General features: G+C 45.3%; 2 protein-coding genes across 6 annotated transcripts in view; both read left to right on the top strand.

The window, feature by feature from the left end:
- Positions 1–39,444, top strand: part of Cnot10 (CCR4-NOT transcription complex subunit 10) — a 55,877-nt gene extending 16,433 nt beyond the window's left edge. For 2 of the 5 annotated variants that reach the window (XM_042666453.1, XM_042666451.1), the window contains exons 6-19: positions 3,052–3,138; positions 3,506–3,589; positions 10,076–10,193; positions 12,678–12,827; positions 15,000–15,202; positions 18,688–18,809; positions 22,888–23,064; positions 23,513–23,593; positions 30,475–30,588; positions 32,687–32,817; positions 33,562–33,597; positions 33,788–33,915; positions 38,032–38,107; positions 39,021–39,444. In XM_042666453.1, coding sequence (XP_042522387.1) covers positions 3,052–3,138; positions 3,506–3,589; positions 10,076–10,193; positions 12,678–12,827; positions 15,000–15,202; positions 18,688–18,809; positions 22,888–23,064; positions 23,513–23,593; positions 30,475–30,588; positions 32,687–32,817; positions 33,562–33,597; positions 33,788–33,915; positions 38,032–38,107; positions 39,021–39,175 — 1,662 coding nt within the window. In that variant the 3' untranslated portion in view covers positions 39,176–39,444. The remainder of the gene's footprint in view (positions 1–3,051; positions 3,139–3,505; positions 3,590–10,075; positions 10,194–12,677; positions 12,828–14,999; positions 15,203–18,687; positions 18,810–22,887; positions 23,065–23,512; positions 23,594–30,474; positions 30,589–32,686; positions 32,818–33,561; positions 33,598–33,787; positions 33,916–38,031; positions 38,108–39,020) is intronic. The other 3 variants (XM_042666452.1, XM_042666455.1, XM_042666454.1) reach the window with 3 other exon arrangements.
- A 25,732-nt stretch (positions 39,445–65,176) lies between these two features.
- Trim71 (tripartite motif containing 71) lies at positions 65,177–134,211 on the top strand. Its single transcript, XM_042666559.1, has 4 exons — positions 65,177–66,056; positions 115,900–116,067; positions 127,220–127,354; positions 132,760–134,211. Exons 1-4 carry the CDS (start codon positions 65,181–65,183, stop codon positions 134,209–134,211), a joined length of 2,631 nt encoding a protein of 876 aa, XP_042522493.1. The 5' UTR covers positions 65,177–65,180.
- The last annotated feature ends 8,027 nt before the right edge of the window (positions 134,212–142,238 follow it).

Here is a 142,238-nt window from a genome sequence, read left to right as displayed (position 1 = left end):
TCCTGGGCAGGAAAGTCTGTGAGACTCTTATCTCCAATAAAGCACTAGAAAACCAGAAATAGTGCTATGGCTCAAGTGGCTCAAGTGGTAGAAGAGCTGAGGGCCAGCACCCAAGCCTAGAGTTCAAGCCTTACAACTAACAAAAGTAAAATAAAATGATTGTCTATTAACTGATTTTTGGAGATGTAATTTACAATTCATATAAACTACTTTTTTTTCAAGGGGGGGTGTTTGTGTGTGCTAGTACTGGGGCTGGAACTCAGGGCTTGGGGATGTCCCTTGAGCTATTTGTTCAAGATTAGTGCCACAGCTCCACTTCTGGTTTTTTTGCTGGCTAATTAGAGACAAGAGTCTCATGGAGGCTGAGAAAGTAGCTTAGTGGTAGAATGCTTGCCTAGTATGCATTAAGCCCTGGGTTCAATTCTTCAGTACCACATAAACAGAAAAAGCCAGAAGTGGCACTGTGGCTCAAATGGCAGAGTGCTAGTTGAGCAAAAGAAACTCAGGAACAGTGCCCAGAGCCTGAGTTCAAGCCCCAGGACTAGACAAGAATTTCATGGAATTCAGTGCCTGGCCTGGCTTCAAACTGATCCTTAGATCTCAGCCTTCTTGAGTGGCTAGGATTACAGTCGTGAGACACTAGTAGCTGCAGTTTGTTATTGTCTAAACTCAATAAAAGGCCATTTAGAGTGTACAGGTTAGTTTATTTTTAATATACTTACATAGTTGTAAGCCATTACCACTGTCTGATTCCAGAGTACTTTCATTACCTCAAAAAGAAGCCATGTACTCATCACCATTTCCCCTTGCCACTGACCTGCCTGCCATTGATCTTCCCAGTGCTGCACATTACATACAAATGGAATCAGACAGTATGTGATTATTCCTGACTGGCTTCTTTCACGTAATATGCTGTTTTCAAGCTTCTTCCATATGTAGTATGTGCTTGGTGCTTTTTTTTGTGTACTTTATCACTTTTGTAGCTGAAAATACTAGGCTATTCCTGACAAAATATGCCATATTTTAAAATCCATTTATCAGTTGGTGGACATTTGGGTTATGTTCCATTTTAGGCTTTATAAATAATGCTACAGTGAATATTCATGTACTAATTACCATGTAGATATACATTTTTAGTTCTTTGGAGTATATATTTAGGCTTATAATCATGAGTCATAGGGTAACTCCACATTTAACATTAGGAGAAGCTACCAGATAGTTTTCTAAAGTAGATCTGCTATTCTACTTTCCCACCAGCACTTCATGAAGGTTTTGGGGGGGTTTTTGGTTGTTGGGCTTGATCTCTGGTTCTGGGTACTGTCCCTGAGCTCTTCAGCTCAAGGTGAGTGCTCTACCACTTGAGCCACAGTGCCACTTCCTATTTTCTGGTGGTTAATTGGAGATAAGAGTCTCACAAGCTGTGCATTGGTGGCTCACGCCTGTAATCCTAGCTACTTAGGAGGCTGAGATCTGAGGATCACAGTTCAAAGCCAGCTTGGGCAGGAAAATGTGTGAGTCTCTTAACTCCAATAAACCACCAGAAAACCAGAAGAGGTGCTGTGGCTCAAGTGGTAGAGTGTTAGCCTTGAGCTGAAGAGCTGAGGGACAGCATCCAGGCCCAGAGATCTAGCCCATGACCGACAAAAAATAAGTCTCAGGCTGGGAAGGTAGCTCAGTGGTAGAGCACTTGCCTTGCATGCATGAGGCCCTGGGTTCGATTCCTCAGCACCACATAAGCAGAAAAAGCCGGAAGTGGCTCTAAGGCTCAAGTGGTAGAATGCTAGCCTTGAGCTGAAGAGCTGAGGGACAGCGCCCAGGCCCTGAGTTCAGGTCCCATGACCAGCAAAAAAAAAAAAAAATCTCATAGGCCCTTTACTACCCTGTTGGCTTTGAACTATGATCCTCAGATCACAGCCTCCTGAGTAGCTAGGATTACAGGCGTGAGCCACTGGTGCCCACCTCTCATAAAGGTATTTGTTGTTACAGAACAGGGTCTTGAATTCATATCCTGGTTTGCCTTTTTTTTTTTTTTTTTGGTGGCACTACTGGGTTCTATTCCTTAGCTTTTTTGCTCAATGCTAGTTCTCTAACACTTGACTCACAGCTCCATCTCCAGCTTTTTAATATATAATTGGAGATGAGTCTCTTGGACTTTTCCTGCTTGAGCTGGCTTTGACCCTTAATTGTCAGATATCAGCATCCTGAGTAGCTAGGATTACAAGTTTGAGCCACCTGTGCCCTGCTGCTTTGTCTGTCTTTTTAAAAAGTTTTAGCCATCTTAGTGGGTGTAATGTGGTACATTGTAATAATTTTGCTTTGGATTTGTATTTAAGGGTATATATTGAACATCTTTTCATTTGTAAGAATGTCTTCATGCCAGGTGCCAGTGGCTCATGCCTGTCATCCTAGTTATTCAGGAGGCTGATACTTGAAGATCATGGTTCAAAGCGAGCCCAGGCAAAAAAGCCTGTGAGACTCTTATCTCCAGTTAACTACCAAAAAAGATGTCTTCATTATTACATGTTTGGCATGAAATATTTGAAACACTTTTTAAGTATTTTGAGAAAAAGATGTTTCTTTATGAAGATTAAATTACTTTCTCAGGGTCGTACACAATTCCCAGAACAGTTAAAAATAAAACCCTTGCATGTGGCTCCTACTCCCTTAGTGCTTTTAGCTAAGCTGTAATATGGTTATTTTTTACTGTTGTACAATATAAACTAATCTGATTTTTCTTTTCAAATGAAGTTCTGAATCAGTTAATTTTGATAATTACTCTGTCAGGAAACAAAAGTCAATGAAGCAGAGAAAGTTTTAAGAAGACAAAGATATGACCTATTGTGAAATGTAGGAAGATACAGACTTTTTTAAACCAAGTCCATCTTTATGATCAGCTGTGAACTTCTCAGAACTAGTTTCCATACTTATGAAGCCTTAATCCCTGAGTAGGTCCTGGGGTTCTGCATTTTGACAATACTCTAGGGTCTGTTAGCTTGCTTAGAAATCAGTCATGGTCAGTTTTGACTGATTTTTTTTTTCATCATTATACAGGGTGGTAATAATACCAACAAAGATGGATCTAATCATAAAGCTGAAAGTGGAGCTCTAATAGAAGCTGCAAAATCAAAGATACATCAGGTATTGTGCATGTCTACAGGTGGTTATGTATACTTTAGGTGCCGCATGTGTCAAAGGCTGGCTGTATCACCTGTGTCCTTGGACTTAGGAATAGTGAGACAACAAGAAATTTTTTAAAGCATTATATAATTCAAAGCAGTGTGTGTTGATTTTGAAGGATTGTAATTTAGAAATACATTTATTCCTGTTTTGCTTATGATACTAGTACAATGTAATTTTTTAGGTTACTGATAGTAAATAGCCTGAGAATGTGTTGGATGATAAAGATAATTTTAAACACTTTAGTAATTGCTGTATATAACTATGTTCTAAACAGATTAATTCCCTTAACTAGAAAGTCAAACTTTAGCATTTTTTTCCTTTTCAGTACAAAGTAAGAGCTTATATCCAAATGAAGTCCCTGAAAGCATGCAAAAGGGAAATCAAGTCAGTGATGAATACAGCTGGAAATGTAAGTTCTTTCTGGATTTTTCTATTGTTTAAAACTTTTGGCTTCTTTAGAGTTATGAGTATTTGTCAGTTTTAAATAATTTTTTTCAGTTGAGTGTTATAGACATGCTTAACATGCTTAAAGACCTGGATTCAACTGGAAATAATTTCTCTCGATCTCTTATTACTAACAGACATAAACCTTGATAAGAAATTGTAATCAGGAGCTGGGAAGGTGCCTCAGTGGCAGAGTGCTTGCCTCACATGCATGAGGCTCTGGGTTCGATTCCTCAGCACCACATAAGCAGAAAAAGCCAAAAGTGGCGCTGTGGCTCAAGTGGCAGAGCACTAGCCTTGAGCTGAAGAGCTGAGGGACAGCGCCCAGGCCCAGAGTTCAGGCCCCATGACCGGCAAAACAAAACAAAACAGAAGTGGCACAGTGGGGCTGGGAAGGTGGCTCAGTGGCAGAATGCTTGCCTTGCATGCATGAGGCCCTGGGTTCAGTTGCTCGGCACCACATAAGCAGAAAAGGCCAGAAGTGGTGCTATGGCTCAAGTGGTAGAGTGCTCGCTTTGAGCTGAAGAGCTGAAGGACAGCGCCCAGGCCAAGTTCAGGCCCCATGACCAACCAAAAAAAATAAAAAAATAAAAAAAAAAAATGGGCTGGGAAGGTGGCTCAGTGGTAGAGCGCTTGCCTTGCATGCATGAGGCCCTGGGTTCGATTCCTTAGCACCACATAAGCAAAAAAAAAAAAGAAAAAAGCCGGAAGTGGCGCTGTGGCTCATAGTGGTAGAGCGCTAGCCTTGAGCTGAAGAGCTGAGGGACAGCGCCCAGGCCCAGAGTTCAGGCCCCACAACCGGACAAAAAAAAAAAAAAAATGGGCTGGGAAGGTGGCTCAGTGGTAGAGCGCTTGCCTTGCATGCATGAGGCCCTGGGTTCGATTCCTCAGCACCACATAAGCAAAAAGAAAAAAAGCCAGAAGTGGCGCTGTGACTCAAGTGGTAGAGCACTAGCCTTGAGCTGAAGAGCTGAGGGACAGCGCCCAGGCCCAGAGTTCAGGCCCCACGACCGGACCCAAAAAAAAAAGAAGTGGCCCAGTGGCTTAAAGTGGTAGAACAATAGCTTTGGGTGAAAGAGCTCAAGGACAGGACCCAGGCCCTGAGTTCAAGCCCCACGACTGACAGATAAAAAAGAATAAAGGTAGATGTGCCTCAACCTATTTCAACCTAGATAGTCGTTGAAAACCCAGCTTCCATTATGGATGAAGGACAGTCAATCTGTTTTAAATTTTCTATTATTGAATCATTCTTTAAAATTAAAAAGAAAAGAAAACCCACCTTCCTTAGTGGCCAGCACTCTGGTGTGGTTGGAAGGCAGAGGCAGAGCAAAAGCAAGGCTTACACAGAAAGTCTGTTTCCAAGCTGAAGTGAATAAACAATAGAATAGGAAGTACAGGTATGCTCTTGGGAAGGTCTAGATCCTCTGCATGCATCTGCATTCTAGCTAAGTTCTATTGGTTGTTGTTTATTTTTTTTTTTTAATTTTTTTTTTTTGTGGTCATGGGCCTTGAACTCTGGGCCTGGGAACTGTCCCTGAGCTTTTGAGCTCAAGGCAAGTGTTCTGCCACTTGAGCCACAGTGCTGCTTCCAGTTTTGTGGTGGTAAATTGAAGATAAGAGTCTCAAGGACTTTCCTGCCTGGGGCATCCTCAGATCTCAGCCTCCTGAGTAGCTAGGATTACAGGCGTGAGCCACCAGCACCCAGCTAAACAAAAATTTTTGTTGGAAAATTTTTCCATTCATACATGGACTCTTTCTCCTATTTGGAAAATATTTTATTATTTCTGTTTGGGTTCTAACAAAAGGTGCTTTTCTGTCTAATATATACAGATAATCGTTGATCTTTTCTGATAATCATTAAGATGGTTGCTGTCTAATTTCCAATTAAGTCAGTCCTAGAGGCCCATGTGTGTAGTTCAAGCAACTCAGAAAGCTAAAGCTGGAGGATCATAGCACAGAAAGACTTTTTTTCTTTTAAAACAAATTTTTTAAAGGCCAGGTACTATTACAGTAAAAATGACAGATCTGAATAATAAAGAAACAATCTTGCATGCAGAAAAAAAAAGCAAAGCAAGAGCTATATTATATTAAAAAATCAGAATCACTGCAGATCTTTCTACACAGACACTGAATGCAAGCAAAGCCTGGGAAAGTACCATCCAAGCCCTGAGAACTAATAACTGCCAACCCAATCTGGTATACCCAGTGAACCTAGCATTCACATTCAGTGGAGAGACTAATTTTTTTTTTTTTTTTTTTTTTTTCCCGGTCATGGGGCCTGAACTCTGGGTCTGGGTGCTGTCCCTCAGCTCTTCAGCTCAAGGCTAGCGCTCTACCACTGGAGCCACAGCGCCACTTCCGGCTTTTTCTGTTTATGTGGTGCTGAGGAATCGAACCCAGGGCCTCATGCTTGCAAGGCATGCACTCTACCTCTGAGCTACCTTCCCAGCCCCTAAACTAAAATTTTTAATAGTAAAGTAAAACTAAATTCATAAACAATAAGTGAACACTTCAGAGAATATTAAGAGGGGGAAATACAACCTGAAGAAAACAATCAAGATCAGGGATCCACATCAGACAGATATCACTAAAAGTATAGCTTAGTTACCACAGGAGGAAAGGAAAGAAGAAAAACTTAGGAAAGCAGGAAAATGACAAGAAACACAATGCATCTCTCTATAATAACCATAAATATTAATGGGCTCAATTCACAAATCAAAAGAAAAAGAATTGCAGATTGGATCAGAAAACAAGATCCATCCATTTGTTGTTTTCAAGAGACCCATCTTACAGCCAAAGATAAAAACAAATTCGGAGGGGCTGGGAAGGTGGCTCAGTGGTAGAGCGCTTGCCTTGCATGCATGAGGCCCTGGGTTCGATTCCTCAGCACCACATAAGCAAAAAGAAAAAAAGCCAGAAGTGGCGCTGTGGCTCAAGTGGTAGGGTGCTAGCCTTGAGCTGAAGAGCTGAGGGACAGCGCCCAGGCCCAGAGTTCAGGCCCCATGACCGGACCAAAAAAAAAAAACAAATTCGGAGTGAAGGGATGGAGAAAGATCTACCATGCAAATGCTCCCAGCAAGAAGGTAGGAGTTGCCATCTGATATCTGACAAAATAAACTTTTCATTAAAATTAATACAAAAAGACAAAGACATTAATACAGGGAACGATCCAAGAAGAAGGTATTACCATTATCAACTTATATTCCCCAAACATTGGTGAACCCAAATATGTTAAGCAAATACTCTCAGACTTACAGAATAAAATAGATCCAAATACAATAATATTAGGAGACTTAATACTCCACTCTCGGGCTGGGAAGGTGGCTCAGTGGTAGAGCGCTTGCCTTGCATGCATGAGGCCCTGGGTTCAATTCCTCAGCACCACATAAGCAGAAAAAAAAAAAAAGCTGTAAGTGGCGCTGTGGTTCAAGTGGTAGAGTGCTAGCCTTGAGCTGAAGAGCTGAGGGACAGCGCCCAGGCCCAAAGTACAGGCCCCACAACCAGCAAAAAAAAAAAAAATACTCCACTCTCACCAGAGGACAGATCTACCAACCAGAGGATTGGCAACGAAGCCTCTGAATTAAATGATGCCATATCTCAGGCGGAATTAATTGACATCTACCGAGTTTTCCACCCTACAACCCAGTATACATTCTTCTCAGCAGCCCATGGATCTTTCTCCAAAATAGACAATATCATAGTTCATACAAGGAATTTAAGCAAATACAAGATGATTGACATAATCCCCTGTATTCTATCCGACCACAGTGGAATCAAGCTAGTTCTTGCTAACAAAGCATACCATAGAAATTACTCAAATACATGGAAATTGAACAGCACACTTTGAGCAACACCTGGGTAACAGAAAAATTAAGAAATTTAAAAGTTCCTACAATTCAATGAAAATGAATACCACTCACAAAGAAACCTGTGGGACATGGCAAGAGCAGTCCTGAGGGGCAAATTTATTGCTCTCAGTGCACACAGCAAAAAAATAGAAACAGTCAGACACCGTTGGCTCATGCCTGTAATCCTAGCTGCTCAGGAGGCTGAGATCTGAGGATCGCGGCTCAAAGCCAGCCCGGGCAGGAAAGTCTGTGAGACTTATTCCAATAAACTACTAGAAAACCAGAAGTGGTGCTATGGTTCAAGTGGTAGAGTGCTTGCCTTGAGCTGAAGAGCAGGGACATTGCCCAACCCCAGAGTTCAAGCCCCCCACAACGGCAAAAATAGAAGCAGACCAAGTAAATAATCTTATGTTGCAACTAAAACTGCTAGAAAAGCATGAAAAAATTGAACCTAAAGTTCCTAGATGGAGCGAGATAAAATTAATAAAACAAAAGGCTGGGTTTTTTTGAAAGAAATCAGTAAAATTAACGGACCTCTGGCAAGATTAACTTAAAAAAGAGAGAGAGGAGACCCAAATCAATATGATCAGGGACACCACAGGAAAAATCACAACAAACATCCAAGACATCCAAACAGTTATAAAGAACTATTTCCAGACTCTATACTCACTAAGGAAGGAAAACCTAACAGAAAGAGATGAATTTCTAGAGAAATCCAAATTGCCCAAACTTAGCCAAGAAGAAATAAATCAATTAAATAAGCCAATATCATACAATGAGATAGAGGAAGCAATCAGAAGTCTTCCAACAAGGAAAAGCCCAAGAACAGATGGATTCAGTATGGAATTCTAAAAGACCTTTAAAGAGGAACTAATACCCATACTCCTCAAACTCTTCTGAGAAATGGAGAGAGAGCTATCCCAAATTACTCCTCAAACTCTTCTGAGAAATGGAGAGAGAGCTATCCCAAACCCATTCTATGAAGCCAGTATCACACTCATCCTCAAACCAGGCAAAGACTCAACAAAAAAAGAGAACTACAGACCAATCTCCTTGATGAACACAGATGCAAAGCTCCTCAATAAAATTTTAGCCAACAGAATCCAGAAACATATCAAAAAAATCATAAATTATGATCAAGTAGGTTTCATCCCAGAGATTCAGGGATGGTTTAACATATGTAAATCAATAAATGTAATCCACCATATCAACAGATCCAAGGTCAAGAACCACATGATTATCTCCATTGATGTGGAAAAGGCTTTTGATAAAATACAACATTCATGTTAAAAGCTCTGGAGAAAACCGAATAGAAGGAACAGTCCTTAAAACAATAAAAGCCATATACAGCAGACCAATAGCCAATATTATACTTAATGCAGAAAAACTACAACCAATTCTCCTAAAAAAAGGAACAAGACAGGGATGCTCACTGTCACCACTCCTCTTCAATATAGTTCTGGAATCCTTAGCCAGAACTATAAAGCAAGAAAAAGACATTAGGGGCTGGGAAGGTGGCTCAGTGGTAGAGCGCTTGCCTTGCATGCCTGAGGCCCTGGGTTCGATTCCTCAGCACCACATAAGCAAAAAGAAAAAAGCCGGAAGTGGCGCTGTGGCTCAAGTGGTAGAGCGCTAGCCTTGAGCTGAAGAGCTGAGGGACAGCACCCAGGCCCAGAGTTCAGGCCCCACGACTGGACTAAAAAAAAAAAAGAAAGAAAAAGACATTAAAGGGATCCACATAGGAAAGGAAGAAGTTAAACTATCCCTTTTTGCAGATAACATGATATTATACCTCAGTGATCCCAAAAACTCCACCCCAAACTCTTAGAACTTATAAACCACTTCAGCAAAGTAGCAGGATACAATTCTTTTTGCAAATTATTATGATTAAGTGATAACATAATTTTAACAAATTTTACAGTATTGTAAGATAGTGAGGCTTAGTTAAAGTCACAAACACATTCTAACTCATGGGACAAATTGTCTTTCGTGGTCTATAAAGTTTATATTAGTTGATTCTCTAATATATTTTTGGTAGACTTTAATGTTTCTGTTTACAAAGTACTCTCTTGACACATATTAATTTTTAGATTGTAAGAGCAGTGAAAAATTTAGAAACTTTGATTGGAGATCAAACTCATTGTCACATGGCTTGCTTGGTACATGCTTTCCCCCCACCCTCCTTTGGCCCCTTTTGCCACCCTCTACCCCCTTCCCGGAGTTTGAACTCGGCCTCACTTCTGTCCCTGAGCCTCTCTATGCTTGGGGCTAGCACGCTACCACTTGAGCCACAGCACTACTTACAGCTTTTTCTGAGTAGTTTATTGGAGATAGTAGTCTCATGGACTTTCCAGCCTGGGCTATCTTCAAACTGATTCTCAGATCTCAGCCTCCTGAGTAACTGGTGTTGCAGGAGTGAGCCACTGGCACCAGGCTGCTTGGTATATGCTTTATCCATAGTCCTAGTCCCCCATCCTAGAAACATGTCTAGCCATAACTTGACTAACTCATGTTATGCATACCTATGCAACAGTAAAATTACAGTTTGGGTACATTAGGTACCTAAAAGCAAATTTTAATTAACGTTTATATTTTCTTTGCAGTCTGCACCCTCCCTATTTCTTAAAAGTAACTTTGAATACTTAAGGGGCAATTACCGAAAAGCTGTGAAACTATTAAATAGTTCAAACATTGCTGAACATCCAGGATTTATGAAAACAGGTAAAAGACATGTTATCCCTCACATTGTTCTCCCTCCTATTGCTTGTTTTATTCTCCTTGATCTCTTTTGTTGTTGTTGTTGGCTATGGGGCTTGAACTCACGGCCTGGATACTGTCTCTAAGCTAAACTCAGTTATAGTACTCTACTGCTTTGAACCACGGCACTACTTCTTATTTTCTGGTAGTTAATTGGAGTCTTATGGAATTTTCTGTCTGGGCTAGCTTTGAACCATGATTTTCAGATCTCAGCCTCTTGAGTATCTAGGAAACAGACATGAACCACTGGTGTCCAGCTCCCCCTGATCTTTTTTTTTTTTTTTTTCTCCCTGGTCCTGGGACTGTTAATTCTGGGCTTGGGTACTATCCCTAAGCTCTTTTTTTTTGGTCCTGGGGCTTGAACTCCGGACTTAGGCTGTCCCTTAGCTCTTCAGTTCAAGGCTAGCAATCTACCACTTGAGCCATAGCGCCACTTCCAGTTTTCTGAGTTGTTTATTAGAGATAAGAGTCTCATGGAACCTGGGCAGGAAAGTCTGTGAGACTCTTAACTCCAATAAACCACTAGAAAACCAGTAGTGGTGATGTGGCTCAAGTGGTAAAGCGCTTGCCTTGAGCTAAAGAACTGAGGGATAGCGCCTAAGCCCAGAGTTCAAGTCCCAGAACAGATCAAAACAAAACATAAAAAAAGAGTCTCATGGACTTTTTTGCCTGGGCTGGCTTTGAACCTGGCTTTGAACCATGATCTTCAGATCTCAGCCTCCTGCATAGCTAGGATTACAGGAGTGAGCCACCAACCCCAGCTTGCTTGCTGTGCTTGCTTGCTTGCTTTCCTTCCTTCCTTCCTTCCTTCCTTCCTTCCTTCCTTCCTTCCTTCCTTCCTTCCTTCCTTCCTTCCTTCCTCTCTCTCTCTCTCTCTCTCTCTCTTTCTCTCTCTCTCTCTCTCTTGCTTGCTCTCTATTTCTTTCTTTATTGTTGTTGGTCATGGGGCTTGAACTCTGGGCCTGGGCGCTGTCCCTCAGCTCTTCAGCTCAAAGCTAATGCTCTACCACTTGAGCAAAAGCTCCACTTCTGATTTTCTGTGATTTGGACATAAGGGTTTCACCCACTTTCCTACCTGGGCTGGCTTTGAACTAAGATCCTCAGATCTGAGCCTCCTGAATAGCTAGGATTACAACTGTGAGTCACCGGCACCTGGCTTCCAGTTATTTTTATTTGTCAGTTGTGGGGCTTGAGCTCAAGTGGTTAGAGTGCTCACCTTGAGCTGAAGAACTCAGAGACAGCACCCAGGCCTAGAGTTCAAGCCCCATAACTGACAATAAAAAAAAAAAAAAAGGAACTCCATATGCCCAACAGACATGAAAAGATGCTTAGTCACAATGCCGTTATCAAAAGAAACTCAGAGACAACATCCAGGCCCTGAGTTTTAGACCAAGGACTAGCAATAAATAAATAAAACTGTGGAGCTGGATACCAGTGGCTCACTCCTATAATCCTAGCTACTCATGAGGCAGAAATCTGAGGTTCATGGTTTAAAACCATGCCAGACTGGAAACTTAAGATTTTTTGTTGGCTGTGGGGCTTGAACTCTGGGCCAGGGTGCTGTCCTTCAGCTCTTCAGCTCAAGGCACATGCTCTTCCACACAATGGCACAGCTCCACTTCAGGTTTTCCAATGGTTAATTGGAGATAAGAGTCTCACGGACTTTCCTTACCCTGGCTGGCTTTGAACTGCAATCCTCAGATCTCAGCCTCCTAAGCAGCTAGGGTTACAGGCATGAGCCACCAGTGCCTAGCAAAACTAAGATTTTTATTACCAATGAACTACCAGAAAGCTGAAAGTGGAGCTGTGGCTCCACAACAGACAAAAAAAAAAAAAAATCTGAATTACTAATGCTTCATGAATTGTTCTGTATGGATTAAGTGTAATTACAAACAATTTATATTACATGGAACCTAATTCTTTTTTCTTTTTTTTTTTTTCTTGTAAGTCATGGGGCCTGAACACTGGGCCTGGACACTGTCCCTCAGCTCTCTAGCTCAAGGCTAGCGCTTTACCACTTGAGCCACAGCGCCACTTCTAGCCTTTTCTGCTTATATGGTGCTGAGGAATCAAACCCAGGACCTTATGCATGCAAGGCAAGCACTCTACCACTGAGCCACCTTCCCAGCCCCCCTAATTTTTTTGAGGGATTGTTTAAAACAAAATTTGGCAGAGCCAGGCACCGGTGGCTTATGCCTGTAATCCTAGCTACTCAGGAGGCTGAGATCTAAGGATCGCAGTTCAAAGCCAGCCTGGGCAGCAAAGTCCATGAGACTCATCTCCAGTAAACCACTAGATAACCAGAAGTGGCGCTGTGGCTCAAGCGCTAGAGTACTCACCTTGAGCTTTAGAACTGAGGGACAGTGCCCAGGTCCAGAGTTCAAGCCCCACAACTGACAAAAAAAAAAAAAAAAAGGCGATAAACTAATTTATTTGTGTTTTTCTCAGGTGAATGCTTGAGATGCATGTTTTGGAATAATCTTGGTTGTATTCATTTTGCCATGAGCAAGCATAATTTAGGAATATTCTATTTTAAGAAGGCTCTGCAGGAGAATGACAATGTCTGTGCACAGCTCAGTGCAGGTAGCACTGATCCAGGTAAGCACTACACAGGGGACAGTTTGCGTTTACTAATTGAAAAAATCATAAGTAGAGAACAAGCACTCTGCCAAATATATGCCATAATGTGGCTCTACGAAGAAAGATCTGCCCAACAAATTTGGCTGTATTGAGTTTTAGTAGACACTGCTATTTTGTTTCTTTTTTTTTTTTTTTTTTTGTTGGTCGTGGGGCTTGAACTCTGGGCCTGGGCGCTGTCCCTCAGCTCTTCAGCTCAAGGCGAGCGCTCTACCACTTGAGCTACAGCGCCACTTCCGGTTTTCTGGTGGTTTATTGGAGATAGGAGTCTCACGGTCTCTCCTGCCCGGGCTGGCTTTGAACCGCGATCCTCAGATCTCAGCCTCCTGAGTAGCTAGGATTACAGGCGTGAGCCACCAGCGCCCGGCGACACTGCTATTTTGAACAGCAGGGTGTTAGGAGTAACTTTGCAAAACATTTAAGTTAGGTGGGTGTCAGTGGCTCATACTTGGAATCTTAACTACTTGGGAGGCTTCAATCTGAGTATAAACAGTTCAAAGCCAGCCAGGGCAGGAAAGTCCAGGGCAGGAAAGTCCATGACGTCTAATTAGACACTTCAGAAAAGCTATAAGTGGAAGTGTGGTTCAAGTGGTAGAGCACCAGCCTGGAGAGAAACAGGTAAGATAGAGGTCCTGGGTTCAATCCCTCTCCTCCCCCCGAAAAAAAATGTATATCTAATTTTTCATGGAATTGGTAATCCCACATTATAATGTCACAAACTACTTTTTTGTCTGAACCAGGTTAGCTCTGTTACAAACTATCCACTGAGTTTTACAAGTAGTACCATTGGCAATATTTGACAGTCTTTATACAAATTCCTGCAATTCATCCTTTGATGTTTATATTACATGCATTCTTTTTTTTTTTTGTCATGGATACTACATGCATTCTTGATCTGAAATGCATAAAATCAAGCAGCTTTTTTTTTTACTGTGAGTGTGTGTGTGATGCATGCAAGTCCTGAAGCTTGAACTCGGCATAGGTTTTTGCTTAAAGATAGGAGATCTACCACTTGAGTCGCAGCTCTACTTCCAGCTTTTTTGAGGTGGTTTCCTGAGTGGTTTTGAACCTAGATCCTCAGTTACAGGTATAATTCACTAGTGCCTAGCTAGTTTTATACTTCCTAATACAAAATTTGGTTAACTGATGAGAATGTTTTGGGGTTCGTTTGTTTTTTGTTTTTAGTCAGTCGTGGGGCTTGAACTCTGGACCTGGGTGCTGTCCCTCAGCTCTTTAGCTTAGGCTAGTGCTCTACCGCTTGAGCCACAGTGGTTTTCTGGTTTTCTAGTGGTTTATTGGAGATAAGAGTCTCCCAGGCTTTCCTGCCCAGTCTGGCTTTGAACTATGATCCTCAGATCTCAGCCTCCTGAGTACTAGGATTACAGGCTTGAGCCACCGGTGCCCAGCAATGAGAATGTATTCCAGACTATAGGGATCTTACTTTGAATCATTGAGTAAGTGGTAGCACGTGTTTAAAAAAAAAAAAAACACAGTTAACCAAACTGAAAATAAAAATAAGAATTAGCTGGGTGCCAGTTGCTCATGCCTATAGTTCTAGCTTCTCAGGCTCAGATCCTAAGGATTGCAGTTGGAAGCCAGCCCAGGCAGAAAGGTCCCCATGAGACTCTTTATCTCCAATTAACCACTCAAAAACCAGAAGTTGTGCTATGGGTCAAAGTGGTAGAACACTAGCAAAAGAACTCGGACAGTGCCCAAACCCTGAGTTCAAGCCCAACAACTGACAAAATAAGTAAGGCTTAGAAAGGTGGAAATGTCAAAGGAGTGATGAGTCTTATTATCTCTGATATTTACCCTCCTGAGAATATCTATGGGGGTATTGATTATTATTTCAAGTCATTATTGGTAGTAAATATAGTAGTGTTTCAATTAAAAAAAAAAAAAGAACTTCGGGGAAGGTAGAGAGGGAAGGGATGGTAGGGGGAAAACAATGGAGGAGGTAACAATGCTCAATAGGAAGTGTACTCATTACCTTGCTCATGTAACTGTAACCCTCTGTATAGTATCTTTACAATAAAAAATTTTAAAAAATATATAGTAGTGTTTACCTTGTAAAATAAATGTGCTCTATATAACTCTTACTTTAATGATTTGTTTTCAAATTTTCATCACTAGGCAAAAAATTCTCAGGAAGACCCATGTGTACGTTACTAACCAACAAGAGGTACGAGTTGCTATATAACTGTGGAATTCAGCTTCTTCACATTGGAAGGCCTCTCGCTGCCTTTGAGTGTTTGATTGAAGCTGTTCAGGTTTATCATGCAAATCCCCGACTTTGGCTCAGGCTGGCTGAATGCTGTATTGCTGCCAATAAGGGGGTGAGTGCTGCTTGGGATTGATTAGAGCCTCCATTTCTCCTTCCTAATGTTTATTACATGGGTAGAAGAAAATTGTTGGGAACATGTCAGACATCATTTCTCATTGAGTTTATAAAGATAGTCTTCTGTTCCTTATAAGTTGAAGGGGAAATTAGGTTTTTTTTTGTTGTTGTTTTTTTTTTTTTTTTGGGTCCGGTCATGGGGCCTGAACTCTGGGCCTGGGCACTGTCCCTCAGCTCTTCAGCTCAAGGCTAGCGCTCTACCATTTGAGTCACAGCGCCACTTCCGGCTTTTTTCTTTTTGCTTATGTGGTGCTGAGGAATCGAACCCAGGGCCTCAGGCATGCAAGGCAAGCGCTGTACCACTAAGCCAACTTCCCAGCCCGGGAAATTAGTTTTAAAAAGTCATTTGCAGCCAATTGCTGGTGGCTGTTCATGTTTGCAATCTTAGCTGTTCAGGAGGCTGAAATCTGAGGATTGTGACTCAAAAATGGAGATGTAGTTTTATTGCTAGTCTTGAGATAAATAAATAAATAAATAAATGCCTCAGGGACAGTGCTTAAGTCCTGAGTTCAAGTCTCAGGACCAGCACATACACATGCCAAAAGAAGCCATTTGCTAGAAATCTGGGTAACTGGGTCATACAAGGGTTAAAGCCAGAGAGAAGGCCCTGTTTATTGGAATGGTGATGGCTATGGATCTGATAAGCCATCTGCTGAGGGCCCACACTGAGATCGAAACACCTGTGTTCAACTGCATTTTCTTCAGTGCTTGGGCCTCTCGCTTCTGGGTCAATGATGACAATATACTTCATAGATACCAGGCTGTTTCTCTTTGAAACTGTTCACAGTGGCTGTGGGCTGGCTTATATTAGTGTTTTGTCTCTAAACAACAATTGGTAGAACCCTTCTGAACCTTAAATTAAGAAGAGTTGGTGGGAGGAAAAGACAAATATGTAATTATCAGATGTCTGTGTGAACCCATTTCTATCCCCCCTTTCTTCCTGTGCTCCCTGGATATGTGAAGGTTGGGTTGGTATAACAACCTGAAGTCTTACCTCACACACCTACCACAGGTTATGTAGGATGTTGAGGTTCTTCTGCTAAACAGCACTTTCTGAGAAGCAGCTAAATGAATCCAGTGGTTTAAGGAAGCATGTGTGCTTGGTACTTACATGATTTGATTGACTATACCAGGAAGGAAGAGGCCAATGTTGCTTTCCTCCTTTTTGGAGGGTTAGAGGGGTTGCTACTTTACTTTTTCTTAACTTTTTGCACTTAAGGCCGGGCACCAATGGCTCATGCCTGTAACCCTAGCTACTCAGGAAGCTGAGATCTGAAGATTGTGTTTCAAAGCTGGCCCAGGCATGTGAGTCCGTGAGATTTTTTGTTTGTTGGTCGTGAGGCCTGAACCCTGGGCCTGGGAACTGTCCCTCAGCTCTTCAGCTCAAAGCTAGCGCTCTACCACTAGAGCCATAGCGCCACTTCTGGCTTTTTCTGCTTATGGGTGCTGAGGAATTGAACCCAGGGCCTCATGCATGCACTCTACCACTGAGCCACCTTCCCAGCCCCCATGAGACTCTTATCTCCAGTAAACCACCAGAAAACCGGAAGTGGTGCTATGGCTCAAGTGATAGAGCCCTTTCCTTGAGTTGAAGAGCTCAGGGACAGCACCCAGGCCCAGAGTTCAAGCCCCATGACTGACCAAAAAAAAAAAAAAAAAGACTAGCACTCTACCATTTCAGCCACACCTTCACTTTCAGCCTTCACGTTGGTTAACTGGTACCTGGCAAATGCTTTGTTTCTTTTCTTTTCTTTTTTTTTTTTTTTTCTTTTTTTTACTGCCTGGGCTGACTGAACCATGATCCTCAGATCTCAGCCTCTGAGTAGCCAGGAGGATTACAGGTATGAGCCACCAGAGTTCAGCTTTTATTAGATAGTTTTTTTAATTAAGTGATAAATTTAGGCAGAATTTGTACTGGTATATACCAGTAATTCTGGCACACAGGAGGAGGAGGCAAGAGGATTGAGAATTCAAACCCAGACTAGATATCAAAAACTGCCTTAGTCACCCAGTAAAAGAATCTCCAGAAATTGTTTATTCCCTTTACTGAATTTACCTGTTGAGGGTCTTGTGTAGTTACTATAAATCAGAATTACTTTAGATGCTTTTCTTTAAACTTTTTTTTTTTTTGGTTTTCTGGTGATTAATTGGAGATAAGAGTCTTATAGACTTTTCTGCTAGGTCTGGCTTCGAACTGCGATCTTCAGATCTCAGCCTCCTGAGTAGCTAGGATTAAAGACATGAGCCATCAGTGCCCAGCTAGATGATTTTCTTTAGATGCTTGTGCAATGTAAAATTTAGATCCGACAGTTCATATTGATTGACTCCAGGTTTTCCTCTGTATGAGAATTTGAGTGTCCAGTGGGATGACTAAGTGGAAATTCATCTGAATGTAATTTGGATAGGCACCTATTATACTAGCTACTCAGGAGGCTAAAATCTGAAGATCACAGTTCAAAGCCAACCCAAGCAGGAAAATCCATGGACTTCTGTCTCTGTTTAACCACTAGAAAACCAGAAGTGGTGCTGTGGTGCAAAGTGATAGAGTGCTAGCCTTGAACTAGCTCAAGGGACAGTGCCCAAGCCCTGAGTTCAAGTGCCATAACTGACACCCCCCCCCCCCAAAAAAAAAAGAAGAAAGGTAGTTTATAAGCGAAATTGGTGCTGCCAAGCTCACAATGAAATAACACATCTGAGAAAAATATGTAAAGTTTTCCATAGATAGTATACCTATAGATATGTATGTATAATACATATGTAGGTATGCATAGTATACATATAGGTATAGATATATATGTATATATTTAAATTTAGGATATATATGTACATATGTGTATCTATGTATATATTTTTATTTTTGTTTTTAGTTTAAGTGTTTACTGATTTTTTGTTGTTGTTGTTGGTCATGGGGCTTGAACTCTGAGCCTGGGCTCTGTTCCTCAGCTCTTCAGCTCAAAGCTAGCACTCTACCACTTGAGCCACAGTATCACTTCTAGTTTTCTGGTGGTTTATTGGAGATAAGAGTCTCATGGACTTTCCTGCCTGGGCTGGCTTTGAACTGTAATCCTCAGGTCTCAGCCTCCTGAGTAGCTAGGATTATAGACATGAGCCACCGGCACCTGGCTTTACTCATCTTATGATTTAGAGATTTTAGTTTTCTGCAAATCTAGCATTGTGGCCATGTTTTATATTGAGCTTGTTTATATGTTGCTGACAATGTGTTGCTTCTTTAAGAAGGAAAAGATCTAGCATCAGAAGTGAATGACTTAATAGCTCATAGCAAGTTTGAGGTCAGTCTGAGTTTTTAGCACGATCCTCTCTAAAATGACAACAACAGTAATTTTTAAAATACTGGATTATTTTTCTTACCTCATCTTAAATTTAAATTCCTTTACATTTATTTTTAACTATTCTATTTTATAGAGTTCTGAACAAGAAACTAAAGGTCTTCCAAGCAAAAAGGGAATTGTACAATCTATTGTTGGTCAAGGCTATCACCGTAAAATTGTTCTGGCGTCACAGTCCATACAGAATACTGTATATAAGTAAGTATTTGCCAAGAGCAAGTATATGTTTAATACTGCTTGACACAATGTACTTTAAGTATAGACATATACTTAGAGTTTATCATTTCACAGGAGGGACCACTCAGTAACTAGGTTTTACTGCTGCTTCAGAAATAGATCTCCAGGAAGTGGCGCTGTGGCTCAAGCGGTTGAGCCCTCGCCTTGAGCTGAAGAGCACAGGGACAGTGCCAAGGCCCAGAGTTCAAGCCCCATGACTGACCAAAAAAAAAAAAAGAAGAAGAAGAAGAAATAATTCTTCACACATAGGTTAATAAATGTTAATCTAATCATGTGATTTTGACTTACTATATTTGTGGGTGCTAAAATTTTCATGTACTAAGAAATTGTAGTTTATGGGCTGGGAAGGTGGCTCAGTGGTAGAGTGCTTGCCTTGCATGCGTGAGGACCTGGGTTCAATTCTCCAGCACCACATAGCAGGGAAAAAAAAAAGCCGGAAGTGGCACTGTGGCTCAAGTGGTAGAGTGCTAGCCTTGAGCTGAAGGGACAGCGCCCAGGCCCAGAGTACAGGTCCCACGACCAGACCAAAAAAAAAAAAAAAGAAATTGTAGTTTATTTGGTTCTATTATTTAGAATGTCCAGAAGAGGGCATCTTGGTGTCTCCTTTTCATATCTATTAATCTTTGCATCCATGGAATGGGGAATTTGTTCCTGGACAGATGGCTCCATCTCTGTATCTATGTGTTCTCCATCCATGGATTCAACCAATGAAGTCTGAAAACCATGTGTTTTCATGGAAAAAATTGTGTTTGCTCTGAACATGTCTTGTTATCTGTAAACAGTACTATGTAACAATTCTTCACATAGCATTTACATTGTATTAGGGATTTTAAAACTCTAGAGATGATTAAAGTATGTAGGACTGTTTGTTTTATCCCAACACTACTATACCATTTTATACAAAGGACTTGAAAAATCCATAGATTGTTTTCTTTTCTTTTTTTTTTTTGGCCTGTCACAAAAATATTTTAAAATTCAGTTTTAGTACTAGGGAAAATTTGTTAATACATAAAACAACCAAAGTAATATAGAAACTGTCCCATGTACAGATTGTTGATTGAATTTTAAGTAATATCTAATGGAAGCAGGGCACTGGTGGTTCATCTGTAATCCTAGCTACTCAGGAGGCTGAGATCTGAGAATCATGGTTCAAAGCCAGCACGGGCAGGAAAGTCGGTGAGACTCTTATCTCTGATAACCACCAGAAAATCTGAAATGTCGCTGTGGTTCAAGTGGTAGAGCACTAGTCTTGAGCTGAAGAGCTCAGGGACAGCGCCCAGGCCCAGAGTTCAAGCCTCATAGCCGACAAGGGGAGGGAAAAAAATATGGATAGATAGATAAGCTACATAGTGAGACTAAGCTACATAGACTGTGTCAAAAATCAGAACAAACAGACAACAGCAATTTTTTTTGGGGGGGGAGATCCAGTTGTGGGGCCTGAACTCTGGGCCTGGGCGCTGTCCCTCAGCTCTTCAGCTCAAGGCTAGCGCTCTACCACTTGAGCCACAGCGCCACTTCCGGCTTTTTTTCTTTTTGCTTATGTGGTGCTGAGGAATCGAACCCAGGGCCTCATGCATGCAAGGCAAGCGCTCTAACGCTGAGCCATCTTCCCAGCCCCTACAGCAAATTTTTTTTTTTTTTTAGGGGGGGGTCCGGTCGTGGGGCCTGAACTCTGGGCCTAAGCGCTGTCCCTCAGCTCTTCAGCTCAAGGCTAGCACCCTACCACTTGAGCCACCGCGCCACTTCCAGCTTATTTTTTCTTTTTGCTTATGTGGTGCTGAGGAATTGAGCCCAGGGCCTCATGCCTGCAAGGCAAGCACTCTACCACTGAGCCACCTTCCCAGCCCATCCCAACAGCAAATTTTTAAAAAGGAAATAAACCAGATGCAGGTGGCTCACACCCATAATCCTAACTACTGAGGAGGCTAATATCTGTAGATCCTGCCAGCCTAGGTAGGAATATCCATGATACTCTTACCTTCAATAAACTACTAAGACAAAGCCAGGCACTGGTGGCTCACACATGTAATCCTAGCTCAGGAGGCTGAGATCTGAGGATTGCAGTTCAAAGCCAGCCCAAACTTTCTTTACTAAAGAAAAGACCTGAAGTGGAGTGGTAGAGCAGTAACCTTGAGCACAAAAGCTCAAGGACAGTGCCCAAGCCCAGACATCAAGCCCCTTAAACCAGCACACAAAACTCTAAAACCTAAAAACACTGAAAGTGGAGCTGTGATTCAAGTGATAGAGCACTACTAGCCTTGAGCAAAAGAAGCTCAGACACAGCACCCAAGTCCTGAGTTCAAGCACCAATACTGGCACTAAAAAAAAAAAAAAGAAAGAAATGAGAAAAAAATTTGTTTCCTTATGTAAAATAATAATAATCCCAATTTGGAGCCTGGTATAATGATACACACTTGTAATCTCAGTACTCTGGAGGCAGTAACAAGAGGATGAAGAGTTCCAGACCAATGCCAGGTGTAAGTGATTTACACCTATAATCCTAGCTGCTCAGAGGGCTGAGATCCGAGGATGGTGGTTGACAGCAAGCCCAAGCGGACAACTCCAAGAAATTCTTTTTTTTTTTTTTTTTTTCTTTTTTTTTGGTCGTGGGGCTTGAACTCTGGGCCTGGGCACTGTCCCTGAGCTCTTCAGCTCAAAGGGAGTGGTCTACCACTTGAGCCACAGCGCCACTTCAGGTTTTCTGGTGTTTTATTGGAGATAAGAGTCTCACAGACAGGCTGGGAAGTTGGCTCAGTGGTAGAGCGCTTGCCTTGCATGCCTGAAGCCCTGGGTTCGATTCCTCAGCACCACATAAGCAAAAAAAAAAAAAGAAAAAAGCCGGAAGTGGCGCTGTGGCTCAAGTGGTAGAGCGCTAGCCTTGAGCTGAAGAGCTGAGGGACAGTGCCCAGGCCCAGAGTTCAGGACCCAGGACCGGACCCAAAAAAAATATATTAAAAAAAAAGAAGAGTCTCACAGACTTTCTTGCCTGTTCTGGTTTGAACCATGATCCTCAGATCTCAGCCTCCTGAGTAGCTAGGATTACAGGCATGAGCCACCGACGCCCAACTTCCAAGAGATTCTTATTTCCAGTTAACCAACAAAAAGCTAGGAGTGGAGGTATGGCTCACGTGATAGAATACCACCTTTGAGCAGAAAAGGTCCAGCTAAAAACCAAGGCTCTGAGTTCAAACCCTTTTACTGGCACAGAGAGAGAGAACTGAATGGTTTTTCCAGGTCTGGTAGTGTAATTCAGTGATAAAATATGTGCTTAATATTTATGGGGTCCTGGTTCAGTCCTCATCAACAAAGACAAAAAAAGATTTTCACAAAGTGGTAGAGTTAGCCTTGATCACAAAGAGGCTTAGGGACAACATCCAGGCCCTGCCAAAAACAAAACAAAAAAGATTTTCACAGTTTTAGTGGTAGTACATGGCATAGGGCATTTGAGTCTTACTTAACCTATAATGTAATTTACTTTGATGAGGAAGATGGGGAAATGAAAGCAGTCAAGCTTGCAGGTACTGTTACCTTGTCTCCCCAGCAAAATCCTTTCTGCAGATGGAATCCAGAGCCTTATTCATGCAAAGCATATGTGTTCTACCACTAAGCCACACCCCTAGCCCTGTAAGGCAGCTTTTAAAGCCAAGAGTATCCAAGGCTCAAATGTGAAAATCTTTTCTTTGTTTCATTCCCATTCTTACTTACTTCATTACAGTTTCCCTGTTGCTAATTCCTCTATTGCACTAATAATGGACACTGCAGATAAACTTGAAGGTTTGTCACCATATGTGGTGTCCTTCCCAGAGTTATGCCAATGTATAGACTTGGAATCCATTACTTACACTTTTTACATCTTCTATGTAATGCGAGGATGGAGGTTCTTCAGCATTCTAGTCTAGCATTTAGACTTTTTGTTAAAATTTCACCTAGCAAAGGATAAAGTTTTTGTTAACAGTTAATTGATGTTATTTCTGAAAATAGAAAAGTCTTGTTTATTTTTATGTCATCTGGTTAGCTAATGTAGTTTTGTTCTTCTAAGTGATGGGCAGTCTTCAGCTATTCCTGTTGCCAGTATGGAGTTTGCAGCCATTTGTCTAAGAAATGCCTTGTTGCTCTTACCTGAAGAACAGCAAGACCCAAAGCAGGAAAATGGGTCTAAAAATAGCAATCAACTAGGAGGGACCACAGAAAGCAGCGAAAGCAGTGAAACATGCAGGTAGTGTTTTCCCTGTCTTCCCAGCAAAATCCTTTCAGGACTTTACTAAGTCCATTTCTTTTTCAGATAGATGCCTAAAATCTTCAACTAGAATCTCCAAAATTCTCTGTTGTAAATCATTACAAAGGGCGTTATATTTAATTTCTTTCTTTTTTAGGATGTTATATTTCTAATTTAATTTTGGAATGAGAAATGTATGAAAACACAAGTAATTTCCTTTATAAAGTAGAGATAATTCTTATTTAGAAATTTGTTAAACTGTTGCATGCTGGAGAAAACAATATACATTTACTTTTAACATGTTAGTGATACCTAATTATTAAGTTTTTGCATTGTTTTGATTATTTTTATATCTTTATCAAATGATTGCATGGAGATGAGGATAAGCAAAGTAAATTTATATTTAATTTGTTTCCTTTTCATAATTACTAGTTTGTCTCTATTTCAGTAGCAAAAGCCATGATGGTGACAAATTCATTCCAGCCCCACCTTCTTCTCCATTAAGAAAACAAGAGTTAGAAAACTTAAAGTAAGTATCTAAAGCACAGTAAATATTACATCTACTGAAATGAGCATATTGGCTTTTACTTTCTCTACTGTTAATACTATGAATTGAATACCCAGTGTTAAAAAAAGATGCCTGCATTGTGGTTGGCATTCATAGCCTCCTTAGTGTACCATCTTCTGGCCTTCATTGTTCCCTGCCATTGTATGCCTGGTGCCACTTTCTTTCGAGGTTTATTTTCTCCTTGCTTTTTGTTTTGTTTTGTTTTATTTTATTTTTGGTCTATTGGTCTATGCTCTTACCTCTGCTCCATTAAACTCTTGGTCAGCTTTTTCACTCACAGCTGGCACTGTACCACTTGAGTCACATCTCCAGTCTTTCTTTGTTTTTGCAGTTAGACTATTAGGATTTTTCGAAGTTAGGAGCTGGGCACTGGTGGCTTACACCGGTAATCCTAGCTACTAAGGAAGCTGAGATCTGAGGATCATGGCTCAAAGCCAGCCCAGGTAGGACTCTTATCTCCATTAAACCACCAGAAAACCAGAAGTGGCACTGTAGCTCAAGTGGTTGAGCTGAAGAGCTTAGGTACAGCACCCAGGTCCAGAGTTCAAGCCCCACGACTGACAAAAAGAAAAGATGTTGATTTGCCTTTTTTTTTTTTTTTAACAAGAACAGCATCTCATTCTGTAAAATGGAGTGACTATTCTAATAAGCTAAACAGAGAACATTGGTTTGTACACAGAAAGGGACTAAAGAAACTAAAATAGAAAACAAATACAGGTTGGTCATTTAGAGTTGCTTGTCTTTTTTGGGGGGGAGGGGGAGAGGGGGTCCAGTCGTGGGGCCTGAACTCTGGGCCTGGGCACTGTCCCTCAGCTCTTCAGCTCAAGGCTAGCGCTCTACCACTTGAGCCACAGTGCCACTTCCGGCTTTTTTCTTTTTGTTTATGTGTTGCTGAAGAATCGAACCCAGGGCCTCAGGCATGCAAAGCAAGCGCTCTTCCCAGCCCCAAGAGTTGCTTGTCTTAAAAGGATTAAAGCAGAGGTATTGAGGTTGTAGCTCAATGATAGAGCACTTGCTTAGCAAGTTCCCATCTTCAGTAACACATACTTTTAATTTCTAATTAAACCATATACTAGTGGCTCCTGTCTTTAATCCTAGCTACTCAGGAGACTAAGATTTGAGGGTGAAGGTTTGGAGCCAACCAAGGCAGAAAAATCCATGAGTTCTTTTTTTTTTTTTGGTCAGTCGTGGGGTTTGAACTCTAGGCCTGCGCACTGTCCCTCAGCTCTTCAGATCAAGGCTAGTGCTTTACCACTTCAGCCACAGCACTCACTTCCGGATTTTTCTGTTTGTATGGTGCTGAGGAATCAAACCAAGACCTCATGCATGCGAGGCAAGCACTCTACTACTGAGCCACCTTCCCAGTCCCAAAGTCTTATTTTCAATTAACCACCAAAATTCTGGAAATGATGCTGTGACTTATGTGATAGAACCCTAGCTGTGAGCAGAAATCTAATTGAGGGGCTGGGGTGGTGGCTCAGTGGTAGAGTGCTTGCCTTGCATGCATGAGGCCCTGGGTTCGATTCCTCAGCACCACATAAGCAAAAAGAAAAAAGCCTGAAGTGACACTGTGGCTCAAGTGGTAGAGCGCTAGCCTTGAGCTGAAGAGCTGAGGGACAGCGCCCAGGCCCAGAGTTCAGGCCCCACGACCAGACCCCCCCCCAAAAAAAAAAAAAAGAACAGTGCTCGGGTCATGCCCCCAGTTGAAGCCTCATAACTGACTCCCTCCACCCCCCCACCAAAAAAAAGTTTTTTCATTTCTTTGTACCAGACTTTTATCATGTTTGTGCTTATGTTTGTGCTTAAGTATGTTTATCACTAGGATTCTTTTTAGGCTTGGGTAAATGGAATTGGGTTAATTGGAGCTAATGTCCAAAGGCCCAGGGTAGGGATTGGGAGCTGAAGGGAAAAGAGCAGCTAGGAACAGGCAGGACTGCCAGGGTCCCTCCCACAACATTTAGAGGCCGAGTAATGTGCCCCCTCTCCCCAGACAACTATGACCTAGTTCCTAGAACCTGTCAACACAGGACCTCATGCAGCAAAAGGGCCTCGCAGATGGGATGGAGTTGAGCATTTTGCAGTGGGCTAAAGGAGAGGAAGACAAGCAGCTACATTCAGAGTGATACAGGAAAGGGCTATTAGGCCAGATAACTCCATAGGCCCCAAACCTATCATCCCAGTTATTCGTGAGGAGTATAGAGAAGAATCACAGCCAGCTCAGGCAAAAAGCTAGCACGGGCCTATCTCAAGAACAAGCTGGGGGGCTGGGAAGGTGGCTCAGTGGTAGAGCGCTTGCCTTGCATGCTAGAGGCCCTGGGTTCGATTCCTCAGCACCACATAAGCAAAAAGAAAAAAGCCGGAAGTGGCGCTGTGGCTCAAGTGGTAGAGCACTAGCCTTGAGCTGAAGAGCTGAGGGACAGCGCCCAGGCCCAGAGTTCAGGCTCCACGACCCGACCAAAAAAAAAAAAAAGAAAAGAAAAGAACAAGCTGGGTCTAGGTGCTGGTGGCTCATGCCTGTAATCCTAGCTACTCAGAAGGCTGAGATCCGAGGATCATGGTTCAAAGCCAGCCCGGGCAGGAAAGTCTGTGAAACTCTTACCTCCAATAAACCGCCAGAAAACCAGAAGTAGCTCTGTCTCTGAATGGTAGAACGCTCATCTTTAGCTGAAGAGCTGAAGGACAGCGCCCAGGCCCAGAGTTCAAGCCCCATAACTGACAAAAAAAAAGAATAAGCTGGGTTTGATGGTTCATGCTACACAAGAAGCATAAGTAGGAAGATTATTGTCCAAAGCCTTTATGAGTAACAGCAAAAAACCCTATCTAAAAAATACTGAGGTAGGTGCCAGTGGTGGCTCACTCTTGTATTCCCTAGCTTCTTAGGAGGCTGAGATCTGAGATCTGAAGCCAGCCAAAGGAGTTGGGGGAAGCAGGAAAGTCCATAAGACTCTCATCTCCAGTTAACCACCATAAAGCCAGAAGTGGAACTGTGACTCAAGTGATAGAGTGCTAGCCTTGAGCACAAAAGCTCAAGGATAGTACCCAGGCCCTAAGTTTAAGCCCCAGGACTTATGCACACCAAATATATACACACATGCATACATATGTATTTACCTGCATACATACCTAAAGCAGAAAGGGTGTGGTTCAAGTTGTGGAAGACCTACCTAACAAGAACAAGATTCTGGCCAGACGGCGGTGGCTCACGCCTGTTATCCTAGCTACTCAGGAGGCTGAGATCTGAGGATCTCAGTTCAAAGCCAACCCCGGCAGGAAAGTCTGTATGACTTTTTTTTTTGGGGGGGGGGGGGGGTCCGGTCATGGGGCCTGAACTCTGGGCCTGGGCGATGTCTCTCAGCTCTTCAGCTCAAGGCTAGCGCTCTACCACTTGAGCCACAGCGCCACTTCCGGCTTTTTTCTTTTTGCTTATGTATGTGGTGCTGAGGAATCGAACCCAGGGCCTGGAGCATGCAAGGCAAGCGGTCTACCACTGAGCCACCTTCCCAGCCCAAGTCTGTATGACTCTTATCTCTAGTAAACCACTAGAAAAACTGAAGTGGCACTGAGGCTCAAGCAGTAGAGCACTCACCTTGAGCTGAAAAGCGCAGGGATAGCGCCCAAGCCCAGAGTTCAAGCCCCATGACTGACCAAAAAAAAAAAAAAACAAGATTCTGAGTTCAAAATCCCAGAAGATTGTTTTTACACAGAAGTGTTACTCTTAAGCAAGATGTTGAGCAAGAGGGATAGTTTTATTTTTATTTATTTTTTTTTTTGTCGGCCGTGGGGCTTGAACTCTGGGCCTGGGCGCTGTCCCTCAGCTCTTCAGCTCAAGGCGAGCGCTCTACCACTTGAGCTACAGCGCCACTTCCAGTTTTCTGGTGGTTTATTGGAGATAGGAGTCTCACGGTCTCTCCTGCCCGGGCTGGCTTTGAACGGTGATCCTCAGATCTCAGCCTCCTGAGTAGCTAGGATTACAGGCGTGAGCCACCAGCGCCCGGCTAAGAGGGATAGTTTTAGAGCCAAACATAGATATGAATTGTGAAATAAATTGAACATGTCCTTGTACTTGCTAGACAGGCTCCCCTACCGCTCGAACCACACTGCTCTAGCCTAATCAATTTTCAAATACTGTTTGGTACGGAATTTCATTATAAATTTACTGTACTTTGGCAAATTATAACTGACTGGATTTCAACTTTCACTTAGGTTTATTATTTCAGGTACTTGGATTACATTTAATTCAGAGGATATACATTTTCAAAGGTTATAATGCCCAGTCAAAAAGCTGATTGTAGGGGCTGGGAAGGTGGCTCAGTGGTAGAGCGCTTGCCTTGCATGCATGAGGCCCTGGGTTCGATTCCTCAGCACCACATAAGCAAAATGAAAAAAGCCGGAAGTGACGCTGTGGCTCAAGTGGTAGAACGCTAGCCTTGAGCTGAAGAACTGAGGGACAGCGCCCAAGCCCAGAGTTCAGGCCCCATAACCAGACCCAAAAAAAAAAAAAAAAAAAGTCTCATGGATTTCCCTGCTCAAGCTGGCTTTGAACTGCAATCCTGGGATCTTAGCCTCCTAAGTAGCTAGGATTATAGTCATGAGCCACCAGCACCCAGCTTCTCCCTCTTCTTTTTCAGGGGTTGGTGGTCTGCAGCCTATAGCTAGCCCCTGCAGCATGTGGAAGGTGGAGGCAGGTTTGTCAGACTCTCCCCAGGTGGCAGAAGCTACCTCTGCCCTAGTGGTGGTGTTCTTCTAGTCTGATGAACTGTCACATCCACTGAGTGTCTGTGGAAGCAAATGGGGCAGTGACTTAAGGAAATAGTGTGCATTGAGAGGTCACTTTAAAGCCGGCATGATCTGAATTAGTTCAGCAATTCTCTAGGGCTTGCTAGATAAAGCCATGTAGTTTGCGGGGATTGCACCTTTCTCATATGTGAGGGTGGAATTAGGAGTGACTGAGGTACCAGGGGAAGACACACTAAAGGTTGGTTTGGGCTTTGGGCAGTGAAACTTGTTTAATCCTTACCATATGCCTCTGTGAGAGCACTGGCCCCAGTGTGGTAGTTTTTGCCACTGGGCCTAGTAGTGAACCAGAGCCTGGGCCTGCTGAGCAAGCGATCTACTTGTGAGCTCCACCCCATCCCCCAGTGTTTTATTCACATGTTGAAGTATTACTTTTAATAGAATGATGAGTGTACTCATAGAATCTTTTATCCTATCATGATTTCCTGAGGTCGCTTAAAAGATGAGGAAAACCGATTTGTATCTTTTTTTTTTTTTTTTTTTTTGGTCATTATAGGTTGCTTGCTAGAAAACAGTCCTACTGCAAATCTTACATGACTGATTTCTGGACCCAAAGTGGACTTGACAGTGCGCTAGAACAATAATAGCCCACCCACTGTCAGGAGATGCCAGGGCAGGCTCTTCCCAGCAAGCCTGCTGCAAATGGGCCTAGTCCTGGACTGTAAGCCCCAAGGTGTACAGGCACAGTCCCCTGGCTGTGGGCGCCAGGTGGATATCAGCTTCCTCAGCAAAGCTGTCAGACAGGAAGAAAACTGAGGCTCCAAGTGGGCCTAGAGATCCTAAGTTCAAAGGTTGAAGCCTATCAGGGGTGTGCCACCACGCTCAGCATAACCTGTATTCCCTAACAAATTCCAGTTCATCTGTTACTACAGAGTGGTGAAAAATTGCTCTAAGGGTAGGAAACTGTGTATTTATGCTTCACCTTTTACATTAATCTTTAGCAAAGGAAAGTGGACCTTAAGCTTTGTGACTGTCATTTATACTGGCCCTGAAATGTGGTCTTCAGCTTCTAGAGAAGAGACATTTAAAAGACTTTTTTTCTTTGTTTATATAACGGTAAATATATAACATATAGCAGGCATCTTGTGCTGGTTTGTTTTAGAGCTGGGGTCTTGCTGTGTACGTCTGAGTCTAGCCTAGAACTCTCCATTCTCCTGCTTCTACCTTCTGAATGCCCTGTGTACTTCCTGAGTGAATGGATTCTCATTGCCATGTTAAAATAAAAACAGAAGAAATTAAGTTACATACCTGATCTTGTCATACAGACCTAACCACTGCTTCTTTCTGGAGATGAGAGATATATTAACTAGAAAAGCCTGTCTCCCTGGACCTCTGTGTCCTCTGCTGGAGAATAGACCTTTCCAGGGGGCTGTTACATGTGGGGGTGGGGGGGCAGGGCACTGTGATGAAGCTAATTCTTGGACACTCAGGGTTATTGCTAATAGGTTCACCAGGAAACCTCTGGGAGATTGCCTGCCCTCATACTCCTCTCTTCTGTCAGTTGTTCAGATTTAAAATTATATACTCAGTAACCAAAGCAAAAAAAAAAAAAGCTTCATAGAGTTTCCATTAAATTTTCATTTTCTCTTTCTTGCTTTCTTTTGCGCTTTTTTTTCTTTTGTTGATAATGGGGCTTGAACTCTGGGCTTGGGCCCTGTCCCTGAGCTCTTCAGTTCAAGGCAAGCATTCTACCACTTGAGCCACAGCACAACTTGTGGTGGTCTCACAGACTTTCCTGTCTCAGCTGGCTTTGAACTGTGATCCTCATCTCAGCCTCCTCAGTAACTAGGGTTATAGGTGTGAGCCACTGGTAGCCAGTGACTTTTGCTAGACCAGTATCCTCCTAATCTCTACCTCTTGAATACCTGGGATTATAGATAGGAGCCACAGTATGCAGCCAATTCTTAACATCAGTGTTACTGTTTCCCCTTTCTTTTGTAGTGTCCAGTCTGTCATAGTTATAATTAGAACCTTTCCTGCTATTTGGCAGATGGAACCATTATCAAGTTTTACTGAAGGCTTTGGCCCTTCTTGCTCTTATATTCTAGGTGCTCTATACTTGCTTGCAGTGCTTATGTGGCCCTGGCTTTAGGGGATAACCTTATGGCTTTGAACCATGCAGATAAACTTCTTCAGCAACCCAAGCTGTCCGGATCTCTTAAGTAAGTGTCACTTGCCCTGTGTGTCCCTGGCCCACCTTCTCTCAGGGCTGTTACACTACTACTCCTTACTCCTCCAGTGCAATATGTATTTGTAAGTTTACAGACTTTCATGTCATGGCTTAGCCATAGACATATTTTTCTCTGTTGGATCTTAATGATTGGAGAATGGCATTTGCTGGGCTGAGTGCTAAGAAACACAAACTTTGGACTCTAGTTTTGCTGCTAGGTCTTTGGGCCCTGAAATAAGCAGAATTCTAAAGAAAAGACCCATCAAAAAAGAAAGTTGATCCACATGATAATCTGCTTTGAAGACTACAGTTTAAATAGACAATCGAGAACTTTGTGCTTTCTCATGCTGCTGTACCATGTCCACAGGACAATGTTGTTTAGGCTGTCCAGATACTTCTGCAGTAATAATGACATTGTTGTCTTTTCTGTTGTAAGGAAAAAACAGTATGCTTTGAATTTGTTGTATGATGCTGATCTGAAAATTTCATCCAAAGCCATATAAAATTTAGAGCAGTTTTTGTTTTGATTTATTATGTGTACACTTAGAATTGTGAGGTCATACTCTGAGGAATCTGCCAATACTTTCTTATCTTAAAAAAGTTGAAGCCAAGGGCCCCAGTGGCTCACACCTATAATCCTAGCTACTCAGAAGGCTGAGATCTGAGGATCAAGTTTCAAAGCCAACCTGGACAGGAAAATCTGTGAGACTGTTACCTCCAGTTAACCACCAGAAAACCAGAAGTGGTGCTATGGCTCAAAGTGGTAGAGAGCAGAGCACTAGCCTTGAGCGGAAAGAGCTCAGGGACAGCACCCAGGCTCTGAGTTCAAGCCCCATGACCAACAATGACAAAAAAAAATTTGAGCTAGCAGGCACCAGTGACCCATGCCTATAGCTACTCAAGAGACTGAGATCTGAGGTTCAGTTTGAAGCCAGCCTAAGCAGGAAAGTCCTTGAGACTCTTTATCTTCAATTAATCACCAAAAAGCTGGCAGTAGAGCTATGATTCTAGTGGTAGAGTGACAGCCTTGTGTGAGAAAAGTTCAGGCCCTGAGTTCAAGCCCAGCACACAAAAAAAAGATGGGGGGGGGGGAGGCTGGGAAGGTAGCTCAGCGGTAGAGTGCATGCCTTGCAAGCATGAGGCCCTGGGTTTGATTCCTCAGCACCACATAAACAGAAAAAACCAGAAGTGACGCTGTGGCTCAAGTGGTAGAGCGCTAGCCTTGAGCTGAAGAGCTGAGGGACAGCGCCCAGACCCAGAGTTCAGGCCCCATGACCGGCAAAAAAAAAAAAAAAAAAGATGGGGAGGGACTAGATGGAGAATGTAGCTCAGTGTTGGACTACATGTCTAACATGTACAAAGCCCTGGATTCTAGTCCAATATTATAAACTAATTTATGGGATCATCTAAAATTAATGTTGATTGATAAGTGTTTTTTCAAACTAGTGTTCCCCAAACATAACTCAGGTTTTCTTGAAAATATAAAAGAAGAAGCCAGGTGCTGGTGGCTTAAGCCTAAGATTCTGGCTACTCAGGAGGCTGAGATTCAAGGAACTTGGGTGGAAAAGTTTGAGAGACTCCATCTCCAAAAATAACCAGCCAAAATCTGGCTGGAAATGTGGCTAAAGTTATAGAGCTCCCAACCAAGCAAGCAAGCCAACCCTGTGTTCAAACTCCATTACCAATATACATATGCATACACATATACATATGTGTGTATGTGTACATGTGTGTGTGTATGCCACACACGCACTGCTGGAGCTTCAACTCTAGATCTTTAGTTCTGGCTTGGCTTTTTCACTCAGGACAGAAAAGAGCCACACCTCCAGTTCCAAGTGCTAGGGTTGGAACTCAGTCCCTCCTCCTTTCTAAGCAGGTACTCTGCAAGATATTTATAAAAGACAGCATGTCTTTGAGTGGCACAACCTTCAAGTGATCTATCTTAACTAAATATATTTAGATTTCAACTGAACAACAGGAACTATATAAAGCACAGTATATAGTAATATAATATGTACAGTATTATTATACACGAGATATTTTGTGATGACCTACTTTTTTTCTGTGTGAAATCTGCTTTCTCATTTTAGGTTTTTGGGCCATTTATATGCTGCAGAAGCCCTCATCTCTCTCGACAGAATATCCGATGCTATTACTCATTTGAACCCAGAGAATGTCACTGATGTCTCCTTAGGGATCTCTTCAAATGAGCAGGACCAAGGTTAATGAGGACACACTTGATCAGAACTGGTCATTGTTGCCAGTTCTTCCTGTCATAATCAGGATGTGAGGAAATCTAAGGGCATGGTGTGGAGGGTAGGAAGTCTCAGGTGGCCTTTTCACATTTTTTTTTTTTTTTGGCTGCACTTAATGAAGTAATTGCTTGCTAAGTAAACCTGGGAGTTGATTATCATATCTTACTTTTGAAGGCTGGTAGAGTCAGGAAAATTCTCTTCCCTTCCCTTTCCTTTTCTCTCTTGTCCTCACTTTCTGTCCTCTCCTATTTCTTTGGTAAGAAGCAGGGTCTCAATATATTGTGCAGGCTGTCCTCAAACTCCTGGGCTCAGGTCATCCTTAGCTGCCTGAGTCACTGGAACTACAGATATGTGCCACCATGCCCAGCTTAAGATTAATTTTGACTTGGTTCTGATACGGTAATTTTGGTTTGAACCAATTCCACAATCCAGGCAGTAATAAAAGAACTATATTCAAAAAGCCAATTTCAGATTATATTTAAGTTTTAGGGGAAGTGAAATTGAGTAGCATTCACTTCATTCAGGGTTAGCACTCAGGCTTGGGGTGGTGTGGGTGGCATTCTGACATCTTTACTACAACCTCCACTACATGAAAGGTGATATCATGACAAATTTTGCTACATTAGGTTTCCATTTCATAAAGAAACTTAGGCTTTTAGAAGATACACTCTGTTGTCCTATCCCTCAGATTTATTTTCATGTATTTGTAGGATCAGACAAGGGTGACAATGAAGCAATGGAGTCCTGTAAGTAAGAAGTTTTGTAAATACTAAAGTAGCCTGGCCTGCATCCCAAAGACTTAGACCCTACATCTTTTGTGTCCTTCATTTATTTGTGAGCCTGAGGAACAGTGCTGGCTTTGTTCTGAGTGGATTGGGTGGTGGGCTGGGTTGCTCTTGCCCAGCCTTTTCATCAGTGTCTACCCTTTCTCCCCAGCTGGGAAGCGGGCCCCACAGTGCTACCCCAGTTCTGTCAACTCTGCCCGGACTGTGATGCTGTTCAACCTGGGCAGTGCGTATTGCCTGAGGAGCGAGTACGACAAAGCCCGGAAGTGTCTGCACCAGGTGAGGCAAGGCCACAGGGCCACGCAAGAATCTGAGCTGCCTTGTTCTTACAAGCAGCAGGCAAATCATTCGAAGTCATGGCTTTTCTTAATTTATTTGAAGCATCTGGTTGGTTTGTTTTAAACATTAAAGTATTACTTTCCCTGCCTTAAAAAAAAATTCTTGTAGTTCAGCATTGTATATGAACATGAACACTTACTGAATGAAAAGTATTTCCTGATTTTTTATGTATTTATTTTTTTGGTGTTAATACTGGGTCTTGAAATTAGGACCTGGGCATTGTCATTTAGCTATTTTGCTCAGGGCTGGTGCTCTGCCACTTGAACCATGGCTTCACTTCTAGTGTTTTTGCTAATCAATTGGAGATGAGAGTCTCATGGACTTTCCTGCCCATAATTGTTTTGAAGTGCAATTCTCAGATCTCATCCTATGGGGTTTTGGTTTTGTTTCGTGACAATTCTAGGACTTGAACTCAAAGTCTGTGTACTGACTCTGAGCTTTTTTGCTTATAGCTCTACTATTTGAGCCACAGCTCTACTTCTGGCTTTTTGGTGATAATTGGAAATAAGAGTCTCAGTCTTTCCTTCCTGCACTGTTTTCAATCCAGATCCTGAGATCTCAGTCTCTTGAGTAACTAAGATTACAGATGTGAGCCACTGGTGCCTGGCTTCATCCTATGATCCTATGATTTTAGTAATTAAAACTTCAAAAAATGGAGAAATGGGTCAGGAATGTAGCTTAGTGGTAGAGTGCTTGCCTAGCATGCATGAAGCCCTGGGTTCAATCCCTTAGTACCATATAAACAGAAAAAGCCGGAAGTGATGCTATGGCTCAAGTGGTAGAGCACTAGCCTTGAACACAGAGAGGCTCAGGGACAGAACCCTAGGCCCTGAGTTCAAGCCCAGACTGGAAAAAATAATAATAATGTTTATAATCCCAGCTACAGGAGGCAGTTGGTTGGAGGATTGCAGAGCAAAGCTAGCCCCAGGCAAAAATGCAAAGCCCTACCTGAAAAATAAAAAGGCAAAATCATTCTAGCTACTTAGGAGGCTGAGATCTGAGGATAGTGGTTCAAAGCCAGTCTGGAGCCGGGCACTGGTGGCTCAGGCCTGTAATCCTAGCTGCTACACAGGAGGCTGAGATCGGTCTGGGCAGGAAAGTCTGTGAAACTCTTCAATAAACAGAAAAAGCTGAAGGTAGCCCTGTGGCTCAAGTGGTAGAGTGCTAGCCTTGACCACAAAAGCTCAGGGACAGCAAACCCCAGGACTGGAAGGAAAAAAAAAAAGAGCAAAAAGAATTGGAAGTATGGCTCAAAATAAAGTAAATAAGAGGCAGGAAGGAAAAGGGATAGGAGAAAATGAAGCTGCTTGCCCCCATGTGTAGTGATGCACACCTATACTATAATCTCTAAATTTAGGAGTCAGAGGCAGGATGAGTGCAAGTTCCCAGGCCAGCCTGAGCTACATAGTGAGACTGCTTGTAATGTTGAACTAAAATTGCCCCTGGATTTTACCACTGAGATGGTGTGTCAGCAGGCCTCCAGGCAGAGGACCACCCATCCTTGGAAAAATGAATGGGGCTGTACTAGAGGACACCTGGCATCAGCATTGACTCCCCAGCATGGGGAAGGGTAATTCCTCTGAAGGCCATGCCTGCAGCACACACCTGTCAAGTGCTCACTGTGTGCCAAGCCATGGGAGTGAGACAGAAACAAATAGACTTATATGTCTGCTTCTTACAAGACTTCCTATAGAATTTTTTTTATTGTGAAAATACCGTACAGAGGGGTTACATGGGCAAGGTAATGAGTACTTTTCTTATCAGGCATTGTTGCCTCCTCCTTTGTTTCCCCTTACCCTATAGAATTTTAATACTTCTATACAGGAAGATTGTGCAAATGGCCCATAGTGAGAAAGCCCACCTGTGCTTGCCATAGGAACCGAAATTGAAATTAAACCTGCTCTCAGGAGACAGGACAGCTTCAATAAATAATACAAGGAAATTGATATTTCGTAAAAGTGGGTGCTGAACCATAGGAAATGGCTACAAATAATATTCAGTCAACTTAGTAGCATCTGGTCAGCATTTCTGATCCCAGTCAGCAGGTTCAGTAACATACTTGGGGGAAAAGCAGTTAGTGTTCTGCAAGGGTTCAATAGCAAGTTACTCTGGGGAGTGTTTAAAGCCCTCCGTAGCTGAGACACAGTGGGGTCAAGCCTGGTTCAGGGGCTGAGGAGGTTTGTTTTGGTCCCTTGGTTTCTAGGTTAATCCAGTGGCTGGACCTTTGTTAATTGGGAGGCCACCCTGCCTAGGAGACCAGAAGCATGATGTGAAGAGTTGGCAAGGGCTTCCAGTAGATGTTTCCAAGGGCGCCTGCCCCCCACTAAGCAGTGTGAATAGCCAATAAGCAAAGTGCCATGGAAGTTTCACAAAATTATGCCTTGATTTCTTTTATTTTAGAAAAAGCTGCATATAGATAGTACAAAGAACAAAAAGGACCCCTGTTTACTAGCCACTTAAGAGAAAAGATTTTATTATCTGCAGGGTGATGTAACAATGTTTTTAGTATATTTAAAGCTCAGCCTACTAGTATAAAAATCCCATGTTCTGGGCTGAGTTGTTACCCCTCATTGACCTGAGTGAGAGGAATAGGCACCTCATGAGCACGCCTGTGCTGAGCTGAAGAAACAGGCTTTGGGGACGACAGTCATGCTGTCAGGACCAAACTATGGTGTTCACTCCTCAGCTTTCCATGCCATTTCTCCTGAGGTCTGCCCTTCCTATCTGACCCTCAGTGCCTCCCTCCCTCCACAGCTGTATTCAGATAAACCTTTCCAAATTCACCATGGTTTCACTTGCCTCACTCAGCCTAACTTTTGGGTGACTTCATTGTGCTTTTGGGTGACTTCGTTGTTGTTAGGTATTTACACTCAATCCGTATTTGTGAAAACACATTTGCAGTTCCACTGAGGGAAGAAGTGAAGCACTCTGGAGCAACAAGCAACTCAAACTAGATGGGAACCACTGAAACTAGCTGGAAAATGCGGGTTGATATTCAGGCTAGGGAAAGACGACAGGAACAGCCTGAGGAAGTGAATCTAATGTTAGTACTCTTGACCAAAGCAGTCTAGGTTTCCTTTCCTTTTAGTACTGACTAGTGCTATGGCTCTTTCTCATGTTAGCCAGGTGCTGGTGGCTCAGTCCTGTAATTCTAGCTACTCAGAAGGCTGAGATCAGAGGATCACATTCCAAAGCCAGTGCAGGCAGGAAGGTCTGTTACCTCTACTAATCTACCAGCAAAGCTGGAAGTGGAGCATTGGTTCAAGGGGTAGAGTGCTAGTTTGAGCAAAAGCTGAGGACCGCTCCCAGGTCCTGAGTTCAAGCCCTAGAACTAGTACCAAAAAACGACAACAGAGGCTGGGAAGTTGGCTCAGTGGTTGAGTTCTTGCCTCACTTGCATGACGCCCTGGGTTTGATTCCTCAGCACTACATAAGCAGAAAAAAGCTGGAAGTGGTGCTGTGGCTCAAGTGGTACGGTGCTAGCCTAGAGTAGAAGAGCTGAGGAACAGGGCCTAGGCCCAGAGTTCAAGCCCCAAGACCATTAAAAACAACAACAAAGAAACAAGTAAATTAGTTTATTTTACTAAGTTGTATTGTGTTTAAGACTAGGCCTAGTAGTGTTCCTTTGTAGTCTCAGCAGTAGAGGGACTAAAGTAGAAGGATCATGAGTTCAAAGCCAGCCTAGGCTACATATTAGAACCTGTCTTAACTGAGCACCCGTGGCTCAAGCCTATAATCTTAGCTACTCAGGAAGCTGAGATCTGAGGATCTTGGTTGAAGACAGCCCAGGCAGAAAAGTCCATAAGATTCATCTTCAATCCACTACCAAAAGTCAGAAATGGAAATGTGGCTCAAGTGGTAGAGCACCAGCCTTGAGCAAAAAGCTAAGGGACAGCTTCTAGGCCCTGAATTCAAGACAGGAGGGGATCCTGTGGAAATGAGCTTGAATAAGTTTAGCTTTAGATTTTTCTATTTTCTTTCTCTCTGTTTAACATTCCTTGGGTGTTTGTGTCTTAAACTGTTGGTTGTTCATGATGTCTTTTGTTCTGAGCAAAGGCGGCTTCAATGATCCATCCTAAGGAGGTTCCCCCTGAGGCCATCCTGCTGGCAGTCTATCTGGAACTGCAGAATGGTATGTAATCAAAGACCCTTGCTCAAGAAAAATCAAATCTTATGTCTTCCTTGACGATGTACTCATCCATGGGCTGTGAAGGTGGCTCAGCGGTAGAGTGCTTGCCTTGCATGCCTGAGGCCCTGGGTTCCATTCCTCAGCACCACATAAGCAAAAAGAAAAAAGCCAAAAGTGACGCTGTGGCTCAAGTGGTAGAGCGCTAGCCTTGAGCTGAAGAACTGAGGGACAGTGCTCAGGCCCAGAGGTCAGGCCCCACGACCGGATCAAAAAAAAAAAAAAAAGATGATGTACTCATCCAGTTCTTCTACATGAAATGCAGCAAGGGCTACTACTGGTTATCCCTCAGTGTTATACCACTAATGTATGTGAGGGTATGGATTCTACTTCTGGCACCTGGCTTGCCTGTATTTTAACAATTCTCCAACTAGGCGATACCTGAGAATCCTTAAGGAATTTTAAAAACCTATTGCCAGAATCAGGAGCTGGTGGCTGACACCTGTAATCCTAGCTATTCAGGCAGCTAAGATCTGAGGTTCTTGATTTGAAGCCAGCCCAGGCAGGACGGCTGTGAGACTCTTTTCTCCAATTAACCAGCAAAAGACCAGAAGTGGAGCTGTAACTCAAGTGGCAGAGAACTAGCCTTGAGCAAAAAGCTCAGGGACAGCACTTAGCCTCTGAAGTGAGCCCTAGGACCAGCGCGCGCGCACTCGCGCGCGTGCACACACACACACACACAATCAACCAATCAATCTTAGGCTGCCGTGGTGCTCTCTTGTATTTCCCATATACCATCAGGGCTTCAGACCTCTGCTTCTTTAGACAAATTGTACCTCGCCTACAGGATCCTAACAGCCTGCTGTCTCTGCTGTTGGCAGTGTTATATGCTTTTTTTTAATATGGAGTGTTTTTATAGGTAATACCCAGCTGGCCTTACAGATCATCAAAAGGAATCAGCTCCTCCCTACCGTGAAGACACATTCAGAAATGAGAAAGAAGCCAGTGTTTCAGCCTGTGCACCCAATCCAACCCATCCAAATGCCAGCCTTCACTGCTGTTCAGAGGAAGTGATTGCTTTTGAGAAAGTCTCCTGACACAAAGGGCAGTATTTACTCGTGTTTTCACTTGTATCACTGCAGAATGAATGAATAACAGACTGAGGTAAAGGATGCAAGTTTTGAAGCACAGTTTTAAGACTGTTTTATTCTTCTTGCCAGAAAGTTACTTAAAATTAAGGATTCACAAACTTGTTTTCAGCTATTTTTCTTTTAAACTCTGACAGACTTAATTTTGAACCATTATTTGATCTATGTGTCATAGACAATTAAAACAAGATCCTGTCAGAACAGCCTTGTGGTCTTTCTTACAACTCTTGGAGTATTTTCACATGTGAAATTTAGTAAGGTTTTTTTGTTCGTTTGTTTTTGTTTTTGTTTTTTTGTCGGTCATGGGACTTGAACTCTGGGCCTGGCCGCTGACCCTGAGCTCTTCAACTCAAGGCTAGCACTCTACCACTAGCCACAGCACTACTTCTGGTTTTCTGGTGGTTTATTGGAAATAAGAATCTCACGGACTTTCTTGCCCAAGCTGGCTTTGAACTGTGATTCACAGATCTCAGCCTCCTGAGTAGTTAGATTACAGACATGAGCCACCGGCGCCTGGCTTAAATTTAGTGTTTTAAAAAGGACTGGAGTCCAGTGCCTGTTGCTCATACCCAAAATCCTAGCTACTCAAGAGACTGAGGTCTGAGGATCATGGTTCAAAGCCAGCCTGGGCAGGAAAGTCTTATTTCCAATAAACTACTAGAAAACCATAAGTGGCACTATGGCTCAAGTGATAGAGCTCTCACCTTGAACTGAAGAGCACAGGGACAGTGCTCAGGCCCAGAGTTCAAGCCCCACGACTGACCAAAAAGAAAAGAAAAGAAAACATAGTAGACATTGTTTTGATTTTCCAAGACTAAATATTCTATGTTTAATGTAGGTATAATAATAATGGGTGTGCACGTCGTTCACATACCCAATGGTACTGAAGCTTGAAATTGGGCCTGAGCACTATTCCTTAGCTTGTATGTGTGTATTCTTGTCCTGGGGCTTAACTCAGGGCCTGAGCATTATTCCATAGCGCGCGCGCGCGTGTGTGTGTGTTCAGGGCCTGGGTGCTATCCCTGAGCTTTTTTGCTCAAGGCTAGCGCTCTTCTACTCCCAGCTTTTTTGGTCAATTGGAGATGAGTCTCGTGGACTTTTCCTGCCCATGCTGGCTTTGAACTGCTATCCTCGGATCTCAGCCTCTTGAACGGCTAGTATTACAGGAATGAGCCATTGATGCCCAGCTCCCTTAGCCTTTTCACTCAAGTCTTGCATGCTTACCACTTAAGTTGCAGCTTACCACTTAAGTCCATTTCTGACTTTTTGGTGGTCAGTTGGAAATAAGAATCTCACAATCTTTATTGCCCAGGCTGACTTTGAAACAGAATTCTCAGATCCTAGCCTCCTAGCTACTCAGGGAGCTGGGATTATAGGCAAGAGCCATCATCATCCAGCTGCTAAATGCATTTTTAATTGACCATGAGTTTATCAAGACCTAACCACATTGTACATTTGATAAGTGGAGGAGCCTGGGTACACTTGCCTGATTTGTGGCTGACCAGGACCTAGTGCTCCCTGCTGCTGTCCCAACTACCTCACAAGAGAGTGATCATGCCACATAATGAAAAGATCAAACTAGCTGGGTGCCAGTGGCTCACGCCTATAATCCTAGCTACCAAGGAGGCTAAGATCTGAGGATCACTGTTTAAAGCCAGCCTAGGCAGCAAAGTCCATGAGACTTGTCTCCAATTAACCACCAGAAAATGGAAATGGCACTGTGGCTCAAGTGGTAGAGTTCAAGTCCCACGACCAACAAAAAAAAAAAAAGATCAAACTTCCAAGCATGGTTGCTTTCCATGCTTATTATTTTCACATCATGGTGAGTTAAAAGTCTAAATTGAACCACTTCTATTTTTTTGGTTGGTCCTGGGACTTGAACTCAGAATCTGGGTACAGTCCCTGAGCTCTTTTGCACAAGGCTAGTGTTCCACCACTTTGAACCACAGCTCCACTGGTTTTCTAGCTAATTGGAGATAAAAGTCTCATGAACTTTCCTGCCCAGGCTGGCTTCAAGCCACAATCCTCAGATCTCAGCCTTCTGAGTAGCTAGGATTTAAGCCACCAGTGCCTGGCTTGAACTGCTTTTTTTTTTTTTGGGGGGGGGGGGGGTCCGGTTGTGGGACCTGAACTCTGGGCCTGAGTGCTTTCCCTCAGCTCTTCAGCTCAAGGCTAGCACTTTACCACTTGAGCCACAGCACCACTTCCGGCTTTTTTCTTTTTTTTTCCTTTTTTTTTTTTTTTTTGTTGGTCGTGGGGCTTGAACTCTGGGCCTGGGCGCTGTCCCTCAGCTCTTCAGCTCAAGGCGAGCGCTCTACCACTTGAGCTACAGCGCCAGTTCCGGTTTTCTGGTGGTTTATTGGAGATAGGAGTCTCATGGTCTCTCCTGCCCGGGCTGGCTTTGAACCGCGATCCTCAGATCTCAGCCTCCTGAGTAGCTAGGATTATAGGTGTGAGCCACCAGCGCCCAGCAGCTTTTTTCTTTTTGCTTATGTGGTGCTGAGGAATTGAACTCAGGGCCTCAGGCATGCAAGGCAAGCACTCTACCACTGAGCCACCTTCCCAGCCCTTGAACTGCTTTTAAGTCCGACTGGCTATACACATATTCTGGAGTATAGGTATGTTTGCTATATTCATTACTCCAAGATGGATTAGATCCTGAGAACAAGCCCCATTGGCTCTGTTCAAGTTCTAGCTCTTGGGCTGGGAGTGTAGCTTACTGGTAGAGTGCTTGCCTAGTATGCATGAAGCCCTGGGTTAGATTCCTCAGTACCACATAAACAAAAAGCCAGAAGTGGTGCTGTGGTTCAAATGGTAAGAGTGCTAGCCTTGAGCACAGAGCGGCTCAGGGACAGTGCCCAGGCCCTGAGTTAAAGCCCAGGATTGGCAAAAAAAAACAAGCCCCAGCTCTCCTTCCACTATCTGCAGTGGGCCACCACTCCTGGTGGACTCTTCAGGATCAAGGCTGACTAAGCAGCTCCAGTGGCCTCCTGAAATGTGCATAGTGGGTCAAAGTGTCACCATCAAGGCATCTTGGGCAATGATGTTGACTTTCAGAAAACTAGAGGTGAAATCCCACTTGCCCACCCCCAGGTGATAGGCCCCGAACCCCTAGAAGCAGGGGGAAGGGGGGGCCGTTGGACAATAGGTTGCAAGACCTGCCAGACCTGTACCATGAGACTGAACTCTTGAGCTCCCTAACCATGACCTTATTTAGGCCTTACCACCCCTGCTGCCATTGTGCCAGGTGTGTGTCTCCTGACTCTCCTCAGGTCTCCATGGCATCCCTGTTCAACTCTCCATTAAAGTTGATCTGGTTTGTTTTTCTGCTCTTTTCTTTGCTACCCTCGTGGCTCAGATTCCTAACTAACATTGGAGTGTTTTGGAGACATGTCCACTCACAGTCACCGGCTTTTTAGTAAAGACTAGATTCAACCTCTCAGAATGTGGCTTCTCTGCATCTCTTGGTCAAATTCCTGTACAACAGCCTTAAGAAGCCACTAGGAAGCCTGGTGCCAGTGGTTTAGGCCTGTAATCCTAGGTATTCTGGAGGCTGAGATCTTAACCATGATAATACCAGAAGCGGAGGTGTGTCTCAAGTAGTAGAGCACCAGCCTTGAACAGAAAAAGTTGAGGATGTTGGGGCTGGGAAGATGGCTCTGTGGTAGAGCGCTTGCCTTGCATGCATGAGGCCCTGGATTCGATTCCTCAGCACCACATAAGCAAAAAAAAAAAAAAAAAGCTGGACGTGGCACTGTGGCTCAAGTGGTAGAGCGCTAGCCTTGAGCTGAAGAGCTGAGGGACAGCGCCCAGGCCCAGAGTTCAGGCCCCGTGACTGGACCAAAAAAAAAAAAAAAAGTTGAGGATGTGAGGCCCCAAGTTCAAGCTTCAATACCAGAACAAAAAGCTAAAAAGAGAGATACCTAATAACTCATGGTTTTCAATACCAGATGCAGCTTCCAGTCATGACTCTGTCATTAGGACAAATTAATTGGGAACAAGGCACTGCTTTCATGCCTGTGCCTTAGATGAGGCATGATGGAAGATCAATGTAGCAGTGGATCTGTACCTACTTCCTGTGGTTGTAATGAGGCCTGGCTGTTGTTACTGCCTTAACCCCAGATCTTCACATGGGAACTCAGTAGCTCCTCAGAAGTACTGACATCTACCAGCGGGTTCTTATCATATGTCTTGTGTCTGGTTCACAGTAGCCCAATGAATATGCTGTCTTGGATCCTCACCCATTCTTCCCCTGTCTTGCCCAGGTCTTCCTCTTGGGAAGCGAGGTCCTGGGCTTCCCTACCTAGGGTACCTTCTCCTACCCTCTTCTCATTATAGCCTCTAAATTCCTGCTGGTGGGCTGGGAATGTGGCTTAGTGGTAGAGTGCTTGCTTAGCATGCATGGAGCCCTAGGTTGAATTCCCCAATACCACATAAACAGAAAAAATGGAAGTGATGCTGTGGCTCAAGTGGTAGAGTGCTATCCTTGAGAAAAAGAAGCTCAGGGACAGTGCCCAGGCCCTGAGTTTAAGCTCCTCAACTGGCAAAAACAACAACAAAAATTCCTACTGCACAGTGCTACCTTCTCCCTATAGGATCCCACAGGAGCACTTGTACAAGAGTGTGTGATAACTGCTCCAGCCTCCCCACGAATCTCCCCCACCCCCCATACACCCAGAGGTTCTGGAACCAGATTCCCAGCCATCACCCAAAAGGACTTAGCATTTTCTATCACACCAGCTGTACCCTTGATCTGCACTGCTCAATTTTCTCTCACAGTTCCAGTGGGGCAACCTGTGTGTTCCTGTCCTGGGCCTTGAATGCACTGTACCTTAGCTTTTTCACTCAAGGCTGGCGCTCTACCACTTAGGCTCAGCTCCACTTGTGGTTTTGGGGTGGTTAGTTGGAGCCTCTGGGCCACTAGCTCCTGGCCTAATGATTTCAAGGTAAGCCCAATAGGACAGTGTAAAATCTAAAAGAATGCCCTTTAGTCCATGTCATCTATGACACCTTGTCAACTGTTGTCTTTTCCCAGTGAGAGCAGGCTGTGGATGGTTCTAGATGAACAGTCAAATCTGCTGGGTAGAAAATTTGGTGCTATTTCCTTTCAAGCCAGGGCGTAGGGTGGAGCTGGTGTGAGGGTCACTGGCTCTGCACCCTTGACCCTTTGAGTGTCCTGGGGCGTGAGGTGCACAGTGGCACAGCGCAGGTGGGTGACTTGCAGGTCAGGCTCAATCCTCCTAGCCACCTGGCCTCGCCTGAAATCGACCCACCCCGGCACAAAGCCCCCATTTCCATCACCTAACTTTTTTTCTCAGGGAAAGGGGCAGAACTTGAGCCTCCGGGCTGGGAGTAGGTCTGCCGAGGGGAGGCGGCGGAGTTCATTAGCCCCCTCATTTGGGGCAAAGGGAATCCGTGTGGTGACACACAATTGTCCTGAGGATTTAGGGGGATTTGCCCAAGTGTCCCTGTGGGCCCCCAGCCTCCTCCTAATCCCGTCCACATTTCAGACTACTTAGGATCGCATTAAATGTCAAAGCCGGCGTTTAGGGAAATAATCTACATTTCGTATGCATCGCCTGGGTCAAAAGAAAAGCTGCGAGGACCTGGGAGCGTTTGGCGGGAGAGGCGCTCTGTGTGGTCCCCAGTGTGAATGGGGCGGGGGGGGGGGGGGGGGCTGGAATGCGGGGCTTTCACACGTAGGAAACGCTAACGCTTTGTCCGTGCCCGGGAGGGTCCTCGCTGCGCGGCGCGAGCGCTCCGTCCCGCCTCCCCGCCCCCAGCCCGGCCCGCATTGCTGGGACTCCAGCAAAGGCGGCTGTCCTCGGTGCCCAGGTCCTTTCCCCCGGGGACCCGGCAGGTGGGGGCGTGGCGATGTCCCCTTAAGGCTTGCGTCGCCGCGTCCGGGCGTTCCACGCACCATCTCACCGCCCGGCCGCACGCGGATGCCTTTGTGGCCAGGACGCAGCGTTGGTGCCATCGTCAGGCTCTCCCAGCCAACCAGCACGCGGCGCGGTCTCCCGGCGGGCAGCGGGGAAAGGTGAACGTGGTCCCTGAAGCGGGCGCTGGGCTGGGAGAGCCGCTTCCCCACCACGCCGCCGCACCGCACGCGGGCTCGTGCGCACAGCGCCACCTGGCGGCGGCGCTGGGATCCGCTGTCCCGCCCAGGTCCGGTCCGACCGCACCGTTCCGAAGTCGGCCGCCGCGCGAGCCCCGGGGGCGGAGAGCGCCCCTTAGCGGCGGCGCGGTGAGCCCAGACCGGGGGCGGGGTTCCGCTGTCACGTCCCCGCCCGCCTGGCTCCTGCTCCTGAAAAATCCTGGTCTGGTTCGCTGACTAAGGTGCTTGTGTGTTACCTGTATTTTCACTTTGTTCATTATCACCTTTAATTTATATCATTCTGATTTTGATCTTGTTTTTGAAAAGATCTCAACCTAGGCCTGGGGCTAGTGGCTGTCCTTTATAATCTTAGCTACTTAGGACGCTGAGGTCTGAGGATCACGGTTCGAAGCCAGCCGGGTCTAGAAAGTCCTTGAGACTCTTATCTCCCATTAAGTACCAAAAAGCAAGAGGTAAAGCTGTGGCTCAAATGGCTAAGGACACCAGCTCAGGGACAGCACCCAGACCCTGAGCTCAAGCCCCAGGATAAGCATAAGGGAAAAGGAAAAAAGAGAATCTTATACTACCTCAACTTCCTGACACCACCAATCCTGGTTGGTATTCACTTCATTTTTAAAATTTCTTTCTTTCTTTCTTCCTTTTCTTTTTTTTTTTTTTTTTTTTTTTTGGTCAGTTGTGGGGCTTGAACTCTGGGCCTGGGCTCTACCCCTCCACTCTTCAGCTCAAGACCAGCACTCTACCACCTGAGCCACAGCACTACTTACAGTTTTCTAGCAGTTAATTGGAGATAAAGAGTCTCACAGACTTACTTGCCGGGGCTGGCTTTGAACCACCATCCTCAGATCTCAGCCTCCTGAGTAGCTAGGATTACAGGCGTGAGCCACCAGCACCCAGCTGATTTAATATATTTCTTTAACTTTATTTAGGATCTTTTTCCATTATGTAATTTATGTTTTGTATTGGTAGAGGCTTGAACTCCAGGCCTTGTACTCTCCCTTTGCTTTTCTGCCCCAGGCTGGCACTTTACCACTTGAGACACACCGCTACTTCTTTTAGATAATTTGGTTTTGGTTTTGGGTTGTTTTTTTTTTGTTTTTTTTTTCCAGTCCTGGGACTTGAACTCAGGACATGGGCTCTGTCTCTAAGCTTCTCTGTGCTCAAAGCTAGCACTCTACCAGTTGAGCCACAGCCTTCCAGCTTTTTCTGTTTATGTGTATTGAGGAATTGAACCCAGGGCTTCATACTTCATTTTAATTTATTTGTGGGTGAAGAGAAAGCATGAGGATCTTTTATCTTATTCTGAAACATCTGGTGGTTTTTTCTTTTGCCTCAGATTTAAGAAATCATTTTGGTTTTTTGTTTTGTTTGTTTTGTCCTGTGCCAGTATTGAGGCTTGAATTCATGGCTTTGGCACTGTCCCTGAGCTTTTTTTTTTTTTTTTTTTTGTCGGCCGTGGGGCTTGAACTCTGGGCCTGGGCACTGTCCCTCAGCTCTTCAGCTCAAGGCAAGCGCTCTACCACTTGAGCTACAGCGCCACTTCCTGTCCCTGAGCTTTTGTGCTCAGAACTAACACTCTACCACTTTGAGCCGCAGTTATACTTTTGAGTGTTTGATGGTTCATTGGAGACAAGTCTCACAGACTTTCCTGCCCAGGCTGGCTTTGAACCACAATCCCACAATCCTCAATTCTCAGCTTCTTGTGTAGATAGGATTATAAGTGTGAGCTACTCCTGCTTGGCTCTTTTTAAAAATAATAATAATTTTTTTGTGACACTTGAGGCTTGAACTAGACCTGGGCACTGTTCCTGACTCCCTTTGCTCCAGGTTAGCACTATACTACTTAAGCCACAGTGCCACTTCCGGCTTTTTCTGTTATTTAATTGGAGATAATCTCACAGACTTTCCTGCCCTGGCTGACTTCAAACTGAGATCCTTAGATCTCAGTCTCCTGAGTAGCTAGGATTACAGGCCTGAGGGGCGCAAGTGGCTCATGCCTACAGGAAGCTGAGATCTGAGAATCTCAGTTCTAAGCCAGCTTGCGCAGGAAAGGCCAAAAGATTCTTATCTCCTATTCGCCACTCAAAAACTGGAGGTGACTCTGTGGCTCCAAATGGTAGAGCACTAGCCTGAGCCAAAAAAAAAAAAAAGCTCAGGGACAGCACCCAGGCCCTGAGTTCAAGCCCTAGTACAGGCAAAAACAAAGTAAGTGTTCATGGTGTGTGTCAAGGACAAGGTTTTATGTCATCACTGGGCCAGAGAAAATATCTGTTAGCTGACAAATATAATTGAGATATATTTCTCCACATGACATGATGTTAAGATGTTAAGAATAATAATAATAAGACAGTGACTTCTGTGTGTAATCCTAACTACTCAGGAGGCTGAGATCTGAGGACCATGGTTCTAAGCCAGCCCAGGCAGGAGAGCTTATGAGACTCATTTCCAATTAACTTCCAAAAAAGCCAGAAGTGAAGCTGTGGCTCCTGATAGAACACTAGCCCTGAACACAAAAGCTCAAGGACAGAGCCCAGGCCTCAAGTTCAAGCCCCAGAATTGACACATACACACAATAATAATAATAATAGTCATTAAAAGTCAACTCAATTGCATTTTTTTTTTTTTTGGGTCCGGTCGTAGGGCTTGAACTCTGGGCCTGGGTCCTGTCCCTCAGCTCTTCATCTCAAGGCTAGCGCTCTACCACTTGAGCCACAGCGCCACTTCCGGCTTTTTTCTTTTTGCTTATGTGGTACTGAGGAATTGAACCCAGGGCCTCAGGCATGCTAGGCAAGCGCTCTACCACTGAGCCACCTTCCCAGCCCCTCAATTGCATTTTTTAATCCCATCTGGACATCTACTTTAAGGCACACCACTCAGTGGATAGAACAAAAGTCAGGTAGAAACCACAGGATTCTATCCTCAACAAGCTTAAGGCGCTGAGTTCAAAACCCAGTATCACCATAAGTAATCAATCAAACCTAGTCTCAGGTGCTCCAAATGAAATGTAAGAGGAAGAACAAGATTCATGGACTACAGTGTAGCTCTTCGGTAGAACCTGTGCCAGGAGGCACATTCCTTGCCCAGGACTCCACGTCCAGCACCGTGTGTGGAAGGAGGTAGCTTGCTGGGTGGAGGAGGTGACTTTTTGTGGGCCAGTGGCAAAGGAACAGGAGGTTGCTCTGAGTGAGACAGAAAATCTACACTAGGAAAGGACTGTCACGCTGCAGTCATTCCAGAAGGAGTCATCTAAAATGTGGCTGATGGCTGGTTATTGCCTATAATCCTAGCTACTGAAGAGGCTGAGACCTGAGGACCGAGGTTCGAAGCCAACCTGGGCAGGAAAGTTCCTGAGCTTTATTTCCAATTAATTACTAAGAAGCTGGAAATGGTGCTGTGGCTCAAAGTAGTAGAGCACTAGCCTTGAGCACAAAAGCTCAGGGCCAGTGCCCAGGTCCTGAGTTCAAGCCCCAGAACTGGAAAAAAAAATTTTTTCATTAGATCTAGCAGCCTTCCCTTTACTCGCATGGCCAAGCTATATCTTCCTATTTATATTTTTGCCAGTCCTGGGGCTTGAAGTCTGGGCCTAGGCACTGTCCCTGAGCTTCTTTTGCTCAAGGCTAGCACTCTACCACTTGAGCCACAGTACTACTTCCAGCTTTTTCTGTTTATGTGGTGCTGAGGAATCAAAACCAGGGCTTCATGCATACTAGGCAAACACTTTACCACTAAGACACATTCCCAACCCTTTTTTGAGAATGATCCTACTGAATTAAAATTCAGTTAATCCAACTTTAAAGGCAAGAAAAGCTATTTGTGAAGAATCATTAAACAGCACATAAAACCCTTTGTGAAACAGCAAACACCAGGAGGAGGCCAGCCTGGCTTCTGTTCAGGTACTTTGAGCACCCAGTGAGTTCACTTTTTCAAGGAATTTTAACAAGATAGTGGTCAAAGTGGAATTTGTTCATGTAGTTTATTTAAGGTTTTATGAGACCTTGCAAAGAGTCCCTCCTCTGAGTCAGGAGGAGGGAGTTTGATTATATAGTGAGAGGCAGTCTCCCAGGCTTGTTACCTGTCCGGTAATAAGATGGTTGGCCTGCAGGCTTCTCCATCTGCAGGATTCTGAGAGGCAAAGCAAGCTGGAGCTCTGCCTCCAGCCCTGGAGGCTGAAGAATCCTGCCAACTAATAAGCATGGGATCCTAGGCTCAGTCCAGGGAGGGAAAAAAAACAAATAGACTCCAAAGGACACGAATGGGACAACTGATGAGCTGTGAATACCATTTGAGGATTAGATAATGGCCCAATAGCAACAGTAAATTTCCTGATTGTGATAACTGGACTGGCATTGTAGAAGATAATGTTCATGTTTTAGGAGATGCACAGGAAATGATTGGAATAGAGGAGCTGTTGCTACCAGTTCTCCTCCCAAGCCATTCAGAGAAAACAATGGTGCATATATGTACATCTGTATGCAGATGAGTACACATATATAAGTCCCATACATACTATGGACATGTTAAGTCCACAGTAGGCTCATGCATGTAACACTAGGTACTCAGGAAGCAGAAATCTGAGGATCTCCATCTCCAACTAACCAGCAAAAGACTGGCACAGAAATATGGCTTATGGCACAGAAATATGGCTTAAGTAGTAAAGAGCCAGTCTTGAAATTACAAGCCAAATGACTGTGCAAAACCCCCTGAGTTCTAGCCCTGGATATATACATAAACATATGGGAGAGGAAGACATTAACACAAACTTGGCAAAATGTAGATTTTTTTATATTCTAAGCAAAGAGTATATAGGAGTTCTTTGTTTTATTGCAGTTATTTTATGCATTTGAAGTTATTTCAAAACACAAAGTAAACAAAAATGCAAACAGTACAAATAAATACACTTTAGAGTTAAGCACAGAAAAGGTGACATTGTCTATAAAAGGAATGTACTAGTTACCTGACTTATGTAACTGTAATCCTTTGTACATCATCTTGATAAGAACAATTTTAAAAAAGGTACCTCTGGCTCATGCCTGAAATCCTAGCTACTCAGGAGGCTGAGATCTGAGGATCGTTGTTCAAAGTTAATTAATCACAGAAAAAGCCAGAAGTGGTGCTGTGGCTCTAAATGGTAGAGTGCTAGCCATGAGCAAACAGAGCTGAAGGATAGTGTCCAGATCCAGAGTTTAAGCCCAGGGCTGGGAAAAAAAAAAAAAAGGCTCAAGTAGATCACAGGCAGTTCTAGATTCTCAGGATGCTGACTGAGATCTGAGCATCAGAGTTCAAAGCCAGCCACAGCAGGAAAGTCTACAAGACTCCAATTAGCCAGGAAAAGGAGGACTGCAGGCAAGACTCAAGCAGTAGAGAGTCAGCAGAGCAGGCAACTGGAGTAAGAGAGATTCTAACAACTCCGGAGGCACGAAGCTGAGGATTCTGATTTAAAGCCAACCCAGGCAGACATATCTGAGAGACTCTTATATCCAATTAACCAGCAAAAAGTCATAAGTAGAGGTATGCTGGTGTTTGCTGTTTCACAAAAGGTTTTTTTATGTGCTGTTTAATGATTCTTCACAATTAGTTTTTCTTGTCTTTAAAGTTGGAATTAATTGAATTTTAATTCAGTAGGATCATTAAAAATAATAATAATAAGGGCTGGGAAGGTGGCTCAGTGGTAGAGTGCTTGCCTTGCATGCATGAGGCCCTGGGTTCAATTCCTCAGCACCATATACAAAGAAAAAGCCAGAAGTGGCGTTGTGGCTCAAGTGGTAGAACGCTAGCCTTGGGCTGAAGAGCTCGGGGACAGCGCCCAAACCCAGAGTTCAGGCCCCACAACTGACAAAAAAAAAAAAAAAGCAGAGTAGGGCTGGGAATGTGCCTTAGTGGTAAAGTGCTCAACTAGCATGCACACACACCCCAGACAAGAAAGCTAGGCCCTGAGTTCCTAGTAGTAATTATTAGTCCCTAGGGCTGGGAAGGTGGCTCAGTGGTAGAGTGCTTGCCTTGCATGCATGAGGCCCTGGGTTCGATTCCTCAGCACCATATAAGCAAAAAGAAAAAAACTGGAAGTGGCACTGTGGCTCAAGTGGTAGAGCGCTAGCCTTGAGCTGAAGAGCTGAGGGACAGCACCCAGGCCCAGAGTTCAGGTCCCATGACCGGACCCAAAAAAAAAAAAAAGAATAATTATTAGTCCCTAGTAATTACATAATTAGACAGACAGACAGATAGACAAGTGGTACTATCTGACTGTGCAAGACAGGATTCACTCCAAAGGAATGTTACTGTGGGCATCTGGTGGCCAGACTAGAGTTTGTGACTTAGCTCTAGCCTCCAAGGTACTGGCAGTTTGTTTCTTTTTGTTGTTCTTGTTAGGTTTTTTGGTCAGTCGTGGAGCTTGAACTCTGGGCCTAGGCACTGTCCCTGAGCTCTTCAACTCAAGGCTAGTGCTCTATCACTTGAGCCACAGCTCCTACTTCCGGCTTTTTCTGCTTATGTGGTACTGAGGAATCAAACCCAGAGCCTCATGCATGGGAGGCAAGCACTCTACCACTTGAGTCACACCTCTACATCTGGCATTTTGGTGGTTAATTGGATTTGAGTCTCATGTTGCTGTGTGCAGGTGGCTCATGTCTATAATCCAAGTTAGTCAGGAAGCTGAGATCTGAGGATCACAGTTCAAAGCCAACCTGGGCAGAAAAGTTTAAGAGATTCTTTTTTTTAAAATTTTTTTAATTTTTTTTTTGGGGGGGTCCAGTCATGGGCCTGAACTCTGGAACTGGGCGCTGTCCCTCAGCTCTTCAGCTCAAGGCAAGTGCTCTACCACTTGAGCCACAGCACCACTTCCAGCTTTTTTTTTTCCTGCTTATGTGGTGCTGAGGAATCGAACCCAGGGCCTCAGGCATGCAAGGCAAGCACTCTACCACTGAGCCACCTTCCCAGCCCAAGTTTAAGAGATTCTTATTTCCAATAAATTACCAGTAACAGTTGGAAATGATACCATGGCTCAAGTGGTAGAGTGCTAGCCTTGAGCACAAAGAGGCTCAGGTCCTGAGCTCAAGTCCTAGGACTGACCAAAAGCAAACAGAGTCTCATGAACTTTTCTGCCTGGGGTGGCTTTGAACCTTGATCCTCAGCTCTCAACCTACTGAGTGGCTAAGATAATGGGAGTGAGCCACATTGCTCAGCTTACCATGGTGATCTTGAAATAGGTTTGAAGACCAAGTGCACTTCAGAGAAGGGAGTTGTGAGCAAGGTGGAAGGGGCAGTTTGCAAAAGCAGAGAGAGGAGACTACTTGGCAAAGTTTCAGCCATGGCTTGGAGTGAGTGAAGTGGGCCAAAGCAGGGATCTGAAGACTGAGATGGCTGAGATTGTTGGACAGACAGACTGCAGAGGGAGAGGGACTCCAGGAACAAAGCACAGAGGTCAGCCTTAAGTAAATCCCAAGGTGAGGGGTGGGTAAATATCTGGAGCCTGAATGTCTGCCCTGCTGGAGTTGTGCAAGGTGTTTGCCTCTCATCTGAGCCTGCACACTTTCACAAGGCAGGCCTCAGCCTCACAATCATGGTCAGCATCAACAAATGCCCTAAGGTGAAAAGAAAAGGGAACTAACCCTGTATCCTGCAGAGGAGTGGAAGTAATATGTCCTTTGTGAAAATGGTACAGCAGTCCCTTCAAAAATTACCAAAGAAGGGGCTGGGAAGGTGGCTCGGTGGTAGAGTGCTTGCTCTGCATGCATGAGGCCCTGGGTTTTATTCCTCAGCACCACATAGGCAGAAAAAGCCAGGAGTGGTGCTGTGGCTCAAGTGGTAGAGCGCTAGCCTTGAGCTGAAGAGCTGAGGGACAGCACCCAGGCCCAGAGTTCAGGCCCCACACCAAAAAAAAAAAAAAAAAGAAGTCAGGTGCTGGTGGCTCATGCCTGTAATTTTAGCTACTCAGGAAGCTGAGATCTGTGGGTCACAGTTCAAAGCAAGCCCAGTTACAAAAGTTCATGAGGCTCTTACCTCCAATTAAACATCACAGGGGCTAGGAATGTGGCTTAGTGGTAGCATGCTTGCCTAGCATGCATGAAGCCCTGGGTTCAATTCTTCATTACCATGTAAGCAGCACAACACACACACACATACACACACACACACACACACACACACAAATGTTGAAAGTGGAGCTGTGACTTAAGAGGTAGAGTGCAGGCTGGGAAGGTATGTCAGTGGTAGAGTGCTTGCCTAGCATACATATGAAGCCCTGGGTTGGATTCCTCAGTACCATACACACAGGAAAAAGCCAGAAGTGACGCTGTGGCTCAAGTGGTAGAGTGCTAGCCTTGAGCAAATGAAGCTCAGAGATACCACCAAAGCCCTGAGTTCAAGCCCCAGGACTGGCAAAAAAAAAAAAAAAAAAGACATACAGTGCTAGCCTTGAGCAAAAGAGCTCAGGGAGCTGGGCACCAGTGGCTCACGCCTGTAATCCAAGCTACTCAGGAGGCTGAGATCTGAGGATTGTGGTTCAAAGCCAGCCCAGGCATGAAAGTCCATGAAACTCTTATCTCTAAGAAACCACCAGAGGAGGCTGGGAAGGTGGCTCAGTGGTAGAGCGCTTGCCTTGCATGCCTGAGACCCTGGGTTATTCCTCAGCACCACATAAGCAAAAAGAAAAAAGCCGGAAGTAACGCTGTGGCTCAAGTGGTAGAGCGCTAGTCTTGAGCTGAAGAGCTGAGGGATAGCGCCCAAGCCCAGAGTTCAGGTCCCAGGACTGGACAAAAAAAAAAAAAGCTCAGGACCCTGAATTTAAGCCCCAGGAACAGCACAGAGCTAATACTACCACTATTACTACTGTTAATAATACAATAGTATAATAATAATAAATCAAGTTTGTTTATTTGTTTTTTTGTGCCAGTCCTGGAGCTTGAATTCAGGGTCTGGGTACTATCCCTGAGCCTCTTTGTGCTTAAGGCTCATGCTCTACCACTTGAGCCATGGTGCCACTTCCAGCTTTTTCTGATCAGTTTATTGGAGATAAGAGTCTCACAGGCGCTGAGAACGTGGCTCAGTGGTAGAGCCCTTGCCTTGCATGCCTGAGGCCCTGGGTTCGATTCCTCAGCACCACATAAGCAAAAAGAAAAAAGCTGAAAGTGGCGCTGTGGCTCAAGTCGTACAGCGCTAGCCGTGAGCTGAAGAGCCGAGGGACAGCATCCAGGCCCAGAGTTCAGGCTCCACGACCAGACCACCCCCAAAAAAGAAGAAAAATAAAAGAGTCTCACAGACTTTTCTGTTGGGGCTCCTTTTGAATTGTGATGCTCAGATCTCAGCTTCTTGAGTAGCTAGGATTATAGGCATGAGCCACCAATACACAGTTTTCCTGAGCTTCTTATGCTCAAGGCTAGCACTCTACCACTTTAGCCACAACACTACTTGCAGCCTTTTCTGTTTATGTGGTACTGAAGAATTGAACCCAGGGCTTCAAGCATGCTAGGCAAGCAAGCTACCACTAAGCCACATTCCCAGCCTCTGGGCTTCAGGTTGGAATGTCCCAAGATGACTTCAGTGGTATATCTGCCACCCTGGTGGTAACAACCTGGAGTCCAGTGGTCCCTTCTCCATCTCCATTAGACTCTGGGCCTCTTCATTTGATCTCTTTATTATTTATTTATTTAGTTAGTTAGTTAGTTGGTAATGGGGCTTGAACTCTGGGCCTGAGTGCTGTCCCTTAGCTCTTTAGCTCAAGGCTAGCACTCTACCACTTGAGCCAACAGTACCACTTCCGGTTTTCTGGTAGTTTATTGGAAATAAGAGTTTCATGGACTTTCCTACCTGGGCTGGCTTTGAACCACGATCCTTAGATCTCAGCCTCCTGAGTAGCTAGGATTGCAAGCGTGAGCCACTGGTGCCCGGCCATCTGATCTCTTTATAAGGAAAGTTATCCAGAAGCCGGTAGCTCATGCCTGTAATCCTAGCTACTTAGGAGACTGAGATCTCAGGCTCACCTTTGAAGCCAGTTCGGGCAGGAAAGTCCTTGAGATTTTTATCTCCAGTTAAGCAGCAAAATGCTGCAAGTGGAGGAGCTGTGGCTCAAGTGGAAGAGTTAAGGGACAACCCTTATACTGGCACAAAAAATTAAAAAGTAAAAAAATTTAAAGATGGAAAAAATGCTGACTAACGTTCTGTGTCTGAAAACTTAGATCAGGAATCACCATAACAGTACTTCCACCATATTTTCTTGGTCTACTCAAATCCTAGGAGAAAGGCTATGAGATAGATCCCAGCTTGCAAGGAGGAGGAGAAGGCTGAGTTTGAAATGCCAGGCAGAAACTGTCTTGGGTATCAGTGTATGCTGGAGAGAAGCAGTATTGGAAAGGAGAATGGGGCAGAGCCCAGGGCTCTATGCTGCCAGGAAGCCCTGTGTTGGGGTGGAGTGACTGAAGGACAGGGGTGATGGAAGTAGGGAGGAATAGAATATATGGAATAGAGCTTGCCAGCTGCGGATTCAGATAGCATTTTCATATTTTGTGCCAGTTAAGGGGCTTGAACTCAGGGCCTGGAACTCACTGTCCCTGAACTTTTCTGCTCAAGGCTAGTACTCTACCACTTGAACCACAGTTTCACTTCCAGGTTTTTGCTGGTTCATTGGAGATGAGTCTTACAGACTTTACTGTCTCGGCTGGTCTTATACTGTAATACTCAGATCTCAGCCTCATGATTAGCTAGGATTACAGGAATGAACCACTGGTGCCTGTTTTGATACTTTTTAAGAAAAAAAAAAAAAGAACATTTAGCTGGCTCACAACTGTAATCCTAGCAACTCAGGATGCTGAGATCTGAGGATTATGGTTCAAAGTCATCCTAGGCAGGAAAATCCTGAGATTCTTTTCTCCAACAAACTACTCAGAAAAGGCCAGAAGTATGGTTCAAGAGTTAGAGCATTAAGCTGGGCGCTGGTGGCTCACGCCCAGCTACTCAGGAGGCTGAGATCTGAGGATTGCGGTTCAAAGCCAGCCCGGGCAAGAAAATCCATGAGACTCTTACCTCCAATAAACCACTAGAAAACTGGAAGTGGTGCTGTGGCTCAAATGGTAGAGCGCTCACCTTGAGCTGAAGAGCCCAGGGACAGTACCCAAGCCCAGAGTTAAAACCCCACAACTGATCCAAAAAAAAAAAGAGAGAGCATTAGCTTTGAGCAAAAGAAGCTCAGAGACTGAGCCCAGGCCCTCCTGCGTTCAAGCCCTAGGACCAACACACACACACACACACACACACACACACACACACACACACACACACACACACACACACACACACACACACACACACACACACACACACACAGATATGAATGTACCCTGTGGAGGATGGTGAAAGGTAGGATTTTGACATCAGAACAGAGGGTATATGGAATAGTTAACGAAAAGACTGCATACCTACTTGTGGGCAAGCACCCCCCCCAACACACACACCAGGTTTGGAAGTTGCTGTGGTGTAAGTATAGTTTCATCCCCAAGCCAGATCTGAGGGACCAGGACTCTGGCCATCTTTGGAAAGAAAATATGGTTATGGACCCACTGGAGAAAAGAATGCAAATTTACTACCTCCCCAATTTAAGGGTTGGTTTCGCTCCTCTTTAAAATAAGATAATTAAGCTCGGTAATGGTGGCTCATGCCTGTAATCCCAGCTACTCAGGAGGCTGAGATCTGGGGACTGCAGTTCAAAGCCAGTCCAGGCAGGAAAGTCCATGAGACTCTTATTTCCAATAAACCACCAGAAAACAGGATGTGGCACTGTGGCTCAAGTGGTAGAGTACTAGCCTTGAGCTGAAGAGCTGAGGGACAATGCCTATACCCAGAGTTCAAGGCCCATGACCAACAAATAATTGAATGAATGAATATATAAATAAAGTAATTGATTTCTAGGATTCAGGAACATAAATAGATTTTCTTGTGATGTAAACTAATGAAAGAAAAATTGGAAGTTTGCCAACCTCTTCCTTAGAGTGTTTCCAAGCTAGGATGGCCGTGGAAATGTAACCCAATATAGTTCAGAGCAGGGGACTGAGGGTTTCTTTGCCCTTCATCTGCACACTCAAGAGGGGCAGTTCCTCACCTCTTCCTGCATCAGGTAAAACTTTACTAGGTTTTTCGTTTGTTTATTTATTTATTTTTGGTTGGTCGTGGGAGCCTGAGCTCTGGGCCTGGGCACTGTCCCTCAGCTCTTCAGTTCAAGGCAAGTACCCTACCATTTGAGCCACAGTGCCACTTCTGGCTTTTTCTGCTTATGAGGTGCTGAGGAATCGAACCTAGGGCCTCATGTATGCAAGGTAAGTACTCTTACCACTGAGCCACCTTCCCAACCCTAAGCCTTACTAGGTTTTAACACTAAAATATTATTTACCTATCAATGTACTGCATTCAAAAAGTCATGATAGAAACCCTGGTGCTGGTAGCTCATACCTGTAATTCTAGCTACTCAGGAGGCTGAAATCTGAGGATCGCAGTTCAAAGCCAGCCTTGGTAGGAAAGTCCATGAGACTCCTATTTCCACGTAACCACCAGAAAACTGGAAGTGGCGCTGTGGCTCAAGTGATATAGAGTTCCCCTTGAGCTGAAGAGCTGAGGGACAGCACCCAAGCCCAGAGTTCAAACCCCATAAAGATATCTTGGAGCCAGTGCTCAAGTCTGTAATCTAGCTGAGATCTGAGGATGGCAGTTTGAAGCCAGTCCAGGCAAGAAAGTCCATAACACTCTTACTTCAAATTAACTACCACAGTTCTGGAAGTGGAGCTGTGGCTCAAGTGGTAGAGTGCTAGCTTTGAGAAAAAAAAAGATCAGGAATTGAGTCCATGCCCTGATCTTCTTTGCCCCCTACTTAAAAAAAAAAAATTGGGCTGGGAAGGTGGCTCAGTGGTAGAGCGCTTGCCTTGCATACATGAGGCCCTGGGTTCGATTCCTCAGCACCACATAAGCACAAAGAAAAAAGCTGGAAGTGGTATGTAGCTCCAGTGGTAGAGCGCTAGCCTTGAGCTGAAGAGCTGATGGACAGTGCCCAGGCCCAGAGTTCAGGCTCCACGACCGGACCCAAAAAAAAAAAAAAAAAATTCTTTCCTTCTTCCTTCCTTCACTTTCTCTCCCCTTTCCTTTTTCTTTTTTGTGTGTATGTGTGTCTATGCTGGTCCTGGGGCTTGAACTCAGGGCCTAGGTGCTGTACTTGAGCCACAGCTCCACTTCCAGCCTTTTTTTTTTTTTTTTTGTCTATTGTGGGACTTGAACTCTGGGCTTGGAACTAGCTCTTCAGCTCAAGGTAAGAGCACTCTACCAGTTGAGCCACAGCTCCACTTCTGGTTTTCTGGTGGTTCATTGGAGAAAAGAGTATCACGGACTTTCCTGCCTGGGATGGCTTTGAACCGAGATCCTAAGATCTCAGCCTCTTTAATAGCTAGGATTACAGGCAGGAGCCACCAGTGCTAGGGTCACTTTCAGCTTTTTTTTGGTGCTTAATTGGAGATAAGCCTCTCAAGGAAGTTCCTGCCAGGGCTGGCTTCCAACCTTGATCCTTAGATCTCAACCTTCTGAGTAGCTAGGAATACAGACTTAAGCTATGGAGTCTGGTTCTTCTCTCTCTCTCTCTCTTTTCTTTTCTCCTTTCCTTTTCTTTCTTGTCTGAACTGGCCTGGGGGCTTGGGTATATTGCTCTTACTTGGCTCCCCTCAGCCTCCCCCAAGCTGGAACTCTACCATTTGAGTCATATATCCACTTTCAGTTTTTTTGCTGTTTAATTGGAAAGAAGATTCTCTTGGACTTTCCTCTCTGGGCTTTAAACCGTAAACTCAGAGTTCCGTCTTTTTTTCTTTTTTTTTTTTTCGTCGGTTGTGGGGCCTGAACTCTGGGCCTGGGTGCTGTCCCTCAGCTCTTCAGCTCAAGGCTAGCGCTCTTCCACTTGAGCCACAGCACCACTTCTGGCTTTTTCTGCCTATGTGTTGCTGAGAAATTAAACCCAGGGAATCATGCATGCAAGGCAAGCACTCTACCACTGAGCCACCTTCCTAGCCCGTCTTTTATTTTTTATTTTATTCTTATTTTTTGGTTGTGGGGCTTGAACTCTGGGCCTGAGCGCTCTCCCTCAGCTCTTCAGCTCAAGGCTAGCACTCTACCACTTGAGCTACAGCGCCACTTCAGGTTTTCTAGTGGTTTATTGGAGATAAGAGTTTCACCGACTTTCCTGCCCGGGGGCTGGCTTTGAACCTCGATTCTCAGATCTCAGCCTCCTGAGTACCTAGGATTACAGGCATGAGCCACTGGTGCCTGGCTCCGTCTTTTATTTATTTATTTATTTATTTTTTTGGGTCCAGTCATGGGGCCTGAACTCTGGGCCTGGGCGCTGTCCCTCAGCTCTTCAGCTCAAGGCTAACGCTCTACCACTTGAGCCACAGCACCACTTCCAGCTTTTTTCTTTTTGCTTATGTGGTGCTGAGGAATCGAACCCAGGGCCTCAGGCATGCAAGGCAAGCGCTCTACCACTGAGCCACCTTCCCAGCCCCCCGTCTTTTATTTTTTATGTTAGTCCTGGTGGGTCCTGAACTCAGGGCCAGGGCACTGTCCCTGAGCATTTTTTGATTAGGGCTAGTGCTCTATTACTTGATCCACTACTCCATTTCCAGCTTTTTTTTTTTTTTTTTTGTAATTAATCAGAGGTAAGAGACTCATGGGCTTTTCTGCTTGGGATAGCTTTGACCCATGATTCTCAGATCTCAGGCTCTTGAGTAACTAGGATTGTAGGCATGAGCCACTGGACTAGGTTTTTTTCTTTTTATTTGTTTTTCTTTTTCTTTTGTAAATTCATATTTGAGTGAAATTAGGAAAGTGCTAATTTATCAATTCACACTGCAGGTCAGCTCATTGGAACTTACTGTCAACCCCAGAAGCGACTTCCTAAAGAAAAATCAAGCCTTCTTCTCCCTTTCTTCTTTCTTCTCTTTGGTTTATTCTGGGTAATTGTCCTCAGGAAACCAACCTACCAACTGTTGTGGCGTTTGATTCCTCTTTTGGTCCTGATGGTCTTCCTGCTCCTCTGTGATGTCTCCCTAAGCCTTCACCTTAGAGACTTAAGTTTTTTTCCCCTTGTCATCATTTCTGTTTCTTCTTTTTTCGGTAATGGGTGGGGCCAATCACTTGTTTGGATAGCAGGTATAAGTCTATTCCTCTGGCAATTCTCTTCCTCCATCTGCTTTAGTCTTTGTTTCAAAGAATAAACAACAACAACAACAACAAGCTAGCCAAGTGCTTTTGGCTCAAGCCTATAATCCTAGCTACTCTGGAGGGCAGGAGGGTGAGATCTGAGGATCATGGTTCAAAGCCAGCCTGGGCAGAAAAGTTTGTAAGACCTTTTGTTTTGTTTTTCCAGTCCTGAAGCCCGAACTAAGGGCTTAGGCACCGTCCCTGAGCTTCTTTTGCTCAAGGCTAGCACTCTACCACTTGAGCCACAGTTCTACTTGTGGTGTTTGTTTATATTGTGCTAAGGAATCCAAGAAACAAAGGCTTTGGGCATGTTAGGCTCTCTACCACTCAACCACATTCCCAGCCCCATGGGAGAATCTTTTTCTCCAATTAACCATCATAAAATCAGAAGTGGTGCTGTGGCTCAAAGTAGTAGAGCTAACTTTGAGCAAAAAAGCTCATGGTCAGTACCCAGACCCTGAATTCATGCCCTACAACTGACAAAAACAAGAACAGAAAAAGCAACAAAACCAACAAGTACATAAAATAGCATCCCTGGAGTTAGGCTAGTCTGGTAGAAAATTCCAGAAATATGCAGATTCCCATGTGAGCATACACTTGTACCCCAGCATCTCTCAAATCACCATGAAAGAATCTAATATTGGCAATACAAGATGGCAGGAGCCCATCTCCTTTTTTATTTTGCCAGTTGTGGGGCTTGAACTCTGGGCCTGGGTGCTGTTCCTCAGCTCTTCAGCTCAGGGCCAACACGGTACCACTTGAGCCACAGCACCACTTCTGGCTTTTTTCTGCTTATATGGTGCTGAGGAATTGAACCCAGGGCCTCATGCATGCAAGGTAAACAAGGTAAACACTCTACCACTGAGCCACCTTCCCAGCCCTAGCCCATCTCTTAATAACATTTAATTTTAGTGGTAGGAATTAAATCCAGAGCCTTCAGATGTACAGATTCTACCACTGGTTTACACCTCCACTCTCTAATTTTTATATTTTTATTTAGTGCCAGAATTGGACTTGAACTCAGGGCCTTCCTTCTTCACTTGTCTTTTTCCCTCAAGGAAACACACCTCCACTTGCAGCTTTTTGGTGGTTAATTGGAGACAAGAGTCTTATGGACTTTTCTGCCCAGGCTGGATTTGAACCACGATCCTCAGGTTACAGATTCCAGAGTAGGATTACAAGCATGAGCCATCACCAGTGCCTGGCTATGCTTTTTATTTTTTGAGACAGGATCTTGCTAAGTAGTTTAGGCTGACTTCAAACTCTAATCCTCCTGCCTCAACTTTCCCAGAACTGGGATTACAGATGTGTTTCACAGTGCTTGGCTACCTAAATTTTAGATACAAGCTTTCCTTTTTTTTTTATTTTTGCTGGTCCCTTAGCTTGAACTCTAGTCCTGAGTGTGTCCCTGAGCTGCTTTTTGCTCAGGGCCAGTGCTCTACCACTTGAGCCAGAGTCCCACTTTTAGCTTTAAAAAATTTTTTTTTGAATAGGTTATTGGAGATGAGAGTCTCCTGGACTTTCCTGCCTGGGCCAACTTTGAACCTAGATCCTTAGATCTCAGCCTCCTGAGTAGTTAGGATTTCAAGCTGATTTCAAGTGTGAGCCACCAGAGAGAGCCTGGCAAAAGCTTTATTTTCTTCACGTAGCAGAGGAAGTGTTTTGGTTTGATTGGGTGTGGAGTTCTTCCTTCTTCTTCTTCTTCTTAGGTGATCACTGATTTTCCTTTTGCTGGGGGCAGGTGGAGGTGGAGGGGGTGGGGGCAGAGGAAGCCTCCACAGGTGAGGACTGGGGCCTTCCCAGTGAGCCTCTCAGGTTTTCCTAAGCCTGGGAAGGTTTTCTCATGTAGGAAGCACCTGGGACTCTTTAGAATTGGTCTTGCAGCTTGTTTGTCCAGAGTTAAAGGCTCTTCCAGGTTGATTTTCTCCTGGATTTTCTGAAGAGAAAAATTAGAGGAAGTATATCTGCATCCATCCAGGCATGGTTTGCTAGGTTTTCCGACTACTTTCAGTGAAGTACGATCAATAAAGTGAAATCTTGTACAGAATATAAATTGCATGTGTTAGGCTGGCAGGGAAGTTGTTGATCTTCCTGCCTCAGCTTTCAGTCAGGGTGCTGGGATTACAGGCATGCTCTACTATGTTTTGTTGGTGCATATCAACATATTTATTTCATTTCCTTATGGGTTCCCTCAAACATTTTCTTACTGAACACCTCTTCTTCAAGGATACATTTTCTGTCTCCATACTTTAGTTTTGCCTATTTTACAATTTCCCATATATGGCATCCTATAATACATGTATTTGGTTTTTTTTTTTTTTTTCATCCAACATGAAGGTTTGATTTTCACTCTAGTGCTTATCAGTACCAATTAAAACTGAACCAAGATATCTCTAACAGCTGAAGAGTGTCAAAATGAGAACAACTGTGCCCAGTGGACTCCAGACCAGACGCTGATAAATTTTCCTTCCTACCCAGTATCTTTCCAGGGCCCGAAAGTTCCTCTACTAGCTCGGCCCAGATAGCCTCGGGCACCACCCAGATGGCCTCCGGGGCCGTCATCAGGTCGCTTCCCTGAACAGCTGCCCTGCTCCCATTAAAACTCAATGGGGAACTGGCCCCTGCGCTGATCAGAATTCAGATTCGTTTAATTCCACTCATCTAACTGCAAGACAACAGTGTGATGTTTTGCGGTTGGTTACAGATTTGCAGAGTCCTTAAAAAAAAAAAACACGCTAAAAGAAAAGATGGGGAAAACGGCAGATCCCAGGGACAGTGGAAATCGGGCCCTGAGCGCACTGCTAAGGATTGTGAATGAAGTCTTTTCTTTTTTAAATAAACGGAAGAGTCGCTCTCAGCTCCCAGCTTGGAAGGTTTCAAAGGTCGTCACACGGAGGCCCGGGGGCGTTCATCTCCCCAGCGGCCCGGAGCGGGGAGGGGGCTGCTGGGAGGGGGAGGGCGCACACAAAAGCGGGCCGTGTGGAGAGGGCTAATGTTTCCTGTTTGCCTGGAACCCCCTCCTCTGCCTCCCCTCCCCCTGCCCCCTCCCAGCATTCGGGCGGAAGTGAGTTTGCTCCTTTGGAGATTAAAAGGATTCCGAATTCCGATCAGTCCCTATAACCCGCGTTCGGAGAGAAGGAGGAGGAGGAAGAGGAGGAGGAAGAGGCGGTAAAGCGGAGAAAGACGGGGCACGCGTGCGTGCGCACGCAGCCCGAATTGAGGGAGTTGTGCAAAAACCCCGGGAGGCCAGGGCACTGCGAGAGCGGAGCTCGGTAGGCGCGGCGCGGCCAAGGCCACCCGCGTCCCGCTCGGCGACTCGATTCCGAAGGAAGATGACGCTGGCGGGCGCCGGTGGCGTCGGCCACGCGGCTCCCGAACTCGCCGCGCGGGGCCCTGGCCGGTTCCATTGATTCCAGCGCGCCTGGGAGGAGGCTCCGTCCCCAAGGCTCGGGATCGGAGGGGGGGACCAAGGCGAGGGCGAAATGGCCCGATGACAAAGGAAATGTGATCCCCCTTCCCTGCCAAGGTTTCAGAGAGGACGGACGTGAAGAGGAGGAGAGGAGGAGGGGCGCGGGGCGCGCGCGGAGCTCGGATAGCATTGCACGACGGCCCGCGCGGAGCGGGCAGCGGGTACATCTAATATCTTCCTGCCGATGAATAATTCAGGGAGGCCCGCGGGGACCTGCGGCCCCGCGCTGCAGCGCGGCTAACCCGGAGGGGAAGGAACGCACGAGAGACGCCCAGGCCCGGGATCAGCGCGGCGGGGAGGGGCGGGAAGGGGGGACACGAGGGCGCCGGCGCCGCGTGGAACGCGCGTGCGTGTTAGCGCCGGTTACCGCGGGCGGGCGGGCGCGCGGGAGACTCGAAGCGCGTGGGACGCGCGTGCGGCTGCAGCCCGGCTCGCACGAGGTGCAGCTGCGCGGGGGCCGACCGCCCTGAAGGGGAGGCTGCGCGGGGTCGGGTCCGTAACGCAAGGCCGGAGCGCGGCACACCGGGCCACCCAGGAGCCCCGGGCTGCCGCGTCATGCGGCGGGGCGGCTGGCGTCGCGCGGCCAGCACCAGCTTAGCGATTTGCTGCTCCCGCCTTTACGAGTTCGGGGCGCTTTTCCCCCAAGAAGAGACTAAATCCGTTTAGCGAAAAGCCCTGTAACACCAAATAACTCGTCGAACCAAATTCGTGCTCTCGCTGGGCGGGCCTGGATTCCACCGCGGACTGGCGATTTGGGGACTACTCTAGGCCGGTGCCTAGCGAAGCCCCAGCGGCTGCCGGGACTACACTGACCCCCCCGACTCCTGCTAGCCACGCGCGTGTCAGGGCTTGTTCCAGCGTTCCCGCTGGGGAAGGCACGCGGCGCCCACGTCCTCCGGGAGGAATCCGTGTCTCCCCTGGACAGTGGCATTTAATGCCCGCGGTGGTAGGGCTGGCAGGGCGCAGGCTGCACGCGGCGAAGCCGAGGGGAGCGCGGCGCCCCGGGGTCGGCTCCTGGATCGTTCGTCTAATCGATGCATTTTTCTAACTGAGCCGGCTCACCCCCCCCCCCCCCCACCCGCCCTCTCCTCCTCTTCCTCTCGGGTCTCCTCCCTCTTCTGGGCCGGCTTGCAAATGGCTTCGTTCCCCGAGACCGATTTCCAGATCTGCCTGCTGTGCAAGGAGATGTGCGGCTCGCCGGCGCCGCTCTCCTCCAATTCCTCCGCGTCTTCCTCGTCTTCGCAGACGTCCACGTCGTCCGGGGGCGGCGGCGGAGGCCCGGGGGTGGCGGCGCGCCGCCTGCACGTCCTGCCCTGCCTGCACGCCTTCTGCCGCCCCTGCCTCGAGGCGCACCGGCTGCCGGCAGCCGGCGGCAGCGCCCCGGGAGAACCGCTGAAACTGCGCTGCCCCGTGTGCGACCAGAAAGTCGTCCTCGCCGAGGCGGCGGGCATGGACGCGCTGCCTTCGTCCGCCTTCCTGCTCAGCAACCTGCTGGACGCCGTGGTGGCCACGGCCGACGAGCCGCCGCCCAAGAACGGGCGCGCCGGCGCCCCAGCGGTAGCGGGTGGCCACAGCAACCACCGGCACCACGCGCACCACGCGCACACGCGCGCGGCCGCCTCCGCGCCGCCTCTCCCGCCCGCGCCGCCGCCGCCTCCGCCCGCGCCTTCCCGCTCGGCTCCCGGCGGCCCAGCTGCCTCCCCGTCCGCTCTGATGTTGCGCCGGCCCCACGGCTGCAGCTCTTGCGACGAGGGCAACGCGGCTTCGTCGCGCTGCCTCGACTGTCAGGAACACCTGTGCGACAACTGCGTCCGCGCGCACCAGCGCGTGCGCCTCACCAAGGACCACTACATCGAGCGCGGCCCGCCGGGGCCCGCGGCCGCCGCCGCCGCTGCCGCCGCCGCCGCGGCGCAGCAGCTCGGGCTCGGGCCGCCCTTCTCCAGCTCGCCCTTCTCCATCCTCTCCGTGTTTCCCGAGCGCCTCGGCTTTTGCCAGCAGCACGACGACGAGGTGAGTTCACCGGCGGTTTCCGGGTGGATAGGTGTGTGTGTGGGGGGGGTGCGTGTGTGTGTGCGGGTGGCCGCGCGCGGGGGAGGGGCCCCCGGTGCCCAGCCGTGTTGTGTTGTATTTTATTTTCTCGGATTACGTGGCAGTCGTTGTTACCTGGTAGATCACGATCTAGCGATCTAGGAAGACCTGGCTTTTTAAAAATGTGCGTGCCGCCCTCGGAAGTCCCCCCGAGCGCGGCGGCCCCCCTCCTGACTGTCTTGGTTTTTCTCCCTGCGAGGTTTGGTTGTGCGGTGGGTTTGGGCAGGCGTGTGTTTGTGTGTAGCCTCCCTGTGGAGGCCCGTCTTCCCGGTGCTCTCTGCGAGGGCGCACGTTGGCTTCTCTTGTGTGTGTTTGTGAAATTGGATGGTTGCTTTGGAGTCGGGCGCGGGCGGGAAGCGGGAGCGCGCGTGGGTGAGAGGTTCAGCGGTGTAGATCTGCTGTCCACGTGCGCCCCGGCGGACGGGACAGATGTCTCTGCACTTTAGGAGGTGCGAGACACCCCAACGCTGAGTCTGTATCTGTTCCACAGTTGTGTGTGTGTGTGTGTGTGTGTGTGTGTGTGGGAAAGTCATGTTGTGGGTCCTCCCCACACCCAGCTCCCACGTGCAATCGTGTTGCGGGCCCACGGCGGTACCTCGATGTAGAATCCGAAGCGCCCAGTTCATCTGGGAATCTCTTGTAGTCGCCCGCCGCGCCCATCTCCAGTGGGAGCGGGTTTCCCCGCTTAGGAAGTGTCCCCTATCCTGCTCACCCATAGGCTCTGCATGGCTCGGAGAAAGTCCGGAGCAGCTGGTTTGGTCGTGCCTGGAATCTGAGGTCGGCACCACCACCGTTGGGCTTGATTTCTGCTTTTTGGATGTTGAACCACTTATTTTGGTAATTTACGGACCAGCACGCCCTATTCAGTTAGAACACCCACTCCGGGCCCGGAGGGATTTTTGAGAGCAGACTGTGCCGAATGGGGTGGCTGACTTAATCTACCTTAAACCTGTGTGATCGCCAAAAGCTTTGGAGGAAAGAGCAGAAATTGGCAGAGGATGGACGAATCCTGTTGGAAGGTGGGGCCGGCTGGTGCCCGGCACTGCTTAAAGTCTGGAACCCACGGCAGCCTCGTCCACTCCTAACCTGTTATTTCGGAGGGGAGGCTCAGCTAACGCCCTGATGGTCGTCTTAAGCCGACTTTTCCAATTGGGGGGGGGGGGAAGTTGCAGTTCTGATGTACTATGAACATCTTATATTTTCAAGATCTCTTTCGGGTATGCAGCTATATGAGCCTCAACTTCGTTTTCAACCCTTGAATTGGCGCCCACTTTCCCCACATTCGTGGGGAATGTTCCTTGTGCGTTCTTTTAGAAAATCCCTGGAGCAGAAAGATGGAGCCCGAGTCGGCTCCCTTGCCCTTTAGGTTGAAATGGAGGTGGGGGGAGGGGATGAGTGGGGAGAGCTCCCGGAACTGCCTGCTGGGAGGGGCACTGAGTTTAAGTGTCACTTTTTATTTATATTCCTGGTTAAAGATCCACTTATTTGGGCCAGAATTGGTGTTCTAGAATTGCTAGACTGGAGAGAAAGGTTTATTCACTTTTAGATGATAAAACCAATCCAACAGGGTTGGAAACTCTCCTCACCCTGTAAGGTACCCGGATGCCCTTAAAAGTCACTTTTTAACCTGGGTAGGGATCGGTTGTGGGTGTTTTAATAAGAAATCATTAAGATATAGTTATTAAAGCAAATGCCTCTCATCAACACAAAACGCGCTCGGTGTTGAGCAAGATTCGACTTACCTCGTTAGCTTTTCATTCAAACAAGAATGTTTGGAAATGGTTATGTCTTTATTCGATGTAAGACTGGAACCGTCGGGTTTCAAAGATGATAAACGAATGCTTCCAGTAGATGACTGAAATGTTAGAAAAAGCTTCACTGGTACTGTGATTCTCACAGGCTATCTATATAGTCTAGCCCTTTCCTTTGATGGAAGTGTTGTTAGCTGTTACAGAACATGGTCCCTTTAAAAAGCCATCCCTTTCTGGCCCGGAAGGAGCACGTGGGCACTTTGGAGGATGTCTTGGGCTTTTTACTCCATGCACACTTTATCTTAGTTCTTAAAACATGCTACTTCTGTGTCAGCAGATCCCATTACATCTTTTGGGGTGCCTTTTCCTTTGGGTGACCCTGTGCCACCTGACCTGGGAAGGAGGGCCCAAATGGCTGTCATTGCCTGGGGAAAGCAGCCTCATGGGGAGAAGGCTTTCCTTACACATCACTTTCCAGATAACTGGGCTGCTCTGTGAGATGGGTTTCCTTACACATCACTTTCCAGATAACTGGGCTGCTCTGTGAGATGGGTTTCCTTACACATCACTTTCCAGATAACTGGGCTGCTCTGTGAGATGGGTGTCTGAACCCTTATTTAAAACCCCACGGTCACTTGGAGCCCAGTTTGCAAGGGGAAGATGTGATTTGCTTGTTGCCACTTTATCTTTCCTTGTATTGGCTCGTTGGGGGCATCATTTGGGGATTTCATTGGCTCAGGCTGACACCCAGAATTTTGGGACCCTGCACTGCCCCTTCAGCTTTGATCAGGATCCTGAAGCTTGTGCTCAGGATCTCAGTTGCTGGGAAAGGCTCCGCTCCCACTGCTTAGTGTCTGTGTGACTCTCATATGAAATGCCCTTCAATATTTTTTTTCCTTTGGACCACATGGGGTGGAAGCAACACTGGGAACAAATCAATCTGTGTGTTCACTGTCTAAATCATGTAAACGGCAAAAAAGTCTAGCAGAGTTTGAACATGTCTAGGTCCCCAGGAAAGCTCCTCATTAGCAGCAGAGGTGGCTGTGGGGGTCTGCGAGGACATTCTTGCCATCTTGAGTCAAGGGAAGCATAGCTGGCTACACAAATGGTGGCCCCCCCCTCCCATGCAGGTCTGAGGGGGAGACTTTGCAGTCCCCTGGTCTTCAGTAAGTAGGCGAAAGCTGATATATGTGTATTCAGTCTTCAGTTAGGCTTTAAAATGCTTCTTAGAAAGAAAGGTCTAAGATTCTGCTCAAATTGACCCTAGTCCTCCCATCTACCCCTTTGAGCAAGGCAGTTTGCCTAATTTCTCCTCCATCCATCTCTAAAGTACTTGTATATAGATACTGTTGGTGGAATTTATAGTATGAAAATTGCTATGAAAATGAGGTTTCAACTGGAGCCCCATTTATTCATAGTTAAGTTTTATTTTTTATTTTTGTAAACCTAGGGGAAGAAAAGGAATAGAAATGGGTATTGTGCAGCCTCTGGTGTATGTATGTATCTCATCTATAGGCTGGGAAACTATACTTCGATACCTTAAAAAATAGAGCTTCTGCTTTGAATCTACTTGAACAAGTATGAAGTCTGTTAAACTAAAAATAAAATGCTTGCTGAGAACTAGTGGCCTTCACCTGTAATCTTAGCTACTCCGAAGGCTGAGATCTGAGGATCACTGTGCAAAAAGCCAGTTCGGGTAGGTAATTGGACCCTCTTATCTCCATTTAAACACCAGAAAACCAGAAGTTGAGCTGTGGCTCTCAGGGACAGTGCCCAGACGTGAGTCCAAACCCATGACCCATCAAAAAAAAGCTTGATGAAAAGTTATGGGAAGGCATAATTAGATTGAACTGAGTACTAACATTAAAGTGCAGAAAAGTAGATTTTATCCACATGAAACCCTTGGATTGGGCCCTGGCTAATTTGGCCAAGCTAGACTACTTCTGATGCTGCCTCACCATGAACTGTTGTTATCACGACTATTTGAAGACAAAACTGAACTGGTTTTTAGATGTGGACTAGGTATCTGTGAGATCTTAGTTTTCCAGTACTTGGAGTTTTTTGTTCTTTGGAGAATAGTGTACACATTTTGAGGAAGAAAATAGACACTTTAGATTTCCAGTCTTCCTTCAAAATGATTGTGACATCAGTAACATACTTTCAGAATTAAAAACAGTTGCATTTGAAGTAGATCTCGTTTCAAGATTCAGTGAAATAGCCTTTTTTCACCTCAGGCCTCTTCATTTTATTTTAATAAATGAATGTTTTGTTGGTCATGGGGCTTGAACTCAGGGCCTAGGCACTGTCCCTGAGCCTTCTCACTCAGCACTCTACCACTTGAGCTCCACTTCCGGTTTTCTGGTGGTTATTTGGAGATGAGTCTCAGACTTTTCTTGCCTGGGCTGGTTTTGAGCCATGATCCTCAAATCTCAGCCTCCTGAGTAGCAGGATAACAGACATGAACCACCACTACCCAGCTCCAATGTAAAGTTTTAAGCAGTTTACCTTTTGTTTTTTCATTTAAAAAAAGAATCTTTTTAACTGTGCATAGAAATGGCATTTGATGTTGTGGAAGTGAAATGGCTGAGATGATTTCACTGCTGAAGTGGTTTGTCAGGTTAAAAAGGGTTTATGATTTTTCCCTTACTGCATGATTCCATAGCTTTGTAATCTAATCTCTGGTGCTGAAAATCACATGTTTTGCTTCATCTTTTCCCATCCAGTTATTCACATAGGCCAAAGATTTATTTTAGCTGTATTGATTCTTAGCAAATAAGGGACCATTTTTAGTGAGGTTCTTCATGATGTGCAACAAGTTGAGATGAACCTTCCCCTGCAGGCAGTTTCATTATTTCCCCTCCATCCCCCATTCATCCTCACTAGAACAAGAGAGCTAAAAGGCCTGGCTCAGTAAGGCTGTTGCTATGAACTAGAGCAAGAGAAAGATGCTGTTAGAGAATTTACAGTAGCCTAAGAGCAACCTGGTACCATTCATTTTAGCTTACTTGGTAATTTACTTGGTTTTCCTGTTGGCCTTTTCTAGATTGTGGCTTGCTAAAAGAAGTTTGGTCTGTCTTTCCTCTTTTTTTTTTTTTCTTTCTGTTTTTATGTGGTGCTGAGGAATTGAACCCAGGGCCTCATTCATGTGAGACAAGCACTCTACCATTGAGCCACCTTCCCAGCCCCCTTTCTCTCCTCTTCACCTGATGTAACCGACCTCCTGCTTGCTCAATCCTAAATGATTCCCCTCCTGTTTATTGTGCGGGTACTGGCAGTCAGGGTCTCTGCTTAGCATTTTCAACTCACAGCTTTGCTTTACCACTTGAGCTATGCCTTCACTCCAACTTTTTCCTGGTTAATTGAAACCTCAAATTTGTTAGCCTGGGCTAGATTTGAACCCAGATCCTGAAATCTCAGCCCCTTGTGCAGCTAAGATTACAGATATGAGCCACCAGAGCCTGGTTTAGTTCTGTTCCCTGTGCCCCCCAATCTGAAACTGATATTAAACCATATTCTAGAGTAATCTTTTTTTCTTTCCTTTCTTTTTTTTTTTTTTTTTTTGGTTGGTTGTGGGGCCTGAACTCTGGGCCTGGACACTGTCCCTCAGCTCTTCAGCTCAAGGCTAGTACTCAAACACTTGATCCACAGTGCCATTTCCGGCTTTTTCTGTGATATGTCCAACCCAGGGCCTCATGCATGCAAGGCAAGTACTCTACCAATGAGCTACCTTCCCAGCCCTCCTTTTTTCTTTTTTCTTTTTTTTTGGGGGGCGGGGGGAGAGTCCGGTTGTGGGGCCTGAACTCGGCCTGGGCGCTGTCCCTCAGCTCTTCAGCTCAAGGCTAGCTTTACCACTTGAGCCACAGCGCCACTTAGGCTTTTTTTTCTTTTTGCTTATGTGGTGCTGAGGAATCGAACCCAGGGCCTCATGCATGTAAGGCAAGCACTCTACCACTGAGCCACCTCCCCAGCCCCTTTTTTATTTTCTTTAGCTCCTACCCCCCTTTTTTCCCCCACTGCTCAGTTTGAGAGAATGTGTGTGTGTCTCACTTTTTGCTTGGTTATGCACCTGGATTGAGATCTGCTTACTTGTAGCTAGGATGATGACAGGTGCACTGCTACTGATCAAGAGTTTCTGTTTATTCTGGGATGGCCTCCAACTGAGATCCTCCTGATTTCTGCCTCCCAGAAGCTAGGATTGTGGGAGTGAGTCACACGTACCACCCAGCTTTTGTTTTTTGCAACCGGGTTGCTCAGGCTGTTCTAAAGCATGTAATTTCCTGCCAGTCTTCCTGTCTCAAACTCCTGAGTTATTGGTGTTAACAGGTTTAACTCACCATACTCAGCCAAAAAGTGGTTAATTCTTGCTGGAATGTATTTCAGAGTGATAGAATAAGTTGAGCAATTGTGGCTCATGCCTTTATAATTCCTACTCAGGAAGTTGAGATCTGGAGGATCTAGATTCAAGCCTATCCCAGACTAAAGTTCACTAGGCTTTTTGCGCTTCAAAATAAGGAGCAAAAATCAAGTGTTAAGGCACCAGCCTTGCAAGCTGAAGGGCTGAATTCAAATACCAGTACCAACAACAACAAGAGGGGCGTTTTTAAAAATTATTCAAAGGGTTTAAAAATACATTTTTTTGTTATTACAAGGGTGATATAACAGGGGGGTTACAGTTCCATAAGTCAGGTAAAGAGTTTTGTTATTTTTTGTTGGTCCTGGGGCTTGAACTCAGGGGGTGGGTGCTGTCCCTGAGATCCTTTTGCTCAAGGTTAGTAATCTACCACTTGAGTCACAGCACCACTTTCAGCTTTTTCTATGATTAGTTGGAGATAAGTCTCATGGACTTTCCTGCCCAGGCTGGCTTTGAACCATGATCCTCAGATCTCAGCCTCCTGCGTACCTAGGATTGATTACAAGTCTGAGCCATCAACGCTCAACAAAAGTACATTTTCTTTTTTTTTTTTGTTGGTCGTGGGCCCTGGGCACTATCCCTCAGCTCTTCAGCTCAAGCCAGGGCTCTTATCTACCACTTGAGGTACAGCGACACTTCTGGCCTTTTCTGTTTATATGGTGCTGAGGAATCGAACCCAGGGCCTCATGCATGCAAGCTAAGCACTCAACCACTGAGCCATCTTCTCAGCCCAAAAGCACATTTCTTTTTGGACAGTGTCAGTCCTTTCCTTGCTGTCTCCAGTTTTTCCCTCCCATCCCTACCTACAAATTTTCAACATAGTATCTAGTGAGTACTGCAGCTGTATTTGTTCACCCTTTGTCCCTCCATTTCTGTGTTCCCATTATCCTCTTAAAGACACATAATGACCAAACAAGACAAAAAGAAAACAAGCAACAAGAAAAAACCCTCTTGTTTGAAAGGGGTGTTTTTGATTATTTCTTTCTTGTAAGGCTGGTGCAGGGTATTACGTTTTATTAACACCTATGGAGTCTGAAGTAGAGAGGACATGTCCTCAAGGCTTTGACAAGGTAACTTCTGGGGGCTCTGGCTCAGACTTGCAGCCTGAGTACCTGAGGGATTCCTGGGAATAGAAGCTGTGCCTAACATCTGTCACCAGCTAACATCTGTCCTTTGGCTAGTTAGAAAAGATTGCCTAGTCTTTTACTTCAGGGCTAAGTATTTACAAAATTCAAAAGCGGTACTTCAGCTCAGTGCAGCACCCCAGTAATCGCCAGTGTTTGGGAGGCGTCCCAAGTTAGCCTGGCCTGGGAATATTAGTGGTAAAACAGTCTCAAACCTAACTGCACTCCTTTTGCTGCTAAACATTGGTCTGCTACTAGGCATAAGCAGATTTTGTTGCCTTTTCCTGCCCTGGTGCTGAGGATGGAACTCCAGGTCTTAGTTGTGTTTTGTTTTTCAATACTCTCCCACTGAGCTCTAGACCCCCAGCTGAGGCACAGGTGTTGTTTTTGCCAGTCCTGGGCTTGAACTCAGGGCCTGGGCTGTGTCTCTGAGCCCCTCTCTGTGCTCAAGGCAAGCACTCTACCACTTCCGGCCTTTTCTGTTCATGTGGTGCTGAGGAATTGAACCCAGGGCTTCATGTATGCTAGGCAAGCACTCTACCACTAAGCCACATTTACAGCCTGGACCGATCAGGGCCTGGGTGCTATCTCTGAGCTGTTTTTCTGCTCAAGGCTTTTAAAAATTTTTTATTTTGTCGGTCGTGGGGCCTGAACTCTGGGCCTGGGCGCTGTCCCTCAGCTCTTCAGCTCAAGGCTAGGGCTCTACCACTTGAGCCACAGCGCCACTTCCAGCTTTTTTTGCTTATGTGGTGCTGAGGAATCAAACTCAGGGCTTCAGGCATGCAAGGCAAGCACTCTACCACTGAGCCACGTTCCCAGACCCTCCTGAAGGCTTTTCGTAACTGGATGGGTTGTGCTTTTTACCAGATCACCGTGATCTGATCAGAGAAGACTGTACAGTGATTTCTGCAAGTAATGGATGCATGACAGGCAAATGTGTAAACCTTACCTTGTTTCCAGTTACAAAACTGGAACTCACTTGTGACTTTCTTTTTTTCCCCAAGGGTATATGGGAGCTTGAACTCCTGGGGCTTATGCTCTCTCTTGTTTAGCTTTTTCCTGTTTCCACCATTACTGTTTTGTTTTTTTTTTTGGGCTGTTTTTTGGTTGATTGTACTGAGATTGAACCGCCTGCTTTCTTTCTTTCCTGCATGGTCCTTAACTTCTGACGTTTGATTATTTTAGGGTTTGGGGTTTTCCCAAGCATTGGTGAAATAGTAATAGAAGCGTGTTTAGAGCCTACTTGAATGCCTTTAGTTTTTTTAGCTCTTAGGTGGAATGTTAGCGTTTCTGTAGGCTGCTGGCTGAATCCATGGTCTTGCCTAAGCTAATCAGGCAAGTCCTGTGCCACTGTACCTGCCTTCTGTTTATGGTGTTGTTTTTTTTTTAATTAAAATTTTTTTTTGTCGGTTGTGGGGCCTGAACTCTTGGCCTGGGCGCTGTCCCTCAGCTCTTCAGCTCAAGGCTAGCGCTCTACTACTTGAGCCCCACTGCCACTTCTGGCTTTTTTGAGAATTTTATTTGAGATAAGAATCTCATTGTGACTTTTCTGATTTTTCTGCCCTGACTGGTCAGATCTCAGCCTCCTAAGTAGGTGTGAACCACTGGCGCCCAGCTTACCTTTTTATTATTATTTTTTTTTCTGGTCGGTTTTGGGCCTGAACTCTTGGCCTGTGCACTTTTCCCTGAGCTCTTCAGCTCAAGGTGAGTGCTCTACCACTTGAGCCACAGTGCCACTTCTGGTTTTCTAGTGGTTAATTGGAGATAAGAGTCTCCTGGACAGCCGGGCGCTGGTGGCTCACGCCTGTAATCCTAGCTACTCAGGAGGCTGAGATCTGAGGATCGCGGTTCAAAGCCAGCCCGGGCAGGAGAGACCGTGAGACTCCTATCTCCAATAAACCACCAGAAAACCGGAAGTGGTGCTGTAGCTCAAGTGGTAGAGCGCTCGCCTTGAGCTGAAGAGCTGAGGGACAGCGCCCAGGCCCAGAGTTCAAGCCCCACGGCCGACCAAAAAAAAAAAAAAAAGAGTCTCCTGGACTTTCCTGACCAGGCTGACTTTGAACTGCGATCCTCAGTAGTTAGGATTATTGGTACCTGGCTTGCCTTAATTTTTATCTTGGATATTTCTTCATCTTGCTTTCTTCTCTTCCCAAGGGTCTGCTGAGACACATCTTCAGCTGTTCTTCCATACTTTGTTTTGAGACAGGGTCTTGTTTAGTTGTTCAGGCTGATCCTTAATGTTCACTCTTACAGCACATACCACCCCATGCTAAAATGTTGAATTTAGGTGGGTCTTTTCCCCTTATTGTACATACTGGCAGAATGTCTAGGAGGAAGGGGAGTTGTTTGGGAAAGCCCCTGTATGGACAAGAGGATGGTTGAGTTAATTGAGAGAACTCTTAAAGCTAGGCACCAGTGTAATCCTAGCTGTTGAGATCCGAGGGTCACCAGATTAATTAGCACCAAAAAGAAATGAAGCTGTGGGCGGCCCAGGTGGCTCACACCTATAATTCTAGCTACCCCAGGAGGCTGAGATCTGAGGATCACAGTTCAAAGCCAGCCTGGGCAGGAAACTCTGTGAGAGACTCATCTCCAATTAACCACCAGAAAACCAGAAGTAGCGCTGCTGCTCAAATGGTAGAGTGCTCGCCTTGAGCTGAAGAGCTGAGGGACAGTGCCCAGGCCCAGAGTTCAAGTCCCACAACTGACCCCTACTCTCCCCTACCCCCCCAAAAAAGAGAATCTGGGCCCTGATGGTTCACATCTGTAATCCTAGTTACTCAGGAGGCTGAGATCTGAGGATCACGGTTCAAAGCCAGCCTGGGCAGGAAAGCCCATGAGACATTTTTTTTTTTTTTTTTTTTTGCACAAGAAAAAAGATTTAGTTTCTAGAGTTTTGCAGTAGAACATACTCAACTGAGAGGATTTCTAGGGTGAGAAAGCAGATCCTGTTTAAGGAAATATTTACAGGTAGCTGAAAATTTCACAACAGTGGATTTTTAAAACATTATTATTATGTGCTAGTACTGGGGTTTGAACTCAGGCCTTATTTTGCTTGGCTTTTTTGCTCAAGGCTGGCACATGAGTCACATTGCCATTTGTAGCTTTTTGGTGATTAATTGGAGCATCTCATGAACTTTTCTGCCTGGGCTGGGAAGGTGGCTCAGTGGTAGAGCGCTTGCCTTGCATGCATGAGGCCCTCGGTTCAATTCCTCAGCACCACATAAGCAAAAAGAAAAAAGCTGGAAGTGGTGCCGTCTCTCAAGTGGTAGAGCGCTAGCCTTGAGCTGAAGAGCTGAGGGACAGCGCCCAGGCCCAGAGTTCAGGCCCCACGACCGGACCCCACCCCCCCACCCCCCAAAAAAAAAAACAGGGCTGGGAAGGTGGCTCAGTAGTAGAGTGCTTGCCTTGCATGCCTGAGGCCCTGGGTTCGATTCCTCAGCACCACATAAGCAAAAAGAAAAAAAAAAGCCGGAAGTGGCACTGTGGCTCAAATGGTAGAGTGCTAGCCTTGAGCTGAAGAGCTGAGGGACAGCACCCAGGCCCAGAGTTCAGGCCCCACGACCGGACCCAAAAAACAAAAACAAAAACCAGGAGCCTAAGAACAGCTAATATTACAAGTAAGCCACCACACTTAAAAACAACAACCCCCCCCCTCCACAAAGGTATGTAAATATCCTGGAAAATTGGCTTCAACTGCAAAGTTGCAGCTAAGTAGTTAAAATTCTACTTTATGAAATTAAGTATTTCACTTACTTTCTAAAGATATTTCCTGTTGAGTGATGCTACTTGCTTGTAATCCCAGGGGAGGCAGGAGGATCTGAGTTGGAGGCCAGCCTAAGCTACGTAGCACGGGACACAGTCTCAAATAAGAGTATTCCTGGTTGACTACCAAACAATATTTGGTTCTGTGAAGTATTTCGGGGGAAATTAGTTCCTCGCTGATGACAGGACTCAATGTCTTAGTATGAAGACTTGTCATCACAATATCTGAACTGTCTTCTGCTCCATCCATGTGAATTGTACTCCCTACTCAAGATGCCTCTCCCTGTTAGAGGTTTCTGCATTTTTCGAGGGGGGGGGTTGTTGAAATTGAAATGGAAAGGTGAAGTGGGGAGGGGAGAATCTCAGTTTTCCTATGTGGCTGCTTTGCATGTGGTCTTAATTAATTGCCACATGAAACCTAAATGCTAATAGGTCAGAGTGGGAGATCTGATTGGGTTTCTGATGAATCTTGGGGGAGTTTACAGTTTAGATAGGAGTTGTCTGATAGGAAGTTTCCACAGAACCTGCCCTGGGTGGCTCAAGGAAGTGTGTCATGATATATATGGATCTTTGACCTAATTTTTCCTAATCTTTTACAATTTCTTAGGATGGTAAGTGTCAGTGTCTCTTATTTCCTGCGTCTTGGGGGGTAGGTCGGTGGGAGGGTTATTGGTCCAATCCAGAGGGAGAAGTAGTAAAGTCAGAAGCCCACTTACAGAACTGGTGGTGATAAGTTGTGAACTGCTGAGTGGCAAGCACAGAGCACAGCAGTGTCTGAGGCAGCAACTGCAGGAGGCAGCTACCACCCTTGGCTAGGGATCCCTAGGACAAGGTTCAGGTTACTAATACTTAAAGGGGCTGGAGACTGCTCAGCTTGTGCCAGATGGTTCTGCTACTGGAACTACCTTCGTTGGCATGAGAAGTTTGCTGATGACAGGAAGCGGATAAAAAAAGGTCAAATCCTTCCTCCCTCTAGAATGCCATATTGGCAGAGCCTGAGCCAGACAATGATGAGCAGCCAGCGCAAAAAGCAGAGGTGTGTTTTGCCTAGCCCCCATCAGAAGGGAGAGTTAGGATAACACCGGGTGGTCTGGGGCAGGCTGACAGTGACTATAAGTAAAGCAGCAGGTATGGCTAGAAGGGAATCTGGCTGGCCATCAATCCTGACTTGATTCCACTTGGAACTTCTCATGAAAAGCCTTGCCCAGAGGAAAGCTCAGCGCTGGAGTGAGAGGTAGAAGCTCATCTAGCTGTTGTGTGGAAGAGTAGCAGCTTGCTATAGTCCTGTGGTCTTGCTGCTTCAAGGCCTTGGTGGGTACCCTGGCTGCACACATGCTCCAGCTCCCGAGCTGTGGGCTTATATCAAGAAGGACTGGCTACTTCAGCACTTGTTAGTCATTAACAGCACTGAAATAAAAAGATTTGCCTGGAAGCTGGAGTCACAAAATTACAATTTCAGTGGAAAAACCGATTGAGGGAAAGTAGAAGGAAACAGCCTGGGGGTTTCACCCCCAGGGACCGTGTCTTTGTAGAGTTCACACAAGTGGAATGAGATGTAGTTTGGTTTCTTGCCTGGATAATTTTCACCAAGCTCTGGGTACCCAGAGTGGCTAACCTTTCTTTCCTGATTGGGTGAGTCTCCCATAGTGGGTGACATTTTCTTCCCAGTGCCTGTGGTTACGATCTCAGGTTGGGAAGCTCAGTGTGAGCCTTAGGAAGGTGACCCGTAAGTGGCCAGCATGCTTCGTCCTGTGTCTGTGCTCTAGGGTCTAATGTGGAGGGGCACAGCCACACCAGCCTGGCTAGTGATTTATTTTGGTTTCTCTGTTGAGGTATAATGGGCTGATACAACAGGATTAATCTTTTTATTGGTCTGTCATGGGGCTTTAACTCAGGGCTTGGAGACTCTTCCTGAGCTTTTATGCTCAAAGGGAGTGCTCTACCACTTGAGCCATAGCTCCACTTTCAGTTTTCTGATGGTTAATTGGAGATGGGACTCCCATGGACTTTCCTGCTTGTGCCTGGCTTTGAACTTTAGTCCTCTTGGCTCAGCCTCCTGAGTAGATAGGATTATAGGTGTGAGTCATAGGTGTGAGTCAGTGGCACTTGGCTCCGTTTGTTTTTCTTTTTTCGTTAGTGTTACACTCCTCCAGAGATTTAGCGGGAATCTTCTAGGAAGAAAATTTATTCTAATTTAGTGCTTTTTTTTTTTTTTTTGTAGAAGGGGGAAAAATCCATATGGGCTGGGTGTGTTGGTTCGTGCTTTAACCCCAGCTCCTGGGAGGCAGAGATTGAGGTCTCCAAAGATCCATTTGAAAAATAAAAACATAATTGGGTGCCTGTGGCTCACACCTGTAATCCTAGGTACTCAGGAGGCTGAGATCTGACGATCATGGTTCAAAGCCAGCCTGGGCAGGAAAAGTCTGTGAGACTCTGTGTGTGTGTGCGCGCATGTGCGTGAGCGTGCACAAAAGTCTGTGAGACTCTGTGTGTGTGTGTGTCTGTGTCCGTCCATCTGTGAGCGCTTGCGCCCACCGAAGCACCACTTCCAGTTACTTGAGCCACAGTGCCACTTCCAGTTTTCTGAGTGGTTTATTGGAGATAAGAGTCTCCCAGAGTTTCCTGCCCTGGCTGGCTTTTGAACCATGATCCTCAGATCTCAGCCTTCTGAGTATCTAGGATTACAGGGGTGAGCCACTGGCACCCAGCTCCTGAGATTCTTAGCTCCAATAAACCACCAGAAAACTGCAAGTGGTGTAGTGGCTTAAGTGGTAGAGTACTTGCCTTGAGCTGAGCTGAGGGACAGTGCCCAGGTCCAGATTTTCAAGCCCCATAACCAACAGAAAAAAGAAAAGAAAAGTGAAAAAGGCTGGGGGTCTGGCTCAAATAGCAGGATCTGCCTAGCTTCAGGAGGCTCTGAGTTCACAACAGTACTGTCCCAGAACATGTCTAAATAGATGTCATACATGTGTAAGCAAGAAAAACCAGAATTCCTAGCTGGGCATGGGTGGCTCACGCCTGTAATCCTAGCTACTCAGGAGGCTGAGATCTGAGGATCATGGTTCAAAGCCAGCCCAGGCAGGAAACTCTGTGAGACTCTTATCTCCAATAAACCACTCAGAAAACTGGAAGTGGCACTGTGGCTCAAGTGGTAGAAGTGCTCAGCTTGAGCTGAAGAGCTGAGGGATAGTCCCCAGGCCCAGAGTTCAAGCCTCACGGCTAGCACAACAAAACCCCAGAATTCCTTTCAGCTGGGGATCAGCCCAAATGTTAAGGGGCTTTAGGAGATTCTTGGAAAGCATCTCTTCCCTCCTTGAGTAGTGTAGGTAACTTCTGGTTGAAATGTTTCCTCTTTTTTTTTTTTAATTTTTAGCTGGTTGTGGAACTTGAACTTAGGGCCTGGATGCTGTCCCTGAGCTCTTTTTGCTCAATGCTTGCTTGAGGCACGCCACCACTTTCAAAAAGTATTTCCTTTTAAGGTAGTAGTTGAGAAAGGTCAGAATTGGGCCTCTTGGGTACTGGTCTGCCACTGAGCTATATCCCCAACCCTCACTTCTGTTCATCTTCACTGTTTTGTGCACTAAGACAGACCTGCCTCATTCTAGAGCTGAAGCTGTTTGCCTTCCTTTTTTTTTTTTTGGTTGGTTGTGAGGCTTGAACTCTGAGCTTATGTGCTGTCACTGAGCTCCTCAGCTCAAGACCAGCACTCTACCACTTGAGCCACAGTGCCAGTTCTGTTGACTGCCTTTTTGTGTGGTCTTTTTGTTTTACAGTTCGTTATTTGCTTCCTATAATGTATGTTAACTTTTAATCACAAAGACGAAATGAGCAGTATTAATTCTATCTGTGCATCTCAGACCTTGGGAGGTTGCTTTTAAGTATACAGCCAGTTTAAAGGGTAGAAATTGCTTTTTCCTGAAAGTAGGCTGGTGCTTAACACTACTAGATGCTCTGAATACAAACATACATACACACACACACACACATAATTTTTTTTTTCCTTGCTAGCTAACCAAGGTTTGTTTTTTTTGTTTGTTTGTTTGTTTTTGGTCCTGAACTCTGGGCCTGGGCGCTGTCCCTCAGCTCTTCAGCTCAAGGCTAGCACTCTACCACTTGAGCCACAGCGCCACTTCCGGCTTTTTTACTTTTTGCTTATGTGGTGCTGAGGAATCAAACCCAGGGCCTCAGGCATGCAAGGCAAGCGCTCTACCACTGAGCCACTAACCAGGGTCTTAATTAATAACATGGCCCAGTTCACCCATGTCTTTTCGATCTGGCCTGGAAGACCTTCTTTTTAAGATAGGCCTAGGATAAGTCCTATCTGCCAAGCTCTTTCATTTTACATTGTGTATGTGTGGGTATGTGCATGAATGTATTATGCTGTTATTGGGCTTGAATTCTGGGCTTCTCACTTGACTTTATTGCTCAAGGCTGGCGCTTTATCACTTCAGCCATACCTCTTCTTTGGCATTTTGCTGATTAGTTGGTGATAAAGAGTCTGTCTCTTGGATTTATCTGCCTGGCCTGGCTTTCAAACCATGATCCTTAGTTCTCGGCCTCTCTCAAGCAGCTAGGATTACAGGCATGAGCCACCAGAATCCAGATTCTTTCACAGGGAAGGAGTCCTTACTATTTGAGGGTAAATGTGGACAGGTCTACTTGTAGTAATAGAAAAGAGGAAGAATGCTTAGCAAAAATTATTTTTGGAGCAAGAGCATGAGGCCCTGAGTTCAAGACCAAATATCACCACATGAAAAACATGCCCCCAAGAAGGTTTTGTAAGGCAGGAATCTGCTGCCTTTCCACCCCCGCAGTGCAAAATGACAAAAACACTGTGCTGACCATAGGAGGGATTTAAAACTAGAGCAGCAGGTAACAATTTTGTAACCATTTCCTTCCTTGTTCTCAGTTTATATATACATAGCTCAGCCTCCTCAGGGCTAACTAAATTAACTCATTTTAATGAGCTGCTTTCATCACAGGTAATAAATGTTTTCCTTCCTTCCTTCCTTCCTTCCTTCCTTCCTTCCTTCCTTCCTTCCTTCCTTCCTTCCTTCCTTCCTTCCTTCCTCCCTCCCTCCCTTCCTTCCTTCCTTCCTTCCCTCCCTCCCTCCCTCCCTCCCTCCCTTGAACTCTGGGCCTGCTCCCTTCAGCTCAAAGTGAGCGCTCTACCGCTTGAGCCACAGCACCACTTGTGGTTTTCTAGTGGTTTATTGGAGATAAGAGTCTCACGGACTTTCCTGCCCGGGCTGGCTTTGAACCTCAACCCTCAGATCTCAGCCTCCTGAGTAGCTAGGATCACAGGCGTGAGTCACCGGCGCCCGGCTACACATGTTTTCTTTCTTTAGATTATCCGTATTTATTTTTCTCCCTGTGTCTTCTTGGGGTTTGGACTCAGGACCTAGGCAAATGTGCCTGAGCCTTTTTTGCTCAAGTCTAGCATTTTACCACTTGAGCTGCAGCTCCACTTCTGGTGTTTTATTGATTAGATCCTCAGGGCTCAGTCTCTTGAGTTGCTGGGGTTGCGGGATAAACTATCAGCACCTGGCAAAATGTAAATTTTAATTTAAAAAAGTTACTTTTTTTTTTTTTTTTTTGGGTCCAGTCGTGGGGCCTGAACTCTGGGCCTGGGCGCTGTCCCTCAGCTCTTCAGCTCAAGGCTAGTGCTCTACCACTTGAGCCACAGCGCCACTTCTGGCTTTTTTCTTTTTGCTTATGTGGTGCTGAGGAATGGAACCCAGGGCCTCATGCATGCAAGGCAAGCGCTCTACCACTGAGCCACCTTCCCAGCCCAAGTTACATCTTTTTTATCCCAACTTTACTTTTTCCTGAAGGCTACTCTGTCATTTGAACCACACATCCACTTATGGCACTTTTTGGTGGTTAATTGGAGAGACTTTACCCAGGAACCTCAATCTTCAGATCCTCAGACTCCTGAGTATCTAGGATTACAGGTGTGAGCCATCGGCATCTGGCTCATTCCAACAATGATTACATACATAATTTTGTCTAAAAAACACATCCTGTGCTGACTGACTTGTCTATATATACCTTTGGTTTTTATCAAGAATACTTGTCCTCTCCCTCTTCTACCTCCTTCTTCCACCTCCCTTAAGAGGGGAGGTCCTCTACTCCCACACCTCTGGTCCAGGGAACTTCTGGGACCCCTGAGAGGCACATTTGAAATGTTACTAGTCCCAGCACTTTGCTCCTAGGAGCTGCCTCCTGCCATCCACACTTCCTCTCATTTCTGCCATCCTTTCAGTTTATTGGCAGAAAGATTGCTCAGTCTGTTTTACCTGGCACATCAATGGTTACTGGGAGGTAAGAGCAGCTTTTCTTTTCTTTTTTTTGGGTTGGTTGAGGGCTTGAACTCAAGGCCTTTGTGCTGTCCCTGAACTCTTTTGCTCAAGACTAGTTAGCACACTACCACTTTGAGCTTCAGTTTCACTTGTGGTTGTTGAGTGGTTAATTGGAGATTGCACAGGGAGTTTTCTCTCCCAGCTGGCTTTTAAACTATGATTCTCAGATCTCAGCCTCCTGAGTAGTTAGGATTATTACAGGCATGAGCTGCCGGCACCTGGCCAGCTTTTCATGTTTGTTGGCCATTTGGGTTTCCTCCCTGAATTCCCTGTTCTCCAGTTCCTTGGAATTGCTTGGTTTTTGTTTTGGTATGTGGTCAGTGGCTACCTCACTTTAACTCGGTGTTCATATTTTTTCCCTCCCTCCCTCCCTCCCTCCCTTTCTTCCCAGTCATGGGGCTTGAACTCTGGGCCTGGGTGCTGTCCTTCAGCTCAAGGCTACCACTTAAGCCACAGCTCCACTTCTGGCTTTTTTCTGCTTATGTGGTGCTGAGGAATCGAACCCAGGGCCTCATGCATGCAAGGCAAGCACTCTACCACTAAGCTACCTTCCCAGCCCCGATATTTTATATTTCAATGTGATCTATGCATTGCATACTGGGCAGTTCTGTAGGCATTTTTTTCTTTCTTTCATTTTTTTCCTCTTTTCTTTGCCTTTGACAGGGTCTCTATGTTGCCCAGGCTGGTCTTGAACTGGTGGTCCCAAGTGAGCCTCTTGCCTTAGTCTGGCCCAGCTTGCTTTGTATTGTTAAGTCTAACAGTGGACCTTACATCCTGCGTGTCATCATTAGAGCCCATTTATTCATTTTGTATGTGTGTGTGTGTGTGTCTCGTGGGGTTCAAACTGTGGGCCTGGGTGCTGTCCCTGAGCTCTTTAGCTCTACCACTTGAGCCACAGTGCCGCTTCCAGTTTTCTGATGGTTAATTGGGATATAGGTGTCTTACGGACTTCCTGGGCTGGCTGGCTTTGAACTGCAATCCTCAGAACTCAGTCTCCCCAATAGCTAGGATTATACCATCGGCCGGCTTATTCTTTTTTTTTTTTTAAGTAATCTTAATTGAGGTAGATTTTAGATACAGTAAAATATATACTATATACTACTAGAATATACTATTTTAGGTATGACAGTATAAATACATTTGTGTTTGGTTTTTGCCATGGACCCAGTCGATTTCCACCACCGGAGTTTTTCTTAGGTGCGTTATCTTCTACTTCAGATCTCTGGGGATTTTGGAAGCGTTTATAGAAAGATGAGCCAGTTGTGCCTCTGATGATGAGAAATTGCATTGTCTAAAGTCCTGGCTCATTTTTGATGAAAGCTAGTGGTAAAAGTCTCTAATACCTTTTACTTTAAGACTTCTGAAGAGGCTCAGATTCTAGCTCTCCTTTTCCCCACTTTCTAAACATTTGCTGTTAGAGCTACAATGCAAATGGCCCGGGCACATTGTTTAGAAGCAGCAGATGCCTGCTGGGAGGCAAATTCCTCAAGGACTGCTTGGAAAACGTGGAAGTGAATTCCATTCAGTCAACACACATTGAGCATCTGCCCCAAGCCTGGTGTGCGCTTGTGCTCTAGCCTGTGGTCTCTCTTTCTCCCTCCCCCCCTCCCCCATCTCTCTGCCTTCTCTGTTCTCTGAGCGTGTCTCTCACGTGAGTACACAAAGAAAGAAACTGAACAGAGCCTGTCTTCTGGGGATCCTTGAATCACTAGAAAGGGAGGTAGAATTAACTAGGATGGGGTACCCAGGCTAATCTCATACATCATTAGTGAAAGTGTGGAATTACATGCTTACATTAGGAATCATCAAGCACCTAAATAGGGCACACAGAATGCCATTTTCTTTGTGTTTTAAGCACAAGTGGCTAGCTGGAATAGAGTTGCTACTACTACTGACTGCTTTTCTGTAGGGGGCTAGTTGAGGTTTTCTGAGAAAATGGATGGCATTTTAGGCATGTACTCTGTGTATGCTTCATGTTCCCGAAGAGTCTTTCCTTCAGTTGGATTTTGAGTTTCTTACTAGGAATTATGGGCTTCCAGTTGACTTTTCAAGTGAGGAGGTGGGTGGGACTGCTTGTGGAGACCAGCTGTGGAAGTGCCATTTGCAGCTAACTGCTTCCCACGTGATGACGAGGTCCTAGGGGAAGTCACACGGAGGCCATGTGACTCCCACGTCTTTATTGCCAGCTGCAGGCTATTTACTTCCTTCAACATCCCTCATGGAGGCTGCTGGCCCTACTGTGTAAGTTCTAGTACTTTCCCTCACCTAGTCACTTGGCTCCAGCAGGAACTACTGTGAAACAGACACTTGGGGAACTGGTAGAGGAGTGGCACCTATGCACTGGGAAAAAGAGCTACTAGTGGTGGTCCCATAGGAAAGATGGGAGTATTTGCTGGGGACTCCATTGGGAATCAGAACTGGATCTGCAAAGCAAATGTTCTTACCGGTGTTTGGAGCTTGAATGGTCACTGACTCTTGGGAGCCATTGGGTCCTTTTAACGGCCCCCCCTTCTCCCCCCAAGGGCTGGAGGGCTATAACCTCAAAGGTACTTGTGCCCCACAGGCTTTTCTGATGTTTGTAGCTCCTTCCTAGCTAACTTGTGTCTCAGCAGCCCTAGGGAGGGGAAAATGGCCTTTGTCCCCCATTTCCAGAATCTCTTTCCTCCCAAATGTATTTTTTTCCCCTGATGATCTTGAAATTCACATCTTCTCTGATACTTGCCCAGGGGTGGTTTAACAAAGCCACTCAGCTCACCTTTAGTGCTTTGGAGGACAGCAGTGTTTGCATTGGTTACTGGGTAGCATGAATACAAAGAAGACCCTTCGATCAGGTTAATGATTACATTCTTGAGCTTTGGGCTGGTTTCCCACCCTGGTGGTTCTTTCTTGAACTTTGCTCCCTTTCTTTGTGGCCCCACCCCCAGATTGCCTTTTGTGTTTTTAAGGTCCAGGTTCTAGTATCTATTGGTATCTGCTCTGGAGCAATTTCCTTTGGTCTCATTCTTTTACCTGGACCAGGAGAGATGGCTGTGTGTATTTTTCTGCCACCATTTCCCAGCCTACTTAGGGCAGTAGGAATCCACTTCCTTCCATTTCTTCCTGCAAGATAACCCCTGGAATATAGATAGTGGCAAGAACCTGTGAGGAGAAGCCCACTTCCCACCTTCTCCATCACTCGAGATAAATCCCTTCCCACTTGGTCTTTAACCAGGTATCAGCCATTTTCACTCACGGCTTTTTTTCTCTGAAGATCAGGTTTTCCACTTCCCTCCCCTCCCTTCTGGGCTGAACTGTATTTAAAAATACAAGCTACATATATAACACTAAGTATATCTAAATATGGCGTATGTAAACATATGTCTATATTTAGTATAAGAACATACTTATATTAAGTACAGAATGAGTATATAGATTCTCATCTAATCTATAATGAATATATGCTGTTTGGGACATACAATAAAAATCATTGGTCTGAAATTAAAGTTTTGCTGGGCGTCTTATATTTTCAGTGGCTACCCTTGATCCGAAAGCTGTTACAGTGGTTGAGTATCTTCTCCCTAGCATCATACTGCTGTGCATTTGATTCCAAGATGTTTGTTGCTGTGTCTTCATAGATGATGACAAAGACAGGAGTTTGTCGTAATGACATGGTACCTGGAACCAGGGCCTCTTTAGCCTCCCTCCCTTAATCCAGTAGAAAAGAGTGCTTTCTATTTCCCTGCTGTCCACCATCTGTGGTGGTCCTGGTACCACCTCAAAGGTCTTTTTTATGTGTGTATACTGGCACTGGGGCTTGAACTCTGGACCTGGGTGCTGTCCCTGAGCTTTTGTTCTCAAGGTTAGCACTCTACTACTTGAGCCACAGCTCCACTTCTGACTTTTTGATGGTTAATTGGCGATGAGTATATCCCAGATTTTCCTGCCCCGTCTGGCTTTGAACCTTGATCATTAGACCTCATTCTCCAGAGCTTACTGGAAAGGTCTCTGTTGATGAGTGTGTTAGAACAGTAAGGAAAAAACTATTACCACTGTTCTGTCTCCTAGGGACAAGATAGCAGGAACTACAGAGTATAGTTCTAAGATTTCTAGATTTTTTTAGGGCACAGTTCTTAAGAACTCAAATCTACATACATACCAGGAGCATCTGTCTCTACCTGTTTTTCTCCCAAAGAAAAAACATTGCCCCTGTGATTCCATCTGGGACCTCACAGCTCTGAAGCTAGGAGGAGAAGGGAGCCGTCCGCAGGCCTGTCTGTATGTTTGAACGGTTGTTGGGGCTGCCCCGGAGGAGAGTTCACAAATGAACATGCTTGTGTATATGAACTTGCTGGGGGATGGGAAGGCTTTGACCCTCTTGAAAATGGATGGTTTGTGAATTGTGTAGAGTTGCTCACTTGCTTTGATTACCAGAAAGCTCAGAGCCAAATTCAATGGTCTCAATCCAGGAAGTTCCTTATTCCTTATTTTCCCCTTTTGTGATTCAGTCTTACTTCTTTTTATTTTTTTGCATCTGGTCGTGGGGCCTGAACTCTGGGCTGGGCGCTGTCCCTCAGCTCTTCAGCTCAAGGCTAGTGCTCTACCACTTGAGCCACAGCGCCACTTCCGGCTTTTTTCTTTTTTCTTATGTGGTGCTGAGGAATTGAACCCAGGGCCTCAGGCATGCAAGGCAAGCGCTCTACCACTGAGCCACCTTCTCAGCCCCTGTCTTCTTTTTGCTTGTAATTGTTCTTCTTTTTAAGCTGCTTAGGTTAGAACTAAAAAGTTGGTGAATTAAACTTTAGTTAAAACTGAATGAAATTTAGCTGGGTACTGGTAGTTTATACCTGTAATCCTAACTACTCAGGAGGCTGATACCTGAAGATTTCAGTTCAAAGCCAGTGTGGGCAAATTTAACCATCAAAAACCAGAAGAGAAGCTGTGGCACAAGTGGTAGAACACTAGCCTTAGGCAAAAAAGCTCAGGGACAGTGCCCAGGCCTCCGACATACAGGAAAATCACATAAAATTTGAGGGGCTTATACATTTGAGGGGTTAGGGACAGTTTTCAGTCCAGCAAGTCTGTTGATGGGAATGTAAAAGAATCAAGCCATTCTATTACCGAAGCAGTTGGCAAGCTAACATGTCCTCATGTATACTCCTTCCCTCCTGAACAGAGTCCAGACCCATGCCATGGGCTGGGTGAGGACACTTACACTAGGAGGAACTGGGGAACATGAGGACTACAAAGCTTTCATGTGTAAAAATCAAAGCAACTTGAGAAACCCCAGGGTTAGTCATGCCCCCTTGCAGAGCCCTTAGCCAGGTGTAGGAGCTTTCTGATCCATGTAGGAGCCCCCACCCCCAGCTCTCCATTCTGCAATTGGGTACAACTTGAAACTCGGTCTTGAGAGGTGGGAGGAAGTGGTTAATCCCTGCTTCCTTCCCTGGGAGTTTTATGGGCCTCTAGGAGCCTGTCTTCCCCTGGCCTTAATGGTCATAAATGACCCTCCCCGGGCAGGACCAGGCCCCTATGAATCTTTGCCCCAAAACTCTAGAGCAGTTTAGGTACTTAGTAAGTACTTTATGATGGGTGATACCCTTGGTCTTGTGTAATTGGGTGCTGGGGTGGAAAGCTTTGTTGGCTAGAGCCTCCTCCAACAGTTAACATGGCATACGCATGGGGCAGCCTGGGTGCTGGAGCAGGCTTTGAATTTGTTAGGTCCTCTATTGCTGAGGTGGAGGGTGTGGGCCTTGCCCTATGCGGGAGCCCTTTGCTTCTTTCCATGCTAAGTGAGTCCTTTGGCCTGCAGGATGGCATGGGGCCAGAAGTGTGGAGGGAGCCATAATTGACCCAAAGGTTCTGAGATCCAGCAGCTTTTAGTTGTCTTTTTTTTTTTTGGTCCGGTCGTGGGGCCTGAACTCTGGGCGTGGGCACTGTCCCTCAGCTCTTCAGCTCAAAGCTAGTGCTGTACCACTTAAGCCACAGCGCCACTTCCGGCTTTTTTCTTTTTGCTTATGTGGTGCTGGGGAATCGAACCCAGGGCCTCAAGCATGCAAGGCAAGCGCTCCACCAGTGAGCCACCTTCCCAGCCCCCCCCCCCTTTTTTTTAAATTTAAAAAGCCCCAGGTCCACCCCGCTTGCTGGGGATCTGCCCCACACCTTGTGCTGTACATGCTAGATAAGTGTTCAACCATTGATCTGTACCATCCTAGTGAGATAAATTTTTTGTGGGAGGAAAAACTTGAATTTGCCCAGCTCTTGGAGGTTTACTGAAGGGATACTGGCATCTGTCAGAATGGAATAGGTGGCTGAGTTGTGCTTGGCACATGGAATCTTGATTAGTGGCAGAGGAGCTCTGGGAAGGAAGTTTCTGGCAGGCATCACCTCTCTGGCTAAACAGGTCCCCCCTTTTCCCTGCTGACTAATCCCCCTGCCTCCTGTTTTAATTAACTGTTTCATCTTCCCTGGGAAGCAGGCTTAATACCCGCCTGGTGCTTATCCTGTTTCCAGCTGGGTTTTCTGTTCCAGCCCAGCCAAGGATGAGTAACCTTCTCGTGGAGCCCTACCTCAAAAGCCACAGGTGAGAAGTCTCCTGAGTCAGCATCCTCTTTTTCCTGTTACCCAGAAAGCTGCAAAGGTGCTAATGTGGTCCCTGTCTGCCCATTTCCTCTCTTGGAGGAACTCTAATACTGTGCAAGTAATTCACATAATACTTTTCTGGCTTAGCACCTAAGACACTAAATGGGAAATAAAAGAAATAATAAAAACTAGGCCCAGTGCCCTTGCTCACAGCTATAATCCTAGCTACTCAGGAGGCTGAGATCTGAGGATAACGGTTCAAAGCTAGCTCTGGTAGGAAAGTCCCTGAGACTTATCTCCAATAAACCACCAGAAAACCAGAAGTGGCACTGTGGTAGAGTTCTCTTCTTGAGCTGAAGAGATGAGAGATAGCACTTAGGACCACCCCCCCCCCCAAAAAAAAAAAAAAAAAGAAAGAAGAAATAAAAATATTAGAGTAGAAGTATTTTACACACAAAGTTTTTTTTTTTTGGTGAGTCATGGGGCTTGAACTCTGGTCCTGGGCCCCGTCCCTCAGCTCTTCAGCTCAAGGCATGCACTCTACCTTTTGAACCATAGCGCCACTTCCTGGTTTTCATGTTGGTTACTTGGAGATAAGAGTCTTAGGGACTTTCCTGCCCGGACTGGCTTTGAACCTTGATCCTCAGCCCCCTGAGTAGTTAGGATTACAGGGCCTTGCCATAAAACATTTTAAAATTAATTAATATTTTTTGGTTGGTTGTGGGACTTGAACCCAAGGCCTAAGCACTGTTCTGAGCTTTTCTCCTCAAAGCTAGCAGTCTTCATTTTGAGCCACAGCTCCACTTCCAGTTTTCTGGTGGTTAATTGGAGTTGAGAGTCTCACAGACTTTCCTGCCCAGGCTGGTTTGAGCAGCCACCATCCTCAGAATTGAGCCTCTTGACAAGATTACAGTCATGAGCCACCAGTTGCCAGCTTACAAAACAGCTACCCACCATATACTTTTACCCCAGGCTTGTTTTCACCAAAACCATGGTCCTTAAAAGGTGGCAGTGGTATGTGGTTCTCTTTTTCTCCACAAGGAAGACTTAAATCCCCAGATACTGAGCAGCACACTACTACTCTTTTTTCTTTTTTTTTGGTCGGCCGTGGGGCTTGAACTCTGGGCCTGGGCGCTGTCCCTCAGCTCTTCAGCTCAAGGCGAGCGCTCTACCACTTGAGCTACAGCGCCACTTCCTGGTTTCTGGTGGTTTATTGGAGATAGGAGTCTCACGGTCTCTCCTGCCCGGGCTGGCTTTGAACCTCGATCCTCAGATCCTCAGCCTCCTGAGTAGCTAGGATTACAGGCGTGAGCCACCAGCGCCCGGCCTACTACTTTTTTTCTTTTCTTTTCTTTTTCTGGTGCTGGTACTTGGGGCTTGAGCTACAATTCCATTTCCACCATTTTGCTGGTTTATTGATAAGAATTTTGGACCTGTCTGCTCCCACCCAGCTGGCTTTGATCTTAATAAAATCTCAGCCTCGCCGGGTGCCGGTGGCTCACGCCTGTAATCCTAGCTACTCAGGAGGCTGAGATCTGAGGATCGTGGTTCAAAGCCAGCCCGGGCAGGAGAGACCGTGAGACTCCTATCTCCAATAAAAAACCACCAGAAAACTGGAAGTGGCTCTTTAGCTCAAGTGGTAGAGCGCTCACCTTGAGCTGAAGAGCTGAGGGACAGCGCCCAGGCCCAGAGTTCAAGCCCCATGGCCAACCAAAATAATAATAATAATAAAAAAAAAAATCTCAGCCTCCTAAAGTAGCAAGGATTACAGGCCTGAGCCACCAGAGCCTGGATCATTGTTTTGTTTTTGAATTGACATTTACCCATTTTCTCCAAGTCATTCCATACCTCCAAAGTTGTCTACTCTTGATGTCGACAGTCAGTTGAATTTTGACAGGGTAATACTGACAATGACATTGGTTTGAATTCGGGTGAAACTTCCTAAAGCATTTTCATGCAGGACTCTTGGCCGTTCACTGCAGATAAAGGCAGCTTGGAACTAGGTTAGCTACTCAAGAGACCGCTGTGGGATAGGCCTCCAGCTGCCAGGTGAGGCCCACACGGGGCCTTGCAGGTCACTGTGTCTACTTGCACCTCCAGTAGGCATCTCTTCTGGTGGAGAGCAGAAATAGGAGCCACAAGGACTCTAATCCAGAAACTTGTCTGGAGGGAAAGGAGGGTAAGGAGCCCTTTTACTTGCTCAAGCACCTTGAGGCTTATGGGAAAATTGCCTTGGGACAACCAAGCAGCTTTTGGAAAGGGGTAGATGTCCCTCTGCTCAGCCAAGTAAACTCATGAAGCACCTTCTCCCTAAGAGATTCAGCTGGAACAGTTCTGAGGGGGGCTCTGAAGAGCTAACGTGTTAACCTTGTAGCTATGATTCCTAGTCACAAAGTCCAGAGTGCCTTTACTCTCAGTTACTTGGGAGGAAATTTAGGAGCCCCTCCTGATGGAGGCATGGAACTGAGAAAGATGATGTAGGGATCCATCGCAGTTACAGGCAAAAGAGGATGGGAGAGGATGCAGCTTTGAGATGTTGTCCTGACCTGGGCCACCAACTCTTGTTGCCACTCTAGGTCAGTCTTGTGGTGACCCTCCTGAGAGGCTTACTTTGCCTTCCTTTTTTTGGGAGGGGGGGGGGTCATTTGTGGGGCCTGAGCTCTGGGTCTGGGTTCTGTCTCTCAGCTCTTCAGCTCAAGGCTAGTGCTCTACCACTTGAGCCACAGTGCCACTTCTGGCTTTTTTTTGCTTATGTGCTGTTGAGGAATCAAACCCAGGGCCTCATGTATGGGAGTTTGCCTTCCCTCTTTTTTCCCTTCTAATTGTCAGATTTGTAGAGATGCTTGACTTTGGGGTTGTCCACAGGTAAAAACCTTCCTTTGCCCTTATGGGTTCTATTTGCTCTTATGGGTAATATTTGCTCTTGGGGGGTTCTAATTGTTCTTTCTTCCTTCCTTCCTTCCTTCCTTCCTTCCTTCCTTCCTTCCTTCCTTCCTTCCTTCCTTCCTTCCTTCCTTTCTTTCTTTCTTTCTTTCTTTCTTTCTTTCTTTTCTTTCTACTGTCTGTCGTGAGGCTTGAACTCTAGGCTTGGGCACTGTCCCTCAGTTCTTCAGCTCAGGGTGAGCACTCTACCACTTGAGCCACAGCGCCACTTTCAGTTTTCTGGTGGTTTCTTTTTTCTTTTCTTTCTTGGGTCCCGTCATGGGCCTGAACTCTGGGCCTGGGCGCTGTCCCTCAGCTCTTCAGCTCAAAGCTAGCGCTCTACCGCTTGAGCCATAGTGCCACTTCCGGCTTTTTTTTCCTGGTTATGTAGTGCTGAGGAATCGAACCCAGGGCCTCATGCGTGCAAGGCAAGCACTCTACCACTGAGCCACCTTCCCAGCCCCTTCTGGTGGTTTCTTATTGGAGATAAGAGTCTCAAGGACTTTTCTACCCGGGCTGGCTTTGAACTGTGATCCTCAGATCTCCTGAGTAGCAAGGGTTCTATTTGCTCTCATGGGTGCCATTTGCTCTTATGGGGACCATTTGCTAACTGAGGAGGGGATTGTGCAACATTAGACTGGTTACTTGTATGTATTGTGAAAGATAGGCTACAACTATGTAGCATACTGTGCACATAGTGAAATGAAAGGCTGCGTGGGGGTCTCACACCCCCCCCCCCCCCCCCCGCCATTTCCCCTGCCCTCTTAGTTCCCAGGTCAGAGGAATCTTGCCAAGGGAGTTCTGCAAGGTCTGCTCTGTAAACTTATCTTGTCTCTGGAAGTCAGCTGGTCTCACCATTATCCCAGTATATGGATGGCTGAGTCATCAGGGTATGATGCTGGTAGTACAAGGCCCCTCCAGAGAAAAGCAAAGATAATTCTTTGTCTCTGTCTCTCTCTCTCTCTCTCTCTCTCTCTCTCTCTCTCTCTCTCTCTCTCTCTCTCTCTCTCTCTCTCTCTCTCTGTTTGTTGATTCCTTGTTTCTCAAGCATTTTAACTCTTAAGGCTGGTACTGTTATCTCTCCCCAGCATTTTATGACTAGATACTGCTGCTTTACATACCTTTTTTTTTTGAAGAGGCGGTCAGTTGTGGGGCTTGAACTCAGGGCCAGGGCCCGGGCCTGTCCCTGAGCTCTTCAGCTCAAGGCAAGTGCTCTACCATTTGAGCAGCAGTGCCACTTCTGGTTTTCTGGTGGTTAATTGGAGATAAGAACCTCACGGATTTTCCTGCTGGGGCTGGCTTTGAACCATGAACCTCAGATCTCAGCCTCCTGAGTAGCTAGGATTACAGGCGTGAGCCACTACCACCTATCTCTAAGAAATCCTCAACTCCTGTGCTGGGTGCCAGTGGTTCATGCTTTATAAACCTAGTTACTCAGGAGGCTGAGATGAAGATTGCAAGTTTGAAGCCAGCCTAGGCAGGAAAGCCTGTGAGACTCTTTATCTCCAGTTCCCCAGCAGGAAGGGGAGCTATGGCTCAAAGAATGGAACACCAGTCTTGAACAAAAAAAGCTTAAGGCCCTGAGTTCAAGACCCAGACACATTCTTATTTCTAAGTTGCTTTACCAGGGGGAACAGGCCTTCTTTCCTCCCCTCCACTGATCTTGTGGGACATGCTTTACTGCATTGGCTGAGCTTTTGTAGCACAGGATGACCTGAAACTTCTTGAGGGGCTGGTAGGCTACTACATAGTCAGCAATGCCTTTTGGGAATGTGGCATCTGTACACCTTCTTTCTACACAGAAGGGGGGTATAAGTATGCATACAGACTGAAGGTGGCTTTCATGAACAGGTACACTTTTTTTTTGGTCCGGTCGTAGGGCCTGAACTCTGGGCCTGGGTGCTGTCCCTCAGGTCTTCAGCTCAAGGCTAGCACTCTACCACTTGAGCCACAGCGCCACTTCTGGCTTTTTTCTTTTTGCTTATGTGGTGCTAAGGAATCGAACCCAGGGCCTCAGGCATGCAAGGCAAGCGCTCTACCACTGAGCCACCTTCCCAGCCCCTGTCTTTAATTCTTTTCAAAGGAGGACAGTAATTTGTTTGCGGTTTCAAAAGTGGAACAAACTTCATTTGACCTGGATGGTTTCAGAATTCAGCGTAGTGAAGCACCAGCCTCACTATTCTCTTGAGCTCTCCCTTCCAAGAATGAGGTAGTTATTAATTCAGAAAGGTATAAAGGCACTTCTGAAGTTCGCTATATATAGGACAGGACTAGAAGGGGCAGTTATGTGTAAGTAATTTATTTTGTGTGTGTGAAACACTAAACAAGTGTTTAGTGGGAGTAGGAAAAGCTCAGTGGATTTTTAAGACATTTTCCTCCCCTGCTTGAGTTTGACCTATTTATATGCTTGCAGTGTTGATGTCATAGTATTTCAAAGGGATATTGTATGTGTTGGCTAGTAACTTCTTTTAAATAGGTTCCATATCCTCTCTCTTCCACTAATGACCGCCATGGTTCCTGCCAGAAATGGAGATTATCTTAGAATGTCATAGTCATCCTGATGACTAGAGTCATTCTCTGCCCTACTTTATTCCCTTTTGTCACAGTAAGAATGTAGTCATCAACTCAAAATAACCTCTTAGAAAACTAGCCTGTGTAGATTTAGTTCTTTGGAGTTTAAAAAAGTGCATGTTTAAGTGGAATACTGAGTAGAGACTGGCAAGAAAGAAAGCCCTGCTAAGGAGAGTGTGTTTTTGACCTTATTAGTGAGCTGTTTGTAGGGGAACTAGTTCCCGGCCCATCCCCCTGTTCCATGGGATTAATCATTTCCTTTTGACCTTTTGCTCGGCCCCTAACACACACATTGCATTGATCAGATCCCCAAATCTTAAGTCATCTCTCAGGTTCCCTTCAACCTACCCTGATAAGAAATCCAAATGTGTGGGTGGGGTGTTGATGTGTTATTTAGCATTTAAATAGAAAAGTTATTTTTCACCAAAATATGAAGTGGAAAGTTTTTTAAAATTCTTTTTATCTATGGATTTTGGGGATTCTGAAATATTTTTTTTTAAGAGAATATCTTGTCTTTAGTTTACCTTGTGCCTTTTAAAGCATTCTAGTGATGTTTCTTAGGGGGAGGGATGGGGAAAAGTTTGTTCCTGTGTTAAAGTGTTAGGTCTCAATTCTATCCTCACTTTCACTTTTTAAGAAAATTCCTAAATGGATGGTGAGATTTGAGTTTCAGTGAAGGGACAGAATTCAGTTTGTAATGGAACTGAACACAATTGATATGGCTGCTGGGAGATTTGCAGAATTGGAATCGGGATTGGAATCGCTTAGCTGAATGGTTGATGGATGTCTTTTTGGTTGGCACACCTTTCCTTCCTGCTGGTCGTGGTAACAGGGAGTTGAGGGAAGAGGCAGTTTTCTAAGTTAATTAGCTCTGTGTGACCTTTATTATGGAGAACTTAATTATTTGGACCTCAAGAGTTTCAGGGTGGCAATATAGGGGTTGGAAGGTATTAAAATTACAAGAGGGAGAAAAAGAAAGGCTGGTGTTGCCAGCCTAGCTTCACCACAGTTGTCACTTTAGGGGAGCCAGGAAAGAATTTTCTGTTCACTTCCTGCCTGCAAGAAACTTACTCAGTGGAGAGGGAATGTACTGGAGCCTGTGCGAGGAAGCTGCAGGAACAAAGGCCCTGTATTGGACCAACTGCCATCTTGGACTAGCTGTTTTATCATTTGCCCTCTCCCTTGGACTAAATTGAACACAGATTCCCTGGGGGCAGTCCGGGCAGTCTTTTGGATTATGGGGTCACAAGTGAAATTGGGGTAGGGAGGGTGTCATAGCCTAATTTGGATCTCCTGGGGCACCTCTTGGACAAGAACATTGAGGGCTGTGTCCTCTGTCTAGAGGGAACCGTGGTAGTTGATGTGTTGAGAAACACAGCACTGCTCCACATTTTCTACTACTAGGAGGAGTTTGAAGCAGTTTGAGATAGAGTTAAGTTGCTCTGTAAATGCAATGGGATGAGAGCCTAGGTCTTCAGTATTTGGCCGGAGATTTTACTCTGCCAGGTTTTACGCTCTAACTTTAAGCAGAGGCAGCAAAGTCTAATGGTTTCTTCATGTATGAGGCAAGGATGATATCAGTAGCCATCCATCTCATAACATGGTGGATAAAACAAGTTCAGCAAAGGGCTGGACCGTAGTGAATACTTACTGAGATACTTAGCCTATATTAAATTCCCTTTGAGCTGTGTACCAGTGGCTTACGCCTGTAATCCTAGCTACTCAGGGATTTGAGATCTAGTTATCCTAACAAGTGGTAAACTACTAATAGTTTGAATCATTCTGACTTAGGCTTTGAAAAAAAAAAATACTGTGGATTTAATCATACTCTGTTCCTTTTCCACATGATGTTAACATCCTGTATTAAGTATAAGTTGATAAGATGTATTGTGTGGTCTTTGAATCTTGTAGGAATATGAAAGGAATAACAAAAGCTTTTGTAGTTTAATTTTTTAAAAATTATTATTATTTGTAATTTAGTGGAGATAAACATCTCATGGATGTTATTGTCCAGGCTGGCTTCAACCTGCAGATCTCAGCTTTCTGAGTGGCTAGGATTACAGGTTTGGAGCCACCAGGGCCTGGCTGCAGTTTCCTTAAACTCTGTAAGTAACTGCACAAACACTCATTTGATGTTGGTATTCAACATAGGCACTGAAAGTTTGATCGGCAAAAAGTACTTGTACCTGTTTTTCTTTTTTCTTTTCCATGAACAATAGCATCCTATGCATTACTTTGTCTCTCTTTTTTATTGTAAAATATCTTAGTTATCATTTCACAAACCCAGAATATCTTATTTTTAAAACCCAGTGATAATGATGTAGTAATTATTTAACTAGTCCCACTTTGATGGACATTAGCTTTAAGCTTCTGATCTCAAGTAATCTGTGTAGCCTTTTTTCCCTCTGGTCCTAGGGCTTGAACTCAGGGCCTGGGTGCTGTCCCTGAGCTAGAGCTCTCCCTTTTGAGCCACAGTTCCACTTCCAGCTTTTTTGGTGGTTAATTGGAGATGAGAGTCTCACGGACTTTCCTACCCTAGCTGGCTTTGAACCAAGATCCTCAGATCTCAGCCTCCTGAGTAGCTTTGATTACAGGCATGGCAGCCATTGCTACCCAGCTTTAGAATTGAAGTAATTGAACAAGACAGAAAACTCCCAGTTTTGGAGTACTTACGTTATAGTCAGCATACAGACACTGAACAAGCAGACTTCCACAGCTTGAAGAGTGGTAAATACCCCGAGGAAAGGAATGGGTGAGCTGAACACACATCTCACATAGGCAGTATGTACACAGGGAGACTCATCTCTAAAGGGCAAGAAAGGAATAGAGGGGAGGAGGACAGGCACCGTTGAAGTGAGAGGGGACTTGGGGGAAGCCAGAGTATAGTTAGCCTGTCTTGTTGGGACACGAGTAGCTGCAGGGGTCCTGGCTCTTCTGTAGAGGGAATGGCGCCCCTGGCAGAGGGAACAGCAAGAAGTCCAGATGGCTGACACTTGTAGTGAGTGGCCTGCAGGAGCACAATGGGAGCACCCATAGAGTTTAAGGAGGGTGGTGACATGGTCTTTGACCTTTTAAAAGCCTCTCCTCTGTGTGGAGAGCAACTGTAGGAAAAACAGGCCTGTGGCTTTCTGGTGGTCTGCAAGGTGGTGGCAGGTTCAAGGATATTTGGGAGAAGAGGCTCCCCAGAGGGCTCTGCTCTCCAGGAGGGAAGCTTTCAGATTAAGGGATGGGACAAAACTAGTAGCAGTTGCACTATAGAGAATGTATGAGCTCAGAGCTGGCCAGAGGGATGGGGAACTACCTCCTCTGAGGTGCTTACACCTGCAGTCCAGAGGGCTGGCACACAGCATAAAGGAGCAAATAAAGGCAGGGTAGACATTGTCTAGGTGCCATCCTAAGTAGAGCCTGGACATGAATTTTGGTGCTGGTATGCAGCATGGAAATTCAGTCTCCCTTATTTGGACCCTTTATCCCCCACCCATTCCTATCCCTGCTTGGAGACTGCCACCTGACTTCTCCAGAAGTTGGCCAGAATTGCACCTCTGGCCCAGTATTTTCCTCATTCCCCCAAGCCTATAGTTGATCCTGCTGCCTGTGACCTTTACCAAGGCACAGACAATAACCTCTGCTAGTAGAGGGGTGGGTGCTGTTGTGCCTCCGGAGTGAGGATGGTACCTTGGGTGGGCCCTAACCCACAGAGAAAGGAAATGGGCCATGAGGTCGGAGGCTGTCATTCAGTACACCTTTTCCCAATCTTACTTACAGACTCAGTCCGTCCTCCCCCTCCCCCAAACATTCTTTCAGGGGGCAAACAGAATAATAGCCCTGGAGAATGCTGCCATCACTCCAGCCTTGCAGACACAGTTTGATTTAACTGGCAAGCTGGATCTTTTACAGGTCACAGGACTGCTCACCTTTTTGTTAGAACTGACATCAACATATGGATTTTTGTGCACTTTTCCTAGAATATCTCTTTTGAGGGAAGAAGTAGAACTAACTCAGGAGCTAACTTAAGAACAGGATACTGGGAGAATGATCTGATCTAGATTTGAACCCAGATTTTTTTTGAGGGGGGGGTTGAACTCAGGGCCTAGGCATTATCCCTGAGCTCTTTTGCTCAAGGTAAGTGCTCTGCTACTTTGAGCCACAGCCCTACTTCTTTTTTTCAGGTAGTTAATTGGAGACACAAGTTTCATAGACTTCTAACCTGGGCTGGCTTTGAACCCCATCCTCAGATTTCAGCCTTCTGAGTAGCTAGGATTACAGGTGTGAGCCACCAGCACCCAGACTTTGAATTCAGATTTTTGACCAAATATCAGATGTCTCAAAGCATACCCTAGTCCTTTTCCATGACCACATGACTAGAACTGGCAGTCCCTGTCCCCTCATGTACCCCTGTTGAAAAGCTTGACTCTATTCCATTGAGTTTTCCTCTACTCTTTTTTTTTTTTTTTTTTTTTTTAAAGTTTGGTGGTACTAGGATTGAACTCAGGGCCTTGTATTTGCTAGGCATTTGCTGAGGGACTTGAGCCTCAACCCCAGTTCTTCCCTTTACTTATGCCGCTTTGCTGTTACTTTTAACTTGATTACTCTTCTCCATCTGTCTCTTGGAGGCCATTTCTGCCTTGCTTCTTGGACTGAAAGCCTGCACTGTAGCATCTTCTGGCCAGTAATTGAAGTTCTGCTGAAAGGAAAGGAGGCATTTTGTTTGTTTTTGTCTGTTGTGGGGCCTGAACTCTGGGCCTAGGTGCTGTCCTTGAGTTCTTCATCTCAAGGCTAGTGCTCTACCATTTGAGCCACAATACCACTTCTGGCCTGTTCTGTTTTCTGCTTATGTGGTGCTGAAGAATCGAATCTAGGGCCTCATGCATGCAGGGTAAACACTACCACTGAGCCACCTTCCCAGCCCCAAAAGAGGCATTTTGTACAAGTTCGCTGGCAAATTTTGATATTTCCTATCTTACCTAATGTAATTTTCATTTCACTTTATTTATCTGCTACCAGTCTTTTTTCCCTCTTGGATAAGAATAATCTGACATCATTAGAAGGAGATATGTGATTGAAGGCAAAGCAAAAGTAAATCACAAGAAATTGAGATTAAGAATTAACTTTGAGGGGCTGGCTTCGTGATAGATTGCTTACCTAGCATGCATGAAACCCTGGGTTCCTTTCATTCCTCAGTACCACATAAACAGAAAAAGCCGCAAGTGGAGCTGTGGCTCAAGTTACCACGGTAGAATGCTAACCTTTAACTAAAGAAGCTCAGGCACAGTGCCCAGGCCCTGAGTTCAAGCCCCAGAACTGGCAAAAGAAAGAACAAGCAAGCAAGAAAGGAAGGAAGGAAACAAAGAAGTAAGTTTGAATCAGGGCACTGGTGTCTCACACCTGTAACCCTAGCTACTCAGGAGGCTGAGATCTGAGGATTGCAGTTCAAAGCCAGCCCAGGCAAGAAAGTCCATGACACTCTAATCTTCAATACAGTAAACCCCTTAGAAAAGCCAAAAGTGTTACTGGGCTGTCCCTGAGCACAGAGAGCTCAGGGACAGCCCAGGCCCTGAGTTCAAGCCCAGGACCGACCAGCAAAACAAAATAAAACTTTGAAAACACTACGTTCTCAAACCATCATGGCTTCCTGGGTGTAGACAGAATTCCTGCATTTACTTCATTAGAACAGGGGAGAAAGGTGGTAAAGGTGGCCCCAGCTCCTGCTCTTTAAATTCTTTCCTGTGGCAGACAACAAGGTGTCAATCAGGATGGCCCGCCCCTCTTAGGCTTGACTTGGGCAGGTTCTGGTTCTGTAGGCATTGTTGTGGATGGCCCTCAGTATCTCAGTGGCTGTCGTCTGGAAATTGACCTCACTTCCTTGACACTTCTTATTGTTTTCTCCATTTCAAAAGAGAGCTCTTAGGGCTTCTCCTTACAGCCACTATTGACTCCATGAGATGAGCAGGCTTCATCCTGTTGGTAGTTGTGTGCTCTGTGCGTGGGAAGCAAGACACTAGATTTAGCGCACACTCAGAGGGACTTACACAAAGAAATGAAGATCGTAGGCAGAGATGCCTTGAAGCCATAAGGAGGAAGAGGAAGAAGAGGAGAAAGGTGGTGGAGGAGGGGAGGAAGAGAACTTAAGGAAGAGTTCATTTGTCTTTGTCTTACAAATCCTTTCTTTTCAGTGACTTGCAGTTGTTTTTCACGCTGGGTCATTTGAGTATGAAGAGGGTGCTGTTAATAATTATGCCTGGAGAGCAGGACGGTGGAGCTCCCAACTGCCATCTTATCTGAGAGCTTTGTCTAAGCTTGAGTTGTTTCTTAATCTCCCAAGGTTCTTAGCTCTAAGCCCTAAATTTGCTTTTAAGTAGGTTAAAAATTAGCAGAAAACACAGCTCACTTGCTGAGGGTGCTCTGGCCAGAGACTATAACTTGGTGGAAAGACAGTTACAGTGTAGGCTTTGACTGAGGGCTGTCCATATCAATTGAAACTGTACAAGGAGTTTTGGGGCTTGACAACAAATTCCTTGCATCACAGATCCATCCAGCACCCCCTACTGGAGCCCTGAAAATGTGATAGGGCACTTCGTGGCCTTAAGAGAATATGTGTGCCTCTTCTACCTCACCTACCACTTCCCAGGAATGGTCTCTTTCCTGGTTTAAATAATTCGGGCCTATGAACAACTTTGAATTTAAACAAAATTCTTCAGCAATAAATACTTGGTTAGCTTCCATTTGGAGGGTTGCTTGGAAGGCAGTCAGCATTTAACATTGTCTAAGGATGCCATCTCTGACTGACATACTCCCCACCCCCAAGAATAGAAGGTTCATCACCCCCAACCCCAGCCTCTCCACCCCACACTCACTATGCTAGCCAGGTAGAGGCAACTGAGTAATGTAGGGTCTAGCTTCATATGGTACAAACTTGCTGGAATAGGAAGAGAATTGTGCCTGTATGTGTTACTGTTGATACTGGGACTTGAACCCAAGACCTTGAGGTGTCCCACTGCTTCCAGCTTTTTGCTGATTAATTGAGATAAGAACCCCAGGGATTCATCTTTCTGGGCTGGCTTGAAACCATGATTCTCAGACTTAGCCTCAAAGGTTATAGGTGTGAGCCACCAGCACTTGGCAGAAAGAACTTTAAAAAAAAAAAATCAAGTGTTAAGCTGGGCTCTGGTGGCTCGCGCCTGTAATCCTAGCTACTCAGGAGGCTGAGATCTGATGTTCACGATTCAAAGCCAGCCTGGGCAGGAAAGTCCTTGAGACTCTTACAGAAATGGCGCTGTGGCTCAAGTGGTAGAGGGCTCACCTTGAGTTGAAGAGCTGAGGGACAGCGCCCAGACCCAGAGTTCAAGCCCCACGACCGACCCCCCCCCCCCAAAAAAAAAAATTGAAGTGTTAGGGGCTGGAAGTGTGGCTCAGTTGGTAGACTGCTAGCCAGTGAGCGAGTGAAAACATTTGATGGTAAGTTCTAGTCCTGGTCTCAGACATTTAAATGTCAAGTGGGTGGAGCTCTTAAGTTCAAATCCTTGCACTGACAAAAGCAAGTAGAGAAATGTGGCTTCTTAAAATTTATAAATTTGTTAGTTGAGTTTTCTGTGGTGATGAATGCTTGTCCCTCTGTGGTGTGTGTGTCTGTATCTGTGTCTGTCTGTGTCTGTCTGTCTCTGTGTCCCTGCCTGTCTGTCCGTGCTTGTTTCTATCTGTCCGTTTCTGACCCAGTTCCTCCACCACATACGCAGTCTACTGCTTAAGGGTTTTGCGCAGACTGTTGTTCACTGGTGAAGAGGTGAGATCTGTTACATAGCCATCTACAGAGTCTGCAGTTTTTTTTTCCTAAGCCAGCTCCCAACTATACAGTGGATTAATTGGGCTTCACTTTACAGCTTTGAAAGTATCTTTGTCATTCAAAATTTTATTTTTAGGTCTGCATTTGAAAATCTGTAATTTACACATGTGGGCAGCAATGTCAGTGTTGAGTCATCTCTTCTTTGTGGCTGGACACAGTGCAGGCTGCTCATTAGTATATCAGAGGTCAGATGCATGCTGGGTGGCAGCTGGGACACTTAATGATTTCATCGGGCTCAGTGACCGCTGAGGGCCTGTGGTGCTGTAAGTCCGACTTGGGGTTCTAATTGTCTCAAAATCTCCAGGGAGTTAGTCTACACTTGGGTCTTTCAAGATAGAATTTAAGGTATTTTGTAGTGGAGGGCACACAAAAAAATAATACCTAATGGGAACATTATGGAAAAATGGTAGCAACCTATTAGAAGTAAATTATGGGGGGCTATTTAGGGGCTCAAGGAATATATATTAGGTTATACGAGCAAGGAAATGCTCCATAGCTACCATCAATATCTGGGCTGGTGGTGTATGACCATCCTTTGGTGGTGGTGGTTAAAGCCAGCCAGGGCACGAAAGTCCTTGAGACTCCGGACTTCAATTCACAACCAGAAAATTGGAAGTGGTGCTTTGGTTCAGAGTTGGCAGAACGGTAGCCTTGAGTGAAAAAGCTCAGGGACAGTGCCCGGGCCCTGAATTCAAGCCTCACAACCTCCTTCCTCCCCCCATGCCCTCCCCAGGAAAAGGGAGAAAGAGAGTAAAGCACGTCCATCACTCTTGAGCAGCTCCCCAAGCTCATCCCTGTCTTCTTATCTCCCCCACACTTAGGTTTCCCTTCAAGTAATTACAGTGCTCTCTATATATTTTTTATTACTGTTATTGCACAAAAAGGTTTCATGGTGATCATTTCCACACATGGCTATCATGTACTGGGGGTCAAATCCCCCACTGTCTTTAAGGTTTGTGTAGTTGGAGTTGGGCACCCGTGGCTCATGCCTGTAATCCTAGCCACCAAGGAGGCTGAGATCTGAGGATCACACTTCAAAGCCAGTCTGGGCAAAGTCCAATTAACCACCAGAAAACTGGAAGTGGTGCTGTGTCTCAAGTGATAAGAGCTCTCTCACCTTGAGCTGAAGAGCTGAGAGACAGTGCCCAGGCCTAGAGTTCAAGCCCCAGGACCGATTCTCCCCCCACCCTCACCCCCCCAAAAAAAGGATTTGTGTAGTGTCAGTAACTCATTCTCTCTCTCTCTCTCTCTCCTCTCTCTCTCTCTCTTTTGGTCTGGTCGTGGGCCAGAACTCTGGGCCTGGGTGCTGTCCCTCAACTCTTCAGCTCAAGGCTAGCGCTCTACCACTTGAGCCACAGCACCACTTCTGGCTTTTTTTTTCTGCTTATGTGGTGCTGAGGAATCGAACCCAGGACCTCAGGCATGCAAGGCAAGCGCTCTACCACTGAGCCACCTTCCCAGCCCCAGTAACTCATTTTCTTAATTTTGACACAATTCAGCTGATGTGGAAGTTACTTACTTTTGTAGTATTGCGGTCTGAACTCTGGTTTTACAGCTTGCTAGGCAAGCACTGTACTAAGGGATCCATGCTTCTAGTTCTTGTTTTTTGGTTTTTATTTTTTATTTTTGGGTCCAGTCATGGGGCCTGAACTCTGGGCCTGGGTGCTGTCCCTCAGATCTTCAGCTCAAGGCTAGCGCTCTACCACTTGAGCCTTAGTGCCACTTCCAGCTTTTTTTTTTCTTTTTGCTTATGTGGTGCTGAGGAATCGAACCCAGGGCCTCATGCATGCAAGGCAAGCGCTCTACTACTGAGCCACCTTCCTAGCCCCTTGTTTTTTTTTTTTTTTTAATACAGTTTATAAATTTAGTTGTTGTTGTTGTTAATTGGAGATAAGAATCTCACTGATTCTCACTGATTTTGCTGCCCAAGCTGGCTTTAAACCAAGATTCTCAGATCTCAGCCTCCTAAGAAGCTAGGATTGTAGTTATGAGGCACTCGCCTTAAATTTAGTTTTATTTGACTAGGAATGTTTTGGGAACCCAGTTCAAATAGAGTATCTACTTAGTAACTGTGCGAGGCCCTGGGTTCAGAACTCAAGTACCACCAAATAAAAAAGTGATTTAAACTGGGTGCATATGGCTTACACCTGTCGTCTTAACTACTCAGGAGGCTGAGATCTGAGGATCAAGGTTCGACACAGGCAGGAAAATCTGTGGCACTCTGACCACCAAAGCCAGAAGTGGAGCTGTGGCTCAAGTGGTAGAGCTCCATCCTGGAGTAATAAAGCTAAGGGATAGTGTCCAGGCCCTGAGTTGAAGCCCTAGTATCTATATACATGTGTGTGCACATGCATACAAATTTTGATTTAAGTAAACTAATTGGTAAGAAACTATGTTAGGCAGTATTTGTAAAACAATTCTAGAATGTCCTACCATACCTCAGGGGTGTGTGTTTGTTTGAAACAGGACTGGAGATTGAACTCAAACCTATTTTACCCTACCACTTGCTTTATTTCCATGCCTACCTTCCCTCACTCCTGCTGTCCCTGAGCTATTGTGTGGCTAGTCTTCTACTCCCTGAGCCACAGCTCCACTTACGACTTTTTGGTGGTTAATTGGAAATAGTCTCACAAACTTTCCTGCATGGGCTGGGTTAGAACTCTGATCCTTACATCTTGGCTTCCTGAGCACATTAAATGTATGAGCCACCAGCACCCCATTCCCAGTTCTTTTGTTTGTAGTTTGTTTTGAGATTGGATCTTTTTGCCTTTTTGCTTGTGGCTCTTCAACTCCTGATTCTCCTGTCTCAACCACCTGAGTAGCTGGGTTAGTGTGCACTGACATGTTCTGCTTGCTGCATGATTTGGGTCTGCAGGAGGACACACCAGCACACAGGGTGACACTTAGGCTTAGGAAGATGGTCTTCCCCCCCTTAAAACCAACAACAAACCCCAAACACAAAACCCAATACTTCAATAGTTGATGCTTTTTTTTTTTTTTTTTTTGGGTGGAGCAGGGAGGGTTGGGGCTAAACTCAGGGGCTGGGCACTGTCCCTGAGATTTTGTGCTCAAGGCTAGTGCTCTACCATTTGAGCCATTACTCCACTTTTGGCTTTTTTTTTTTGTGGGGCGGGGGAGGGGGAGGATAGTTTATTGGACATGAGAGTCTCATGGACTTTCCTGCCCCAGGCTGGCTTTGAACCTCAGTCCTTAGAAGATTTCAGTAGTTAGTATTACAGGTGTGAGTCACCAGCTTTGGACTTGATGCTACTTATTTATTTATTTATTTATTTATTTTTGGATGCTACTTCTTTACGGAAGTTCAGATATGATCCTTAGTCACAAATGCCTCAGCATTCAGAACTCCTGACTTTAGAAAGGTACTACTGTGCTTATGCAAAATACATGTAAGAACACCCCCAAATAATGAGCATAACTAGTACGTGAATATAAGTAATTTTATTTCTGTAGAAATACTGTTCGTAAACATTCACTAAATGCTATAGTGAAAGTCATAATACTTCTGGTTTTTTGAAAATCACCTAAATGAAAAAAAATGTATGCATGAAGTCTGACACTGGCTCATGCCTATGATCCTACTTATTTAGGAGTCTGGGATCTGAAGATAGCTGTGCAAAAGCCATTCCAGGCCTGAAAGTCTGTGAAACTCTTTATTTCCAATTAACCACCAAAAGGTCAGAAGTGGAGCTGTGACTAAAGTGGTATAACACCAGCCTAGAGTGAAAAAAGCTAAACAAGAGTATGAGGCTTTCTTCATATTTATATGAAGGTATGGAAATGAGATCTCTTTGAAAAGTTTTATGTTTTGATAATTGTTTTATGTATGGGTGATATATTCAAGTGTGTATCTTTAGGAGGCCAGAACAGAAAGAACTCAAGGGCGAGAGGGTGGGAAAAATGCAGCAATGGAGCTGATTGGACACTTACAACTTGTGGGGAGGGAGGGACTGGGAGAGTGAAGGCACGGGAGACACTGTATGAAAGGAGATGCACGCAGTATCTCACACGTGTCCTTGTAATCCCTCCTCTGTATATCATCTGTACTTTTTTTTTTTTTAGTTTTTGAAAAAAAAATTTATTGTAAAGATACTGTACAGAGGGGTTACGGTTACATGAGTAAGGTCATGAGTCCATTTCCTATCCAGTATTGTTAGCCTCTCCCCCCCAGGAGAAACTTTTTTTTTTTTTGGTCCATTGTGGGGCTTGAACTCTGGGCTTGCGTGCTGAACCCTCAGCTCTTCAGCTCAAGGCAAGCACTCTATCACTTGAGCCATAGCACCCACTTCCGGCCTTTTCTGTTTATGTGGTGCTGAGGAATCGAACCCATGCATGGGCCTCATGCATGGGAGACAAGCACTCTACCGCAGAGCCACCTTCCCAGCCCTATTATCATCTGTATTTTTATTTATTTATTATTTTTTGCCAGACCTGGGGCTTGAACTCTGCATGGGCACTGTCCCTGAGCTTCTTTTGCTCAAGGTTAGCACTCTACCACTTGAGCCACAGCACCACTTCTGGCCTTTTCTGTTTATGTGGTGCTGAGGAATAGAGAACCCAGAGTTTCATGCATGCTAGGCAAGCATTTTTACCACTAAGCCATGTTCCTAGCTCTTGTATATCACCTTTATAATAATAATAAATTAACTTAAAGTGTGAGGCTCTGAGTTCCAAGTCCCAGGACCAGCACATATACACAGAATTTTATGCAAGATATACAATGTTAAGAAATAATGCTGCACTGTAGAAATGACCATGTTGAGCACATGAGTTGTTTCACAAACTCGTGGTTTGAACTACCTTGGAGTGCTAAGATTACAGGCCATATATGACATTTTTATGGTGAGAGTACTTCAAAGTTACTCTTGCTTTATTTTTATTTATTTTTATTTTTGTTGGCCATGTAGCTTGAACTCTGGGCCTGGGCGCTGTCCCTGAGCTCTTCAGCTCAAGGCTAGCGCTCTACCACTTGAGCCACAGGGCCACTTTGCGTTTTTTGGTGGTTTATTGGAGAAGAGTCTCCTGGACTTCCCTGCCCAAGCTGGCTTTGAATCTTGATCCTCAGATCTCAGCCTCCTGAGTAGTTGGGATTACAGGCTTGAGCCCCTGGAGCCCAGTTTTGACTTTTTATTTTCTAAAGGATGTCATGGTGCTGGAGATTTAACTGTTACTTCTTGACTCTACCTGGTCCTCTTAGTGATTTTCAAAGATTCCATTATACCATTCATTGTCAGCTTCTTCGCTATTTTTTTGTCAAGTAGCTTCTGTGAAAATATTTTATTTCCAGAACACCTTGGATTTTCCCCTCCCTCCCTCCTTCCCTCCCTCCCTCCCTCCCCTCTTCCCCTCCCCCCTTCCTCTTCCCCTCCCCCCTTCCTCTTCTTCTTCCTTGAGGTCTGAACTCTGTGCCTGGGCACTGTCCCTCAGCTCTTCAGCTCAAGGCTAGCACCCTACCACTTGAGCCACAGCGCCACTTCTGCTCTTTTCTGCTTATGTGATGCTGAGGAATTGAACCCAGGGCCTCATGCATTCAAGGCAAGCACTCAACCACTGAGCCACCTTCCCAGCCCCACACCTTGGATTTTCAACCTGGACAAAGTAGATTTAGGGGTTGTATGGGTCCTGTAATGTTTGTCTCACTGAAAATTGGCTAGCACCTATAGGGTTCATGTTGTTGTTTTGTTTTTAATTCTTAACACCCTCATTTTCTTTCACCTAAGGCCCTTTCCCCCCATCTACTTCTACAGATGCCCGATCAAGCAGGCTTGCTTCCCTGACTGTTCCCAGCATTTGGGAAAAGCTCTTCAGCAGTCTGTACTAAGAATGCAAACAACCCAGCAAGGCTTTCTTTGCACGGGCTGCTTCTCTTTCTAGCCATCCCCTCCCCCTCTCCTGTCCTCCATTTCCCTCTCTCCTTGGAACACCCCAAGCCTAAGCCTTTCAGCTTCCATGCAGGCCTTCTAGCTTGTCTGAGGTAGATCTTAACCCTGTACCTGGAGAAGTTCCCTGTTGCTGTGTGTGTGTGTACCCCAGAGAGACTCTTATTTCCACTATGTTTGCTGTTATTTCCACTTGCTGTTCACAGAGATGGGGGCAGAACTGACTTGAAGTATTTAAGTTTGGGAATACTTAGTACTTGAAATTGTAAGTATGTTTGCCCTGATGGCTGTTCTATCAAAAGTTTGAGCAGTTCAGTGTATTTAGATTATGCTAACCAGGATATTTTCAACAGCATTGCTTGTGATTATGTATTTATTTATTTGTTTATTTATTTTGCCTGGCCTCAGCACTGTCCCTGAGCTGCTTTTGCTCAAGGCTAGCACACTACCATTTGAACTACACAGCACCATTTCTGGGTTTTTCTGTGTATATGGTACTGAGGAACTGAACCTGAGGAACTGAACCCTGAGCTTCATGCATACCACTTCATTCATATCACTAAGTCACATTCCCAGCCCCTGCTTTTGAGTTTTGTCTCTTCTGCCTCCCTCCCAAAATGAAGAAACAGCTGAGAGCCAGTGTGTAGCTTTAGCTCCTTAGGCTGAGATCTAAGGATCAAAAAGCCAGAAATAGTGCTGTGGCTCATGTGGCAGAAGCTAGCCTAAGAACCCTCCCCCCCCCCCCCCCCCCCCCCCCCCGGCAGTGGAGCTAGTTGCAGGTAGCTCATGCTTGTAATTCTAGCTATACAGGAGGCTGAGTTTTGGGGATCACAGTTGGAAAGCCAGCCTGGGCAGGTAGGTCCACGAGACTTATCTCCAACTACAAGTTGGAAGTGGAAGTATTTATTGCTCAAGTGACAGCGCCAGCCTTGAGAGCAAAAGCTCAGAGGCAGTGCCCAGCCCCCAGTTCACGGACCCCCTTCCGCTGGGGTAAACCCCCAGCCCCTGTTGTTGTTTTATGTTTTGTTTTCTTTTCTTGTTTTGAAAGAGGTCTCATGTTGTCCAGGCTGCCTTCAAGTCTCAGGCAGGAGAAAGTTTTTCCACTTGTGTGCATCTTTTTGTGTTTGTGGATTCTTTTCTTTTGTCCATCCTGTGGGGCCTGAACTCTGGGCCTGGGCGCTGTCCCTCAGCTCTTCAGCTTAAGGCTAGCACTCTACCATTTGAGCCACAGCGCCACTTCTGGCTTTTTCTGCTTATATGGTACAGAGGAATCAAACCCAGGGCCTCATGCATGCAAGGCAAGCACTCTACCACTGAGCCACCTCCCCAGCCCAGCGTTTCTTATCTATAGTTAAAAAAATTAAAAGTAAGAATAATTTCTCCTTCATTGGGTTCTGTCCTGAACCTGGTGGTGATCAGGCCTGCTCTGAGGCTTCCACACCCTGCTGGGGTAAAGCCAGGCCAGAGCTGCTGCATCTGAGGATTTGGCTTTGGATTTTGGAGTCTGTCTAAATCAGGGAAAGCTTGGTTTTGAATGTTGCTTAGACTTCTCAACTTTTAAGTGTTGAGTGTGCCTCTAGAGGGCACATCCAGGTTAAGACTCCTGCAGCCCTGCTGCTGTTGGAGTGGGAAGTGGGTAAAACAGCGTGGGGGGAGATCTATTTTGTGTGGCTCACTGCTCAGCCTTTGTGCTTGGGAGGGCTACTAAAGTCCGTCCTGCATCATTTTAAGGGACACTAGATTAATCTAAAAATCAATTTACAGCATCATGCAACGAGAGGCTGCCCTTGCCCTCCTTTAGTGTGAATTTTTCACTGAAAAAATGGTAAACCTGTAAACCCAGTTCTTAAAGGAGCCCCAGGATGTGTGAGCTTGTTGCTGGCCCAGTATTATCAGGCTAGATTTTGGGAGTGCACACATGAGCCACATGCATGTGCACACACAAATCACATGCACACACACTTTGTTCATGAGCAAGCCCATTTTATTTCAATACTGGCTGAGGCAAACCTGCCTACTTTGTGTTTTTATTTATTTTTCCTTTAACCTCCCCCACCCTTAGTTCCTTTCCTGCTGGGCCTACATTCCTAGGTCTTTGTCTCTGCCTGGTATTTTAGAAATTTTGGGAGAGGAAGGCAGAGGGTAGGACCTTCTGGAAGCTGGGGGGAAGGGAAGGGGGGTGGTCACTTGCAGGGTTAGAGGTCAAGCTGCCTCCATTTAGCTGGAGCAGCCAGATTGTCGCCAGGCTCGAAGGGGCGTGTCCACGCATCTGCCCTGGGAGCCCCAAACAGGCTACACCAGGCCCTGGAATTCCTGCCGCCAGAGGACTTCTTCCCACCCCTTCCTCCTTCATGTGGCTTATGGCCACTGCTACATTTGTAGCTATGGTTCCTTCTGCAAAGCTCCAGTTTATTCCTTTAACATAACCTCCCAGCTCTTTCCAAAGAAAATTTCACCCATGTACACCCTTACTTACTGTGTTCCAGCAACTCACATTGTGATTCTTTGAGTCTTGGTTTAAGAATATGGAAACCAAGTGTGAATATTTTTGCTTTTTATTATACCAATAGTTAGAAGACTTAAAATATCTTATGATTTTGGACAATGTGTTCTTTACAAAAAGTGTGCTTTTATTCAAGGCAATCACACGGAAGCTGTTCTTGTATTCATCTTGGCTTTTTGTTATCTGCCATTCCGTTCTGGCTCTCCTTCCCTTCCCCATTGTGGGCAGAGCATGTTGTGGGTGTCCAGATGTGCTCTGATCTGTGGCAAGTGGCTCTGGGCAGGATTGCTTGTACTGTGGTCTTGGACTCATTTTGGAGGTGTCTAGAGTCAAGGCTGGCATGGGGGGGGGTTGGGCGCTCTGTGCATTCTACAGACACTGCCTGTTCTGATTTCTTTTCTGGCCACTGCATCTGTGGAATCCTTTAAGACTGGCTATTCACAGGGTATCTGCCTATGCCCAGTATAATGGAAGCTCTATTTTAGGGTCAACAAAACTCAAATTCAGTAAGTTCAGAATTAACCTTGAAGCTTTGTGATTCCTATCGTCACATTCCCAAAGAAGGGGATTTTTGGCACTTGAAGGTTTCCCTGGGCTTCATAGTCAAACCCCATTTGTTTCACAAATGAGACTGAAAGCCAGGCTAGTCATAGGAGTTGACTAGACAGATGGCCCCACGGTCAGGTAGTAGCAGGCTGGCCCTAACTGTGCCTGGAGGAAGGAAGCAGGGGACTAGGCAATCCACAGAGCTGCCCCTAGAAGACCTCAGAAGCATGTTGTATTCTAATTTGATGATGATGTTGTTTTGTTGATCTTGGCCTAGCCGTTGTCCCCCACCCCCCAAGTTTTTGCTCAAGGCTACCACTTTGAGCCACAATGCCACCTTCAGTTTTCTGGCATTAATTGGAGGTTAAGAGTCTCATGGACTTTTCCTGACTGGGCTGGCTTTGAACCTCGACCCTCAGATCTTAGCCTCCTGAGTAGCTAGGATTTACAGACATGAGCCACTAGTGCCTGTCCCATTTCCAGCTTTTGGCTGGCTAAATGGACATGAGACTCTCAGAGTTTCTTGCCCAGAGCTGGCACTGAATTGCAGTCCTCACATCTCAGCCTCCGAAGTAGCTGGGATTATAAGCATGAGCCACCAACACCTGGTTTATATTTTAATTTAAGAGAAACTTTGTGGGTGGGGGAGGGGGGAAGGCTTTCACATTTTACCTGAGCGCAGGAATGACCTCTGTTCCCATGACAAGATGAGGGAAGAAAAAAGAAGGAATGTGGCTGGGGTTGACAAAACTAGTTGAATTGCTTTTAGTGTACCACATTTTTTTTTTTAAAGGCTGTCTTGAGTTTTTCCTGCATTTATCCAGCTTAGCATCTTTGCTTGATCACATTTGGAAGTAAGGTTACAAGCCTTATCACGTTTCCTTGAACAGAGCTTGCAAAACCTGCTCTTATCAGATCCATTTCTTTACAAAATTTAAAACATGTCCTAAATTTTGCTTCTCTCCCCCTGTTTCTGAATCCAGAAGTTTGTAGAGAAATAGCGTAATTCAGATCGGATCTTCTGTTTCCCTGTTAGCTCACCTGTTCCCAACAGAGCTTGAAAACCCGGGGGTGGGGAGTGTGGCAGCATTTTTTTCTCTACACCTAACCTGGGCCCCTTTGGATGTGGTCTTTGGATGTGGTCTCCGCTTGTTTCCCAGTCACCATTACCTTGAAGTTTCCATACTGGACCTCTAGATCCCTGCCTAGGTGTCTGTAGGTGTTTTGTGCTATGATTCAAGTATAGCCAGTATCATACATATGTTGGAAACAGCTCTTGGGTGGGAACAACGTACTAGGGTTTGAACTTGAGCCACATCCACAATCTTGGAACCAACTTTTTTGGTATGTCGGTCCTAGGACTTGAATTCAGACCGTGGGTACTGTCCTTAACCTTTTTTGTCAAGGTTAGTGTTCTACCACTGAATCCATAGCTCTACCTCCTGGCCTTTTTTGGTGTTTAATTGACGATAAGTCTCACAGACTTTCTGGCCTGGCTGGTGGCTAGCTTTGAACCTCACTCTCAGGTCTCATCCTACTGAGTAGCTAGGATTACAGGCATAAGCAACCGGGGTCTAGTCTCCTAGTATTTTATTTATTCATTTATTTAGCCATTCCTGGGCCTTGAACTCAGGGCTTGGCACTGTTCCTGAGTTTCTTTTGCTCTATCACTTGAGCCACAGCGCCACCTTCAGCCTTTTCTGTTGATGTGGTACTGAGGAATGGAACCCAGGCTTCATGCAAGCACTAAGCCACCTTCCCAACCCCTGTTTATTTTTATTTAGTTGTTTCCCTGCTAGTACTGGGCGTTGAACAAAGTAACAGCCTCTCTTTCAGGGCACCCCTTGTGCCTTTTTCAGATCTTGAGCCACACCCCCATTTTTGGCTTTTGCAGTTTAATTATGCATAAGAGTCTCAGAATTTGCCTGGGCTGGCTTTGAACCTGGATTCTCAGATTTCAGCCTTCTTTCTGAGTAGCTAGGATTTAGCTAGGATTATAGATGTGAGTCAGTGCTTGTCTGAACAAGCTTTTTAGAAAGCTTCTGTTGGAGCTGGGTGCTAGTGGCCCACACTAGTAATCCTAGCTACCCAAGAGGCTGAGATCTGAAGATCCTGGTGTGAGGCTAGCCAGGGCAGGAAAATCCTGTCCATGAGACTCTTATCTCTAATAATAAACTGCTCAGAAAAAGACAGAAGTGGCTCAAGTGGTAGAGTGCTAGCCTTGTTGAAAAGAGTCTCAGGGACAGTGGCTAGGCCCTGAGTTCAAGCCCCAGGGCAAAAAAGAAAAGAAAAAAAGCTTATCTTGGTTTTCTGACTTTGTCCTGGTTGTGTAGCCTGGAGCATATCACAGGTTTTCTTTCTTTGTGTGGATATTGGAGTACTTGGGGAAAAACAGTCCTGTTGAGCTTTACTTCCCACCTGTCTCCTGTCAGCTTTCCTTTACCCCAAGTATACACAAGGCCAGTGGAAGCTCTGCTGTTTTTTCATTTTTTATTTTATTTAATTTTTTTGTACCAGTATTGGGGCTTGAACTCAGGGCCTAGGTTCTGTGCCTTTTTACCCAAGGTTGACACCACCTGAGCCACTTTCCCCACTTTCTTTTTGGGTGGTTAATTGGAGATGAGTCTCACCAGACTGACTGGTTTGAACCTCGATGCCCAGATCTCAGCCTACTGAGTATCTAGGATTACTGGCCTGAGCCCTAGATGCCCATCAAAGCTCTGCTGTTGAACACAATCCAGCAAACATTTACAGAGTATGGTGCCAAATGCCTTGCTCTGTCAAGAGATGTATTACAAGACTGGCCTAGTTTCTGTGCCAAGTAGAACTCTCTTGAGAGCTAGCGCCTTGTTTTGTCAGCAGGTGCAGGTTCTACCAGTCCAGCCTCCCAGCCACTTCCCCCCAGGAAAGTGTGTAACACTGCAGAAAGCAGCTTTATCAGCCCTGACTGCCTTCTAGGTTCATCTTCTTGGGTAACTTGGCAGGAAGAAGGAAGGCAAGAATCTGGCTGACCTCACTCTAGCTTTTTGGTTGAGTGCCTGGGATCTTCTGTTTGTGTACTGAGCTCCCTAATTGGTTGCTTGTATTGGCACTTGACCTTGCTTCACACCCAGAAACTGTAGTGGCAACTCAAGTTTTGGATATGTTCTTCCAATTAGACTACTGGTCTGACAGTATCTTTCAAGGTTTCTGGGTAATTGAGCTGAGACAGAGAGAAACTTTCCTGTGCTTGAATGGGTGTGTATGTGCTTCATTTCATCCCTGCCTTTGTGGGGGGATGTAGCAAAGGGTGGGTCCCAATTTCTTGGTTGGGGTAGTGGTGTTAGAAAAGGACAGTGGATATTTGTAGTTACACCTAAAGCTGCAACACTTACACCCCTGACTGTCTTTTATAGGGGTAGGAAGTAGGGGAACATTTGGGATCTGGGATCCAGAGCACCACTATGTTAACTTCCTTCCTTCTTGCTCCTCCCACCTCATCATTTATTCATGCTTGTCTCCTCTTTGGTTCCCAGGTGCTGCATCTGTACTGTGACACTTGTTCTGTGCCCATCTGCCGTGAGTGTACAATGGGCCGCCATGGGGGCCACAGTTTTGTTTATCTGCAGGATGCACTACAGGACTCAAGGGCTCTCACCATCCAGCTGCTGGCTGACGCACAGCAAGGCCGCCAAGCCATCCAGGTTAGTCAGTTCTTCTATCACTGACCCCTTCAAGACCCTGTCCTCTCCAAAGGACATGTGGGGAGACAGATAGGCAGACAGACAGTGGTGTTGGGAGGCAGGAAGTGTGGAGTCGTGAGCAGTCTTGGGAGGATGGCAGGCTTGTGGCTAGATCCCACATACACTGCCTGAGTCCTCTGCTCAGTAGGTTTCCACTTGACCCCTCCTACAGCCAAGTTGGCATAGGCATTGCAGGAAGAGTAGGTTGGGGATTTTATTGAAGGGTCAGTCTTGATTTCTTCTGAGTAATAAAGTCCTTGCAATGAATAACGTTGTCTGTTGAATTCCCTCACTTTAGGCTCAGAGAAGGGCATGCATGACACTGAGAATTTGGCAAATTCCCTTGTGTAGTTAAATAATGGCGTGCTGGGATGATTTTTTTTTTTTGGGAGGGGGGGGTGGTGGTGGTGGTGGTAGGGCTTGAACTCTGGGCCCTGGGTACTGTCTCTGACTGAGCTCTTAGTTCAAGATGAGTGTTCTACCACTTGGGCCACAGCACCACGTCTGGTTTTCTGGTGGTTAATTGGAGATGAGTCTCATGGACTTCCCTGCCTGGTCTAGCTTTGAACCTCAATCCTCAGATATCAGCCTTCTGAGTAGCTAGGATTACAGGCGTGAGCCACTGGTACCCACCTTAATTTCTTAAAATGATTTATTTATTTATTTGTTTATCTGTTTATTTAGTACTGAGGCTTCAGCTTCATGTCTAAGAACTGTCCTTTAGTTTTTCCCTTCAACATTGGTGTTCTATCACTCGAGCCATACCTCTACTTCTGGGTTTTTTGTTTTGGTTATGGGGCTTGAACTCTGGGCCTGGGTCCTGTCCCTGAGCTCTTCAGCTCAAGATGAACACTCTGCTACTTGAGCCATAATATCACTTCTGGTTTTCTAGTGGTTTATTGGAATAAGAGTCTCATGTACTTTCCTGCCTGGGCTGGCTTTGAACCGCAATCCTCAGATCCTCAGCCTCCTGAGTAGCTAGGATTACAAGCATGAGCCACTGGTGTCTGGATCACTTCTGTTATTTGGGTGGTTAATAGGAAATGCTGTCTGGGCTGACTTCAAATGTGGGTTCTCAGAGCCTCAACCTTCTGATTAGGAAAGATTACAGGTGTGAGCCACCAGTGTACAGGTGCCTTTTTTTTTTGCCAGTCCTGGGGCTTGAACTCTAGGCCTAGGCACTGTCCCCTCAGCTTCTTTTTCTCAAAGCTAGTTAGTGTTCTACCACTTGAGCGACAGCACCACTTCAGGGTTTTTTTCTGTTTATGTGGTACTGAGGCATCAAACCCCAGGGCTTCGTGCATGCTAGTCAAGCACTCTACCACCAAGCTATAGTCCAGCCCTGCCTAGCTGCTTTTAAATCTTACCTGAGCTTTTAGAGAATTAGAAAATTTCTCTGTTTTCCCCATATTACGGGATAAGGTTGAAAGTCAAGAAAGTTGTTCAGCGTCTAGCAAAAATTGCACAAGAAACATAATTACGTTTTGTAGTATTAAGTAAAATAAGTTAATTTTGGGTTTTTACTTTTAAAGAAATCTTTTTTTGGGGGAAAGTCCTACAGAATTGAGAATATGGGCTCCAGAGAAATTCGGGAGATTTTATTTATTACGCTTCTTGGCTATGCATGATACTGAAATGAGCCTGTTTCTGATGAGCCCAATTTTCTAATATTCAAGTCATTGGAAAAAAAAATTTTTTTTTACCCGTCTTCTGGCATAACAAATACTATCAGTACTATGTGTAGCAAAGTTTCCATCATGTTTGCCAACTCAACCTTGATACAGTCTAGCCTGGCCTCAGATTCCCAATCCTCCTGCCTCAGCCTCCCAGGTACTGGGATTAATATGTTTTTTTTAAAATGGCCTGTATGGTGTTTCTAGGTTGCTGTTCAGTTTCTCCCTTGTCAACATCTCCACCGCATACCATTCTTCCAAAACATTGGTGTCCTCAAGCAGTACTCTTTGACACTGCCCATCACCTGCGAGATTGGAGAGCTAGAGGTAACCATCCCATCCTATGGATGGTGACACATGGTGACACAATCTTGCCAGCCCCCTTCTGTCCTAGAAGGTTGAAAATACTTGCCTTGTGAGTCAGCCACTCTTGGGAGATAGATTTTGGGGGGGGGGGGGGGTGGAGGGGAAGGTTGGTAGGCTAGCGCTCTACCACTTGAGCCACAGCACCACTTTTGGCTTTTTGGTGGTTAATTGGAGTTAAGAGTCTCAGGGGCTGGGAAGGTGGCTCAGTGGTAGAGCGCTTGCCTTGCATGCCTGAGGCCCTGGATTCGATTCCTCAGCACCACATAAGCAAAAAGAAAAAAGCCTGAAGTGGCGCTGTGGCTCAAGTGGTAGAGTGCTAGCCTTGAGCTGAAGAGCTGAGGGACAGCACCCAGGCCCAGAGTTCAAGCCCCACGACCAGACCAAAAAAAAAAAAAAAGGAGTCTCAGGTCGTTTCTGCCTGGGCTGCCTTTGAACCGCAATCCTCAGATCTCAGCCTCCTGAGCTAGGATTACAGGCGTGAGCCACTGGCACCCGGCTTGATTTTTTTTTTTTTTTTTTTTTTTGGCCAATGCTGAAGCTTGAACTCAGGGCCTAGCACTGTCCCTGAGCCTCTCTGTGCTCAAGGCTAGCATTCTACCACTGGAGCCACAGCACCACGTCCAGCCTTTTCTGTTTATGTGGTAGGGAGGAAATGAACCCAGGGCTTTATGCACGCTAGGCAAGTATCTACCACTAAGCCACGTTCCCAGCCCTAGATTGTTTTTTAAACTTTCTATAGAGAGAAGAATAGATAGGTGGAAGGTTTGTGTGCCGGCCGAACTTTCTAAATTAATTACAGTCTAAATATATCATATGAAGTTAAATATGGCCACTGAGAAGCTGCTGTGTGAGCATAAAACACCCTTAGCATGGACCATGGGGGCCAAATACTTGTCAGTGGTATGCTGGGTCATGTGTTGAATGGAGCAAGCATATGGTAGATGGGTTACTTATGGGTGAGAGAGACACAGTGTTAATCATGACTGTATTTCCATCCACAGGTCAGATTGCAAGTCTGCTTTTCAGAAGGTCCTTGTGTAAACCATGGTGTGTGTGTGTGTGTGTGTGTGTGTGTGTGTGTGTGTGTGTGTGTGTGTGTGTGTTGCTTTCTTGCTTCAGATCATAATTATTCGAAGCTTACATACAACTAGTGAAGTGAAGCTTGGACTATGACATACTTGCTTTTCTTAAAGTGCTCACTGAATTGGTCATTCTCTTAGAAAAAGTCAAGTATTAGATAGGGCAGAGGCCTTGTAGGAAAGCAGGGCGTGGGTGTCATAAGTGGTCCCTAGGTGTTGGTGTGAGCATCTCCCCTCTATTCTTTCTGAGTTACTATGAGGTACCAGTACAGGCTTTTGAGGTTGTAGTAGAAGACAAGGTGAAGTTTGACATTAAAGTAGCACTCAGGCTATTTGCACTCAAGCCATTTTATATTCTCACAGAAACAGATGTTTCCAATGTCACAGGCCAGGAGATGGGGGAGGTTCAGTTTCCCGTAAGTGTAAGCGTTCTGAGTTAGAATCCGAAGGTTCTGTGTCATTTGAAACAGATTAAGTTAAGAATCAAGCTGGGTGCCAGTGGCTCACGCCTATAATCCTAGCTACTTAGGAGGCTGAGATCTGAAGGATTGTGGTTCAGAGCCAGCCCAGGCAGGAAAGTCTGTGAGACTCTTCAATCAACCACTCAGAAAACCAGAAGTGGTGCAGTAGCTCAGGTGGTAGAGCTCTAGTCTTGAGCTGAAGAGTTGAGGGACAGCGTCCAAGCCCAGAGTTCAAGCCCCATGACCGCAACAAAAAAAAGGGGGGGGGGGAATGGAAGAATCTATCAACTTGTGGTCCCTCCATTGTTCCTGAGAATGCTTGCTCCCAAGGTCATGCCTTGGAGTTAGAAATGTGGTTTTTAGTGGTAGAGTGCATGCATGAAGCCGTGGGTTCTGTTCCTCAGTACCACATAAACAGAAAAGGCCAAAAGTGGTGTGGCTGAAGTGAGTAGAGTGCTAGCCCTGACCGTATCGAAGCTCAGAACAGTGCCCAGGTCCTGAGTTCAAGCCCCAGGACTGGCAAAAAAGGTTCATGCCTTTGTGCTTAGCACTCTGCCTCACTAGGCAATCTAACTCTACTTGCAGGGTAGATGTACAAGGCTCTCCTAAGCCACCTTGAGCTTCTTTCCTCCTGTTTTCCTTCCTTTCCCCTCTTTTGGGGTCTGGGTGACTCATACGTAAAGCCAGCGTTGGGGTAGTTGATTGGTTTGGTCTGTTTTCCTAGGTTTCTCTCTTAGGGCACAGTCCAGGGGCCAAAAGCTTTGTGCTCCACACCTCCTTTCTACCAGTACAAATAGAAGAGCAAGAACACACCCCTTAAGAAAAGGATACGCGGAAGTGGCGCTGTAGCTCAAGTGGTAGAGCGCTCGCCTTGAGTTGAAGAGCTGAGGGACAACGCCCAGGCCCAGAGTTCTAGCCCCACGACCGACAAAAAAAAAAAAAGGATACGCTGTGAACTAATTCTGCAGTTATATTTAAGCCAGTGGAAAGCTTACTCTTAAATTAAGTCTCATCAGTGATTTTTTTTTTTTAAACAATCCATTAGGACTTGTGCTTTAATGTCCATTTCCAACTTTTGTTTAAATGGTGATATTTTATGCTGTGCCTAGGGATCTTACCCAGGGCCTGGAGAGTGCTGGGCAGGTGCCCACCACTGAACCCCAGCAGAGGTAGGGAACCTTTTTTTCTGCCACAGGCAATTTGGATATTAATGTCTTTCCAGGGTCATATAAAATTATCCATACGGGCAAATAGGCCATAGGTAGCCAAGAAGCATGCATATGCATTACTGTATGCTTAAAAAAAATTTTTTTTTTGACAGTCCTGGCGCCTGAACTCTGGGCCTGGATGCTGTCCCTCAGCTCTTCAGTTCAAGGCTAGTGCTCTACCACTTGAGCCACAGCACCACTTCTGGCTTTTTCTGCATATGTGGTGCTGAGGAATCCATTCCAGGGCCTCACGAATGCGAGGCAAGCGCTCTACCATTGAGCCACCTTCCCAGCCTCTACTGTATGATCTCCTCCTTCCCAGTTGTGGGGCTTCAACTCAGGGCCTGGGTGCTGTCCATGAGTTTTTGAGCATAAGGCTAGTGCTCTACCACTTTGAGCCAGAAGGCCACTTCTGGTTTTCTGATAGTTAGAGTTAAGAGTCTCACGTACAAAGCCAGCCTGGGCTGTCTTTGAACTGTGATCCTCAGATCTCAGCCTCCTGAGTAGCTGGGATTACAGGCATAAGCCACCAGTGCCCAGCTATAGGTATCATTTTCGTGGACCTTATACAATCCTTGGGACAGATTAATTTCCCTCCAGGAAAGAAATCTTTTAAGGAAATCTGTCCACTTTCTCTGGGCCCAACTAACTGTAGATTGTTGGCCTTTTCCTGGTCATTTTGATCTGAATCATACCAGTGATGATGCTTTTATGGATGTGTTGGTGGTAGGCCCTTCTCTGCAATACAGCCTGCATGTCCTGACCCCTACTGAGGTGCTTTTGCCTGTGATGCTTTATTTCCTTGATATCCTGATTGCTTATTTTCAAGATTAGTTTGTTTACTTGTCATGAATGGGAAAGGATGTACTTATTAAAGGTTTACTTCCCTCTTGTTTGTCTGGTTTTTATCTTTTAAATTAAACCTGTCAAGACAGTGTAACTGTGGCTGATAGCTTCTCTTGACAATCCCAGTTCTAGGAGGAGCCTTGTATATAAGTTGTTGAATTAATTCAAGATATCTGATAAAGATCACCCACCCTGGATGAGCATGGAAAGGCACCTCCAGGCAAGAGAGAGGATGGCACCCTCCACTGTTTTAAGGCTCTTCCGGGACGGGCTGTGCTCTGCTGTTACTGCCCTTTTGAATATTGCGTTGTTTTCATTTTGTCTCTTCCTGAGATTGTAACATTGGTCAAGTTTTATAAGGTGCACTAATTTTCTGGGAGTATTGATGAAAGGTCAGGAATAACTTCTCGATTATTATTAATATTTTTCTTAATTACCGTAATTTAGCACATTAAGTTTTTATTGACAGTAACAGGAAAAGCCCAACTTCATATATTTGGTAGGTTGTTGGGCTTGGGGTTTGAACCCAGGGCTTGGGTGCTGTCCCTGAGCTTTTTTGCTCAAGGCAGTGTTCTACCATGTGAGCCACAGGCCACTTCTGGCTTTTTTGGTGGTTAGGCTGGCTTTGAACTGTGACTCCTAGATCTCAGTTTTCCTGTGTATCTAGGATTCCAAGCATGAGCCACTAGCTCCTGGCTCAATCGTAGTTATTTTCTGGTCTGGCAGCAGACACACTCCAGAACCTTTTGGGTTCTTGTGGCAGGACTTCCTTCTCCTGGTCCTCCCAACCCAAGCTGAGGTGATCCTCCTTGGTCTCTAGTCCAATCCTTGGTGTGCTCTGTGCCCTAGGCTTCTCTCATACATGTTTAAGTTAAAGTCTGTAAATTATCTGTAATTTATCTCTGTAAAGTTATCTCTGTAAAGTATCTTGTGATTTCAACCCCCCCTCCCCAGTCATGAATCCTAATGGCATGAGGTGTTCAAACGTGTCATTTAATTTGATTGTTCATTTAATTTTTATCTTTTGGGTCTGACTGAAAGATAAAATGAACCTGTCTGCTTAAGTTTATTGGTTTCTTACTATGGTCTTACTTAGGTCTGTTGTAACAAACAGGTAGCATAAAACAACACGAGCCCATCTCTGGTGGCTCATACCTATAGTCCTAGCTATTCGGAGTCTGAGATCTGAGGGTCATGGTTCAAAACCAGCCTAGGGCTGGGCGCTGGTGGCTCATGCCTATAATCCTGGCTACTCAGTAGGCTGAGATCTGAGGATCATGGTTCAAAGTCGGCCCAGGCAGGAAAGTCTGTGAGACTCTTTTCTCCAATAAATTACTCAAAACTGGAAGTGGTGCTGTGGCTCAAGAGGTTCTAGAGCACTCACCTTGAGCTGAAGAGCGCAGGGACAGTGCCAAGCCCAGAGTTCAAGCCCCCATGACCGACCAACAAACAAACAAACCAGCCCAGGCAGGAAATTACCCTGGTTAATTAACCAATTAGCCACCAGAAAACTGGTGCTGGAAGGACCTTTCTTTTCCTCTTCCCCACTTGTAGGAATTGCTGGCAGAATTGTGTGCACCTGTATCACTACTAATTTCTGCCTCTGTCTTTTTGGGGGGGGGGGGGTTACAATTACATGGGCACAATAATGAGTACATTTCTTTTTTTTTTTTTTTTTTTTGGATGGGACAAGTGAGTAACAGTTTATTTGCATATACACGAGAAGAGTCGGCCTTCTGGGGCAAGAGTACATTTCTTTCTTTTGGGGGGGGTGTCTGGTCGTGGGGCTTGAACTCTTGGCCTGGGCGCTGTCCCTCAGCTCAAGGCTAGCACTCTACCACTTGAGCCACAGCGCCACTTCGGGCTTTTTTTTCTGCTTATGTGGTGCTGAGGAATGGAACCCAGGGCCTTAAGTATGCAAGGTGAGCGCTCTACCACTGAGCCAACTTCCCAGCCGCAAGAGTACATTTCTTATCAAGCATTGTTGCCTCCTCCTTTTTTCCCCTTCCCATCCTTTCCCATCTCCCCCTCTCCTCTCCCCCCTGCCTTCCCCCTCTCTTACCCCCTCTTCCCCCAAAGTTGTAAAGTTCGTTTTTCGACATAACGACTTGTACATCTCATTGTTGCAATGGGTCCACCTGTATCCCTATTTAAACGATTTGTTTTTGCCCTTCCCTTCCACAAATTATACCAACATCAAATAGAGTGAGAGCAGGGGTTATACCGTGGGGGAGGGACATACAAAGCAACAAAGAAATTATCTTATAAATATGTTAGAAACAATAGCATGAAAGAAAAAACATTTGAATACTTAATTTGGGGTTCATTTCACCTAACATCAGCTTATCTGACCTTTTCTGCTTGTCTCAGACAAATAAGGGAAACCATGGGAACTATGTTTCTTTGGGCCTGGCTTACTTCATGTCATATAATTTTTTCCAAGTCTTTCCATTTCCTAACAAATGGGGCAATGTCATTCTTTCTGATGGAGACATAGAATTCCATTGTGTATATATACCACATTTTCTTGATCCATTCATCTACTGAGGGGCATCTGGGTTGGTTCCATATCTTAGCTATGGTAAATAATGCTGCAATAAACATAGTTGTGCTGGTAGCTTTAGTGTGGTCTTGTTTGTGATCATTTGGGTAAATGCCCAAAAGTGGGATTGCTGGGTTATAGGGGAGCTCTATGTGGAGTCTTTTGAGTAACCTCCATACTACTTTCCAAAGTGGTTGAACACATCAACAAGAGCAAGGATAAGAACCACATGGTTATCTCAATAGATGTAGAAAAAACATTTGACAAGATCCAACGCCCGTTTATGATGAAGGTTATGGAAAAATTAGGAATCTATGGAAAATTCCTCAATACAATAAAGGCTATATATGACAAACCTATAGCCAGCATTATACTTAACGGTGAAAAACTAAAGCCATTTCCTCTTAACTCAGGAACGAGACAAGGATGTCCACTCTCTCCACGTCTCTTCAATGTAGCATTAGAATGCCTAGCTACAGCAATTAGACAAGGTAAAACATAAAAGGGATCCAAATAGGGAAAGATAAGTAAAATTCTCCCTCTTTGCAGATGACATGATCTTGTATTTAAAGAATCCCACGGACTCCACTCCCAAATTACTCAAGCTGATTCAAAACTTTGGCAAAGTAGCAGGGTATAAAATTAACCCTCAAAAATCAATGGCTTTTCTGTATGCCAACAATGAGAAAAGTGTGGCTGAAATCAGGAAAGCAACTCCATTCGTAATAGCCCCACAAAGAATAAAATACCTAGGAATTAACCAAAAATTCTGCCTCTGTCTTACTCCTCTGTGTCTTTATATTGCCTTCTGTGGACACACGTCATTGGATTTAGAACTTTCCCCAATCTAGTGTAACCTCATCTACAAAGGCTGCATTTCCAAAGCAGGTTACACTTGGAGGTGTGCCTGTATTTTGAGGAGTGCATTGAACCTAGTACAGCTACCTAATGTAAATGTGCTTATTATGGTCAACAGCATATGCAAATAGAAACTTTGTAAGTTCTTCCTGTAGAATGATTTGTTAACCCCCACGGACTCTAGTAGCATGAGCTGTGTACTTAATTCCTACTTGGTTTGAAATGGAGCAGAAATGGGTCATTCTAGTTCAAAAAGGAGGTTGTGTCTGAGCTGGACCTCAGAATTGAGGGGGGGAGGATTTTGGGGCAGAGAGTTTAGAAAGGTAGCACTGTGAGGGGCGGGGGGCGGGGGCGGCCAAGAACTGCTCTTTGGACATGACATACGTAGAGAGGTAAGGGCGCCCTTACCTCCCACAGAGCTGACACAGCAATTCAAAGCTTAATAATACTGGGCTGGAAGAGTGTCCATAAATTAAGACACCTCATCTATTGTATGTATGCATGTTTGTTTTTAAATGTTATATCAAATAACCAGAAAAGACTTGGTAAATTTGACAGATGGAATTAAAGAGTATCTGACTACGACTGCTAGTTATGGAGGGAGATACTGGTGTTGGTTGCCTAGTATTTTTTATTTTTTTGGTGGTAGGGGTGGAGAAGGCAGGGAGGAGGGGAGGTTGGACATGGAGCTTGAACTTGGCCTGGGTACTGTCCCTGAGCTTTTCTGTTTAAGGCAAGTGCTCTACCACTTCCGGTCTACAGCTCTACTTCTGGTTTTCTGGTGGTTAGGACGTTCCTGCTTGGGCTGGGTTTGAACTGTGATCCTCAGATCTCAGCTTCCTGAATAGCTAGGATTACAGGCATGAGCCACCAGTGCCCAGCTGGTTGCCTACTGAACGTACAAAATGTTCCTAATGGTAAAATTGGTTACATGTACATTAGCACAATTTATATACAGAGTAAGGGAACCATTGTGACTTTGGCCTAGCCAGGTATATGATCCATCTTGGTGTGACACCCACTAAACAGGCCAGACAGTGGTTGAGTTCCAGCTGTGTTTGTCAACCAAGACTCTTACTAACAGCATGCTTTATTCTGTGCTATGAGCTGTGTTCAGCTCCTGCTTTCTATTTTCTTGCCTTTCCTTCACATTGGCTCTTACCCAAGATGGAAAAGATTAGGACCATGTGCAAAAAAGCCTTTAGCTAGTAGGAGCTGTATTTGAACCTGAATTACCTGACTCCACAAACAGCTCATGAGCCCAGGACTGTTTTTGGGTTTTATCATTGATAGTTCCACATTCCAGGGACCCCTTCAGTCCAAGGCAAACACTAATTGCGTATCTTCTTGATTTCCTAGCCTGTGTCCTAGTTGTGATCATCTACTCTAAAATAAGTTGTTCCACTAGCCAGTAGATCAGAATTCCCTAGTTAGTACCTTAGTATCTAAAACAAATCCTTGTGGTTTTACAAGACACATCATGTAACATTAATGGTAACATGGGGCCTTGTCTGGATTAATTTTTTATGAATGATAATATGCCTGATTAAACTGATTTATTCAATCTATTAGTATAGGGTGTAGTCTTTGTGGTGGTGTGTGGATGGGTCTAATCATAGGGTCCAGTTTCTTAGTAGATCAAGTGGTACTCCCAGGTGTACTGGCTGTTGGCGTATGTCCAGGTAAGTTAAGCTGCTGCTGACTAGATAGGAGTATGATGGGGTAACCACCAACCTGTTGGGGTACTGTCTCAGGAGGGATGTATTGGCATGCAGGATTTTCTCTAGGAAGGGAGGAGATTGTTTGTGTGCCCTGAGTTGCAGGTTTTAAACTGATCCTCAGTCCCATTATTGGGCAGTCACCCAGCCATACTAGCTCCACTGTTTCAGAGTATCTCTTTAATAGTCTGACATTTCACTCTGTAGGCGCCACTTCTCATACAAAGAAATCCAGCCTTTGCCAGTAACTCCTTCAGCATCCACTTGTGAAGGTTTGGACCAAGTGGCACGAATGTGAGCCTTGTGGGGTCTGATTGCAGATTGAAGGTGTGAAAGCCTCAACACTGTTTTTGCTTTTCCAGCTGAGCATCGAGCAGGCCCAGACTGTGGCAGAACAGGTGGAGATGAAGGTGAAAGTGGTACAGTCAGAAGTCAAAGCTGTGACTGCCAGGCACAAGAAGGCCCTGGAGGAGCGGGAGTGCGAGCTGCTGTGGAAGGTAACATGGAAGCATGCCCTCCTCACCCAGCTCCCCAACCCCACAGCGTGTTTCTGAAAATGCCAGCAGGTTTCCTCGTTTCAGATCCTTGACCTAAGCTCTTAAGTCCCGAGCATTTTCTAATTTCCCAGAAAGACTCTGGGTAGGAGGGGCTGTTCAGGCCGCCCCTGGAATATTGGGAGTGCTTTCCACTCAATAAAGCAACAGGGAGCCTTTTCTGAACTACTTGGGTAGCCTAGACTGGAAGGAGGCTCAGGTTTTCTATTGCACACACTCAAAAGGAGGCAGAAAGAAGGGAGAACAATCAAACTGTGTTAGGAAAGGCAGGCTTGTAGGAAACGTCCTTATTTTTGGTGTCCTGGCTGGCTGCACTTCCTGACTCCTGTGGAAGCCAGTTTTCTACTTGTGAGGGCAATGAGTTTATGCCCTGTCTTCCTGTTGGAGCAGGAAAGGGTGCTGAACACACTGGTGTGTTGTTTAGATAAAAACCAGCTGGAAAGTCTGCCACCCCACCCAAGTCAGCAGCCCAGCTATTCTGACTTTATATCCCCATTCAGGAAGTTGGAGAGTTAAGTCTACCAGCAGGCCAGGACCCTACACCACTGCTTTCATTCTAATTACATTCTCTGAACACACGCATGGCTGCTGCTTAGAGAAGGCGCCCTCTCTCTCTCTCCCTCTCTCTCTCTCCCCCCTTCTCTCTCTCTTGCGAAGAACAGCCAGTGTGTGGTGTAGGCAGGTTAGCAAGACTCAATGCAGTATATATTTTACATATATACATACATATAATTAATTAATTAATTTTTATTTATTTATTTTTGAGTGCCTTGTTGGGCATGGCATAGTTTTCAAACAGTCAGATGTCCCCAAGGTCTGCCAATCTCAAGCCACCCACAAATGTTAATTATAACTGGAGAGGCTTCTTGCAACCTGAGAGCTGTGTAGCGAGCTCTGCCCCAAACTTGCTCTTCTGGATTTCCTGATGAAAAAGGCCTTTGTGTGTGGGGTTCCACACAAAGTATGTATTTAACTATATATACTCCCGCTGTGAGCAGCCCCACCTCTCTCAGATGGTTGCTTCTCTTTCAGAGAACACCTGGAAATCAAGTGTTCAGGAAAGTATGTTTGGGAGAAGAACCAATCCACACTTTTAACAATAAGTTGCTTTTTCTTACCTAAGGAATCATCCTCAAGGAGACGGGTGATGGTGGCTCATGCCTGTAATCCTAGTTACTCAGGAGGCTGAGATCTGAGGATTTTGATTTGAAGCCAGTCCCAGGCAGGAAAGTCCATGAGACTTAGCCACCAGGAAACTGGACATGGTGATTTGGCTCAAAGTGCTAGCTTTGATTCAAAGAGCTCAAGGACAGCACCCCCCAGGCCTTGAGTTCAAGCACCACAACTGACCAAAAAAAAGAAAAAAGAGCTAGCCTTTCATGTTTTAGAATGGTTCCTTGCTGCCTGTCCTGTAACAGACATTCCCTCTCTGACGTTTTCTGTTTCAGATGAGAATTTCCCAGCCAGCTCTGCCAGGTGTCTTTGTGATCATGTCATTTCATTTCCCCTCTGGGTATTGAACATTATTAAACTATGAGGGTCTAGATTCAGTTTTCAACTTGCTAAGCTATTCAGTTTTATGTATCTGGAAATACCTCTTCATTCTTGTTTCCAGCATACCCTCCATCTTACTACTAGTGTCGCTACAGCTCCCTAGTTTCATGGGTTAGAATTAAAGGTAAAGGTTTGATCTGGGGTATAGGTCCAAAAGCTCAAGAGTTCTTTTATATAAACCCATCCCAAACCTTCTGCTCACACATACCAAGGTTTCACAGTGAACAGAAGATAAAACAGGAATGGGTCAAAATCATTACCATTCCTCTAGGGAAGATGAGATTAGCATCTAAGCCCTAGAACACTGTGCCTTTGCTGTGACTTAGACTGGCTTTCAGATGAGGAGAACATTGAGAAATCATGGTCCTTTACAAAAACTGTGAATTGGGTAATGTTCCCTCACAGTGGGTAGATCATTTAGAATTAGAGCCACTTCTTTCTTTTTTTCTTTCATTGGTCATAAGGCTTGAACTCTGGGCCTGGGGCGCTGTCCCTGCGCTCTTCAGCTCAAGGCTTCAGCTCAAGGCTAGCGGTCTACCACTTGAGCCACAGCGCCACTTCCAGTTTTCTGGTGGTTTATTGGAGATAAGAGTTTCACAGACTTTCCTTTCCAGGCTAGCTTTTGAACCATGATCCTTAGATCTCAGCCTCCTGAGTAGTTAGGATTACAGGTGTGAGCCACCTGTGCCTGGCCTCTCTTTCTTTCTTTCTTTCTTTCTTTCTTTCTTTCTTTCTTTCTTTCTTTCTTTCTTTCTTTCTTTCTTTCTTTCTTTCTTTCTTTCTTTCTTTCTTTCTTTCTTTCTTTCTTTCTTTCTCTCTCTTTCTCTCTTTCTCTTTCTTTCTATCTTCTCTCTTTCTTTCTCTCTCTTTCTTTCTCTCTCTCTCTCTCCCTCTTTCTTTCTTTCTTTGGGGGGAGAGGTGGTCTGTGAGCTTTTTTTGCTCAAAACTAGCAAGAGATAAGAATCTCCTGGCATTCCTGCCTGGGCTGCCTTTAACCCATGATCCTCAGATCTCAGCCTCCTGAATAGCTAGGACTACAAAGTAAGCCACTGTTATCAGCAAGAATCATGTCTTCTGTTGGTGGTTGTTGTTTCTATAATGCCTGGCACAACTTTGACCTTCATTTCTCTTTAATTCCTAACCTACAGTAATTGTAATAATTAACTATTAAAAATAACAACTGTGCCAGGCACCAGTGGAAGTGTCTCCACGTTTTGTATAGGCATAGTGGTATTTCCTAAATATTTCCTAAGCACAAGTGGTTGAATTCAAGACTGTAGAACTTGCAGGTCCCAAGTGCCAAATATATATGCTATAACTTGAATGTAAGCTAGAAATCTGGAAACACCACCTCTTTACCACTGAGTATTGTTTATTTCCTCTGAACAAAGACAGTCTCTTTCATAGCCATATGATTGTCAATCAGCACACAATCTTGATAGCATACCAGTAGTTAAGCCTCAGTTCACAGTCATCAAAAGTTTCTTCTAGGGGCTGGGAAGGTGGCTCAGTGGTAGAGCACTTGCCTTTATGCATGAGGCCCTGGGTTCGATTCCTCAGCACCACATAAGCAAGAAGAAAAAAGCTGGAAGTGGCGCTGTGGCTCAAGTGGTAGAGCACTATCCTTGAGGTGAAGAGCTGAAGGTCAGCGCCCAGGCCTAGAGTTCAGGCCCCATGACCGGACACCCCCCCCCCCCCCCCCCTCAAAAAAAAAAAAAAGTTCTTCTAGTAGTTTTATTTATTTGGAGAATACTAGTACTGGGAATTGAACTCTGGGCCTGGGTGTTGTCTCTTAGTTTTTCACTCAAAGCTGATACTCTACCACTTGAGTAACAGCTCCACTTCCTGCTTTTTGGAAATAAGAATCTCCTGGACTTTCCTGCCTGGGTTGGCTTTGGGCCTTGACCCTCAGATTTCAAGAGTCACAGAGGCATTGTGCCTTTGTGTTCTACTAACAGTATCCTCCTTCAGATTCACTGTGTGTGAATCTTTAGTGTCCTGTATATTTTATCAGTGTGGGTTTTATGTTTGTTTGGGGTTGGCATTGTTCATGGGCACTGTCTTTAAGCTTTTTGCTCAAGGCTAGCACTCTACCACTTTGAGCTACAGTTCCACTTCTGGATTTTTTGGAGGTTAATTGGAGATAAGAGTCTCACAGACTTCCTGCAGGGACTGGCTTTAGACTGTGATCCTCAGACTTCAGTCTCCTGAGTAGCTGGGATTACAGGCATGAACCACCAGTGCCTGGATTCTTCCAGTGGTTTTAGTAGCCATTTCTCCTCATTTTTTTGGGGGGGGGGGGGTGGGAGGGCAGGACTGGAATAAGAGATGCCATTTTAAAAAAATTGCTGTTCTTTAAGAGTCACACTTGAACTAATAGGCACAGGAAGGAACTTCCTGAACAGAGTTCCAGGGTCACAGCAAATTGGAGAGAGACTCAACAAATGGGACTACCTTAAAATAAAAAGTTTCTGCACAGCTAAATCTATTGCAACCAAGCTAGAAAGACAACCAACTAATTGGGAAAAAATATTTACCAGCAATATATCAGACAAGGGGTTAACATCCTGTATATACAGGGAACTCAAGAAACTAATCCCTCCCAAACCTAACAAACCAATTACTAAATGGGCAAGGGAACTAAAGAGGGACTTCTCAAATGAAGAAATAAAAATGGCAAAGAAACACATGAGGAAATGTTCATCATCCCTGGTGGTGAAGGAAATGTAAATAAAGACAACCCTGAGATACCACCTCACCCCAGTCAGAATGTCCCACATCCACAAATCAGCCAACGACAAATGCTGGAGGGGATGTGGAGAAAGAGGAACCCTATTACACTGCTGGTGGGAATGTACACTTATACAACCACTTTGGAAAGTAGTTTGGAGGGTCCTTAGAAAGCTAAAGATTGACCTCCCTTACGACCCAGTCATACCACTTCTAGGCATCTACCCTGAACAACAGGAACCAATATACAAGGACACATGCACCTCCATGTTTATTGCAGCACTGTTTACAATAGCTAGGATATGGAAACAACCTAGATGCCCCACCACAGATGAATGGATCCAAAAATTGTGGTATCTATATACAATGGAATATTATGCAGCCATTAGAAATGACAAAATAATGGCATTTGCAGGGAAATGGATGGAGCTAGAAGGAATCATGTTGAGCGAGGTAAGCCAAGAGCAAAGAGACAAACGGTACATGGTCTCCCTGATAAGTGGATGCTAAATCCAAAATGTTAGGTGATATGACAAAACTAACAGGACTTAAGAAACAAAGAACTCCCACTCATCTGGTCGAACCACTACTAAATATCCCCATGCTGCTGATCATGTATGGTGTATAACATGTGTACACTGTTACAACGTGTACACCGTTATATGTTGTAGACTGTGATAGACGATTTGCTCCAGGAAAGTTAGAATGAACTTGTGACTTTAAATGAGCATCATTATTCCACAAGACTGTGAAATTCGGGAAATTATGTAATCACTTAATCACAATTTAAAAAAAAAAAAAAACCTCTGGGAAGGTAGGGAGGGGAGGGATGGTAGGGGGAAAACAATGGAGGGAGTAACAATGCTCAATAGGAAGTGTACTCATTACCTTACTCATGTAACTGTAACCCTCTGTATAGTATCTTTACAATTAAAAAAAAAAGAGTACAGGTCACATTTTTGTGGCCATCCCTTAGCCTCTCAGTATAGAGCTTTCTGATTGGATGGATGGATGAGTTTCCGTTCTCTGCTCCTAAGTCTGTGTTCTCTCAACTTTTCCATCAGGTAGAGAAGATCCGCCAGGTGAAGGCCAAGTCTCTGTACCTGCAGGTGGAGAAGCTGCGGCAAAACCTCAACAAGCTGGAAAGTACCATCAGTGCCGTCCAGCAGGTCCTGGAGGAAGGTCGGGCACTGGATGTCCTGCTGGCTCGAGACCGGATGCTAGCCCAGGTGCAGGAGCTGAAGACCCTGCGGAGCCTCCTGCAGCCCCAGGAAGATGACCGGGTCATGTTCACACCCCCTGACCAGACACTGTACCTTGCCATCAAGTCCTTTGGCTTTGTTAGCAGTGGGGCCTTTGCCCCACTTACTAAGGCTACTGGTGATGGCCTCAAGCGGGCCCTCCAGGGTAAGGTGGCCTCCTTCACTGTCATTGGTTATGACCATGATGGTGAGCCACGCCTCTCAGGAGGTGATCTAATGTCAGCTGTGGTCTTGGGTCCTGATGGCAATCTGTTTGGAGCAGAGGTGAGTGATCAGCAGAACGGGACTTACTTGGTGAGCTACCGGCCCCAGCTAGAAGGTGAGCACCTGGTGTCTGTGACCCTGTGCAACCAACATATTGAGAACAGCCCCTTTAAGGTAGTGGTCAAGTCTGGCCGCAGCTATGTGGGCATCGGGCTGCCGGGCCTGAGCTTTGGCAGTGAGGGTGACAGTGATGGCAAGCTCTGCCGCCCTTGGGGAGTGAGTGTGGATAAGGAAGGCTATATCATCGTGGCCGACCGCAGCAATAATCGCATCCAGGTGTTCAAGCCTTGTGGCTCCTTCCACCACAAATTTGGCACCCTGGGCTCCCGGCCTGGGCAGTTCGACCGACCAGCTGGGGTGGCCTGTGATGCTTCACGCAGGATCGTGGTGGCTGACAAGGACAATCATCGCATCCAGATCTTCACCTTTGAGGGTCAGTTCCTCCTCAAGTTTGGTGAGAAAGGAACCAAAAACGGGCAGTTCAACTACCCTTGGGATGTGGCAGTCAATTCTGAGGGAAAGATCCTCGTGTCAGATACGCGGAATCACCGCATCCAGCTCTTCGGGCCCGATGGGGTTTTCTTGAATAAGTATGGCTTCGAGGGGGCTCTCTGGAAGCACTTTGACTCCCCACGGGGTGTGGCCTTCAACCATGAAGGTCACCTGGTGGTCACCGACTTCAACAACCACCGCCTCCTGGTCATTCACCCTGACTGCCAATCCGCACGTTTTCTGGGCTCGGAGGGCACTGGCAATGGGCAGTTCTTGCGCCCACAAGGTGTGGCCGTGGACCAGGAGGGGCGTATCATTGTGGCTGATTCCAGAAACCACCGTGTGCAGATGTTTGAAGCCAACGGTAGCTTCTTGTGCAAGTTTGGTGCTCAAGGCAGCGGCTTTGGGCAGATGGATCGCCCGTCTGGCATCGCAGTCACTCCCGATGGCATGATTGTCGTGGTAGACTTTGGCAACAATCGAATCCTCATTTTCTAAGCGCATCTTTCTGGGTTTCTGTGTTTGGGTTGTGTTTGTGTGTGTATGTGTGTGTGTGTGTATGTGTGGTCTCCGTTTGAATTTCAAAGAAGAAGCAGTCTCAGGGATTCTTTTTCTTTTTTTCTTTTTTTTAAAGAGAACAAGAAAAGTACAACATTACTTAAGTCCTACCTCATCTTTATTTTTTTACAGATGAATGTACTTACCTTTTGTGCAGGGATTGAGCCTGTGAAATGATAATTTCTATCTACCTCATGAATCTTTGCATGTCCTCCAGCAGGCCCTCTTCCCTCCTCTGTGATATTAACATTCCCTCTTCAACGCACGGGCAAGGTGTGCACAAGCCTGGTAGCGAGGGCATTGGATGTGTGTGGTGAGTGCATTCTGTAGATTGAGCCAAGGAAACACAAAAACTACTAAAGACAGAAACTAAAACTTGGAAAAGTGGGATTTGAATTCATAGAGCATTTGTGTTTTTGAGAATATTATTCCTGTGAGGTTAGATTGTGTTGTGTGGTTTGATCTTTTGGGGAAAATTGTCCTTTTTCTTTTCTTTCATTTTTTTTTTTTTAAATGCTGCAACAGAAGACTTTCCTGTTCTTTTTTATTAATAACTCAAGTGTGTCTAACATCTTCCCTCAGTTTTCTTATCCCTAGGAGAGGTGGCTGTGGCTTGCTAGCCAAGAAAAGCAGACCATTTATATTTTAGGGTGTTTAAATTTTATTTTTTGTAAGGGAGGAGAGTGTGTGTGTGTGTGTGTGTGTGTGTGTGTGTGTGTGTGTGTGTGGTGTGTTTTAAAGCCATCTTGCACCCCAGTAGTGAAGCTGGAAATGGAAATGACTTACCACATCCCAAGAAAGGTCTCTCCCCTCCCCTCTTACACTTCTAAGTAATAGATGTAGCTCAGGACTCTTGATTACAAGTATTCTTAAAAGTGTTCTTACCTTATTGGATATGAAGAGTTAGGTAGAAGGAAGGAAACTCATCTTGGAGAGAGAGTTTTCAGACATGGACTGACTTGCTGCAAGAGCAAGTAGAGGGTACTCAAGATGCAAGGCACCCCCCCCCCCCCCCCCCCAAAAAAAAAAACAAAAAAAAACTAGGGACTGACTATTCAGGTGGGGCAGGGCTGAACCTGACCCTGAAGTGAATGTACTACAATGCTAGGAATTGCTTTTTCTAAGAAGACTCAGTAGGTTAAGGAATAAACTTTTTGTTTTAAAAGCACAAATTTTTTTTTTTTTTTTTCCTGCTTTGGAAGTTCAGGGAAATAGAATATTTGAACCTTAAGTAAGTAGGAACAGCATGTTCCTATACCCTCTGCTCGGGTCCCCTGAGCAGGATCCTGTACCCGAGTTGTGCTGTTGTACCTCATGATTAACATGAAGCTCTCCCCCCACCTCCACCCCCTACCCAAGGCTTTGAATGTAAAGGATTTGTGAACCCAAATCATCCTAACCTGAAATGTGTAGGACATCATACCTCTGCTTAAACCTGTTATTCGGTACCAAAGAATGAAAATGTATAAGCCAGAATTCTACCTCACAACTAAGGGGGTGGTTGGCATTTGTCACTTTACAGGATTAGTTTGCTGTAAGCTGGGCTTGGGTACAAACTTCATGCTTTTAAGTATTGTCTGTTTTAGAACCCCGAATAGCTCCTATATTCCTGTTAGAGCCCCGAGTAGGTCCTATATTCCTATATCCTCCTTCCCCCCAATACCAAAATAAGAGCAGATGCTGGATTAGCAGTCCTCAGAAAACGAGGCATTCCTGCACTCCAGTGGCATACCAGGGAGACCTCTTGCTTGAAATCATCAGATTACTTATCTACCCCATCTTGTGGGCATTTATTTAGTTTACCAGTTTGACCTTCCTTGTTTCTTGCTTTAGCTCTGTAAGTTTCAAAGTTTCTTCCTTTTCTGAGTGACCACAATGGAACGGGGACCAACTCATCTCACATAACCATGCAACCAGAGATCCCAAAACTGCCCCCCAGCTTCCTGATTTCTGGGTAGATAGAGCCTCACAGCATCTTTTCTTTTAGGATCTTAAGTTCCAGTTCCCAATTCCTTTTATTTTGCCCCTGTGTTCCAAGTTCTTTGGTAAGGAGTGGAGTAACTCAGAGGTGACTTTCTTCCTACTCCTCACTGGCCAGCAAGTCACCCTTAGATATCAGACAACTGCCTTTACACGCTTCTAAGTTTTTTGCTTTTGGTTTTTAAGTGAAGAAATGGATCTTGATTAAAAAATATTCTCAGAATCCTAAGTTTGGTTGTGGCTGGACAAAGTTTTTTTTAGTAGATTTCTTCCACTTTGATGTTCTGTTCTTTTAATCCACTTTCTTCCCAGGGTTGTCTTCCCTCCTTGGTTCCTAATTTCCCCTTCTGTAGGGGGAATACTGTTAAGTAAATGAGAAATATTCTTGGTAAGCAGCGATAGGAAAAAAAAAAAACCAAAAAACCCTTAACGTTTTGCTGTGGGTTTGGTTGTAAGCCAAAGTTTCACCTCCATGGCTGCAATGATGAGGTCAGGTCTTTAATAATCAGTAGAGGGACCAGTGTGCATGCAGGCTTAGAGCAATTGTGTATGTGAGAGATGCTGCCTCTGCATCCTCGAATGTGGGGCTCCCCTTAACCTTTTTTGCACCCAGAAGGGTGAGTGACTAGCATCTGAGAAACATTAGTCACATTTGGGAAACTTGTTTTTAAAGCAAGTAGCTGTTTGCGGTTGCCCACCATTGACTTCTGGCCCCTAGGGATTGGTGCTAAGCACTTTGGATAGTGTTTATTGGTATAGGTGGAATGTTCCCAAACAAAGCAAGATGATAAAGGCCAAAGTTTGGTGCTCTCCAGTGTAAGGCTGGTCTAATACCTGCATTCAAATGTGTTACTCCCGCCCATTGTGAGGTGGGTAAGAATTGGGTCAAAGAGGATTGTCTTCAACAAGGTGAAAACAGTAAAGTCCTTGGCTGCAGAGCTGAAAATGTTTCTAGGGAGTGAATGATGATTGCATGGTGGTTTTCCATGTAGAACTAGTGGTCTGGTGGTAGCGGTGTGTGTTTTGAGGTGCCCATTGGCATTAGGGCTATATAGGTTTGGCTATTGAGATGTTAAAATAAATCTAAATGGTCCATAGGTTGGCACCTACTTAACATTTCGAAAGGGTGGTCTTTAAAAACAAAGAAGCAAAAGATTGATTTCCTGGTACAGTTTGGAGCAAATCTGGTCTCCACCTGTGCTTTGTTGAGGCTGCCAGGAGATCCCTGAGTGAGCTGGGCCCAGCGGCCTGGGCTGAATCGCAAGTGCACTACTAACTCCTCAATCAATGCCCTTGTAAGTTTAACTTATTTGGGAAACATAGAAGGGTACCCCAAACAGATTCTCAATTATGTGTTGGGCCAAAGAAGTTGCCAGAACGAAGACACTTTGTGATGGAGCTTTGAGAGAATAGCTTGAGGTGGGTTGACCTCAGTCTGTTTTAAGCCAAAGCTTAATTCCAGGAGAGAAATCTTTCAGGCTTGAAGCAGCAGAATTCTGTTTGTTATGTGTTGTTTTCCTATTTGGAAGATCTCAGAATTGCTGTGTTCTGGTAGATAGTGAAAGATATGCCAAAGTTTTAGGCTTGGTTTTTTTTTTTTTCCTCCCCCGTTTCTGTTTTGTTTTTTTTTAATCCAGTGGTGCCAAAAAGTACTTAGGGTATTTATTTAGGACCTCCCTCTTACTGAGTTTTCAACAGTCTGGGCCTGTATAAAAGTCACACTCATGCAACAGTGATTGCATAGGGTCAGGTCTTCCTAGTCCTGCAGCTTTCTCTGGCTTCTCGTTGGCTTCCTGTGGGCCAGGGCACAGGCACAGCACTCCGTCCACATTGATTGCCTTTGTTTGGTTTCTACCTCACTTGTGATAAAAGTCTTATCTACCTCACTTTTAGCAAAAACAGAGCTTGAAAAGAATTGTTGTAATCTAGTGGGGAGTAGGCAGAAGTGGGAAAGCTACCTCTCGATCTAGACCAGATCTTTTCATAAATCTGGACCTGATGTCTCTCAGGAGAAAAGATTAACCTTTAAAAATAAATGCAAGTAGTTCTTAACCAATCTGGCTCCCCTTCCCCTCCCCTCAATAGAATTATACATACCTCCATCTACCACATTTTTCAGTATTATGAAACTACTGGTTAATTTGACCCATTATAGGACTTAACTGCAAAAATGAGGACCTTTAGGTCTCTTTTTCTCTTCAAGAGAAAAATATTTTATCTATATTTGAATGTCTGCAAAGAGAACTTTTTAGGGGAATACCCTAGAGGTCAAATTGAAACATCAGGTATTTGAAGGGAATGAGGCCCTTTGACTTTGCGATTGTACTGAGAGCCTTCTAAACTCAGCTGTTTCCACTGCAGTGACTGGAGAAAGATGTGTTGCTCTTTTGTTTTGATTTCCTTTTCTACCAAAGGTGACATGAACGGGTTGTTTCCCTCCCTCCCCCTTATTTTTCTTGTTCCTTGTTTGTTGAATACTTGATAAATTTGAAGAAGCACATTATCAGGATATACTGTATTGACCCTCTTCCTGTCTTCTTCCCTGGTAAAATGTCAGATGTGATTGGATGAGAGGGTCTGAAGACCACTGTTATGGTCCTCCTAAGTTGGGTTTATGACTGTCATGGTTGAAGAAATATACCTCAAGGATGTCTATTTTAAAAACTGATCTTACGGGTTAAAAAGCCAGCCTGGTGAGATGTTTTTCCATCTCCATTTAACCAGTAATGGTTTTAAAAGTGTTGTGTTCCACACGGTCTTAGACCTCTTTTAATGATTGTATTAACTTCCAGCTCAGGTAGTGTTTTTCTTAGGGTTATCTCAGCACACTGGCAGAATGTTGGCGTGTGTAGGGAAGTGTTTACTTTCTTGAAATCATCAGTTCTGGTATAGTTCTCTTTCTAACAGTCTGTAGTTATCTTTCTTCAAAGGAAGATGTTTCTCATTTATTGGATTTTCTTGTTTTTAGGGTCATAAGAAAGTTGTTTTTGTTTTTGTTTTTTTCCTTTTCCCCTAACGTCAATGCAGACGGGGGTGGGTGGGTAAAAGGGGTGTTTAGCATGTTACATGTAGTTGGGTGGGTGGGAGGGTTGTTTGTATTTTTTTTCCTTTTAATGAATCTTGCTTAATACTGTCCATTAGCTCTCATGCCTGGTCAGCAAAAATGCTTTAAGTGTAGAATATATGACTCAGTTTTTGTTTTTAAAGAGAATAAATACAGAATTTGGCAACATGTCACAGAGGCAGGTTGCTTGATATTAGACTGACCAAACCTCTGATTTTCTGTTATTTCTCCAAGGCAAATCAATAGGATTATGTGCCACCAGAATACCTCCTGGGCTGCAGGAAGCTCACTACAAGCCCAGTTGGGGTGCCATTGCATACCACTCCATTGTGAGTGGGCATTGCTGTGGCAGTGTGGACCCCACATTGCCGTGGGTAGGTGGGGCATTTCCCCAAACTTTTTGGCAGAAGTGGGTTTCTGTTAATTATACACACCTGTCTCCCTGACCCTTCCTGTTTTGTTTTTACTTTTAAACCTTGTATGTTAGTATTGCAGGCCGCAGGCATGACAGGCAATGAACAGGTGAAGAACCAATGGAAAAGTGTTTAAACTCCTGTGTTTGCTAACAGGCTTCTGAATGTATCGCTGTGGTCCACAGAGAGGGCTGGACAAGGTGGCAAGGAGATGCTGTATCAGCTACCACAGCCTTAAAACAAAGTTGGTGTCTCTTTGGACTTTAAAAATGTTCCTATGCAGCTTATTTTATTTTTGTTTAATCAAATAAACGAGAGGGTTTTTTTCCATGGATTTTATGTGTCTGTGTGATCTTTAATCCAAGATAAAGGTGCATGTCATTTTGAATGGAGGAAATTTCAAGAGCTTCGACATTGTTTATAAAGTCTAGAATTAGGCCCTAGGGGACTGCCTTCTCTCCAAAAGGAGCTGAGTAGCAGATGTCCCTTCAGAGAGACAAGTACTGTTTCCCCCTCACCGCTCTAGTGGGTTCTGATCTTATATACTCTGCCTGGTGAAGAGAGCCAAGGAACCATTGATGGGCTCAGCTTTGGCCCTGTGGCAGGTGAGCCTCTGCTATACTTGGCTTTCCCCCAGGTGCTGTGGGGGACTGGGACTGAGACCTCCTAGGTGCATTAAAAACTCCTTGTTTTGGGGCTGAGTGATCACAGCTGGGAGTGTGTGTGTGTACACGTGCGCGCACACGCGCACACACACATATAAAGGGGGGGGCGGTACTGGTGTTTGAACTTGACACTACTGCCTGAGCCAGTGTATGTATTACACCCCTCACCCCCACCCCCCATGCTTTTGTTGGGCTTAGATCTCCACCCAAATGTGGTTTTTGGCTTAAAGCTTTGTGCAATCTACATTCTGGGCTGCAGGTCTTTGAGACTGGATTCCACCTGAAAATGGCCAACTTTCTAATAGACTCCCAGTTCAGTCTCTCAAATTGTAGCTTCTCAGTTTCTTGCAATTGAATTCCCATATAAGAAAATGAAATAAGTGAATGCATAGAGTGTAGGTCTGGGTGGACTACCAAGGTTGGGAAGGAAGATTTGGGAGTGACTACAGTGGAGTTAAGCATATTCTGGAATTGGACAGTGATAGTAGCTTCAACTTGGTTGGATATCCTTGAAATCTGAACTTTGGCATTTATTTTTAATACTATTACTTGGCAGCACTAGGATTCGAACTTAGACCTCATGGTTGCTAGGCAAGTACTCTTCCACTTGAACAGTGCCCCCAGCCCTGAACTTTTTGTTTATTGTGATAATCTTTATGATATGAGTTATGTTAATATGATAGGCACAGGAAGGAATAAAAAGTTTGATCATCCTACCACATCAAATTTTATGTTGAGAGTCTTGATTTCCTGGTTCTGTTGGGCCAGTTTGACCAGCAGGTTGTGAGCGGCAGTATTTTATTGCCAGTGTGCCTTGTCCAGAGGCCTCATCAGCTTTTGCCTAGATGAGTGCCTGACCCAGAGCTGCAGCTGGTCAACCAAGAGTAAGGGCCATTGTGAGCCAGGCACACAAATTCTCTGTGAGAGGCCAGCTGTGGATGTAGCAGAAGAAAGGGAGTATGGAGACAACTGGTCAAGATTATCAAAGGCACCTGGCTACTGGTGGCTTACGCCTGTAATCCTAGCTGAACCTCATGGCTAATTTTTACATGGCTTAGGAAAACCATGTAGAAAGGGGCTGATAAAGTAAATGTGACAGTGGGGCACTGGTGGCTCATGCCCTGTATTTCTAGCCACTTGGGAGGCTGAGATCGAAGGATCAGAGTACAAAACCAGTCCAGGTAGGAAAGGCCATGAAACTCTATCTCTGGAAGTGGCACTGTGGCTCAAAGTGGTAGTGTTGTTCTATCCTTGAGTGGAAAAGCTCAGGCATATACCCAGTCCCTGAGTTCAAGCCCCATGACCAACCAAAAGAGATTATCAGATACTTCTTAAGTTTGCTTGTTGCAACTTCGAGAACCATTTACAGTAAAACATTCACTAAACTGGATGCCCCGTGGCTCACGCCTGTAATCCTAACTACTAAGGAGACTGACATCTGAGGATCACCGTTCAAAGTTAGCCCAGGCAGGAAGGAAACTCTGTGAAACACTTAGCTCCAGTGAACCCAAAAGAAGCCCGAAATGGCACTGTGTCTCAAGTGGTAGAGCACTAGCCTTGAGCACAAAGAAGTTCAGGGATAGTATGCTGGCAGGCCCTGAGTTAATGCCCCAGGATCAGCAAAAGCCAGCCTTAGGACTTGAATTTAGGGCCTGGGCACTGTCCCTAAGCTTCTTTGTGTTAAGAGTGGAAGTTATTAGTTACTAGTTTGTTTCTCCCTACAAGGGACATTAAGTTGCAGGTGACTTATAGCTATCTTATGTGTAAATTTGTGATATTTTTTTGTGGTATTCTGGTTGGATTTCCATTTGCTAGACGGGTACTTTACCATTTACACTACAGCTC

Source organism: Dipodomys spectabilis, unplaced genomic scaffold (genome assembly GCF_019054845.1).
Source record: "Dipodomys spectabilis isolate Male_0828 unplaced genomic scaffold, ASM1905484v1 ptg000365l, whole genome shotgun sequence".
NCBI classification, from domain to species: Eukaryota; Metazoa; Chordata; class Mammalia; order Rodentia; family Heteromyidae; genus Dipodomys; species Dipodomys spectabilis.
Note: the sequence above shows the minus strand (reverse complement) of the source record. Positions and strands in the feature narration are given on the sequence as shown.

Coding starts and splice junctions, on each gene's coding strand:
- Trim71 (XM_042666559.1), top strand. CDS start 65,181: ATGGCTTCGTTCCCCGAGACCGATTTCCAGATCTGCCTGCTGTGCAAG. Junction 66,057..115,899: donor GCCAGCAGCACGACGACGAG/GTGAGTTCACCG, acceptor TTTGGTTCCCAG/GTGCTGCATCTGTACTGTGA. Junction 127,355..132,759: donor AGTGCGAGCTGCTGTGGAAG/GTAACATGGAAG, acceptor CTTTTCCATCAG/GTAGAGAAGATCCGCCAGGT.